This window comes from Nomascus leucogenys, chromosome 5, assembly GCF_006542625.1.
Source record: "Nomascus leucogenys isolate Asia chromosome 5, Asia_NLE_v1, whole genome shotgun sequence".
Classification (NCBI taxonomy): Eukaryota; Metazoa; Chordata; class Mammalia; order Primates; family Hylobatidae; genus Nomascus; species Nomascus leucogenys.
In genome coordinates, this window is record NC_044385.1 from 24,704,117 (window position 1) to 24,848,295 (window position 144,179).

The following is a 144,179-nucleotide window of genomic DNA, read 5'->3' on the forward strand; positions in this document are numbered from 1 at the left end:
GGCGGGTGCCTGTAGTCCCAGCTACTCAGAGAGGCTGAGGCAGGAGAATGGCGTGAACCCGGGAGGCGGAGCTTGCAGTGAGCCGAGATTGCACCACTGCACTCCAGCCTGGGCGACAGAGCGAGACTCTGTCTCAAAAAAAAAAAAAAAAAAAAAAAAAAAATTTGTGAGATGCCACTAAAATCCTGCTTAGAGGTAAAGTTATTGCCCTAATTTGCCTCTATTAGAAAAACCAGAAAGGTCTCAAATTAATATCCTCAGCTTCTACCTTAAAAAACTAGAAAAGGAAAAGAAAATTAAAACCCTAGTGAGCAGGAGAAAGGAAATAATAAAGATAAGATTTTTAAAAACCAAGAAAATGAAAAACAAAAAGAAAATAGAGAAAATCAATGAAACTAAAAGTTCATTCTTCAAGAATATCAATAAAATTCATAAACTTCTAGTCAGACTGATCCGGGGGTTAAAAAGAGAGAAGATACTAAATACCAATATTAGAAATGAGAGAGAGGACATCACTACAAATTCTAGACATTAGAAGAAGAAATAAGTTAGACAACTTAGATAAAATATTTAGCCTCTGAAAGACACAGACTACCAAAGTTCATTCAGTTAAAAACAAGGTAACCTGAAAAGCCCTATATTTATTATAGAAATTAATTGGTGGCTAGAAAAAACAACCTTCCAGGCAAGGCACAGTGGCTCACGCCTGTAATCACAGCACTTTGGGAGGCTGAGGTGGGTGGATCACCCAAGGTCAAGAGTTGGAGACCAGCCTGGCCAACATGGTGAAACCCCGTCTCTACTAAAAATACAAAAATTAGCCAGGCGTGGTGGCACACACCTGTAGTCCCAGCTACTTGGGAGGCTGAGGCAGGAGAATAGCTTGAACCCAGGAGACAGAGGTTGCAGTGAGCCGAGACTGCACCACACCACTGCACTCCAGACTGGGTGACAGAGCAAGACTCCATCTAAAAAAAAAAACAAAAAAAAAAAAAAAAAAAGAAGAAAAAGAAAAAGAAAAAACAACCTTCCAACAAAGAAAACTCCAGATCCAGATAAATTCAATGGTGATTTCTATTACACATTTAAGGCAGAAATAATACCAACTGTATACAAACTCTTTCAAAAAATTCAAGAGAATGAAATATGTCCATATTAATTCTATAACACCAGTACTATTCTGATATCCAAACCGGAAAACCTTATAATAATGACATTATAAAAGACTTCATGAACACAGATGCAGTAATCCTTAACAAAATTTTAGCAAGTTGAACCTATCAGTATATAATGATGGTAATGCATCACCACCAAGCAGATTTTATCACAGCAATGCAAGGTTGTTTTACTATTCAAAAGCCAATCGATGCAATTTATCATATTAATAGATTAAACAATAAAATGTATATGATCATCCCAGTAGATGCCACAAAACATTTGACAAATTCCCTTCCTTCCTTCCTTCTTTTTTTTTTTTTTTTTAGACCAAGTATTCATGCTTGTTGCCCAGGCTGGAGTGCAATAGTGCGATCTTGGCTGACTGCAACCTCTGCCTCCTAGCTTCAAGCAGTTCTCCTGCCTCGGCCTCCTGAGTAGCAGGGATCACAGGCATGTGCCACTATGCCCAGCTAAATTTTGTATTTTTAGTAGAGATGGGGTTTCACTGTGTTGGCCAGGCTGGTCTCGAACTCCTGACCTCAGGTGATCTGCCTGCCTCATCTCCCAAAGTGCTGGGATTACAGGTGAGAGCCATGGCGCCCGGCCCCCACATTTATTCCTAATAAAAACTTGGCTAGGCGCGGTGGCTCATACTTATAATCCCAGCACTTTGGGAGGCTGAGGCAGGTGGATCGCTTGAGGCCAGGAGTTCGAGACCACCCTGGCCAACATGGCGAAACCCCATCTCTACTAAAATAATAAAAATTAGCCAAGCGTGGTGGAGCATGCCTGTAGTCCCAGCTGCTTGTAAGGCTGAGGCACGAGAATTACTTGAACCTGGGAGGCAGAGGTTGCAGTTAGCTGTGATCATGTCACTGCACTCCAGCCTGGGCCACAGAACAAAACTCTGTCTCAAAACAAAAACAAAAACAAAAAACTCCCAGCACACTGAGAATAGACGAAACTTCCCCAAATTAATAAAGAGCTTTTACAAAAAATCTACTGCTAGCGTCAGTCATGTTGGTGATTGACAGAAAACTTTCCCTCAAAGAAGGAAAAAGTCACAGAGGTCTGCTTTTACCACCTCTATTTAACAATGTAATAGAGGTTCTAGCCCATGAAATAAGGCAAGAAAAACATAAAATGCCTACAAATCGGAAAGAAAGAAGTAAAATTTGCAGACAAAACGATTGGCACTATAGAATATCCTAAAGAATCTAAAAGCCACTAAATTAAAAAGTAAGTTTAGTGAAGTTGCAGAATAAAAGATCAATATGCAAAAATTAATTGTGTTATTACACACTCACAATAAACAATTATGACTTGAAATTAAAAGAGTAATGCTATTTGTAACAGCATCAAAAAATGAAATACTTTGGAATAAATCTGACAACAGATGTGAAAAAACTGAGCACTGAAGAATACAAATCATTGCTGATAAAAAGCAAGGAATAATTAAATGGAAAGCTATGCTATCTTCACAGATTGGAAGACTTAAATGTGTAATGATGTCCATTTTCCCCTAATTACTTGATGGATTTAATACAAGCCCAATCAAAATTCAGCAGGCTTCTTTGTAGAAATTGACAAGCTAATTTTAAGATTTACATGGAAATCATATAATAAGGACAGAGAATAGCCAAAATATCTTTGAAAAGAACAACAAAGTTGGAGGAGTTACATTGCCTTTACCAAGATTTATTATTAAGTTATATTAATTACAACAATGTGGTATTGTTGTAAACACAGACATACAGGTCAATGGAACAGAATTGAGGGTCTAAAAATTGACCCACACATATATAGACAACTGATTTTCCACAAACATGGCAAGAGAATTCAACTGAAGAAAGGTAATCTTTATAATAAATGGTGTTGAAACAATTGCATAGCCATAACTAAAAAATAAATAAATAACTTCAATCCTTGCCACATACGATATAAAAAATTAACTCAAAATAGATCATAGACCTAAATGTCAGAACTAAAGGTATAAAACTTCTAGAATAAAACACAGGCAAAGGTTTTAAAATACACACAAAAAAGCACAATCTCTAGAAGAAGTAAATTAATCTATTGGGCTTAATAAAACTAAACACTTTTGGCTGGGCGTAGTGGCTCACACCTGTAATCTCACTCTTTGGGAGGCCAAGATAGGAGGATTGCTTGAGCCCAGGAGTTTGAGATCAGTCCTGGCAACACAGAGAGACCCCACCCCCCAGCTCTTCCCCCCAAATTTAAAAAGTCAGCTGGGCATGGTGGCAAATACCTGTGCTCCCAGCTACTCAGGAGACTGAGGTAGGAGGATCACTGGGGCCTTGGGAGGTTGAGGCTGCAGTGAGCCATGGTTGTGCCACTGCACTCCAGCCTGGGCAACAGGAGACCCTGTCTGAAACAACAACAAAAAACTTTTGCTGTCTCTACATTCACTGTTATGAAAATGGAAAGGTAAGCCATAGACTAGGAGAAAGTATTTGCAAAACATCTACTCAAAAAAAGAATTTTATTTAGAGCATATAAATAATTCTTACAACTTATCAATAAGAAAACACTCCAGGCAGGGCGCGGTGGCTCACGCCTGTAATCCCAGCGCTTTGGGAGGCTGACGCGCGTGGATCACGAGGTCAGGAGATCGAGACCATCCTGGCTAACACGGTGAAACCCCGTCTCTACTAAAAAATACAAAAAATTAGCCCCGCGTGGTAGCAGGTGCCTGTAGTCCCAGCTACTCGGGAGGCTGAGGCAGGAGAATGGAATGGCATGAACCCGGGACGCGGAGCTTGCAGTGAGCCGAGATCATGCCAGTGCACCCCAGCCTGGGCGACAGAGCGAGACTCCGTCTCAAAGAAACGAAAAAAAAAGAAAAGAAAACAGCCTAATTGGGGAAAATAGGCAAAAGATCTGAACAGACATTTCGCCAAAGTAGACACACATATGGCAAATACATACATGAAAAGATACTCAACATCATTAGCCATTAGTGAAATGCAAATCAAAGCCATAATATTATTATTACACATCCGCTAGAAGGGCTAAAATTGGAAAGGCTGATCATAACAAAGATTGACAAGTATAAGGGCAATTGATATAACATTGCTAGCTAGAATTTAAATGGTACAGTCAGTTTGGCATTTTCTTTAAAAGTGAAACCACATCTATCATATGAACCCAGTCTTTCCACCCCTGGGTATTTATTCCAGAGAAATAAAAGTATTTGTCCACACTAAGACTTGTACACACAAATGTTCATAGTAGCTCCATTTGTAATAGTTAAGAACCCCAGATGCCCATCATCAAGTAAATCATAAATTTTAGAACACTACTGGGCAATAATAAGGAACGATCAATACCAGCAACAGGGAGGTTGAGTGAAATAAACCAGACAAAAACAATACATACTACATAATTCCATTTATGTAAAATACTAGAAAATTCAAACTAATTTATAACGACAGAACACAGATCAGCTGCTGCTTGGTGAAGGGGCAAGGAGGCAAGATAAGGAAGAGATGGACGCAAAGAAATTTGGGTGTCCTTCCCCTCTTGATCATGGTGATGGCTTCAGGTGTATATGCATGTGTCAAAACTCATAAAACTGTACAATTTAAATACTTAAATATCCTTAATACTGAAGTAGACTTGTCAAAAAAACTTATGTAGAGAAAATTTGTAAGTTAGACAGAAAGAGATAAAATTCAACTATCCTTAAAGGTAACTTAAGAGTTACAAACCAAGTAAATCCTGGTAAAGGTCTTAGTAAAAATAAAAACACTATGATTGGTCACAATACAGTGAGTCAGAAAAATGATAACAAACATACATTTCTTTATTCTATCAGGTCAGCCTGCAAAATCTCGTTTCCTGCTGGGCGTCATGAAGTCTCTTTCGTTTCTTCCCTCTTCTGCGAGTTCTCGCTTTTTGTGTGTGTTTGGCCAGTGTCTAGAAGATGGGTACGCCTTTATGCCTGTGCCCAAGGAGCCCTAAATTTGGCTCCATCCCCAAGGGTGGAGGATGACTCTGAATCCTCATCCATATTCTTCAGAGTGGGAACTCCTAAAAGATAAACAAGCCTCTCTTGCTAATACCAGTTACTTCTCTCAGTAAGAATAAGGGGGTGGGGCATCAGAGAACCCTGTCCTGCCACACAATAAATGCTCAGATGTGTTTTACTACAAATTCTAAGCACTAACAAGTTAAAAGAAGGAGGAAAGTAAGTGATGGTGGTGGAATCTGAACTGAGCTTTAGTGAATACATAGAATTTAGATTCTAAACAGAGAGGATAGGGCAAATGAAGAAAACAAGATAGGAAAAGACACATCGGTAGCAGAAAGCAATTTGTTTAAAGGACGGTACGGAGACCTAAGCTTCCTAGAGTGAAAGAGTTCTATTAGAAAAGTGGCAGACAAGCTGGGTGTGGTGGCTAACGCCTGTAATCCCAACACTTTGGGAGGCCAAGGCGGGTGGATCACCTGAGATCAGGATTTCGAGACCAGCCTGACCAACATGGTGAAACCCAGTCTCCACCAAAAATACAAAAAATTAGCCCAGGTGGCGGCTGAGGCAGGAGAATCACTTGAACCTAGGAGACAGAGGTTACAGTGAGCCGAGATTATGCCACTATATTCCAGCCTGGGTGACACAGTGAGGCTCCATCTCAAAAAAAAAAAAAAAAAAGAAAAAAGAAAAAAGCAAAGTGGAGACAAGTTTGGGTGGCTAGGATGGGTCAGATTATTGAGAGCTCTTGAAAATCAAGCATGAGGATTTAGATTTAATAGAATAAAATACAGAAAGCTATCAGATTTTAAGTAAAGGGAGCATATAACTACAGGGGAATTTATGCAAGTATCTTGTTCTGAAAGCCAGTAAGAACAGAAGTTTGTGTTGGGTATGGTTAATAGGGAAAAATCCCTCCTAACAACTAAAAAGTCATATCAAAGGGTATGATCTATTGGGAATGAGTCATCTATAATATACAGTCTATCAGCATGTACTATTTGTCTAGTCATGGCAAATATTATTCCAATTTCTATTGTACAAAGAAAGAAACTCAAACATCTCAAATTGCTACTAATATACAGACATATATGCAAGTTCCTGTTTCCGGTTCCACCTAATTTACCTTGGCACCATTTCCACAGAAGTCAAATATTTGGTGCTTTGAAACAAATGTAGAACAGATTCCAGGGTGTGGCCTGTACAACTCAATTTTCGCAGTTTGGCTTTTCCGTGTAATTTTCAGATATAAATTACTTCCCTACCAGGGCAACAGTGGAGGCAGGGAATAGAGTCAAAAGCATTGGCTAGGAATCAGAAGTCTAATTGTGTGACTATAGGCAAGCCATTAGCTTTTCTGAGTCTCAGATCTCTCTTCTAGAAAATTGGGGCTAAAGTCAAAATCTTATAGTGTTTCTTTGAGAAGGCAATCAGATACTATATAAAAAGATTGTCCACTTATGTTATATAAATAATTAAATAACAAAATTGCAAGCTGCTACAGTCAAGAGATGTTTGATGATGCAAGAAGAATTGTTTGATGGCAAACCACTTCTACACAAAGGAGACATTTTTAGATAGTACCTTCACTGGAAACTGTTTTCTTCTTACTAAAAGTCAGCAAGACTGGAACAGCCTCCCAAGCTGTGGTTGGAAGATTGAAAGCGCCTTCTAGAGGAGACACTGAGAACTGGGAAGGAGAAAATAGATTTCTAAGAATATCATACAATCACAGCTGATTTGTTATAGATCATACATTGAGACAAACCTCCTGAATCTTCAGCGTTTTAATTGATACATGTAGTATAAAATTAGAAACAGGAACATAAGTACCATTATGAAAACTATACTCAAGTGTGGATACTGATCAACTGACACAGAAAAAATAAGAGTACTCTGTAATTGATACGGAAGTTCACTGCTATCTAAATCCATGCGGAATGTGAAATGGTGTGGAATACGTAAGAGGATCAGTGAATGACATCCAACCAGAATGATTAAATACAGCATCTAAACATGACCTGCTTTCGCTTATTTCTTACTGATTCCCTAGAACAATGCTGTCCAATAGAAATGTGTTAGCTACATATGCAATTTGAATTTTCTAGAAGTCACATTTAAAAAAGTAAAACAAAATAGGTGATCTTAATTTTAATAATATGTTCTATTTAACCAAATCTATGCAAATTATCATTTCAACTCATTATCAATATAAAAATTATGAGATATTTTACAGTCTTTATTTCACATGGAGTCTTTGAAATCTGAAGTGTATTTTACATTTACTGCACATTTCAATGCAGACTAGGAACATTTAAAGACAGCCACAGCTCTAGAAAGTAGGGATTGGAAATTAACAGCAGATTCACACTATATATTTGTACATTATTTTCTATACACTATTTTTAAAGAAAAGCAAAGCTTCAATTTGCATTTAGTATTTAAACTATTTCTGGCCAAGCTCTCTTGAAACTTCTGCAGAAGAGAGAAAGAATAATGATGGCTATCTGAAAAACCTTAGTTTTTTGTTTGCAATCAGAGTTTGAGATATTTTTTGGGACATCTGCGAATTTTATCATCACTTCAGATGAATGTGAAGTCTTCAATTAAAAAGTATAAGCTAGAAGCCATCATTAAGCTCCTATACGAGTCATGCTTTTATCACTTCTCATAATTCTCTTGAATACATTTACTATTCATGACACACAAAATAATTAAACATTGCATTTAAATGGATAAGAAAATAATGTGACTTCAGGAAAGCCCTTATCCCTTTAGACAGAACTGTAGGAAAACACAGTTGCAGTTAGGTAAAGGACCAGAGCATGTTATTTGTGCAAATGTGTAACATCCATGCCCTGGTCATGAACTTTTCGTAGCATCCCTAGTCATGCTAGCAAAATAAAAATTGCTCCCATGCATTTCCAAACCCCTCTTGGTGGGAATGATACCACCCTCACAGTATGAGATGCACTGCTTGAGACTTTTGTTAAAATTTGATCAGTTAACAAAGCACCTGTGGTGGTAAATATTCCGTTTTCTGTAGTTTCTCTTACCAGCAAAAAGGAAAAGATTATAACATCAAAGTAAAAACAAAAACAATAAAACCCAAAGAAACTCAAAAGTCTTTCTAGATTCAAGTGACTTTGCTTCACATTTCTTTTTCATTTAAAGCTAACATCACCTTAAAGGATGTCTCACACTTCTGAATTTATATTTCCTGACCTCCAAAAGGGATCCTATCTATTATTAAAAAGTCAAAAAATAACAGATGCTGGTGAGGTCGCAGAGAAAAGGGAATACTTATACAATGGTAGGGTGGATAAGAAAATGGAGTACTATGGAAGACCATGGAATACTATGCAGCCATAAGAAAGAATGAGATCATGTTCTTTGCAGCAACATGGATACAGCTGGAGGCCATTACCCTAAGCGTTAGTAACTAATGCAGAACCAGAAAACCAATTACCATATGTTCTTACTCATAAATGGCAGCTAAACATTGAGTACACATGGACACAAATAAAGAACACCAGGGGCTACTTGAGGGTGGAGGGTGGAAGTAGAAGGAGGATTGAAAAATTACATGTCAGGTACTATGCTTATTTATTAGTTGGGTGTTGAAATAATCGGTGCACCAAACCCCCGGGACACACAATTTACCTATATAACAAACCTGCGCATGTACCCACTGAAACGAAAATAAAAGTTAAAAAAAGAACACAAAAGGGGTCTTATATTGTTCTACTTCCATATTCACACATTATTCCCTCTTCTGCACTATCTTACCTCGAATTTACATCTTAATGAGTTCTATTGTTTGTGTGTGTGTGTGCATTAATAGTTGAACCATGGATACAATTTGACCTATTTGGAATGGATGTGAAGGACTTTTTCTTTATTTGAATTAAAGCACATGTTTCTCAATTAGGACCTAGGGAATATAGGTTGAGATGTAGTACATAGTCGTTAGAATGACAATTGAAATTGAAATTAAATAAGTATGTATCAGTTCATGATGGTTGATCTCATTTACCCCATTATAATCAGTGCCCTTCACTACAGAACAGCAAACTCACTCCTAGCATTGACGTCTACTAACTGTATGTTAGAGATTGCAGAAGAAGCAATGTAGAGTTAATGACTATCATAATGACTGAGATGCATGATGACATCAGTAATTTTTTTAGTAGATCTCTTTTTGGACACAAAAATCACCACCAATATGACTATGTATCTTTAAAATTATATTTATGTATATATACATACACATATTTAGGTATATAGCACAACCAAACCTCTATTGTGAGCATAAACATTTATAGATACTCCAGAGCAATGGTTAGCAAACTATGGCCCACGAGCTAAATCCAGCCTCACATCTGTTTTTGTAAATAAAGTTTCAACAGAACACAGACATGCTCATTCATTTACATATTGTCTGTGGCTATTTTAATGCTATATAACAGCAGAGTGGTTACAACAAAGACTGTATGACATGTAAATCTAAAATATTTACTCTCTGTCTCTACAGAAAATGTTTGCTGACTCCTGATATAGATTGTAAATGAAATGTCAGCAGAATACATGTGCATTTTTTCTTTTTTTATTGCTAGAATGGGTTGTATGAAATGGGATCAAGGAGGTGCTAACTGTTGGGACCAATGTCTCCTCCATACAGAGCTAGAAATCTTGGCATGGTGTCATGTCAAAGGTGAAAAACAACGAATGAAGTTCATTTTGTTGAGGTTTAAGAAATGTCTTTGAAGTTCATTTTGTTGAGGTTTAAGAAATGTCTTTTCTAGGACATTTTGAGGTGTATCTAATCTTTGGGTTGTAGAAAATGACAACAGTTTTCAAAATAGTTGGAAAGAATGTTTTAATCTGTTATGTTCACTAGTATTTTATAATAATTTCAGAACTATCATCTAATATATTAAAGTATCATAAAAAACTGTATATTGAATTGCAGTAAAAAGTTTTGAGTCCATCTATTAATGTTTATTTTTCTAGTTATTGTGGATTTCATGCTCATAAAACTATTGGTAAAACATATGATCATTTAAGTCATATTGCCTCACAAATTTTGGCCATCTTATTTTTCATAGACCCATGCTGGGTTTACTCCTTCTGCTGATTTTGGTTTCCATGGATATTAAAAGAGACGCTACAAAGTTTCTCTATAATTTGCCCTGTTTAATGAGTGTCTCCATCATGAATGATGGAAAAGTGTATAAGGACATTAGTACGTTCACTTTGAACCATGACTGAGTTACCTGGTACTGGACTTGCCTTCCTGTCACAAAAGAGTAAGAAACTAGAAAAACTACTTAAAGCAACTGTTTTCAGGCATTGATAAACAGGCAGCACATGACTGATCCATGAGAGCAAAACACACAGGTGAACTCCATAATCAGGAAGGAGAAACTTAAGTAAAGTGGTGGCCTTGCTGAGTTGAGGAGGAAATTACCAGAGTTCAAGGTTGTTGGAATGGCTGAAATTTTGTAGGCTAGAATATCTGAGCTCTGTGTGTGTGTGTGTGTGTGTGTGTGTATGTGTGTGTGTGCGTGTGTGTGTGTCTGTGTGTGTGTGAGAGAGAGAGAGACCGAGAGACAGAGAGAGAGGAGAGCGAAAGAGACAGAGGAGAAAGCGTGGTGGGGGGGGGAAGCGAGAGAGAGATAGAGAGAGAGAGAGAGAAGGGGGTAATACTAATACTAAAAGCCTGTATGGAAATTCGCTGAGGATACAGATTGCCAAGCAAGACCTTGCAAGACTTAGCAGAGCTTGCCTGCTATAGGGGGAAGGCTGAAGAGTGATACTAAAGGTCATGCAGTGCTGGAAGACATTAGATTTCCAGCCCAGCAGTGCAGCAACTTCCCTAGTACCTTGAGCACTTAATTGAGAATCCAGAACCAAGTCTTAGGAGAAAGAATCACACAAAAGAGTAAGGAGAATATGCTAGGACTAAATTTAAAACCAAGTAAGACTCATACTGAAAATGAATAATACCAAATTTGACATGACCCAAAGAATCCACCACTAATTAAGCTGCATGCCACACAAAACATAGTATCGTTTAAACAAGCCAACATAATCCAGATTCCCTATAATTGTCACCTACAAATGTCCAGCATACAATTAAATTTTATCAGATATCCAGAGACAGATGTGAATCATAAGAGAAAAGGCAGTCTATTAAAAAAAATGTCTGTGAGATGATCCAGATGTTGGGATTAGCAGAAAAGAAATTTAACCTAGCTTTTATAAATACTTTCAAGGACTTAAAGGAATAGAGTCATAATAAATAGGGGATATCAGCATATAAATGAAAAGCTTTTTTTAAAAAAGACGTATTTTAAGAACTAAGAAGTATAGAATTTGAATTTAAAAATTCACAATATGGGCTTATCAGTAGATTGGACACTGTAAAAACAACAAAAAGTTAACTCGATGATATAAAAGTATTCAGTCTAAAGCTCAGGAAAAAAAAAGTATCGAGTCTTGGTACATATCAATATGCAGTGGTCTTACATACATATAACTGGAGTCCCAGAAGGGGAGCAGAAGCATAATTGCACAGAAAAAAAATATTTAAGACAATAATGGCTGAAAATATCCCAAATTATCATAAAAGAAATGGACAAATCTAGGAAACTCAGTGAATACCAAATAGGCTAATTACAGAGAAAAATCACACCTAGGCACGTTATGGTCAAACTGCAAATAACCAAGTATTGGGAAAGAAAAGTTTTGCAGGCAGTCCAAGAAACATAATACATTACACATGGACAAAAATAAAGTGATAGCTGACCTCTCATCAAAAACAAGAAGTTAAAATCATCAGAGGGCTTAAAGTGCTGATGGACAAAAACTGCCAATCCAGAATCCTATATCTAAAAAAAAGTCCTTCAAAACTGAAGGCCGAATAGACATTTTCAGATAAATAAAAACAAAAAATTCTACACCAATAGACCTCCACTGTAAGCAATGCTAAAAAAATTCTTCAGGATGAAAGACAATGACATACCAGATGGAAACTGAAATCTGTAATGTTTTAGTTATTCTTTTGATGTAATATATTTAGTAATTTAAAATAATAATCATTTATTATTTCTTCCTATTCTATAGCTTTGCTTACCTGGATGATTCTCCTGCTCTGGATGTTATTGGCTGGGGTCACTCAGGTGGCTGCATTCACCTGGATGCTTAGCCAGCGCTGGAACTTCCAAAATAGCTTCATTCACATGTCTAGTAGTTCAGCTGTGTGGCTGAAATGGTTGGGATGGTTGGCTGAAATGTTTTTCATTCTTTAGTAATCTACCCTAAACTTATTTATTTGTTGGCCAGATTTCTAGAGGATAAAAGTAAAGTTGTATGGCTTCTTAGGGGCTAGGCCTAGAATTGGTATGACATTATTTTCACCATGTTTTGTTCATCAAAGTTAAAAGACCAGCTCAGATTCAAGGGGTGGGAACACAGACTTTATTTCTTATTTCTTTCTTTCTTTTTTTTTTTTTTTTTTGAGACAGAGTCTTGCTCTGTCACCCAGGCTGGAGTGCAATGGCGCGATCTCAGCTCACTGCAACCTCCGCTTCTCAAGTTCAATTGATTCTCCTGCCTCAGCCTCCTGAGTAGCTGGGATTGCAGGTATGTGCTACCACACCCAGCTAAATTTTTTTTTATTTTTAGTAGAGACAGGGTTTCACCATGTTGTCCAGGCTGGTCTTGAACTCCTGACCTTGTGATCCACCCACCTTGACCTCCCAAAGTGCTGGGATTACAGACGTAAGCCACCATGCCCGGCCGATTCTATTTCTTAAAGGGAGAAGCAACATGCACATACAAGAATCTGAATACTTTTTGACAGCCATTTTTAAAGATAATTCACCACAAACAGGAAGGAATGAAAAGAATTGGAAATAGCAAAATGTAGGTAAATACATAAAAGGTAATATATATTTTTCTTCTCTTAATTTCTTTGAAATACGTATGACTAAGGCAAAAATAACAACGTGCATAGATGTGATATATGTGACAACAAAGCACAAAGGACTTGGGGAGGTGGTAAGTAGAACTTTACTATTGCAAGCCTCTTTTATTTTACATGAAGTATCATAATTTTAACTCTAAGGCTGTGATAAGAATGTATATCATAATTCTCACAAACACTGTAAAGCAATAATGCAGAAAGATACAGTTAAAGCCAACAGAGGAATTAAGACGAAATACAAAAATATTAATTAACCCAAAAGAAAGCAGGAAGTGAAGAACAAAGGAACACAAAACTAAATGGGACAAATCGAAAACAAATAGCAAAATGATAGACTTAAACTCAACTATCTGTTGTCTATAAGAGAAGCACATTAAATTAAAAAACACAAGTTAAAAGTAAAAAGATGGATAAAGATATACCAGCAAACAGTAAGCTAGGAAGGCTACAGTGGCTATACTAATATTGGATGAATTAGACTTCAAGATAAGGAGTATTATCAGTGATAAAGACATTTCATAATGATAAAATGGTGAATTCATCAGGAAGACACAAGAACCATAAATGTTTATATGCCCAATAACAGAGCTTCAAAAATGCAAAAGAAAAGCTGAGAAAACTGAAGAAAGTGGCAAATTCACAGCCATAGTTTAAGTTTTACACTCTAATCTCAATAATTAATAGTAACACTACACACAAAACAATCAATACAATATAGAAGATCTGAAGAAAACTATTAACCACCTTAATCACGTTGACATTGATGAACACAATGCTCAATAACTACAGAATACAATTCTTATCTAGTGCTCACAGAACATTAACCAAGATAGGCCGGGCGTGGTGGCTCACGCCTGTAATCCCAGCACTTTGGGAGGCCAAGGCGGGCGGATCACGAGGTCAGGAGATCGAGACCATCCTGGTTAACACGGAGAAACCCCATCTCTACTAAAAATACAAAAAATTAGCCAGGCGTGGTGGTGGGCGCCTGTAGTCTCAGCTACTGGGGAGGCTGAGGCAGGAGAATGGCGTGAACCCAGGAGGTGGAGCTTGCAGTGAGCCGAGATTGCACCACTGCACTCCAGCCTGGGTGACAGAGCGAGACTCTGTCTCAGAAAAAAAAAAAAAAAAAAAAAAAAAAAGAACATTAACCAAGATAGACTATATTCTGGGCACAGTAAGTCTCAAAAAAACTTTAAAGTATCAAAATTTCAGAGTTTGTTTTCTAACCATGGCAGAAATAAACTGGTAATTTCCAACAAGACTAGTCATAAAAAAGAAGATGCAAATGATCAATGTTTGTGTTTCATTTATCTATTCCTATGTAAGAAATCACTGCAAACTTCAGTGGCTTAAAATAACAACCATTTTATTGCTCACAATTTTGTGAGTTGGGAATTTGTGTAGGACTCACTGAGAACAGCTCACGTCTGCTCCATGTGTTGTCAACTGGTCTCACTCACGTAGTTGCATTCAGCAAGTGCCTGATTTAGGATACACAGTCTGAGATGAATTTCTTCACATGTCCGAAACCAAGATGCTGACTGTTGGTTCCATGTGGCCTCTCTTTCCATGTGGTCTTTCATACTCCAAGGGCTCTTTCTTCATGTGGCCACTGTCTCCAGCAGGATAGGCTGGTCTTCTTTTTGTAGCTGCTCAGAGTACTGAAACATGAAAAGAAAAAAAAGAAAAAGGAAGAGAAAGCTGTGTCTTTGAGGATACAGTCCCTGGGGTGGAATTCTAGCCCATTTATTTTGGTTTTCTCTATATTATTATCTGAGATGTTTTTGTTTTTATGCTTTCATGCCACATTCCTTTTTTATTTTCGTTAGCTGTGATATAGGATAGTCTATTTATGATGAGGTCTCTTCAACTGTTTGGCTGTGTGAAGTTTAATCTTTAATAGATTGCACAGGAAGCGTTCATGGAAATAATATTCCTTAAATGACAGTTTGCAACTTTAAAAACAACATAATTCATCACCATATTAAGTTGCTCTTTAGCACAAAGCAATTGTAAGAACATCTTTTTCTTAGGACATGTTTTCTTACACATTGAAATGTAGAAAAGTCCTTTGCATACTTTATGTTTTCATATTTGTCATGCCTTTTTTTTGAGACATGGTCTTGCTATGTTGCCCAGGATGGAATCGAACTTTTGAACTTTTGAGCTCAGCGATCTTCCTGCCTCAGCCTCTGGAGTAGCTGGGACTACAGGTGCCTGCCATGGCAACCTTCCCTCCTTCCTTCTTGTTTATGCTATTGGATGTTATCTAGTTGACTTTTTTTTTATCTCTTCTCTCCAACACATTTTCTGTCAGAATTGCAGCATGGGAAAGAAAAAGTGTAGGTAGGGCACATTAAGTTATTCCCATTGTTTCCTACTGCTCCTTAGAGGTGTTTGAGAATCAAGGAAAATCAGAAAGCTCTTCCTCATTTTCGGGAGAACATAAACTTTTAGCCATGTAAAATCATTTCTGGGCTGGTTTTGGTGAATTTACACCTCAAGCCAATGGGAGAAAAGTAGCCAGACTAAGCCTCCAGACAAGAAGGTAATGATTATGTATGTTATTTTGTGTGTGCTCTCCTGGACTACGCATAATTTATGTTAGCCCTGCCTGTAGAGTTAGAGCACAAGCTTGAGTGAGGACTCAAGAACTAATGACAAGAGAGAGCAGCAGAAAGAACTTTTCTTGCAAGTCCTTAACTACTGCATATTGTTTATGAAGACAACATAGAATCAACTATTTGTAGCATTTTAAGGAATCCCTGTACAAATTTTTTTTTTTGACAGGGTCTCATTCTGTCGCCCAGGCTGGAGTGCAGTAGCGTGATCACAGCTCACTGCAGCCTCTACCTCCCTGGGCTCAGGTGATCCTCCCACCTCATCCTTCCGAGTAGCTGGGACTAGAGGCATGCATCATCAACCCAGCTTATTTTTTTATTTTATTTTTTTGTAGGGACGGGGTTTCATCATGTTGACTAGGCTGGTTTCGAACCCCTGAGCTCAAACTTTCCGCCTGCCTCGGCCTCCCAAAGTGCTGGGATTACAGGCATGAGCCACCGTGCCCGGCCTCAAACTCTTTTACTAGACCCTTTAATTTCCTCTCCGATACTCTGATTCTACTCAAATTGTTCACCTTCACAGAGGAAACTCAGTGATTCCTGGGGGAGCCTATGCTATATTTGTGCATCCTCATTTGTGGACAAAATTCTTTCTTGCTGTGACTTGAAAGCAGCCTCCCTTTACCTTTCACTTATTAGTCCTAGTTCTGTGCTGCTAAGAAAAAGGGTCTGATCCTTCTTTCACGGATCAGCCCTCCAAATACTGGAGAAGCACACTGCGTTTCCACGGGCCTGCAGTCCTTTTCCGGGGTCATCTTCCCTAGAACCCCTCAACTGTCTCTCATTTCACACGGTGTAACCATCTTACCTTTGACCCGTATTTCATTTGTTTGTCTCAATGTCCCTCATGAAAGTTGACCCAGACAGGTCCGCAGAACAACTTTTGCTGAGAAGGCAAAAGAAATTCTCGCCCAATTGTGGAGAAGGCAGTCGAACCAATTAAACCTAAAGCTAAAACCGTAATAGAAAAGAACTTTCAAGCTCGCGATGAAAAGGCTATGCATGAATTTATCTCGTCACAGCCACTAGCCACGCCTCCACTCGTGCAATGCGCCTGCGGGCCGAGCAGAAACCAACGGCCCATCGTAGATAATTTCTCGGGTAAAGTGACATTCTACGCTTTTGAATGCTCCCTTCGCTCAGCCGCCAACCCCTCGCCCCAATTTCCATTTTAAATGAAAGTCTCCCACTTTCTAGCTGAGACAGACAAAAATAAAAGTCGGGCAAAACCAATCGGAGAGAGGCAGTTTATTATCACTTCCTGGGTCACTTCCAGAAGTCACTTCCGGGGTCGAGGCGAGGCCAACAATACGCCTGCTGCCGCAGGAGGAGTTACGAGCTGGGCCGCGCGCTGCCTGAATGCCTAAACCAGGTTTTGCGCCTGCTCATATAAAGCTCTCCTAACGCGTCTTCCGGTGGGAATTTCTTCACTGGTCCGGAGTCGGAGACTGAGTTTAGCTTTACTGAGGAGCTCTAAATTTAGGCGGGTAAGTGCCGCAGATATCGCCCGTGGTTCCTGCGTTTAAATGGAACGGGAAGGGGTGTGTCAGGATTCATCCATGTTCTCCTGATATTTCCTCCTAATACCTGAAACCCTTGGGGTCTGAAAACGAGAGAAGGGGATAGAGAAGCTTTGGTTGCCGTGGCAACTGCGGGTCACCAATTTGGGTTTTTGAGGATTTGGGAAGGGAGGATTTGTGTAACTACTCCTGAAAATACATGATGGGTCGGATTCAAATTCAGTTGTTACTTATAATTCATACTCCTAGCCACATAATTTGATTTTAGAAGGTTTACTCTGGGTGTAATGCAGAGAGGCAAAATCTGAGCCAGGGTAATTATTTAGAAAGCTAACGCAGTAATCTAGGCACTGTTTGAAGGGGTCTTGAACTAGGGTAGTGCTGTAGGATTGAAGAGGGGAAATAGGGGAAATTTGGGAGGTAGTATCAGGGGCGCTAATACTCGATTTCATATGGGGAATGAGGAAGGAGCCCTGAGCATCTTTAGGAGTAAGTCCAAACTCAGCTTGGCTTATGATGATTTTTCTAGGTTCGTTTCTAATCTTCCGCACCCCTCCTCCACACACACCCCGAATTCTAGTCACGCCAAGTAGTTTGGTGTTCTATTTCCTAAAATATCGTCCTCACCTTTTTTTGTGATGTTAGGCAGGTTCCATCATTTCACTAAGCCCCTCAGTTTTTTCAACCTTAACATGGAAGAAAGTAATAGTACCCACCTCAGGATTGCTGTGGGGATTAAATTAGATAATTTATATTTCTGGTGCATAGTAAGGGCCTAATAAATATTAGCTGCTACTACTATTCTTACTGTACTTCTCATATTGTTTTGTTATTATACGTTTTGCTGTTTCTTCGTCTAGACTTGAGATTTTTTAAATTAGCGGGGCAGTATCTTATTTTTCTTTACGTGGACTTGAAACATCAGTGGTTCGGTCTTTAATGGATCATTCATTTTGGCTATTGCTGACATAGTTGAATTCATTTTTTACTTTGAAAGCTGACAGGTATAATGCATTTTGCTGATCAGATTATATTTATTAATAGAAAGATAGCTGTTTTTCTGTACAACTCAGAAGACTGTGGATTAAGATGTACAGAAAGTAACTGATATCTCAGCTTGTAATAGGTATGAGTGATTTCAGTGAAGAATTAAAAGGGCCTGTGACAGATGATGAAGAAGTGGAAACATCTGTGCTCAGTGGCGCAGGAATGCATTTTCCTTGGCTTCAAACATACATAGAAACTGTGGGTAAGTAAAATAATAACATTGAGCCATTGTAACTTTAAGGAGGTGGTAAGATTCAATATGGATACAAAATGAATAACCAGGCTGGTTTAATTTTCAAGAGGAATATGTGGAGTGTTTTTTGGCTATAAGCCAAAACAATTTTTTCTTTTAGAATTCTTTGCCCTTGGATTAATAATAGATAGTCTGTATTATGCTAGATACACATTTTTTCCAGTAATACTTACTGAGCACTTTTATCTCTGGCATTGATTAAATATTGGGGAGTCATAGATGAAGATATGGTCTCTGCCATTGAGGAAAACATGCCTGGGAAGTGTTCAAGAAGTTGCTGTTGAATTGCATTGAAATTATTTCGAATAGAATTGATCATGTAATCGTTTTTTTTTTTTTTTTTTTTTTTTGAGACAGAGTCTTGCTCTGTTGCCCACGCTGGAGTGCAGTGGCTGGATCTTGGCTCACTGCAACCTCTGCCTCCCGGGTTCAAGTGATTCTACTCAGCCTCCCAAGTAGCTGAGATTACAAGTACCAGCCACCATGCCTGGCTAGTTTTTGTATTTTTAGTAGAGACAGGGTTTCGCCATGTTGGGTAGGCTGTTCTTGAACTCTTGACCTCAAGTGACCTGCTCGCCTCAGCCTCCCAAAGTGGTGGGATTACAGGTATGAGCCACTGCACCTGGCCTAGATAAAAGAGCATTTTCCCCCATTTTTGTCTAACGTAAATGCAAGCATGTTTTTCTATGGGATAAAATTTCCCCCATTTTTATCTAATATAAATGCAAGTAGTGTTTTTCTATGGGATAAATTCCCTATAAGAATATATTTAATATAAGTATAAATAAAAGAAGCTATTATCTGTATGCTGGCATATTGAGTGGTATAGTCCTGGGATACATTTGAACCATCATTTTACTTACTGCCCTTAAATATGTATTTTTTTGCCCAGCCATTTCTCCCCTTGACAGAGATTCCTTGGCTCCCAAAATTTCACTCCCATTTTTTTCTTTTGATCTAAGTATCATCTCATTTAATGATCTCAGTAAATTCTCAATAAATTTTTGTGCTAGGCAGTTTAGGTAGGAGGAAACTGAATCTCAAAGACATTAAACTCTTAAGTGGTGGTATCTGGAGTCAAATCCAGGTTTGTCTGATCTCAAAGCTTACGCTTTTAACCACGGAGATATATTTTTTAAAATGAGACAGTATGTGTAAAGTACCTAGCATAGTATCTCATGCATAGTGAGTGTTGAAAAATAATAGTGCCTTTCCTCTCCTCATTTTATTTTTGCTAGATTAATGCACATGGCTTAAGGCAGATTTGAATGAATGATACTTCAGAGGTAGTGCTACTGCATCCCTGGTAGGGAACTAGTAATTTAAATTTCCTATAGTTAAGTCATACTTGGGTATGTTATAGAAAGTCTGAGTCAGTCTGCAAGCAGATAGGTTTAAGACCAAAGACCAAAATTTACATGCTTAGAAATATTTTATATGTCGTGGATAGCCTGTTAAACCCAAAATACTTTTGGTCTGCAATGAGAAAATACTTGCAAGTAATATTGACATTGTGCTGGTAATTAACCGTAATAGGAAAACAAAATTGCCTAGTAATTACTGTATTTATTTTTTATGCTGGTAGATATCTTTTGGCATTTTGAAGGGCATGCCCAGAAACCCCCATAGAATAAAAACTTTGAAGACGGGCCCAGTCTGGATTGAAGCTGTATCATGAGTACCTGCAATAGTGCTTGGCACACAGTGGTGCCCAAAAAATATTTGTTGACAGATTGATAAGTTTCCAGATTCTTTGAGTAGCATATTAGAAGTTAGGTTGATGACACTAGTTCTTTATTGTACATCTCTATTCCATGTAAAAATGTGTTTTCCTTGACAGTTTTTTTTTTTCTTAAAGTCATCAGGATCAAGTAAGACTATCTTTTGCTCATTAAAGAATGAAATGAGAGGAGAACTTTTCCTGAGGTAACTAGGCTAGGTTGGAAGACAAAAGTATTTTCCAAGCATTTAGGTATAGTTATCTAAAGTCGATTTATAATCTCAGTTGTGAAAGCTTGAGCGATAGAAGGGAGCTTAGCCTGAGAACAGTTCTTTCCTTTAGGTAAATAAAGGATGTTTTAAGGACGAGGTGTTTTGTCAGTTTCCTAGGCTAGCTGGCTGGTATTGCCACTGATGCTGAGCAGCTTTGGTGTAGATCTTATAAAATGCAGCTTCTGATTCAGAGAGCTGGGCATAGTACTCTGTAGTTGTAATGAGATTCCAGGTGATACTTCTGCTGCATGCCAGGACCACATTGAGTAGCAAGGGCAGGTCCCCAGGTGATTTGTATGTACATTCAAAAGTCGGAGAACACTAGTCTAGCACAGTAGTCTTCAAACTTTTCACTTTTGTATCCCCTACTTTTTTCTGAAAAATTGAGTACTACCTTGCACAGTTTTAAGGAATCATCTCAAAAAATTTTATTGTATGTTTAATATTTGCAAGAGATATAATTTCTAGCACATTTGTATTTTTAAATGAATATATATTACTTTATATGTGATGGAGTCCAAATAGCATAGGAATGGCATAGGGTTTTAATACCTTGCATTATCCATTTAAACAAAATTATGAAAAAGCTTTTAATAGATGGAAATTTTATGTTCCTTTTTGTTGTACTTCTTGCAATAAAAGTACCTATCAACATTTATACTTTTTGTGTTTATATCCTATAAGTTGTAAGAATTAAAACTTTTTCTAGGTTGAGACATTGCTATCATTAATAGTTGTACACAGCTGATCAATGTAACATATGTATTAAAAGTGTTGTTGGCCAGGTGTGGTGGCTCATGCTCATAATCCCAGCACTTTGGGAGGCCAAAAGGAAGGATCACTTGAACCCAGGAGGTCAAGGCTACGGTGAGCTATGATTGTGGTAGTGCGGTCCAGCCTGGGTGACAGAGCAAGACTCTCTGTCTCTTTTTTTTTTTTTTTAAATAAAGTTATCTAAAACTTTTCCCCAATTTTTTATGTATTTGTGGGTGACTTTTATGTATTTCTAGAATGAGAAAAGATTTAGCATTGATTCTGCTATTTTTTTTAATTGACATAAATTCTGAGAAACCTTAGTCACATAAGTAAGTGGATGGCAGTGAATGGAGTTTAATTATAGCCATGTATCAGGTCCTTGAATTTTTTCTAAATTATTGATGAAAAATTGCATAATGATTTATTGTAAAAAATTATGTTGTTCTGCAGTTTTGATAAGCAAAGAATTGGGAATCGCCTAACTTGCAAAAGGACATGTTAGAGTTATTTACTTTTTCAACACCTGTGTTTTCACCTTCAGATAATATGTAATGATTTTGATTGTGAAGCTTTGACTATGTAGGCACAGCTGTCTAGGAGATTAACTTGTGGAAAGAGTATGTAAGGAAATCAAATATCTGCAAGTTAATTGTTTTAAAAGTATCTTTGTAAAGTACCTGTTGGTCTTTGTGTACTTACTGGGGTACAATTACCCAGCTGGACTAGAGGGGTCTCGTAGTTATGTGGGAAGATAAGAAGATGTAGCAATGTAACTAGTCATGCATATAATAGCACTGTATCTAAGCCCAAATATTAACATTGGGATTGCCAGTACTTTAGAGATATAAATGCTAATTTTTGCAGCTGTTTTACTCTCATTTGTATATAATGTCATTGAGTTACTAGGACTTTGGTCCTTAAAAAATAAAAGCCCACTTGGAGTTTGCAGAACATGGGTAGGTAATAAAGACCATGTTTGCCTAGAATGACCCTGGCATTTTACCCATTCTTAATACCTGGGACTGTGCTTTTGGGGGTCTGTTTGAGAGATTCTCCCCAAATTATTTAGTACAAGGATGAAAGGATGATTGAATCAGATTTAAAGGATCTGGTGACTCTAGTCGCCCCAAAACATCAAATTAGATATGTTTTTATCTGCTAAAAATAATTAATATAATGTAGAAGCATTTGTTTCAAGCGAAGCCGGCTTTGATACTGGGAATGGGCTGGGTCAAGTAATGCATACTGTTTACTTGTTAAAACTTCTTATCAGAAGTAAGTTTTTTGAATCGTTGAACTGGAGCCACTGTGGATAAAAACTCTCTTCTTTTTCATTTTTATAGCCATAGGAGGGAAAAGGAAGAAGGATTTTGCTCAGACAACAAGTGCTTGTTTAAGTTTTATCCAAGAAGCTCTGCTGAAGCACCAATGGCAGCAAGCTGCAGAATACATGTACAGTTATTTTCAGACCTTGGAAGATTCGAATAGCTACAAAAGGCAGGCTGCACCTGAGGTAAATAAAGTTTGAGTTTGCTGGAAGAAATGATAGATTCCCAGGAGTTTATGCCTCCAGCTTCACCTATAGTAGCTTTTACAGAATCTCAGTGATTTTGCTAAAAGCTACTAAAACTACTTTTGAGTGGAGAGTTTGTATTGGGACCTTTTTTGCACACTTCTTTTTACCTCTTATTTTAAAGGAGACAAATATTCATTCCAATAATTCTTCCTTTCCCCCCCTTTGTGGATGTTTCCCATCATCATGTAAAAATTTTGTTATTTCATCTTTTTTTGTTGTTGTTGTTTTTTTGAGATGGAGTCTTGCTCTGTCGCCAGGCTGGAGTGAAGTAGTGCAATCTCAGCTCACTGCAATCTCCACCTCCTGGGTTCAAGTGATTCCCCTGCCTCAGCCTCCCGAGTAGCTGGGACTACAGGCGTGCACCACCACACCTGGCTAATTTTTTGTATTTTAGTGGAGACAGGGTTTCACTGTGTTGGCCAGGACGGTCTCAATCTCTTGACCTCGTGATCCGCCTGCCTCGGCCTCCCAAAGTGCTGGGATTACAGGTATGAGCCACCACGTCCAGCCTATTCTATCTTAAAATCATCTCTTGACCCAAACTTCCCCCATAGACTATGCTTCGTTGTTTTACCCTCTTTCAGCAAAACTTCTTGAAAGTGTTGTTCTCTTTTTCCAACTAGAGTGATCTTTTTTTTTTAGTTTTATCAAGACGTTGTTAATACACCGTCATCCACTGAAATTGTACAATTCAGTGTATTTTCATACATTTACAGAGTTGTGCAACCAACCATTACCACACTCTAAATTTAGAACCTTTTTTTCTCCCATGAAACCAAAACCCTGTACCCACTTGCAGTCTTTCCCCATTCCTCCTCACAGCTGCCAGACACTGGCAGCCACTAATCTATTACTTTCTTTTTCTTTTTTTGTTTTCTTTTGAAACAGAGTCTTGCTCTGTCGCCCAGGCTGGAGTGCAGTGGCATGATCTCTGCTCACTGCAACCTCCAGCTGCTGTGTTCAAGTGATTCTTGTACCTCAGCCTCTTGGGTGGCTGGGATTACAGGCATGCACCACCACACCTAGCTAGTTTTTTGTATTTTTAGTGAAGACAGGGTTTCACTCTGTTGGCCAGGCAGGTCTTGAACTCCTGGCCTTAAGTGATCTGTCCACCTCGGCCTCCCCAAAGTGCTGGTATTGCAAGCATGAGCCACTATGCCCAGCCTAATCTATTGTCTATTCTGGACATTTCATATAAGTGGTTTTGTACAATATGTGGCCTTTTGTAAATGGTTTCTTTCACTTGGCATAATGTTTTCATGGTTTATCCATGTTGTAGCATGTTGTAGCAAAGTAACTTCATTACTTTTATTGCCAAATAATCTGTCATATGGAAATACCATGTTTTATTTGTCCATTTATCAGTTGTTAGACACTTAGGTTGTTTTTGCTTTTTGGTTATTGGAAATAATGCTTCTGCGAACATTTGTGTACAGGTTTTTGTGTGGACGTTTGTTTTAATTTCTCGTGGGTCTACACCTGGGAGTGGAATTGCTGGTCATATGGTAACACTATGTTTAGCCTCTTGAGGAACTGCCAGACTGTTTTCCAAAGTGGCCATACCATTTATATTCTCACCAGCAATATCTGAGGCTTCTAATTTCTCCAATCCTTGCCAATATTTTGTTATTGTCCTGTCTTACTGATCATAGTCATCCTTGTGGTTGTGAAGTGACATCATCCTGGTTATGATTTGCATTTCTCTAATGACTAATGATTCAGAGTGAGCTTTTTAAAACATATCAGATCATGTCACTCCTCTGCTGAAAACACTGTAATAGCTTTCCATTTCATTCAGTAAAATCCAAAGTCATAATTGCCTATCAATTCCTGTGTGATGTGCTCACTCCCTTTCCTTGTTTGACCTCTCTGACTTCATCTCCTGAAACAGGTGGAGCATTCCCAATTCAAAAATGTGAAAACCAGAATGCTTCAAAGCTTTTTGAGTACTGACATGAGATAGTGACACCTTTGCTTTCTGATGGTTCAGTGTATACAAATTTTGTTTCATGCACAAAATTTTAAGAATATTGTATAAAATTACCTTCAGGCTGTGTGTATGGGTGTATATGAAACATAAGTGAATTTCATGTTTAGCCTTTGGTCCTATCCCCATTCTCATTATGTATACACAAATATTTAAAAAGCTGAAAAAATTTCAAGTCTGAAACATTTCTGGTCCCAACGATTTCAGATAAGGGATACTCAACCTGTATTCTCCTGCTTGTTTTTTTCTTTTCCATCCTCACTGGTCTCCTTATTCTTACTTGAATGGGCCAGGCATATTCCTGACTGATTGCCTTTGCTTTACCCAGTTCTTGGAAAGCTCTTTCTTCGGCTATCACTATAGCTACCCTCCTTCAAGGCCCCTTTTCAATGAGGCCTACTTTGACTATTTAAAATTGCAATTGCCTTACTCCAACTGCAACCTGCACTTTCTGAATGGCACTCCTGATCTCCTTATCCTGCTCCATTCTTTTCCCCTAACACTTGACAATTTAATTATATTTCTTGGTTATTGTTTGTCTCTCTACATAGAATGTAAATTTCACAGGGCAAGGTTAAAACAGTGCCTGGCATATACTGCTAAATTTCTTCAGTAAAAGACAGTTTACCCATAAATAACTTGACATGAGTGTCTCATAGGTTTTACTAACACAGTCACCATTGCATCAATTAGTTATCTTCTAGAGCAAAAAAAAAAAAAGCTGAAAAAAAGTTTAACCATTCATTGAAAATTTAATTTATGGACTTAAGTTACATACACCTGTAAAACATTGGACACGTTACAGCCTCTTGTTGTCCAGATTTTGTTTTGTAAAATGAAGGAATTGGATCAGTGGTTTTTGAGCACTTCTTTGGCTCTATTTGTATCACCTAGGGCTTTCATTCAAAGTATAAATTCGTTTAGTCCACCCCTGTCCTATTGAGTCAGAGTATCTTTTTTTTTTTTTTTTTTTTTGAGATGGAGTCTCACTCACTCTGTCACCCAGGCTGGAGTGCAGTGGCACGATCTCGGCTCACTGCAAGCTCCGCCTCCTGCCACGACGCCCGGCTAATTTTTTGTATTTTTAGTAGAGACAGGGTTTCACCGTGTTAGCCAGGATGGTCCCGATCTCCTGACCTCGTGATCCACCCGCCTCGGCCTCCCAAAATCCTGGGATTACAGGCGTAAGCCACCGCGCCCAGCCCAGAATATCTATTTTTAACAGGTGTCCCATGTAATTATTGTGTACACTGGTAGTGAAAATAGCTATAATAATCTCGAAGTTTTCTTTTTTTTTTTTCCTGCTTTTTTTTCCCCCCTGCATTTACCCATCCCTGGTGGTAGGTGATCCAAGACTCAGGTTTTCTTTAAGTTCCCAAATACTACAGTGTGATATTCTACAAATGAAATCTTGATATCTCTGAGTTGGGAAGATGAGGATCTTTATACCGAATGATAATATGTGTATCATATATAACTATAGCAGTGATAGTATGTGTATCCACATATAACCAATATGTATGTTCATAGAAATAATTGATTCACAGTTCAGTTTAATTTACTTTGAAGTTGGTATTATTGATGTACTTTAAATTGAGGTTAGCAAAATAGAGATTTGCTCTTGTGAAAAAAGAGCTCCAAGTTCTGCCCCCAAAGTTTTGGTGATTGGAGGATAAAATTTTTTTTATTAAGATTTGTCCATAGCTAATGAAAATTCTTAAATTGGCATTCTAAATATAGAATAAATGTAGTTAATAGTTGTAGAATTTGATGGGCTCTCAGGAAATATGTAGTTGGTTGCCCTCATTTTGCAGATGATGAAGATGAGGCTGAGACCAATGAAGAAGCCAATATTATTAGAACCCAAATTTTCTGACTTTAATATTCTTCCTTCTATGCCAATTAAACATTTTATATTAAATATGTATCTTCACTGCCTACTTTCTTTAAACTACTAAGTTAATAATGATGCTATTATACTATCTGATATTTTAATAGAAATTCGAAAGGTTAAAACTTTTATCACATAAGGAAGTGGTATTAATTTTACATGGCAAAGTAGAGTAAAATGTTGATGGTAGTGGTCTCTAGGAAAAGGAATCACAGGTTATTAATGTTGTAGTCAGGAAAACAGTATCTTAGACAGAAATTGGTTAAGGCAAAAATTTTACATTTTGGCAGTAATTTCTGCTTTGACAGATTATTTGGAAGCTCGGAAGTGAAATTCTATTTTATCATCCCAAAAGCAACATGGAGACTTTCAATACTTTTGCTGACCGGATGAAAAATATTGGCGTCATGAATTATTTGAAGGTGAGAATATGGGCTTTGTGAATTTACACTTACAGTATTCTTTTTTTTTTAATTGCTTGTGTCAGTGATAAGGTAGTTAACCTAAAAAATGTGGGACGAGGATAAGACATCTGGATAAATAAGAGAAACTGAAAGAAAAGAGCGTTATGAGACCCATTTACTTCTTGATTTTCAGGCACCTCCTGTGTTCTCTGACTAAAAATTCCTTTTCTTTGTATATTTCTTCTGGCTGCCAAAACCAGTTATTCAGAGATTGCAGTGGTATGATGATGGGCCAAATTCTAAAATGTTTGCTGAAGTTACTTGAGCTTAGAGTTGGTGTTTAGAAAAAGGAAAGAGCTAAACAAGTTGGGAATTTAAATACGTGAAAATATTTTAATACTCCTAATGTTTAGGTGGAATCTTCACCTCCAAGTTCATATATTCTTTTGTAAAAGTCTTATCCAAAAAGATTGAGACATTTTCAAAATATTGTATCTCCCTCTCCATGTTTTTGTCTCAAAGAGCACTTTTTCAATACAGGTTTGCAAATGCTTTCCTTTAAAAAAATGTTTTGAGTGTCTACTTATGTGCCAGATGCTCTTATGATTTTGTTCTCTGGTAGACCAGGTATACTGTGAGTGGAAATTAAATGGAGGCAGTTTACGGTTCTACTTAAGAAAAAGCTTTCTAACTAAACAATTGGAAATGGGAATGGCCTACCCTGATGTGTGCTCTGCGTCTCTTTTTTCAGGTGCAAACTGGATAGCCATTTGATTGGGGAGGGAGTGTGAAGTTTAAACTGTTGGTTAGATCCCTTTTGGCTCATAGAATCTACTCAGTTGAAGTAAAGAAACTGAAAGGGAACCTCATTTCTCAATAAGAGTCTGAGAGTGATAATTAGGATAGATAATAAAACTTTTTTTGTTGTTAATAATTTTAAAAACACTTATTGCCACTTACCAGGCAATGTGCTGGACGTGGTTCTTATAGTAGAGGAAGATCATGTAAATGGAATGAAGTGTTATGGGTACCACAGTAGAAATGTAACATATAGTGAGAAGATAAAGGAGAAAATGGCCAGTTCTCTGGAATTAGAGAGGGTTAGGATTTAATGGGTAGGGGAATCAGGAAAAGAATGAAAGTGATACTTGAGATAAGTTTGCAAAAGCAATTGGCTGTTCACCAGGCAGATTGGGGAAAGGGCAGCCCTGCATGGCAGGGGTTATAAAGAGTTTAAAAGCCCTACATCTAATAGTTTAGTTACTCTAAAAATCACTTGGGTAGAAGTCGGGGGAAGTAGGCTGGGCCCTGTGTGCCATACCCAAGGAACTTGGATTTTGATTCTGTAGTCAGTGGGAGCCATTGAAGGAGTTTATGCAAATGACTAACAAGATGAGATTTCTTTGGTAGCCACTTGAAAGGTGGATTGTAGGGAGGCAGGAATGGAGAGGCCAGTTGACAAATTATTGCAGTACTTCGGCTCTACCCATATGATTAATTGTAGTTCTCATTATTCTTCTCTTTAATATCTTCCCTTCTTGTAATACTCATTCTTTGTATAATTTTTCTTCCTGCTTCTCCTGTATCAGGGATACACTTTCGTTTCCATCTGAACTGAAGCCATTCTTCAACATCCCTTATTAAGATATTTTCTCTAAGCTTATATAACATGTATAAAATAGTAATGTTTGTTGAATGTCTGCTGTGAGCCAAACTATTAGGTGATTTGCAAGTATTATCTCATTTAATCTTGAAAACACCCTTCTGAAGGAGCAGTAATGTTCCGTAAAACAAATGAGACTCGCAAAGGGTGAATAATTTACCCAGGTTTATTTAGTTTTTAAGTGATGTACAAACCAAGACACTCCATCTTCAAATCCTCTTTTTTCTCTGCTATATCACACTGTCTTTTGTTTGTAAGTTTACATAATTTAGCTCATATTTACGTAGTGTTGTTTCCTATGTCTTACTTCTTTGCCAGATTGTACCCAACATCAAAATTTTCAATGTCAAGTTATTTGTATCCTACTAAGGTCTTAGCCAAGCATGTATTATATATTTAACTGAGCTTTTTGACTAATGGTTATCTAATGGCTTAAATGGCGGTGTGCCCTTATTATTTTTGCAGATCTCCTTACAACATGCATTATACCTTCTGCATCATGGAATGCTTGAAGATGCTAAGAGAAATCTGAGTGAGGCAGAGACATGGAGACACGGTGAAAATACGTCTTCCCGGGAAATATTAATCAACCTTATTCAGGCCTATAAAGGGCTTTTACAGTATTATACCTGGTCTAAAAAGAAGATGGAATTGTCAAAGCTTGGTGAGTGGATACAGGTAAACTTTTTCTTGTGATGAGACTGAGGGGCAGAGGGATCTTAAGGAGTAATCTAGTATTTTCCCTATTGACTTCATCCAGATATTACGGAGAACAGACTTTTTATGGATTTAAAATTCTTGATCCTTTATAATATTTCTGATATATATAAAGCTTCAGTCATAAATTAGACGGTTCATAATTAAGTTCATGATCATTTTAGGTTCATTGCTCTTTTGAATGTGATTTAGTCAAGGATAAACACAGCCAGACATTAGAGCAGTGAAGACAGGTTTGATTCAGTAACTACTGACGGAGGAAGAGCTAAGCTCCATCCCAATTTCTATGGAGGTGACTTGGGGTTGTAAAGGGTGGGGGTGGGGAGCTTAAAAAGCAGAAGGCAGAACCACCAGTAAATTCTTCTGGAGTTTTCCCAGGCAAACATTTCAAGAGGGGCTGGGGTCATCCTGGGGATGTGGCCTTGAGCTGTTAGAAACTATGTTAGTGTCTGTTCAAGTATTTATTGGCCAAGTTTGAGGCCTAGTCCGAAAGAGAGCTCAGAGGAGCCTGGCTGGAGTTTGGTCAAGAAGAAAGTCTTTGCCAATTTCTAAGAAAGGCTACAGATTTTCTTCAGCAGTCATTATTACATATAATAAACATTTCTTCCTGTGTGCCTAGAATGGAATTTAATTTACTTTGTAATGTTATTTCTCAGAATAATATGTTTAAGGAATAGGTCAAGATGGTCATTTCGTTTTTGTATAAAGGTTATAATGGACAATTTTCTTGACTTATTGACTATACCAGAAGTTGACCATTCAGTTCTCAAACTGATTCCCCTTCTCTTAACCTTCAATGGTGTTATCATCTTCATTTATGCCCAGATTTGCATTCATTGGAGCTGTATGATTCTTTGCAATTTGCTTGCCTTGTATGTTTCTCCATAGAGAAGCAGTGAAGACAGGTTTGATTCAGTAACTACTGACAGGAGGAAGAGCTAAGCTCCATTCCAATTTCTATGGAGGTGACTTGGGGTTGTAAAGGGTGGGGGTTTCCATAGAGAAACATACATGTTTTCATTCTCCTCCATATCTTAGTCCTAGTATTTATCACTTCTTGTGTGGTAAGCAGTATTTCCTTATTATCCTTATGTGATAAGTGGTATTTCCTTGGTCTCTGGCCATGTAGTTTCACTAATTTCGATTCCCTTCCCTCTTCTTTCAAGATACTCTGAAGTGCTGTCTTCATCACAATAATCTTGTGAGGTCTTTGTAGAGTCTCCTCATCTAGAATGCTCTCTACTCTTCAAGACTCATTGGATCACTGTCCCAACCCCTCATTCTTACACCTTAAACTTAATATAAGCTGCATGTTCAGCCTGAATCATTTGGCTATTCATCTCTTGCTTTCTAATTGTGCTAAGTTTTTTCATGTGTATTTTATTAGTCCAGATGTCTTCCCATTTAAACTAATCAATCTTTGATGTAATATTCCTCTATTTCTTTTGTTAGTCTTGTCATATTTTCTGGTGTAATATTTCTTTTTCAAAAAAGCTTACTCATTGATTAGGTTAGTTTTAAAGTCAGTATTTACTTTTCTTCTTACACAGGGTTAGGTAAAACTCAAGCAAATATCTGATGATTAAAGCCGTTGGAACATCGCATTTGTAATGTTACTCTTGTGGATAGATGATTCAGTACCTTTCCATAGCTGACAGTTCTGTAGCAACAATAGATGATGATGGGATAATATGTAGAGCGCTTAGATGATCATTCACCTCAAATGTCTATTTAACGAGAAAAAAAGTTAGGACTAGTTCTTTATAACCAAACTCATAGACACTTACCATGTGAACTTGTACTTGGAGTCAGCTTGGGACTTTCTTGCTGCTATGTATGGCTCTGTCTTGGTTGAGATTGATGCACTTGGTGACTAGGAACCTCCTTCTATAATAAATTCAAACCCAATTTATACTCAGAGATCTGCCGCTTTCTCTTTGAGACAGAGTCTTGCTGTCTCAGGCTGGAGTCTCTTGCTGTCAGGCTGGAGTGCAGTGGTGTGATCATGGCTCATTGCAGCCTCGACCTCCTGGGCTCAAGTGATCCTCCCACCTCAGCCTCCCAAGGACCTGGGACTACAGGTGTGCACCATCAAACCTGACTAATTTTTTTTTGTGAAGTTGGGGTCTTACTGTGTTGCTCAGGCTGGTCTTGAACCCCTGGGCTTAAGCAATCCTCCTGCCTCGGCCTTCCAAACTGCTGGGATTACAGGTGTGAACCACCATGCCCAGCCCTTTTTTTAAAAAAATTGTTTTCCATATCATGTCTTATCTACTTTCCTATCACCTCATTTCTAAGTTCATATTGATATGTATTTAACTGATCCACTGGGAAAAAGATAACCAGTGCCTCTGTTTGGTTTGCAGTATCTTGTGCTTCTAATAGCTATTTTTGAAAGACTTGAGTAACTTTCCTTGTAAACCTTTAAGATTGAGAAATAGATACAGAAAAAGCATATAAAACAAATGTGAGATATAATGAATAAATTTAGAATGAATATTCACATAACCATCACCCAGATTAAGGAACACAAAATACTGTCACCCTAACCTAAAAGTTCTCCCTATGTGCCTTCCTGACCGCATTTCCTCCCATTCTCTCTCAAGAAAATCCCTGTCCTGACTTATGGTAATCACTCGCTTGTTTTTCTTTATACTCTTTCCACTCATGTATACATTTGTAAACAATGTGATTTAGTTTTGCCTATATCTGAATGCTATATTTGGAGTCATACTGTATATATTCTTTTAGGCTTTGCATATTTTGTTCAAAATCAGTTTTAAGATAATACATGTTATTGGATGTAGCTCTAATTTGTTCATTTTTTACGGTTATAAAATATTTTATTTTATGATAGTCACACTATTCCTTCTATTACTGATGGCCATTTAGGTTACTATTTTGGGCTATTATAAATAATTCTGCTTTGAAATTAACGCCTATTAATTTCTGTATACTGGTGCACGTAAGTATGCATTTCTAGGAGTAGAATTGTCATAGAATATGTTTTGTGCATCTTTAACTTTGGTACATAATATACTAAACTCTTTCCAAAGAGGTTACCAATTTGTACTTTACTGACAGTCTGATTAGAGTTTTCTTTTGTTTGTATTCTCCTCAACATTTGTTATTGTCAGAGTTTTCCTATCAGCCAATTTGTTGGGTATAGTGATCTCTCATGGTTTTTTTCTTTATAGCTTTTTTGAGAATTAAGATATAATTCACATACCATACAAATTCACCCATTAAAATATACAACTCAGTGGTTTTTAGTATATTCATCGAGTTGTAACCATCACTACAATTTTAGAATATTTTCATGACCTTAAAAAGAAACCCTGTACTCTCCATTTCTCCCCATCCCTCCAGTCCTAGGCAACCACTAATCTGCTTTCTGCCTCTAGAGATTTGCCTGTTCTGGACATTTCATACAAATGGAATCATACAGTATGTGGTCTTCTTTTACTTAGCATAATTTTTTTTTCCCTAACAGAAAATTTTGACAAAGAAAGCATAATGTTTTTAATGTTATAGCATGTAATGGCACTTCATTTCTATTATTGAATAGAATTCCATTGTTTGTATATACCACATCTTAGGTATTCATTCATCAATTGATGGACAGTTAGATTGTTTCTACTTTTGACTATTTTGAATAACATTGCTGTGAACATTTATGTACAGGTTTTTGTATGGACATGTGTTTTTATTTCTCTTGGGTATACACCTAAGAGGGAAATTGCTGGGTCATATAACTCTAAGTTTATCCTTTTTAAGAACCACTGGACGGTTTTCCAAAGCAACTGCACTATTTTACATCCCCAGTAGCATTGTATGAGGGTACAAATTTCTCCACATCCTCACCAACACTTGTCATTATCTGTCTTTTCTATTATAGTCATCCTGGTGGGTGTGAAATGGCATCTTGTAGTTTTGATTTGCATTTTCCTGGGGGTTAATGATGTTGAGCATCTTTTCATGTGCTTATGGGCCATTCATATATCATTTTTGGAGAAGTTTTCACTCAGATCTTTTGCTCATATTTTAATTACCTGCTTTTAGATTATTGAGTTGTTGTAAGAGTACTTTAGTTGTTCTAGACAGAATTCTCTTATCAGATATATCAGATTCATGACTTGGAAGTATTTTCACCTTTTCTATGTGTTTTCACTATCTTTTTATTTTATTTTACTATTATTATTTTTTGAGACGGAGTCTCTGTCACCGAGGCTGGAGTGCAGTGGCGCAATCTCAGCTCACTGCAACCTCTGGCTTCCAGGTTCAAGTGATTAAGAAGCTATTGCCTACTGCAAGGTCACAAAGATTTTCACTTCTTCTGAGAGTTTTAAAGTTTTAGCTCTTACATTTTGGCCTTTGAGTTAATTTTTATGAAGTAGGTAGGGGCCCAACTTCATTATTTTGTATGTGGATATCCAGTTGTTGTAGCATTTATTGAAAAGTCTATTATTTTCCCACTGAATTGTCTTGGCACCCTTATTGAAAATTAGTTAGCAGCCGGGAGCAGTGGCCACGCCTGTAATCCTTGCACTTTGGGAGGCCAAGACAGGTAGGTCGCATGTGCCCTCAGGAGTTCGAAACCAGCCTGGGCAACATGGTGAAACTGCATCTCTACAAAAAATACAAAAATTAGCTGAGTGTGGTGGCATGTGCCTGTATTCCTGGCTACTTGGATGGCTGAGGTGAGAGGTTCACTTGAGCCCAGGAGGTAGAGTGAGGCTGCAGTGAGCTGAAATCATGCCAGTGCAGTCCAGCCTGAGAGACAGAGTAAGGCCCTGTCTTACACACACACAAAAGAAAGTTAGTTACCTATAAATGTAGAGGTTTATTTCTGGACTCTAAATCTTCCATTGATCTACATATGTCTCTCTGCCCATATCACACAGTCTTGATTACTACAGCTTTGTAGTAGTTTTTTTTTTTTTTTGCGCCTGAGTCTTGCTGTGTCGCCCATGCTGGAGTACAGTGGCAGGATCTCAGCTCACTGCAATCTGTGTCTTCCAGGTTCAAGCAATTCTTGTGCCTTAGCCTCCTGAGTAGCTGGGACTACAGGCATGCATCACCATGCCCAGCTAATTTTTTTGTACTTTTAGTAGAGACGGGGTTTCACTTTGTTGGTCAGGCTGGTCTCGAACTCCTGACCTCAGGTGATCCACCCACATCGGCCTCCCAAAGTGCTGGGATTATAGGCGTGAGCCACCATGCCTGGCTGTAGTCATAGAGTACATTATCCAACTTTGTCCTTTTTAAAGATTCTTTGTTCTTCTTTGGTCCCTTACATTTTCATATGAATTATAGAATCAGCCTGTCAACTTATGCAAAAAGGCCAAGTTTTTGATAGGAATTACATGTATCTGTAGATCAATTTGACAATAGTAAGTCTTTCAACTGAACACAGAGTGTCTTTTCATTCATTTAGGTCTTTAAAAATTTTTTTTCAACAGTATCACTTTTCAGAGTAAAATTTTGCATCTCTTTTGTAAAATTTATACCCATTTTGTTACTTTTGATGCTTTTACAAGTGGCATTGTTTTCCTAATTTTATCTTCTGATTGTTCATTGCAAGTGTATGGACATACAGTTGATTATTATGTATTGATCTTGTACTCTGCAACCTTTGTGAACTCATTTATTAGTTCAGTAAATTTTTAGTGGGTTCTTAGGATTTTTCTGTGTACAAGACCATGTCATCTACAAATAGAGATAGTTTTACTTCTTCCTTTCCAATCTTGGATATCTTTTTGTTATGTTCTTGCTTAATTGTCCTGACTGGAACCACCAATATAATGAACAAAAGTAGTGAGAAAAGACATTTTTGTCTTATTCCTGATTTTAGGGGGAAAGCATTCAGTCTTTTATCATTCAGTTCAATGTTAGCTATGAGTTTTTCATAGATGCCCTTTATCAGATTGAGGAAGTTCCTTCTATTCCTACATTGTTGAGTCTTTTTATCATGAAGGGTTATTGTGTTTTTTCAGATGCTTTTTCTGTATCTATTGTGTTGATCATGCGGTTTTGGTCCTGTATTCTTTTGATTTGGTTTAGATCAATAGATCTCTATTTTATTATTTGCATTAATTGATTTTCAGATGTTAAGCCAACCTTGCATTCCTAGTATAGATCCCACTTGGACATGATGTATAATGCTTTTTATATGTTGCTGGACTCAGTTTGCTAGTATTTTTGTTAAAGATTTTTGTAGCTATATTCATAAGAGATACTGATCTGTAGTTTTATTGTGTTGTCTTTGGTTTTGGTATCATGGTAATACTGGCTTAGAATAAGTTAGAAAGTATTCTTTTCTGTCCTTTTTTGAGAGAATTTGTGAAGAATTAGTATTTTCCTTTAAATATTTGTTGGAATTTACCATTGTAGCTATCAGGAACTGAGTTTTTCTTGCGGATAGTTTTTTAAATTACTAATTTAACAGAAGTCCTCAATGTTTAATGAATGTTAAAAGATATTTTATCTTTGGGCAGATAAGGATGATTATGCTTACAATGCAGTAGCCCAGGATGTGTTCAACCACAGCTGGAAGACATCTGCAAATATTTCTGCATTGATTAAAATTCCTGGAGTTTGGGACCCTTTTGTGAAGAGTTATGTAGAAGTAAGTAGAATTTTCATAAAATTATTGGTTTTATTTTGTCAAAAGCCTATACAAAGACTGCATGCCTAATCTTTATTGATCAGAAAGAAAGTAATGGAAAAAATTATTTAAAAGAAAACAAAAATATGATGTCTCTTTTTTGGTCTGAATTTGTTTATTTTCACCACTGTATAACCTGTCATGGCCAAGTATCTATAAAGTAAATAGCAGTGTAGTTGTAAATGTTAATTCGATCTTATTCTTGTTGAGCTTAAAAGAAATGCAGTAAGATACCTTATGATTTGGTGGGATATAGAAGGAAAGAGGACAAAAATCTGAAAAAGTGGGTCATAATGTATGAGATGAAGAATGATGGCTTTTTAGAAGTTCGTAAGAATGTCCTGTCATCCCAGAGTCATTGTAAAAGGACTGAGGGCCTTGGTGCTGGGCATTAGGAATAAATCTTCAAAATAATTTGCTTTGTGAAAGTTAATGAGTGGCAAGTTGATAATTGTGTTGTCAGAAGATAATCTCCAAAATCATAACCTGGAAATTCCTGTCTAAGGATGGGAACAGAATGAAAGGAATTACAATTCTCATGCACTCCTTTTGTGGCTGCAGCGATGTAAGGCACTGAGGTTAGTTGCATCACATTTTCAAGCATTAGTGTTTCCTGCTTTGAGAACTCTTATTTTTTATAGGAAGAGAATTTATGTTGAGGTTGCTGCATTTTTTATTAGTAGTAACAAAATACAGGGAAAAAATGGGAACCCTGTCAGTTTTGTGATTTTTAAAAAATACCCATCAGTAAACTTATGCTGTGTATTATCTTTTGTATAGCTGTCTTATAGAATTCAGCTAAGATATTATGATTTATTTTATATAGATGCTGGAATTCTATGGGGATCGAGATGGAGCCCAAGAGGTACTCACCAATTATGCATATGATGAAAAGTTTCCATCAAATCCAAATGCCCATATCTACTTATACAACTTTCTAAAGAGACAGAAGGCACCAAGATCAAAATTGATAAGTGTGCTTAAGGTATAGAATTTTTATCTCAATGTTTGACCAGGGTTGGGAATCTACATTAAAACAATCTTAGGCCATTGCTTTCTAACTTTTATAGCATCCACATAAAATTACAATAATGTACAGTGCACTGAGATAAACAGAGAAAGTTGGCTCCAGCTGCCATCTGCATGTATGTATCATCCACACTATCCCCCACTGCCCAGGTGACACTGAGGAGAGAGGATCAGAAGTCTTGTGCAACCCTGGTTGGAATACTCTGCACTGATATTTTTTGAAAATCAACTTTATTGAAATTTAATTTTCAGAGAGTAAACACACTTATTTTAAGTATATGCTTGGATGCATTACATTCATGAACCACCATGGTAATCATGATATAGAACATTTCTGTTGCCCCCGGAATGCCTTTCATTTCCCTTTGCAGCCAGTCTGTCCCCACACCCATGGCCCCAGACAATCACTGATCTGCTTATTGTCACTATAGATTAATTTTTATCTCTTCTAGAATTTCATATAAATGGACTCTTATGTAGTCATTTTCATCTGGCTTCTCTTGCTCAGCATAACATATTTGAGATTCATCCATGTTATTATGAATATTAGTGTATATTAGTAATTTGTTCCTTATTACTGCTGAATAGTATTTCATTTTTATACGTTCACTTCTTGATGGAAATTTGGGTAATTTTTACTTTTTGGCTATTGTGAATGATGCTGCTGAGAACATTCATGTATGAGATTGTGTATACACATATATTTTCATGTTTCTTGGGTAGCTACCAGAGAGAAGAGTTGCTGCCTAAGAGTAGTAAGGAAAGTGTATGCTTAACTTCCTAAGAAACTGCCCACCTGTTTTTTGAAGTGACTGTACCATTGACATTCACACAGCAATATGAAAATTCAGTTTCTCCACATCTGTGCCAGCACTTGGTATTGGAGGCCTTTTGAATAATAGCCTCTTGTGGGTGTATATAGTGGTGTCCCATGTGGCATTAAATTGTATTTCCCTAATGACTAATGATATTGAGCATCTTTTAATATGTCTATTGGCCATCCCTGTATCTTCTTTTGTCATGTGTCCAACTACTTAGTCTATTTTTGGGGGGATCAATTGTCTTCTTAGTGATTTGGAAATTTTTATATAATCTGGATGTAAGTCCTTTGTGAAGAATATTAATTATGAATATTTTCTCTCTGACTGTGCTTGCCTTTTGGTTTCCTTAATAGTATCTTTCAAAGAGTAGAAACTTATAATTTTGATGTTCAGTTTGTACATTTTTTTTTCTTTTATGGTTAGTGCTTTTTGTCTAAGAAATCTTTGCCTATCTCAAGATAATGAAGAGTCTCTTTTTTTTCCTTTTCTTCTGGATGTGTTATATAGTTTAATGTTTAGGTCATGGTAGATTTTTAGCTATTTTTTTGTGGGTGGTGTGTGGCAAAGGTCAAGGTTCGTTTTTTCCCATATGGTTGTTCCAGCATTATATTGAAGACTCTCCTTTCTCCATTTAGTACATTTGGAACTTTGTTGAAAACCAGTAGGCTGTATATGAAGTCTGTTGTGTTCTAGTGATGTATATGTCCACATCGATATATGAAAATTCAGTTTCTCCACATCCTTGCCAATACTTGGTATTGTAGGTCTTTTAAATTTGAGTTATTGCCATTCTAATGGGTGTGTAGTAGTATCTCATGTGGCCTTAATATGATTACTGTAGCTTTGTAGCAAGTCTTGGAATCATATCATGAAAGTCACACAAATTTGTTCTTTTTCGAAATTGCTTTTGGCTTTTCTAGGTTCTTTAACTTTCCATGTATATTGTATAATCAACTTACCTGTTGCTACAAAAAGGTCTTGCTGAGATTTTGAATCTATAGATCAGTTTGAGAGAATTGACATCTCAACAGTATTGAGGTTTCCAAAGTGTAAACATGGCATGTCTCTCCATTTATTCAGGTTTTTAATTTCTCTCTGAACTGTTTCGTAGTTTTTAGTGTATGTATTTTGTTAAATTTGTCCCTAAGTGTTTCATGGGGTTGTTGTATATAATATTGCTTAACATTTTAAATTGTGGGAAAATATATACAAAAATAAATGTTACCATTTTGATCATTTTTAAAGCACATAATTTAGTCGCTATAAGTACATTCATTCACAGTTTTGTGCAACCACCATCACTATTTCCAGAATGTTTTCATTATCCGAAGTAGAAACTATTCATTAAACAATAACTCTTCATTGCCCGCGCCTCCCAGCCCCTGAAAACGTCTATGCTAATTTCCATCTTTGTGAATTTGATTATTCTAGGTACCTCATATAAGTGGAATCATATAACATTTGTCCTTTTGTGTCTTGCTAATTTCACTTAGCATAATGTTTTCAAGGTTCATCCGTGTTGTAGCATATATCAGAATGGCCATTTTTATTTAAGGCTGAATAATCCATTTTATGTACCTACAACATTTTGCTTATCCATTTTTTGGTAGACATTTGGGTTGTATTTGTTGTTTGGCTATTATAAGTAATGCTGCTCTAAAGATTAGTGTACAGGTATTTGTTGGAGTTGCTGCTTTCACTTCTTTTGGGTGTATACTTAGGAGTGAAATTGCTGGATTATATGGTAATTCTTTTAACTTTTTGAGGAATTGTCAAACTGTTTTCTACAGCAGCTACACTATTTTACATTCCCACCAACAATTCCACATCCTGGCTAACAGTTTCTATTCTCCATCCCCTTTTTTGATCATTGATATCCTAGTTCAGGGATCCCCAACCCCTGGGTCATGGACCGGTATCTGTTTGTGGCCTGTTAGGAACTAGGCCACACAGCAGAAGGTGAGCGTCAGGCAAGTGAGCATTACTTGAGGTCTGCCTCCTGTCAGGTCAGCGGTGGCATTAGATTCTCATAGGAGCCCGGACCGTATTGTGAACTGCACATGCGAGGGATCTAAGTTGTGTGCTCCTTATGAGAATTTAATGCCTAATGATCTGTAACTGTCTCCCATCACCCCCAGATGGGATCATCCAGTTGCAGGAAAACAAGGGCTCCCACTGATTCTACATTATGGTGAGTTGTGTAATTATTTCCTTATATATTATAATGTAATAATATAAAGTGCACAATAAATGTAAAGTGCATAAATAATGCAATCCCGAAACCATCGTCGACCCTCACCCTGGTTCGTGGAAAAATTGTCTTCCACGAAACCAGTACCTAGTGCCAAAAAGGTTGGGGACCGCTATCCTAGTGGGTGTGAAGTGGTATCTGTGTCTCATTGTGGTTTTGGTTTGCATTTCCCTAATGTCTAGTGATGTGTATCTTTTCATGTGCTTATTGGCCATTTGTTTATCATCTTTGGCAGATGTCTGTTCAAGTCCTCTGCCCTTTTATGAATTGGGTTGTTTGGTTTTTGTTGTTAAATTATAGGAATTCTTTGTATATTTTGTGTTCAGTTTTTAATCATGGCATTTTAGAGGTGAAAGACAAAGGTCCTTTCAACCTAAAGAAATGACAGAGAAAAGTTCTTATCTCTGTTTTCTTTTAAAAGGCCGATTATCTTTATACTTTCGTGATCAAAATTGGCATTATCAAACCTTCAGATGTGGAAACTACATTTTATAAATTTTTCAACAGGCTTTATTTTACTAAACAATCCTTTGCTGCTGCTGTTTGAAACAGGGTCTCACTCTGTTGCCCAAGCTGGAGTGCAGTGGCATGATCACATGAGGCTCACTGTAGCCTCCACCTCCCCGGCTCAGGTGATCCTGCCACCTCAGCCTCCCGAGTAGCTGGGACTACAGGCACATGCCACCATGCCTGGCTAATTTTTTGTATTTTTGGAGAGACGAGGTTTTGCTATGTTGCCCAGGCTGGACTAAACAATACCTTTAAAGTTCCTATTTTTATTTTACTCTCTTAAGATAGCTTTTGGCTCATTTATATTACAAAATATTAAGGATTGTGTTTAAAACAAAAGCGAGACTATGCTTTCATTCAGGTTATCAGTCACTAATGGTGTTTTTGAAAAGATTTTTTTAAATGCTACAGAAAATAACTGTTGAATACTTATATTTATATTCAAGACAAGATGGATTTAGAGAAATTCTGTTTTTCCTTTTGAAAAATACGGTATTTGGAATTAAGATCTCAATACATGGGTTTAATAGCAGATTGAACATAGCAAAAGAGAGGATTAATGAACTGCATAGAAAATATCAGGCTAAACGATGGAGAACAAAAAGGATGAAAGGTACAGAAACGAGCATACAAGTGAATTGGTGAAAAGATCTGACATACTTGTCAATTGGAGTCCTAGGTGGAGGACCTCTGAATAGAACAGAGCAAAAGCAAGCAGACTAATTTTTTAAAAACCCTAACATTTGAAGGGCTCATGACTAAGAATTTTTCAAAATGAATGGAGAATTTCTAGTGTTCTGGTGATGTGCTATTATTTGATCTGGGTGCTGGTTACCTGAGTGTTTAACTTTGTGAAAACTGACTGGTGTCATGATTTGTATACACTTCTACTACATGTTATATTTTAATAAAAAAATCTAAGTGAATTGAGCCATATACGGAATTCTATAAAATCATGAGACAAATGTGACTTTCATAGGAACTGAATTTCAATAATATTCTCTGATATTGATGTATTGATCTTGATTGATCTTTTTAAAAATGATTAAATTAACAAAATTTACTTTTAATTTTGTTGGAAATTATTTCAATGTAAGGTCAAACTACTTTAGTAAGCAGAATGAATTCATTTCTAGTATTAAATGTATTAAAATGAAAAATACAGCTTTGCTTTAAATTCCATTTTTTGAATATTCATAAAAATAGTCCTTCCTATTTTTTAAAAGAAAAATCTAATTTTTTCATTGTGTGAAAGGTTGTTAAAATATTTACTCATATAACCTTAGTAAACTGTTCCTGAGCACCATCTGTGAAATTAACTCCCAGCCTTTCTAGCTTTTTTGCTTTATATAAATATTCTGTGATCTCTTCTGTTTAGTAAATAAGTATATTTTCTGTGTGATAATTGATTTTTTCCTTTTTTTCTTCAGTCCTGGCTTCTGAAAGAAATTGTTTTAAGTTGTTGAGCGTGGTAAACAGTATAGATGTATATAAGGAGCAAATAAAAAGTCCCTGCCTATTTCCCTCGCTTCTCCTGACTATTTTGTTATCAGGGACTTTTTTTTTTTTTAAAGCTTTACAGAGAATGCTTTTGTATACTTAGATTGAAACTAGATAAAAAGCCAGGGTATTTTAAAAATACTTAATAAATTTACAGAGAGCATATTAGGAAGAACTTTATTTTGAAAGTAAGCTGAAATTTGAGAAATGCTTTTACAAGTATGTAAAAATTACTAGACTGTTCTTTCTTTCAGATTTTGTATCAGATTGTACCATCTCATAAATTGATGTTGGAATTCCATACATTACTGAGAAAATCAGGTAATAAATAAATTTTGTTTTATACCTTGTGTAGACAAGCTATAGACTAGGGACTAGCAAACTATGGCCCATAGGCTAAATCCACCCCTTTCCTGATTTTATAAATCAAGTTCTGTTGGAGTCCATCTGCTTATGTATTGTCTGTGGCTGCATTTGCACTATAGTGACAGAGCTGTGTAGTTGTGACAGAGACTGTATGCCTTGCAAAGCTTAAAATATTTACTATCTGGGCCTTTATAGAAAAAGTTTGCCTACTCCTGTTATACAATGTGAAGGCAGTAGCTTGCAAAAGAGAAATGGCTCGATTTTATATAATTCACGCCATTTTAATCCCTGCTAGATTTCAGCACACCGTAGAAAAGAGCATACTCCTTCATAGAAGGAAATCAGCTGGCTAAGCCCAAACTGGTCCTAGGACTGCCTAGGTTCCTCTCTGAATATGAAAGAACATGTATAAAATGCCCAAACAGGGCAGGTACTTTAAATAATGTTCTCAGTAGAGGAGTGTAACCCATATTGAGATCAAATTCACCACCATTACCTCATTAGCAGGGATTTTTATTGAGTTTTTCAGATTCATTGCAGGAGTAAGAGCATAATGAATTTTTAAAAACTGTTAACCAGAAGGCTTATGATTCAGTATTTTATCAACAACATATATGTAAAGTATATATACAGTTGATAAAATGTATACATGTATATTTTAGCTTTGTACACTTTAATACCTTATGTAAACTTGAACTGTTAAAACCATTGCAGAAAAAGAAGAACACCGTAAACTGGGGTTGGAGGTATTATTTGGAGTCTTAGATTTTGCTGGATGCACTAAGAATATAACTGCTTGGAAATACTTGGCAAAATATCTGAAAAATACCTTAATGGGGTAAGAAACATACAGTATTTATTACTAGGTCATCATAAGTAATATTTCCCAATATTTTAGCTAATATCTATCAATTTTAAAAGATCTTTGCTTATGTTTTGTAATTTCTTGAACTGTGTCTTCAGCTGTTTTCTGAGTACATTTTCTTCTGAAGCAAAGAAATAGAGTCATAAGGAGAACATACAAAAATTCTATCAATTTTTTTATGCCATCAAAATAAATCCTGTACTTAGCACTACTGTTTGCTAAGGAATACATATGTGTTTTCCATTTGGAAATAAAAATTAGCAGGGATCACTCTTTGCTAAAGACTGTGATTTGTGCGTCATTAACTTGTAAGATCACATGGGAAGTAGCTTTCCTCCTACCTGTGTTTGATCATTTTCAGTGAGTATTTTTAGGACCTCACAAGATCATCATACACTATTCATTCAACAAATACTCATTAAATCCATTTTGACCTGGGTATCTAAAAGTGTACCTCTGATCATAATATTGTTAGTGTCACATTTTGAGTAAAAGAAAATGAATTTCCTGTTATTTTCACTTAGTGTGGGAGAAGTAGGGATATTACAAAATTGTTTCATATATTTATTATATCCAATTTAGTTGTTAGGCAATTCAGTGTCAGTTGGAACTTGTTTCAGGCTTCAGATCTGACTTGTCCTGATGGGACAGTGCTGTTTATAAAATGGTTTTGGTGTCATATGTTGACACACTCACTGTAAACCATTTTCTAAATCTGAAGCCCTGAATAAACTCCTACTAGATCATAAGGTCCTTGAAAGCAAAGAGGTTCATTTTTTCAAACCTCTATTTGTTCTACCATAGGGGGCACATGGCTGCCAATAAGTATTTGCTCAATTAAATTAAAGAGATCTAATGTGCAACACAGACTATAGTTAATATTGTATTGCATATCGGAAATTTACTACGAGTAGAGTTCAGGTGCTCCCACCACACAAAAAAGTTAACTATATGTATATAAAACATGTTGTATACCTTAAATATATAAATGAAAAAATTATTCACAGACACACAGAATTGCCTCTTAACAGTTTAACATATGTCTTAATGTATTTGTATAATAATGGTATCTTAATTTGGATAGTAATTCATGGCAGCATATAATTTTAAGTAAGGTTTTACTTAAGTAATAGTAATAATATTTATTGAACATTTACTATGTACCTGACACTATGCAAAGAGCTTTATATGAGACCTGCTGTACCCTACTACTGTAATAGTTCATTCTTAATAACATTCCTATGAGATCAGGACCACTAATGTCCTCAAGGGCACTGAAGCTCAGAGAGGTTCAACAGCTTGCCCAGGATCACATACATAGTAAATGGGAGAGCTGATATTTGAATCCAGGATTCTGGCTTCGAGTCTGTTCTGTAACCACTGTGCTAAACTGTCTGTTTAATGAAATGGAAAATGGGATATGGAGATAGAAGAGAACAAAAAAGGATTTGCTTTCCTGCTGTTGCCAATCATGTGTTGTGCCTTGGCTATATTCAGAATTTAGCTCGGAAACATCTTCCTTGTCATCTTTCCATAGACTCTAATTAAGTCTAAATTCTGATAATATAGATTTGTTTCCATCATTGATCCTCTCTTTTGACATTTTTCTTTTCCAGAAACCACCTTGTGTGGGTTCAAGAAGAGTGGAACTCCAGGAAAAACTGGTGGCCAAGCTTTCATTTCAGCTACTTTTGGGCAAAAAGTGATTGGAAGGAAGATACAGCTTTGGCCTGTGAGAAAGCTTTAGTGGCTGGTTTACTGTTAGGAAAAGGTACATGTTTTTGTTTTCATTTTATCTAGACACAGCTTTTGGCTGATTTTGAAATTACGAAGTATGGCCTTCATTTAGAGCTTACCTAACATGGTACCTAAAAATATTAGGTGCTTAAGACATAACTGCTCAATGGAAGAGTGAATCCTAGTTGGGACCATGTGCTTAGATTAGAAGCAGTGATTTCATATTGATTGTGAATGGTTTTCATCTCCTGACTTGAGTGTTGTTAGGGAGCATTAAGATACATGATACGGACTTTTCACAATAATTGACCATTTGGCCTTGTTTTATAGAAAGTTTACTGAGATTTTCAAGTGTCAAAATATTCTTTATTGACCTCACTGTTCTTTAATAGCTTCATATTATACTAATATTTACTTATCTGTTTCTGTAAGCATGAAACATTTCTTCCACTTAAAGAATACCTCCTACTAGCATATGAAAAAAATTCTCTTCAAAGAAAAGGGATATTGATTTTTTCTTCAAAGAAAAGAAATATTTTGGGTGGTAAAATTCTTACCTGCTTTCTACCACTGAAATTATTAAAAGGTGGCCAGTGCCGAAATGAAACTACCACAGAGTATGTCCAGAAATGAAGAAAATAAATCTTACAGTGACCACTAGTAAGCAGTCCATTGCTAGGGAGCTTAAGGTGTCCCGAAGAGATTCTCCAATTCACTTTTGAATATGGTTTCTATTATTTTAGAATTAGTAGTCTCAGTGAATGTAATACAATGTTGATTAAGAAGAAAATAAAAATTAATACACTGATGACAAGGAACAGAAAGGTGATTTGGATTGTCATTTTTCTACTACTTTATGAGTAGAGAGGCATCTGGCACAATTATCAAGAGGTCTCTTTGAGCAGAGTAGGAAGATCTGGGTTAATTTTCCAATTCACTTACTTGCTGTGTAACTTAGGTCAAGCAATTAACTTGTAGGAGCCTTTTCTGTGAAGTGGGCATGCATTGTAACACCCATCTTATTGTCGTAAGTATCATGTGAACATCGCAGCAGAGTGCTTCGTCATTTCTAAAGTGCTCTACAAATATCAGGCATCAGTTACTCCCGCAAGAGCCACATCTCCTCTCAGGCTGTTAGTGTGGGGTTGAGTCAGTCTATTCATTAGTTAAGCTGGGTTTTCTTCTTGCTCTGTTTACCAACCTTACTTTATAGGATTCCAATTCTGGGTGTGGTCTGCCTTTGCTTTGTGCTTAGAGTGGGGTATGGTGGCTCTCTTTCTTTCCATGCCCCACTAAAAGCAAGCCAGGCCCATTTCTCCTTGGAGGGGCCTTTCCTTGTTGGGACTGAAGCTAATTGGTTGCCCTGTGACTTCAGCTCTCATGGACTTGAGAGTTAGTTTATTAAGCTTTTTCTCTACGTTAGGGTGGGAACGAAGTTCTTTCCAGCTTTCTATATAGGTACAGGCAAAAATCTGTGTGCAAAGTATTTTGTTTTTTACTAAGGTAGTGTGATATGTTTAGAAACACAAATTATTTTAGTAACACTACAGACACCACTGCTTCCCAGCTAGTAAAACACTACTAGCTGGGTGCGGTGGCCATGCAGTGTGCCTGTAATCCTAGCTACTTGGGAGGCTGAGGTGGGAGGATTGCTTGAGCCCAGGAGTTTGAGACCAATTTGTGTCCCATAGTGAGACCCCATCTCAGGAAAAACAACAAAACAAAAATGTTAGCAATTCTGGCATACTAGTTTCAGGAATAATAAAAATGGCTACTATAGGTACAGTATATGTCCTTGCATTTTCTCAGAGAAGATGGATGCATACAAGCTGAAACTGTAATGAAATTAATTTTTCATATGTGATTTATGGTCTTATTCATTTACCAACTCTAAAAAACCTCAATATCCAGTTTACGTTTTTCTTACAGAAGTATGATTCACTTGTCTGAAATATTTGACAGATGCTTGACAGTCCTTTGTGTTGTAAGACTATGAACAGCAGGTGGAACTTCTAATGAGCATGAGGCACATCTGTGAGAGCTTCATGGTCTCTACCTTGCTTCTTGCTGCATGGCTAGAATGAATAGATAGTGTTTGACCGTTTCTAACCTATGATTTGTTTATTCTAATCCTTCACACCAAGATTTTCTACAGAGAACTTTCTTACTGTTATGAATGTGACTTTGGCTGATTTACAAGGTAACATTGAGAAGGAAGCTATATGAATGCACTTTTGGAGAAGGATCATTTAATATGTGACTGTATATAATATGCCTGCCACCATCACTAGGGTGTAGGAGGAAGGGTAGAAAACAAGCTAAACTCTATGCTTTAATTATGGTGGATTAGAAACATCTTTGTATATAGGAATAAATATATTTCATTGGGCACAGCTGAGAATATACTGATGCCATATTGGTAATACAAATAAATTTTGTATATAGGAAGAAATGTATTTCACTGGGCACAGCTGAGAATATGCTTAGGACATATTGATAATACAAATAAATCTATTTTCATAATCATTAGTGTGCTAAACTTAAAGCAGAATTTTAAAATGTAGAAATATACTTGAAAAATATGATGAGTATTAAAACTTTTTATTTTGCTTTACTTTTTAGGTTGTAAATATTTCCGGTATATTTTAAAGCAAGATCACCAAATCTTAGGGAAGAAAATTAAGCGGATGAAGAGATCTGTGAAAAAATACAGTATTGTAAATCCAAGACTTTGATACTGAATTTTAGTTATTTCACAGTACTAGCTACACAGTAAGTAGCTTGGTAGATAGTTATTGAATGTATTTATGTAGTGTATTAAGAAGCTTATATTACTACAAAAAACTTGTTTTTATATGTTTTTATATTTTTGTATTATTTATAGCTAGAGAAACAGTATTACTGCCTTTGCTCTTTGTAACTATGTCTGTTTTCTTTTTTGTAATGTTAAATGTTACATTTGTTAAGGAATAATTCTTCAAATGACAGACTAATTAGGGAATATAGCTCTACAGCAGTTATTGTTTGCAAATACTTTGCCTCTGGCTATTGTGTAATAAACTGTAACTTGTGCTGTGAAATGAATTTATATTCTCCTTTTATATTCTAATTAATCCATTTTAGGTATACCACCATGAAGAAATATTTTGGTGATGAGTTCTGTTGAGGAATTTTGAAAAGAGAAGGATTTAGAAAAAGACTTTCTTGGCCGGGCGCGGTGGCTCACGCCTCTAATCCCAGCACTTTGGGAGGCCGAGGTGGGTGGATCATGAGGTCAGGAGTTCGAGACCAGCCTGGCCAACACAGTGAAACCCTGTCTCTACTAAAAATACAAAAATTAGCTGGGCGCGTTGGTGGGCATTTGTAATCCCAGCTACTCGGGAGGCTGAGGCAGGAGAATCGCTTGAACCCGGGAGGCAGAGGTTGCAGTGAGCCGAGATCATGCCACTGCACTCCTGCCTGGGCGACAGAACTAGGCTCTGTCAAAATAAAAAAAAAAAAGTCTCTCTTTCAGTATAAAGACATGACAGTTTGGGACAAAATAACCTCCTCCTAGAGAGAGACCTTTGACTCTAGAGGACTAATTTGGGTCATAGCAGTAGAGTGGGCTGGCTGTTTTCAGCTAGCACTGGCCTAACTTTAAAGGGCTCGGCTTTTTTGGTGCCTCGCACAGCAGTCTAAGATCACGAGGTCAAGAGATTGAGACCATCCTGGCCAACGTGGTGAAACCCTTTCTCTACTAAAAATACCAAAAAAAAATTAGCCGGGCTTAGTGGTGCACGCTTATAGTCCTAGCTACTCGGGAGGCTGAGGCAGGAGAATCACTTGAACCTGGGAAGCAGAGTCTGCAGTGAGCTGAGATCGTGTCACTACACTCCAGCCTGGTGACAGAGCGAGACTCTTGTCTCGGAGAAAAAGAACTCACTCGTCCCCTCTCCTTTTTCTCTTGGAAACTAGGATGCGGCGGTATTTAGCTGGACAGTGGAGGAAACTCACCAGTGGAATAGTGTCCCTGAGTCACACAGTTAACCCACAGGGAAAACCTGGCCGGAAGCCAACAGCAACTTTCCTGGAATATGAGCTGAGCTTTATAATATGTTGAGAAAATTGGTAGACTAAGTGCTTCTTCAGAAATGTCTTGGCTTTTACATTTACTGCTGGGATAACTAGTAATTGAGTTCCATGAAGACTCACTAACTTCAGAGCAAGTCTAATATTTAGATGGCGAGACACACATTTCCCTTTGGCTTGTATTCCTACTAATTCTAAACCATCTGCAAGAAGATTAGGGGGAAATTGTGCTTTGCCAATAGTTTATATTTCAATATTACTTAGTAGGAAAGGTCTGTCATTAAAGAAGTACTTAGAAATAAGTACGTGTAAAAATGAGTAGGCATTCCACAGAGCCAAAATAAACCAAGTTAAAGCTTCCACATAAATAGGGATAGCTTTACTGCTGGGAGTCCATGATTCGGTTGTGTAGGAGTTCTGTATAAGACCAATACTCTAGCAATGAAATTCGCAGATGATGTGGAAAAAATCTGAAAGCATAGGCCAAGATCTACTTCCTGAAACTTTTAGTCAGAAGCTGTAAAATAGGATTATGATTTCTCCTGATCTCAGAAGATGGAGATGAGAATAAAAGAAATGAGTAGATATGATTCTTGGTTTCCATACAAAGCTGTCTCAACATTTTTACATCAAATGTTCTTATCTAATTGTTCAGTAAGAGTAGTGCAAGTCACTGGTGAAACTTGTCCACTGATGTTTAAGCTGCTTCCATGAATAACAGTAATAGCTAAAATTGGGCTTTACCTTTCATTGTAAAACCACCACAGTCCTATGAAGTCCTATTTTACCAATAAAGAAAATGAAGTCATTGGAGATGAAGTAACTTGCCAAGGTCACAGCTCATAGGTATTGGCACCAGGATCCTAACCAATCAATGTGGTTCCAAAGATCACACTCTCACGTAGTATCTGTGTGGCCTCCCAATGCAGTCAGTGTTGACTACATGCAGAGTGCTGAGCCAGGTGGTGGAGTGAGACAAAGCAGCAAAGGTAAGAACCCAGGTCTGCTCATTTCTGCCTGCCAGCATCATTTCACAAAGCCCCTGACCCTGTGACGACATGCAACTCTCTGGAAAGATGCCTTGAAGACAAAACAGCATAGAGCACAGGGTACCCCCATATCTCTTGCCTGAGTCACTACATTCCTTAAATTACCCCAGTCCTTGCCTTTTCCTACACTTGAGATGTCTGATGGGATTAGTGATTATGCTTCTGTAATCCATAACCAGATGTACTCTTACACCTAAACCTTGATGAGATTCTGCTTGAATGTAACTTTTCAGCAAGTGTGATATGATTTTGCACTGTACTGAACCCTACCCACCTACATATAAGCAGTGAGCTGAAATACTGTGCTGGAACAGTCTGACAGGACTGCTTGCTTATATGGTTACTACTTACAACCATTCGTCACGACTACTTTAAGACACTTTAGCAATAACTAAAAATAATTTAAAGTCTTGTTTTCTCCTTAAAACCTCTGAATGTATATATTTAGGATGTACAACCTGATGTTTTGTTATACATTCTGAAATAATCACTATAATCAAGCTAATTAATATCTTCATTACCTCTACATAATTACCATTATGTATGTATTGTGTATGTATGTGTGATGAGAAGATTTAAGATCTTTCTTAACAAATTACAAGTATGTAATACAGTACTGAACTGTCATCACCATGCTGGACATTGGATCTTCAGAAATCGTTCATCTTGTATCACTGAAACTTTGTACCATTTGACCAGTATCACTCCATTTCCCCCTTCCCTCAGCCCGTGGCAACCATCTTACCCTCTGCTTCTATGAATTGGACTCAGATTTCACATAGAAGTGAGATGTTCATGCAGTATTTCTCTTTCTGTGTCTTGCCTATTTTAATTTTACTCAGCAGAATGTCCTCCATGTTCTGAATAGCAGGATGTCTTCCTTTTATAAGGCTGAGCAGTATTTAGTTGTAATTTTATAAACCCTATCTTTATTCATCTATCAAAGGACATTGAGTAATGCTGCAATGAACATAGGAGTGCAGATATCTCTTTGCAATCTTGATTTCAATTCTTTTGGGTATATACCCAGATATGTCTATTTTCAATTTTTTGGGAGGACCTCCATATTTTCCATAATTTACATCCCCAACAGCAGTATACAAGCACTTCCTCTTCTCTTCATCCTCCCTAGCACTTATCTTTGACCTTTGATACTATTCATTCTACCACATGTGAGGCTATATCTCCTGGTTTGATTAGCATTTCCGTTGTGACTGGAGATGTTGAGCACTTATTCATATACCTGTTAGCAATTTGAATTTCTTTTGAGAAGTGTCTATGTAGGTCCTTTGCCCATTTTTAAAATTGAATTATATTTTTGTTACTGAGTTGTATGAGTTCTTTCTATATTTTGGATTATTAGCCCCTAGCTGATTAATTATATGGAATGTGAATTACATCTCTGTAAAGCCGTCAACACCCCGTTCCCTTCCCACCTCCCCTCATAAAAAGAAATAAAAGAATGTTCTATGGAGTCAGAAAGGTCTGGGTTCAAATTCCAGCATGGCTGAAGCCCCCCACCTAGCCTGGGCCTCACTTTTATTCTGTAAAATGGAATGGTCTGGAAAGGTTGATATAAAGTGCTGAGCGTGGGTCCTGGTAAATGTTTTTTCTCAATAAATAGAAACATTGTTTTATGTTAACATTTTTGAAAAAGGAAAAGCAACAAAAATTAAGAGAAAAACAGATAGGTGTGCCCTTTTGGACCCAGTTATTTACCTATATTTACAGCCCAAGGGCTTTTTCTGCTGGATTGAATTAGAATCTTTGTATTTTAAATATTCCAAAAGGAAACAAGCAAGACCCTTGATGGATGATCTACAAATAATATGACTAACATCTGAATAAGTCAATCCAAGATTCATGCTTCTAAACCAATCTGCCACCAAGTAAGAGTCGACTCAGTCCCACAAAAAATACGGAGCCGACTTCTATGTTGTTTTCATAGTTATGAAGGTAGCCTTTAGCTCAGTGAGTAGAGGCAGCTCTTTGTTTCTGCCCGTCAGTCCCATAGTGATACCACTGCCAGTTGTTTAATTACAACTCCCCTCATGCCTATACCAAGAACTCCCAGATAATCTTATCAATGGAACTGAATGTTCAGTCAATACACTCTTCAGTAGGCTGCATCCGACACACATTTTTCCAAATGAAGAACAAATAAAAGTGATAACTGTACTTTCATTCTTTTTGGGTACATCATGATGGAATGAAAAAGATCTGGGCTGTAACTCACAGCACCTGAATTGTATTGCCATCTCTATTCATCTAAAGTGGGGCCCTAAAATATTTCACTGAACCCCTCTTGGTCTTCATTCATTCATATGCTCACTGGTAATAAATCTACCTTGCTGACTTAATTGTCTTGAGAGAATTGAATATCAAATGAAATTCAGTGTGAGAAAATACTTTGTAAACTGTAATGCTTTGTACAAGTGAGTTGTTATACTTTCTCTAATCTCAGGTACCACCTGTTCAGCTTTAGACTGTGAGAGAGGGAGTCTGAAGGCAGATAGTTACATCAGTAAACTATATGAGAAGCTACTGAGCTAGAACATTTCTTTTTATACTTTTTCTGTTATGTTCCATGACCTGATTTAGTATAAACGCCTGACTCTCAACATCACTTTTTAAAAGGCACTTGCACTGGGCGTGGTGGCTCATGCCTGTAATCCCAGCACTTTGGGAGGCTGAGGCGGGTGGATCACTTGAGCCCAGGAGTTCAAGACCAGCCTGGGCAACATGGGGAAACCACCGTCTCTACAAAAAAAAAAAAAAAAAAAGAAAAGTAAAAAGTAACTGAGCGTGGTGGCACACACCTGCAGTTCCAGCTACTGGCACTCCAGGCTGGGAGACACTGAGACCCTCTCTTGTGAGGGGTAGGGGGAGTTAAAGGGCACATGCTATATGAAACTGTGTGCGTGTGTGAATGTGTGTGTTACTGCTATGGGCTGAATTGTGTCCCCTAAAAAAGAATGGTTGAAGTCCTATCCCCCAGTACCTCAGAATGTGACCTTATTTGGAGATAGTTTTTACAGAGACAATCATGTTAAAATGAAGTCATTATGGTGGGCACTAATCCAGTATGACTGGTGTCCTGATAAAAGGGGAAATTTGGACATAAACGCACACAGGGAGAAGGAGCACCATGTGAACATGAAGACAGAACTCGGGGTCATGCATCCACAATCCGGGAATGCAAGATTGCTGGCAGACCCCACGAAGCTAGGGATCAGGCATGGAGCAGTGTCCCTTGCGGCCTTCAGAAGGCACCAACCCTGCCAACATCTTAATCTCAGACTTTTGGGCTCCTCAGCTGTAAGACAGTAAATTTCTGTTGTTTAAGCCACCAAGTTTGTGGCTGTGTTAAGAGCAGCCCTAGCTAATTTTTTAAAGGATTATGTTTGCTTCAAAAGTGGAAACTGAAGTGATTTCAGATACTCTGTCTGGTCCTAGCTTATAGTTTCAGAGTTATTTTATAAGCTCACCTGATGTTCAGTGAAAATGTGTTTTCTGTTCTTTTCCATCCATAACTTATCTAAAAGCTCCAGTCAACTTTCATTATGATATTCTTAATCCCCTGCAGCTGAATGTCATCTCTCCATCCCTGGGATCCCTAATGGCAGTTTGTTCCTCCCTTACTGTTACCTTAATCTTATATCTGCCTGTATTATTTGGATACTTTAATCCTTTTTTCTCAGAACATAAACTCCTTGAAAAAGTTTGTTTTATATGTCAGTTTTCTGTTAAACATTTCTCTTCCAGCATAATACTTCACACAAAATAGTATGTATTTACTGAATTGACACCAAGACATCTTTTGTAAAATTATTGCATGATTATTATATAATTACATATATATGTGTGTGTGTATATATATGTGTATATATATACACATATATATATATGTACATATATGTGTATATATATATACTGAGTCTCACTCTGGCACCTGGGCTGGAGTGCAATGGTGCAATCTCTGCTCACTGCAACCTCCGCCTCCTGGGTTCAAGCGATTCTCCTGCCTAAGCCTCCTGAGTGGCTGAGATTACAGGTGCATGCCACCACGCCCAGCTAATTTTTGTATTTTTTTTAGTAGGGATGGGGTTTCACCATGTTGGTCAGGCTGGTCTCCAACTCCTGACCTTGTGATCTGCCTACCTCGGCCTCCCAAAGTGCTGGGATTACAGGCGTGAGCCACCATGCCTGGCCATAATCACATATATGATTATATCTAAAATGTAGTATTATCTGAAATGTTACATATTTTAATAATCAGAAACTCATGCTGTCACTCTCTGATCAGATTCTGCCCACCCATCTTTCCCTGCTAATCTTGCAGTGACTCTGCTCAAAACAATAAGATCTCCATATGTTTCATGACAAAGGGAAAATGGAGACATAAATGTCATGAGAAGATCAGAAAATACTCTCAGGTCCTACATGAATGAGATAATGCACTTATTCTTACATATCCCAGGGTTTGATGGTTCTGAGAAGGCAATGGGGGTGAATTCACTGGCTGAAATTAGTCCATGTTACTCCTCCTGCTTAAGGCTTCCAGAAGCATGACATTCTGTGACATTTGAGCAAATAACCCAGAAGAAATAGCACAGTCAACAGTGAATCATGGATGACATTTATTTTATTTTAATTTTTATTTATTTTGAGACAGGGTCTCACTCTGTCACCCAGGCTGAAGTGCAGTGGTGCAATCATGTCTCATTGCAGCCTTGAACTTCTGGGCTCAAGCAATCCTCCTACCTCAGCCTCCTGAGTAGCTGAGACCACAGCCATGCACCATCACATCTGGCTAATTTTTTATTTTTATTTTTTTTTGTAGAGACAGAGTCTCACTATGTTGCCCAGGCTGGTTTCAAACTTCTGGGCTCAAGCCATCCACCCACCTCAGCTTCCCAAAGTGTTGGGATTGTAGGTGTAATCCATGTTTTAAAAAGCACCACTCAACTAGGTATACTTTTTTTTTTTAGACAGAGTCCCACTCTGTCACTCAGGCTGGAGTGCAGTGGTGTGATCTTGGCTCACTGCAGCCTCCTCCTCCCGAGTTCAAGTGATTCTCCTGCCTCGGCCTCCTGAGTAGCTGGGATTACAGGTGTGTGCCACCACATCCAGCTAATTTTTTTGTATTTTTAGTAGAGACAGGGTTTTGCTACATTGGCCAGGCTAGTCTCAAACTCCTGGCCTCAAGTGATCCACCTGCCTCGGCCTCCCAAAGTGTTGGGATTACAGGCATGAGCCACCGCACCCGGCCAACTATGTGTAATACTGAACAGTACAAATAGGAAAGCAGGACTATGCTGATGATCATTCTGACTACTCCCTCCTATCTGTCTGTCTGTCTGTCTGTCTGTCTATCTATCTATCCATCTATCTGCCTACCTACCTATCTACAGCATCTTCCTGTGTCACCCAGGCTGGAGTGCAGTGGTGTGATCACAGCTCACCACAGCCTCGAACTCCTGTGCTCAAGCAATTCTCCCACCTTAGCCTCCCAAGTAACTAGGACTAAAGATACATGCCACCACACCCACCTAATGTAAAAAATTTTTATAGCAACAGGGTTTCACTATGTTGCCCAGTCTGGTCTCAAACTTTTGGGCTCAAATGATCCTCCTGCCTTGGCATCCCAAAGTCCTGGGATTATAGGCATTAACCACACCTGGCCAATTTTTTTGTATTTGAAATGCTATTTGGGGCTTTCATAATCCAGAACATTGTGAGTATAGACTTGGCTAGACTGAGGTTCACTGTCCCTTCTTGATGATACCCTGGCAAATACTGTTTCTGGCGATGAGTTGGGCAGCCAGGTAGGGCGCCCTCTGTAGCAGCACATCTGGAACAAGAAGAAACTTGGACTTCATCTGCATTTCAAATGGAAGCTTTTGCCAGTAAGGAAATTCAAGGTGGACCAGAACCATGGAAAATGCTGAAAGGAGAGTTAGCTCAAGTGCCAAATGTCCCCATTGACCTATGCCTTGGCTCATGCCTGTTTGGGTTTGGGGCTGTGCGAGTTTGGGACTCATGTTCTGCATTTATTCATTCAAGAAATATTTATCAAAGCCTGTTATGTGCAAGGGATGTGAACAAAGGAAAACATATTTTTATTTTATTTTATATTTATTTTATTATTATTACTTTTTGAGATGGAGTTACACTCTTGTTGCCCAGGCTGGAGTGCAATGGCGTGGTCTCGGCTCACTGCAACCTCTGCCTTCTGGGTTCAAGCGATTCTCCTGCCTCAGCCTCCCAAGTAGCTGGGATTACAGGTGCCCGCCACCACGCCCAGCTAATTTTTTTTTTTTTTTTTTGAGACAGAGTCTTGCTCTGTCGCCCAGGCTGGAGTGCAGTGGCATGATATCGGCTCACCGCAACCTTCTCCTGCTGGGTTCAAGCAATTATCCTGCCTCAGCCTCCTGAGTAGCTGGGACTACAGGCATGCGCCACCATGACCGGCTGATGTTTTGTATTTTTAGTAGAAACAGGGTTTTACCATGCTGGCCAGGCTGGTCTTGAACTCCTGACCTTGTGATCCACCCGCCTTGGCCTCCCAAAGTGCAGGGATTACAGGTGTGAGCTACCGCACCTGGCAGCTAATTCTTGTATTTTTAGGAAAGAAGGAATTTCACCATGTTGGCCAGGCTTGTCTTGAACTCCGGACCTCAGGTGATTCACCCACCTCGGCCTCCCAAAGTGCTGGGATTTCAGGCGTGAGCCACTATGCCCGGCCACAAAACACATTTTTAAAATACTAATGTGGGAACATATACTAAGTGAAGAGGAGTGTCCCTACAGCAGATATAGATTTGGCAAAGGAAGGCACCCAGTTGTCCTGTGCTTCCTGAGGAAATTGTCCCAAACAGTCCTTGTTGACTCCTTGTTTTCCCTGGACCACCCTCCCTCTTCTATGGTCTGAATGTGTCCCTCCCTACCTCAGATTCATATATTGGAATGTAATCGCCAATGTGATAGTATTAAGAAGTGGACCCTTTGGTAGGTGATTAGGTCATGAGGGCAGAGGCCTCATGGATAGGATTCAGGTCTTCATAAAAGGCCTTGAAGGAGTGGATCTGAACCATTCTGTCCCACTGTGGGAGCAACAAGTCACCATCAATAAGGAACAGGGCCCTCATCGGACACTGAACCTGTTGGTATCTTTTATTTTTTTATTTTTAGAGATGGTCTTGCTCTGTTGCCCAGGCTGGAGTGCAGTGGCGTGATCATAGCTGACTGCAGCCTCAAACTCCTGGGCTCAAGAAATCCTCCTGACTCAGCTTCCCAAGTAGCTGGAACTACAGGTGTGCACCACCATGCCTGGTTAATTTTCTTTTTATATTTGTAGAGATGGGGTCTCACAATGTTGCCCAGTCCGGTCTCAACCTCCTGGGCTCAAGTAATCCTCCTGCCTCAGGCTCCCAAAGTGCTGGGATTACAGGCATGAACCACCATGCCCAGCCCCTACTGCCATCTTGATCTTGGACTTCCCAGCCTCCAGAACTGTGACCAATACATTTCTATTACTTATAAATTACAGTCTGTGTGTTTTGTTACAGTAGCATGGACTAAGATTCCCCTTCTTTTCCTTCACTGTGTCCTCCTTCCTCTCCTTGGTCCTTACTGTGGATGCAAGATTCATGAAATGCCCTCTCTTCCTACCCTTCTGAATATACACCTTGCCAGATCCCCGGAGCTATACAGCACACCCTGCCTGCTGCCATGGGCCCTCCATATCCCCCACCTCCTTGGGGCCCTTCAGCATTGTAGGAATGCTTGAAGCTTTCCTTCTACAGAGTGTGAAGTCTGGGATGATGTAATGTATGGTGTTCTCATGGTGACTCTGGGCCACTCAGCCTGTGAAGAAACAGTAAAAAAGTGTGAATTTCTGGGCGTCCCCACAGACAGCAGGAATTCTTTGCAGTTTTAAGGAATCGAGCACCTCTGCCATTGACACCATTGCACTTTTGGCTAAGCAAAGGTGTGCCCCCATAACACTAGCAGCACTAGAGTGGGGCTTCATGTTTAGATGGGTTGGGGGAGTGGGGAAGGGACACCTCCCACTGCTTTCAAAGGGAGCCCACAGAAGGGACACTGCTCAGAAACCACCTCGGCAGGGAGAGGCGGGGAAGAGGAGGAAGGAGGAGAAAACGGGGTGGAGTGGGGGGAGGAAGAGAGGGAGGACCTTGGGCAGAGCAGGGAAGCCAACCTGAGCAAACACAGCAGCCAGAGTGTTCCCAAGGCCAAAATGCTGAGAACGTCCACTCCTAATCTGTGTGGTGGTCTGCATTGCCGGGCCCCCTGGCTCTCTTCTGGCATTCTCTGCCTCTGCCTCATATTCTTGTTGGGCCAGGTGGACTTGCTGCAGGGACACCCCCAGTGCCTGGATTACGGGCCCCCTTTCCAGCCCCTTCTGCACCTTGAGTTTTGCTCTGACTATGAGTCCTTTGGCTGCTGTGACCAGCACAAGGACCGCCGCATCGCTGCCCGGTACTGGGACATCATGGAATATTTTGATCTGAAGAGACATGAGCTGTGTGGAGATTACATTAAAGACATCCTTTGCCAGGTAGTGAAAAGTGCCTTCCAGCCCCAGGGGTTCGGGTGCTGGGCTGCATGGTGTGGGTCCTGAGCAGAGGGTGCTTTGGGAGCCCAGCCCTTTAGAAGTTCGTGTGCCGGGTGCCTCATCTTGGAACTGCCAGCTTTGGACACGCACACTAACACGAGTGTGTGCTGAATTTGGTCTCCATGTGTTCCCCAAAGCTCTCCCTGTGGGATTCTGCTGGCCCTGATTCTTCTCCAGGCTCCAGGCTCCAGGAGAATGAGAGGGACACTCTTCCTGGACCTCTCAGAGCAGCCATTATTTGCCACACTCCCTTGGCGGTGCATGGCAAATAATTATTTGCATCCTCTGCGGTGCTCAGAGAGCTAGGCACTTATACTCGTGGAATTTACTGAGTGCGTTAAGGGAGGGAGTGGTGGCATCTGCTGGGGTCCAGTCCTTTCTCATCTGGGTGATTTTTGCCAGGCAATCTCTGGCCTCACCATGGCGGCGGCAGGGGTTGGGGACTGTCTCCAGAGTTTTGTCTGCCCAACCCTCCAGAGCTGGAAGAGAGAGATGCAAGCTGCTGAGTAGCAGTGACTCACAGAGTTTCTGCTTCTCCTGGTTGCCCAACAGCCAAAATCCACATTCCTGGGAGGCATCATTTTGGTTGAGCTCAGCCTGAAAACAAGATGGGTGTAGGCTGCACACACAGACTTTGTAGGAAGAGGGTGTTTGGGGGCTAATGGGGAGAGGTCAGCATTGGAAAGCTGATAAAAGAGGTTGCCTAGGGAGGACCCCTCTAATGATGTTGGGGAGGAAAGGCAGGAAGTCCAGGCAGCCTTTTGAACTGAGACCCCCTGGGCTTGTCAGCACAATGACTTGGCTATCCACAGGCATCTCTTCATGACTCCTGGTGCCACTGTTCCTGAACTTGCAGACCACTGTAACTCCCACATAGGGTGTGGAGTGGTTAACCGAGCTTCCCAGAGTCCAGGAGAGAATTACAGCTGAGCCTGGCCCAGAAAGTCAGCCACCTGGGTGGCACTGCCTGGGGCTGTACTCTTGGACACCACTCCTCAGTTGTTTCCTGGAGAATTAACTCTAGGATACCCATTAGGGTAGAAGCTGAGCTTTTACAAGCAGCACTGAGAATGTTTATTTCTGAGATCTCCCCCGGTAAAAATTTATACCTCTGACCCTTCCCTCTTGCATGAGGTTTCAGAAAGTCAAAGTCAGCAGCTCTGTTGTTTTAGGGATTTGAGGAATAAGAACAATTTGGGCCAAACAGTCCTACACGTTTTTATTTGTTCACATTTATAAGGTCCTCTTTCTTCCCCAACATATGTAGTGTGTACCCAGCAATGATTCTGCAGGCAGTTGTTATGATCCTCATTTTACTGATGAGGGCTCAAGAGTTTAGATGACTTACCCAAGGTAAAACAATCCTGGGGCACAAAGCTGGATGCTCAGGCTCCAAGTTTTGTGCCTTTCGATCACATCGTGCTAAAGTATAGTAACAGCAGTACTGGCTTGTTTACTTAACGGTTTTCTGAGCTCCCCAAACTATATGCTCCATTGGAAGAGAGACTTCGTGTATTTCGCTCACTGCTGCATCCCAATCAATGTAGAGAACAGTGCCTGGCACGTAAGAGAGACTCAACAGGAGAGTCACATAAGACTATTTTTTTTTTTTTTTGAGACAGAGTCTTACTCTGTCACCCAGGATGGAGTGCAGTGGCACGGTATTGGCTGACTACAACCTCTGCCTCCTGGGTTCAAGTGATTCTCCTGCCTCAGCCTCCTGAGTACCTGGGACTACAGGCGCATGACACCATGCCTGGGTTTTTTTTTTTTTTTTTTTTTTTTGTATTTTTAGTAGTGACAGGGTTTCACCATGTTGGCCAGGCTAGTCTTGAACTCCTGACCTCAGATGATCTGCCCCCCTCATCCTCTCAAAGTACTGGGATTACAGGCGTGAGCTACTGCGCCTGGCTAGAGACTTTATGGGCTTTGATTTTCTTCCCTTTAAAATAGGGAAGTATCTGTTTAGTTACTGAGCTAATTGAGTAGAAGCAAATTTGCAAACTCTAAATGGCTGCATGAGAGTGTGCCATAGTGATGGTTCTCTTTCCACAGCCCCCTTCTATTCTCAAGTATTGGATCCTTAATTCAGCCTCCCCTCTCCCTTTTTCCCAGTCTCCGAGAGTGGACAGAATGAGCAAGGGGACACTTAAGAGTGGGTCATGTTTCTTCTTGATAGCTGCTGTGATAACTGTCTTAAAAGGAAACAGACACCCCGAGGGGAGCCTGTGAATCTCTGAGCTCCTTCTTCCCCTCTGCCCGATGACCAAAAGCTAACTCTGCAATGTACAATCAGAGGAAATAAGAGAAAACAGGGAACTCACATATACATGAAAAATGCTGCTGGTCCTTTTGCGAAGCGATGGCAGCACAGAGGTGAATGAGATGGTTCTGCGCAGGCTCGCTGGCTCAGGAGAGTCCTTAGTGATCAGAAGGGGGCTTCTGGGCCAATGGGTGAACTTTGCTCTGATGCACGGCTCCAAATGACACCCTTTGAATTGGACTTTCTTACCTTCCTAATCTCAGTTGCCTCTGTCTTTCATCACTACTGGGAGTCGCTCGTCTGCTCACAATATTCTATTTTCCTCCTAAAAAATGTTATAGTCCAGGGAGGTCCAGGTAGCAGATACTCCTTTGAGCAAATAGTCCTCATATGTTTGTGTAAGGAGCAGGCATATTGCCCTATAGCCACAATTCAAATGTGTATAGGTTCCAGCATGGTACTTTGCATATATTAAACACTGAAATTTTTAAAATAAATAATTGAAGAAATTGCTAGACACCTAATCTCTGAGAGTGATACATCCAATGTCAATTCTGATAATTTTATTTTTCAATGTAAAATATTCCAAAAATATGGAAAAGCACAGAAAAATTAAATAATTAGCACTGTATCTCCAACAACCAGATTTGAACAAATGTAAAATTTTTGCCAAATTGTTTCAGACTTGTATAAAGAAATAAAATCTTGGTAGATATAGCATCCATAAGAAAATGAGGCTGGGCCAACATGGTGGCTCATGCCTATAATCCCAGCACTTTGGGAGATCAAAGAGGCAGGAGAATCACTTAAGCCTAGGAGTTTGGAATCAGCCTGGGCAACATGATGAGGCCGTTTCTATGAAAAATAAAATAAAATGAAAATTAAAAATAAAAAGAAAGAGATCTAGAAATTTAGTAATATCTTTTTGAAAAAACATTCATGCATCATTTAATTTAAATGTCAAAAACTAAGCTGAAGTGTTAGAGATAGTATAGTGAATATGAGAGATTTTCCCTGCTTTCTGACTTCCAGGAGCATTAACTGGGTAGAAAATCACAGAGAAGAGTTTTAGCAGCAGTTGGTAACAAAAACTCCAAAATCCTGATTTTTTTCTGCCTAGCACCATTTTTTTCTTCCTGCTTGCTCAAAACTTGAGACAAGTGCCAGTGTGGCAGGTCTGATGCTGAGCTGAGCTCCGCGTTCTTTTTTAGGAGTGCTCGCCCTACGCAGCCCACCTCTACGACGCCGAAAACACCCAGACGCCTCTCCGGAATCTCCCGGGCCTCTGCTCTGATTACTGCTCTGCCTTCCATTCTAACTGTCACTCCGCCATTTCCCTGCTGACCAATGACCGCGCCCTCCAGGAGTCTCGTGGAAGGGACGGTGCCCGCTTCTGCCACCTCCTGGACCTTCCTGACAAGGACTATTGCTTCCCTAATGTCCTGAGGAACGACTATCTCAACCGCCACCTGGGCATGGTGGCCCAAGATCCTCAGGGCTGCCTGCAGCTCTGCCTGAGCGAGGTGGCCAACGGGCTGAGGAACCCTGTCTCCATGGTCCATGCTGGGGACGGCACCCATCGCTTCTTCGTTGCCGAACAGGTGGGAGTGGTGTGGGTCTATCTCCCTGATGGGAGTCGCCTAGAGCAACCCTTCCTGGACCTCAAGAACATCGTGTTGACCACCCCATGGATCGGGGATGAGAGAGGCTTCTTGGGGTTGGCTTTTCACCCCAAATTCAGCCACAATCGCAAGTTCTATATTTATTATTCGTGCCTGGACAAGAAGAAGGTGGAAAAGATCCGGATTAGTGAGATGAAGGTTTCTCGGGCTGATCCTAACAAAGCTGACCTGAAATCAGAGAGGTGAGAGGTACTCATGAGAGCCTGCAGCTGTACTGTGTTCCGAAATAATGCCAACCAGGTCCGTGAGATAATAGAGGGGAACTTCACTGGTTTTAGAGCACTATTCGAACTGTTGAGAAAGGAGTCACTGTGGATTGAGGACGGCCCAAGTTAGACTCTTGAGTTAAGGCTGTTTAATGGGATGTAGCCATCACCTTACAGTTACCCTAAATAAAAGACATACTTTCCTGTCTTTACAAAGGGTAAGGACCAGCAGCCATAGGGGTCTGAGAAAGGATTATAGATAATATCAACATATGAAACATAATAGTAGCCTCTCATTATTATGTGCCATTAGATCCCAGGCCCTTTACTTTGAATGTGGGATTTCTCATTCTCACTGGAAGCCGTGGCACAAGGCCATCAAGCTATGGATGCATGGCCAGGTGAAGACTCAGTTTTAACTGACTCCAAGCTCATGCTCTTTCCACCCTACCACTCTGCCTTTTTTTTTTCCTTCTTCTCCTTTCTCTCTTGCCTCTTTTCCCATGGTAGACAGGTTGGAGGATTGCAAAGAGCATAAAGAACTGATAGATTAACCCCTCTTAAGTTACTCGAAAGAAGGGATGGAGCATTCTGGTAGGGCCGAGAGTAAGGGCAAGCCCTAGAAAAGGATGGTTGTTACCCTGGCTGGGTCCACAGCTCGTCAAATCATGGTAGGAAAGAAAAATGAGGCTGGGCATGGTGGCTCATGCCTGTAATCCCAACACTTTGGGAAGCTGAGGCAGGCAGATCACTTGAGGTCAGGAGTTCAAGACCAGCCTGGCCAACATGGAAAAACCCTGTCTCTACCAAAAATTAGCCAGGCACGGTGGCACATGTCTGTAGTCCCAGCTACTCAGGAAGCCGAGGCAGGAGAATCGCATGAACCTGGGAGGCAGAGGTTGCTGTGAGCCAGGATCACGCCACTGCCTGCCAACCTGGGTGACAGAGCAAGACTCCATCTCAAAAAAAAAAATAAAATAAATAAAATAAATAAATAAATAAAAGCCAGGTGTGGTGGTAATCCCAGCTGCTTGGGAGGCTCTCAGCCGAGGCAGGAGAATTACTTGAACCTGGAGGTGGAGGTTGCAGTGAGATGAGATTGAGATTGCACCACTGCGCTCCAGCTTGGATGCAGAGTGAGACTCTGTCTAAAAAAAAAGAAAAAGAAAAATGAGCCATGAAAGAGTTATACCAGGAAACAAGGGGCATCTCAGAGCCCCAGAGCTACCTGCTTTGTGATCCTTAAAAACTCAGAAGCAGGTCTTGGCTGGCTTGGCAAATCTCGGTGGCCTGGACCAATCATTTCTGGGTATCTCAAGAGGATGCAGCTTCAGCTTGTGTCAAATCCTAATGTGTGGTTTCTTTTTTCTCTTCCAGGGTCATCTTGGAGATCGAAGAACCAGCCTCAAACCATAATGGCGGACAACTTCTTTTTGGCCTGGATGGCTATATGTACATATTCACTGGGGACGGGGGACAGGCTGGAGATCCCTTTGGCCTGTTTGGAAATGCTCAGAACAAGTAAGCTGGATGGAGGCTGGGCCCCTGTCCCTTCAGAGTGAGCCCCTGGTATGGTGTTTTTGCAGGGATGGCATCAAACTCAAATCACATACTGCAAGATGTAGTCCACTCCACTGAGGCAATGGGAGGAACGTTTGGTTTTCTGTTCCATAAATTTCAGACATAGTATATTTTGGTAGTTAATATCATTGATGCCCAATATAACTGTCAGAGTGTTATGTAAAGGAGAATTCAGGATTTTAAATATATATATATATTAGCAGGTCATTATTCACCACACTAATCATCTAATTCAATTCAACTCAATAATATTATTGAACACCATGTTTCAGGTGCTGTGCTAGGCCCTGGAGACACATGAGAAGTTAACTACTGAGAGCCAATGTGTATTGGGTGCTTGCAGCTTGTCAGGCACTGGTCTAAGTACTTTACATTTGAGAAGGTAATTTTAGCAACCTTCAAGGACAAGAATTGATATCTAATATCTATTTTGTTAATTGATATATCACCAGTGCTTAGGACAGTACCTGGCACAAGGGAGCCTTTCCATAATTACACACAGAATGAATGAATCCTATGAAGTATACATATAATATCCATTTTACAGCCAAGAAAATGGAGGCACAGAGGTCGTACAATGAGTAAGTGGAAAAAACAGAATCCCAACCCACACAATACGGTGCCAGAGCCCAGTGATGCTGTGTTGCCTAGATAAAGGTCATGTGGTCCTTCTGCCCTTTGCACCCAGTAAGCGCTTGGCTTCTATTATTCCTAGTAATAAAAATATTGAGGTTAATAATAATACAAAGCTAACATTTGTCAAATACCTACTGTAATTCAAGAATCGCATTAAACGCTATATACACAGTAACTCATTTAACCCTTACCTCACAACCACACCGCAAGGTAAATAATATTTATCTTGCTATATATTTTAAATAGAGATGGGGCCTCACTGTATTGCCTAGGCTGTTCTTGAACTCATGGCCTCAAGCTATCTGCCCACCTCAGCCTCCCAAAATGTGGGATTATAGGCATGAGCACTGCACCTGGCCAATATATTAAAAATAATAGCAGCCTCTGATCATCATGTGTCCATTAGATCCCAGACCCTTTACTTGAGTGTGAAATTTCTTATCCTCATAGGAAGCAGTGGTACAAGGCCATCAGTTACTCTCCTCTGACTTTCAAATGAGGAAAGTCAGCCCCAGAGACAACAGTCATTGGCAGAGCCTCTCAAAAGCTTCTATTCTGTTCTTTTAACTGACCACGTTGTTAAATAAAGAATAAACAATATAACTAGCTTCTTTAAAAACTTTGTCATATTAGACCAAATCAGAGAGAAGCTGTGCTCATCATTAAAATAAGAATTGAAGCTGCAACTTGCTCAGGGTCACATGGGCCAAGATCACATCAAACTTTTGCCTCGTAGTTCTCTTCGAGCCAAACATGGGGCAGTCTTAAATATCTTGTATAGATTTAAAAGAAAATCTTCAAGCTCATTCTTGCTGGTACAAAAAAAGAAGGAAAATAAGAAGTCAAATCTTCCCATGTGATCCTTAGCAGTCTCTTGGCATCAACTATGAGTTGGCCCTTCTGGGTGATCTCTTCCAGTCCTGTGGCTTTCCTTGCTTACTTGATTCTGTTTCTTGGCCTTCTTTCTTTCAGAAGTTCCCTGTTGGGAAAAGTTTTAAGGATCGATGTGAACAGGGCAGGCTCAGATGGCAAGCGGTACCGAGTCCCCTCGGACAATCCATTTGTTTCTGAGCCACGGGCCCACCCCGCCATCTATGCCTATGGGATCAGGAACATGTGGCGTTGTGCTGTGGACCGAGGGGACCCCGTCACGCGCCAGGGCCGAGGCCGGATATTCTGTGGGGACGTGGGCCAGAACAGGTTTGAAGAGATTGACCTCATTGTGAAAGGTGGAAACTATGGCTGGAGAGCAAAGGAAGGGTTTGCATGTTATGACAAAAAACTTTGTCACAATGCCTCTTTGGGTAAGTAAGAAGCTCTCTGGGTGATTTCTTTGATGAGTTAAGTGGGTTGGAGGTGGAGGTGGGGAATAAAACCTGAATGTCCTGCCCTGCAGGTCATTTAAATCACGCCTTGTTTGTGTCCTGTGGTGTAGTGCTTCTCCAAGCGGTCCTCCAGCCACTCACTGGCACCAGAGACATCCTGGCAGTGGCTATTTTTAAAAAGTGAATTCCTAGACTGCCCCAGACCTAATGAATTTGAATTTTGGGTGGATTGGAGGCATGAGATTGACCCATGACACTCACTCTCCTTCCTGTCTCCTGGACAGATGATGTTCTGCCAATCTATGCTTATGGCCATGCAGTGGGGAAGTCAGTCACTGGAGGTTATGTCTATCGTGGTTGTGAATCCCCAAATCTCAATGGCCTGTATATCTTTGGAGACTTCATGAGTGGGTAAGGAAGGACTGATGTCCCTTCTCCCTCTTTTTATTTTAACGTTTTTACTGAGGTGTAACTTACATATGGTGAAATATAATCATGTAAGAGCACAGGTTGTATGATGTTTTACAAATGTACGCACTCATATTACCACCGACCATATCAAGAGGCAGAACACTTTCATCACCCTAGAAGGCTCCTTCTTGTCTATTACCTCTCTCTCTCTCTCTCTCTCTCGTACCAGGGGCTCACTATAAAGGGACAGGGGCCCAGCTTCCATCCAGCTTACTTGTTCTGAGCATTTCCAAACATGCCAAAGGGATCAGATCTCCAGCCTGTCTCCCGTCCCCAGTGAATATGTACATATAGCCATCCAGGCCAAAAAGAAGTTGACACATACACACACACACACACACACACACACACACACACCCCAGCCAGAGATAAGCACTCCCACCACAGCTTAGTTTTGCTTCTGGAACTTCATGTATAAATGGAATAATTACAGTATGTACTCTTCTTTTTGTGCTTGGCTTCTTTAATTCGGTAATGTCTGTGGGATTCATCAATGTTGTTCCATGTATCAGTAATTTGTCTTTTTTATTGCTTTGTTAAATTCAATTGTATGAATACACCACAATTTATTCATCTATTCTCTGTGTTGCTGATGGGCATTTTGGCTATTCCCAGTTATGAAATATTATGAATAACATGGCTACTGTATTTTATAGTTTTCAGTGTAGAGATCTTGCATATTTACCTATCTCTTAGTGTTTGATGTTATAGTAAATGTTATTTTGTTAAATTCCAGTTTCTGATTGTTAATTGTTAGTATATAGATTTTTTTTATATTGAGCTTATATCTGGCAACCTTGCTGAACTCTTTGTTCATTCTGATTGCTTTTTTGTAGATTCTACTGGATTTTCTATGTGGAAGGTAATTTTATTAGAAGGTCTGTGAATACAGACACTTTTTACTTTCTTTCTTTTTTTTTTTTTTTTTTTTGAGACGGAGTCTCGCTCTGTCGTCCAGGCTGGAACGCAGTGGTGTGATCTCGGCTCACTGCAAGCTCTGCCTCCCGGGTTCACACCATTCTCCTGCCTCAGCCTCCCAAGTAGCTGGGACTACAGGCGCCTGCCACCATGCCGGCTAATTTTTTGTATTTACTTTCTTTTTTTTTTTGAATTGGAAGCCTGCTCTTATTTTTTAACTGGATTTTTGCTCTACCTTAATCACAGCACAGTGTTGAGTAGAAATAGGGGAAAGCATTCATTTTCACCATCATATTAGTGGATGTTACTGTGTGACATCACACCAGTATGATGACAGCTGTAGGTGATTTCTACACACCCTTTATCAGGCTGGGTACATTTTCTTTTATTTCTAGTCCTTTGAAAATTTGTATTAGATATAGATGTTGGGTTTTGTCAAATGCTTCTTTTCATCTTTTGATGAATCATGCGGGCTTTTAAAATTTTTAGTTTCTTAATATGGTGAACTTCATTGATTGATTTAAAAATTGCTAGAGCAGTCTTGCATTCTGAGGAAAATACCACTTGGTCATAATGCATTATCTTATTTATTTATTTATTTTTTGAAACAAGGTTTTGCTCTGTTATGCAGGCTGGACTGCAGTGGCACGATCATAGCTCAGTACAGCCTCGAACTCCTGGGCTCAAGTGATCCACCTACCTCAGCCTCCCAAGTAGCTTGTGGCACCCAGCTAATTAAAAAAAACTTTTTTTTTTGTAGAGATGGAGTCTTACTATGTTGCCTAGGCTGGTCTTGAACTCCTGGCTTCAAGCTATTCTCCCACCTTGGCCTCCCAAACTGCTAGGATTACAGGCATGACTCACTGCCCCAGCCCCATCCATTTTATATATAGATGGATTTGATTTGCTGACATGTTGTTTGAAATTTTAAAATCTACTTGCATGAAGGAATAGTGAACTATAGTTTTTCTTTCTTGTAATATATTTGTCAGACTTTGGAATCAGGGTAAACAGGCTTTATAGAATAAGTACTCCTGTTCAATTATCTGGAAGAGTTTGTGTAAAATAGGTATTATTTTTCCTTACGTGTTCTTCCTTCCAAGAAAAACCATCTGGGCCTGAAGTTTTCTATGTGAAAAGACTTTTAATTACAAATTTAATTTCTTTATTAGATTTAATTATTCAGCTTATCTATTTCTTTCTGAGTGAGCTTTGGTAGTCTGTACCTTTCAAGGAATTTTTCCAGTTTGTCTATGTTGTCAAATGTTTGGCATTCAGTTGTTCATAATATTCCTTTATTATTCTTTTAATATCTATAGAAACTATGGTGATGTCACCTGTCTTATTCTAGATACAGTTGGTAGTTGTGTCTTCTCTTTTTTTTTAATCAGTCTGGTTAGAGGTTTAGCCATTTTATTGATCTTCTGTAAGAACCAGCTTTTGTGTTCATTGATTTTTTTCCTGTTATTTTTATGTTTTTTTCTATTTCATTGATTTCTTCTCTTTTTTCTTCCTTCTGCTTGATTTGGGTTTAATTTTCTCTTCTATTTCCAGTTTCTCAAGATGGAAGCTGAGATTATTGATCTGAGACCTTTCATCTTTTCTAATATATGTGTTTAGTGCTATAAATATCCCCCCAAGTACTACTTTAGCAGTATCCTGTAAATGTTGATATATTGTGTTTTCATTGTTATTCAGTTAAAAATATTTTCTAATTTACCTTTTGATTTCTTTGTCCCATGAGTTATTTCAAAGTGTGCTATTTAGTTTTCAATTACCTGAAGATTTTCCAGAGGTCTTTCTGCTATTGATTTCTATTTTAGATTTACTGTGGTCCCAGAACATGTTGTATATGACTTGGGGGACTATCTTGGATTTTCTGGGTGGGTCCTAAATGAAATCACAAATGTGTTTAGAAGAGGAAGGTAGCGGGAAATTTGAAGATGGGAGAGATAGAAGGTGATGAGACAATGAAGGCAGAGGGAGAAAAGGTGACGTGATGTGGGGCCATGAGTCAAGGCATAGGGACGGCCTTCAGAAGCTGGAAAGAGTGAGGAAACCGATTCTCCTCCAGAGCGTCTGGAGGGAGCACAGTCCTGCCAACACCTTGATCTTGGCTTAGTGAAGACCATTTCAGAGTTTTGGCATCCAAAACTATAAAAGAATAAGTGTATGTTGTTTTAAGCCACAAAGTTGTGGTAATTTGTAGTTGAGGTGATTTGTTACAGTGGCAATAAGAATGTTATCGTTCCTAATGCTCTCAGTTCCTTTGGGTAGATGCATGTTTCTATCTGATATCATTTTTCTTCTGTCTGAAGAATTTCCTTTAACATTTCTTGTCAATGGGGTCTATAGTGATGAGTTGTTTTCACTTTTGGAGTCTTTATTTTACCTTCATTTTTGAAAGATATTTTCACTGGGTATAGAAGTCTATGTTAACATGTTTTTTTCTTTGATTCTTCAGAGGCTGCCCCACTATTTTCTGGCTTGCACCATTCCAATGAGAAATATGCTGCCAGACTTCTGTTTGTTCCTTCATATGTAATATATCATTTTTTTTCCTATGGCTGCTTTTTAAGATTTTATCATTAGTTTTGTGCAATTTCATTAAAATATGCCTTAGTTTGGTTTTCTTCATATTTCTTGTGCTTAGAGTTTGTTGCAGTTATTGGATCTGTGAATTTATAGCTTTCAAGAAATATGGAATATTTTGGCCATTATATCTTCAAATATGTTTTCTTCTGTCCCCACTCCTTCTCTCCTTTTATTCAGAAGCTCTAATTACATGTATATTGGGCTGCTTAAAGTTGTTCCATAGTTCGTTGATGATCTATTTATGTTAAAAAATGTTCTCTGTGTTTTATTTTGGGTAGTTCCATTGCTATGTTTTTAGATCATGAATTGTTTCTTTTGTAATGTCTAGCCAGCCATTCATCCCATTGAGTGTGTGTGTGTGTGTGTGTGTAATCTCAATGTATTTTTCACCTCTAGAAACTTGATTTGGGTCTGTTCTGTATCTCTCATATCTCTCTATAATTTTTTTTTATTTTTTATTTTTTTAGAGACAGAGTCTTGCTCTGTCACCCAGGCTGGAGTGCAGTGGTGTGATCTCGGCTCACCACAAGCTCCGCCTCCCGGGTTCACGCCCTTCTCCTGCCTCAGCCTCCTGAGTAGCTGGGACTACAGGCGTCCGCCACCACGCCCAGCTAATTTTTGTATTTTTAGTAGAGACGGGGTTTAGAATCATTGTTTAAATGTTCTTGTCTGCTAATTTTAACATCTTCATCAGTTCTGTGCCACTTTCGATGGACAGATTTTACTCTTTATTATGGGTTGTATTCTCCTCCTTCTTTGCTTGCCTTGTAATTTTTGATTGGATGCCAGAAATATTAATTTAACTTAGTAGGTGCTGGATATTTTTGTATTCCTATAAATGATTTTGATTTTGCTTGGAGACATAAGTTACTTGGAAGTAGTATGATTCTTTCAGGTCTTCCTATTAATATTTGCTAAACAGAACCAAGGTAGTGTTTTTTCTAGTGCTTTCTATTCCTCGCTACTGAATTCTACCTATACCCCGTGATACTTATGCTATTCCTGATCTCAAGTAAATGCCAAGTACTTTTTCTTCTAATTCTTTCCTTTGTTTTGAAATATTTTCTCCCATGTATCTGCTGTTGAGTATACTGATGATTACTTCAGGGGAACCTTTTGCAGCTCTCTGGCATTCATTCTCTGTGCAATTCTCTTCTCTCCAGTATCTGTCCTGCAATCTCTTACTGCATTGGTCTTCCTGGACTCTCAGCAATGTCTTTTCAGCTCAAGGAGCCTGCTGGGCTTTGCCTGTATTTTCCCTCCCTGTGCCGGAAACTCTCAAGGTAGTATGCTGGAACAATCATAGGGTTCGCCTTGTTTGTTTTGTCTCTCAGAGAACACACTCCTCCATTGCCTGATCTTCAGTATCTTTCAAGCCATTATTATTCTGTCTTGTGCAGGTTTTGGAATGTTTAAGATGGGAAAGTAAATCTGGTCCCTGTTAGAAAAGATGGTCTATTTTCATGCTGCAATTCTTAGTTACAGAGATGGGGTAAAGTTACTAATTGGTCAGGTCCTTTGTCATCACTTACTAGATCTTTGGGATTCCATTGTTCTTCATGTTTTTCTCCCTACAACCTCCACTCACCACCCTGCCCCCATACACACATCATTTGGTTAATATGCAGTGATTCTTTTTTCTTTTCTTTTCTTTTTTTCTTTTTTTTTGAGACAGAGTCTCACTCTGTCACCCAGGCTGGAGTGCAGTGGTGCAATCTCGGCTCACCGCAACGTCTGCCTCCTAGGTTTAAGCAATTCTCATGCCTCAGCCTCCCAAGCAGCTGGGACTACAGGCACACACCACCACGCCCAGCTAATTTTTGTATTTTCAGTAGAGACGGGGTTTTGCCATGTTGGTCAGGCTGGTCTCGAACTCCTGGCCTCAGGTGATCCACCCGCCTCAGCCTCCCAAAGTGTTGGGATCACAGGCATAAGCCACTGCACCCAGTCACAGGCAGTGATTCTTAATTGAGGTATACTTATCAAAATCCCCTGGGTCTGGGATCTCTGTTTCCATAAAACTTTCCAGGTGATTCTGATGAGCACCCAGGGTCTAACCAACTTCCTTTCCCTTTTCTTCTAAAAACCTGCTTTTAGTTCAGATAGATGATAGAGGGATAGGAAGCATCTTTCTGCTACTATATAAACATACAGCAATAATAATAAGTTAGTAGTTTTTTTTAACCCTTACTCTGTGCTACACACATTGGTGAGACCTTTATGTATATTATTTTGTTTAACCTTCAAAATTCTCACCTATGGTAAAATATGTTATCACTCCCCATTTTATGGATGAGGAATCTGAAGCTTAGAGATATTGGGCAACTACCCAAAGGTCACACAACTAATGAAAATAAGATCAGCCTTTTGTAGTGGTGCAGCCTACACAGCGCATCAAACATTTTTTTTTTTTTTTTTTTTTTTTGAGACAAAGTCTCGCTCTGTCACCCAGGCTGGAGTGTGCAGTGGCATGATCTTGGCTCACTGCAACCTCCATGTCCTGGGTTCAAGCATTTCTTGTGCCTCAGCCTCCCGAGTAACCGGGACTATAGGCATGCACCACCCTGCCTGGCTAATTTTTGTATTTTTAGTAGAGATGGGGGTTTCACCATGTTGGCCAGGCTGGTCGTGAACTCCTGACCTCAAGTGATCTGCCTGCCTTGGCCTCCAAAGTGCTGGGATTACAGGTGTGAACCACTGGGCCTGGTCCAAACTCCTTTTATAATAGAACATGAACTTCCACATCTAGGGCAAGAGGGTGATTGAAATATCTCTGAAGAAGCTTTTTGGTTGCTTGGAGGCAGGCTAGTTATTGATCTCTTAATGGAGGACTCAGTCCTAGTACTCAGGGATCCCTGATTCTAGGAGAAAAACTATTCTACAGAGTGGATATATGGATTCCTAAAACATAAGGTTTTATTTTTCATCTAGTCGACTTATGGCTTTGCAGGAAGATAGAAAAACCAAGAAATGGAAGAAGCAGGATCTTTGCCTGGGCAGCACCACGTTCTGTGCCTTCCCGGGGCTGATCAGCAGCCATAGCAAGTTCATCATCTCTTTTGCTGAAGATGAAGCAGGTAACAAATGTACAGAGTTGTCTGATGTCTGCTTACTGGAACTCGATAATCACAGGCTTCAACTGAACATTTGTTTTAAATAGAATTATCGCTTCTACTATGATCACTATCATTTAGTCATCTTTTATAATGTACTGGATACTATTCTAAGCACTTCACATTTTTCACCTTGTTTTGTAATCATAACACCCCCATGATATAATTATTTTTTATTTTTTTTGAGACAGAGTCTTGCTCTGTCACCCAGGATGGAGAGCAGTGGCGCCATCTCAGCTTACTGCAACCTCCACTTCCAGAGTCCAAGCAATTCTCCTGCCTCAGCCTCCCAAGTAGCTGGGACTACAGGCGCCCACCACCATGCCCAGCTAATGTTTGTATTTTTAGTAGAGATGGGGTTTTGCCATGTTGGCCAGGCTGGTCTCAAATTTCTGACCTCAGGTGATCTGCCCGCCTCAGTCTCCCAAAGTGCTGAGATTACAGGTGTGTGCCACTGCGCCCGGACCCATGATGTAATTATAATGCTCATTTCACCAATGAAGAAACAGACTGAATATGCCAACCTACTCCTTCCTGATTGAACCACACAACTCACTGTGAGGGGAAGATCTATTCTGAACCACAGTTTTAGAAATGTGGAAAGGGCTAACAGTGGGCCAGACTAAATGGGCAGTGGGTGTTTATGCTGCCGGTGCTGTCTGGGAAAGGGACCTCTGGTGATCATCTCACTGGTTGGGCCAGGTTCTTTCCTGACCTTGCCAAGAGTTTGTGAGAAAAGGAGGATTTTATTTATTTATTTATTTAGAAATCTGATTAAAAGGTAGACATCTAGGTAGGAGGTTGCTCAATAGACAGACTAGGCATGTGTTAAGGGCATCAGTGAAGCATGATGTGCACGTGTACACATGAGAGAGAGAGACACAGAGAGACTCAGCTCTAATACATTTCCAAACATTTTGTCATCAGAAAACCGATTTTTAACTTCAGCTTTACATAAGTTATGTTTCACTCTGAAAGATAAAGTTTTCAAATTTTAATTTTTTTTATGTGAGGACAGTGAACTTTTCAGTATTTGGCACGAGATATCATCATGTTTCGAGGCAGAGATAATAAGGTGATCCCTCAAGGTCCCTTCCACATCAAGATTCTCTATAGGTGGAAAAAAATAATAATTAAACAACAGAAAACCAAACAAATCAAAAACACAAAAAAAGAAAAAATTTAAAAAAAAGATTCTCTGTAGGTATAAACCAGAGTCTCAATGGATTCTGAAGTATTTGGTTTCTTTCCCCTCTGGGCCATGAGGTGGCTGCCTTGGGACCTTCACTTGAGTAGGATATAAAGAGACCCAGTCAGCTCCCGGACCCTTTCCTCTCAGCTAGCTGATGAACAGATAGTTTGAGATGAATGTTTTATAAGAGCAGAGGAAACTTCAAGAATTTTGGAAACTTCGAATATTTTACCAGGAAAAAGTCTGTGTGAGTTCTAAACTGGAAGTCCAAACATATGAAAAAGGAGAGAAACCACAGGCTGGCAGGATGATGGCCAGTGGAAAGTGAGTGACGTGAAAACTACAGGCGGTGGTGGAGTCTCTCCTCTGCTGGACACCCCCGTGTCTGGCACCACCCCAGAAACTGGAACCCCAGAAGCAGACCTGCCCAGGGATCCTGGGCTGCCATCTTCTGTGGCTTGTTCCTCTTCAGGAGGCCACAGAGACCCTGGCTTTGGTGGCTTGGTTTGTTGTGCTTGTAGACTTCTCACAGTAGGAAACAGACAGTATAAAAAACAAACAAACAAACAACAAACAGTCATGGTACATCTGGTAAACAAAACACAGTCCTTGGCTGAATTTTATGGGGTACACTTGCCAAAGTGTTCCCAAGCCTTTGCCCAAGGGCGGCCCTGAGGCTAATGAGGCTGTTCCTGAGGCAAATTATTTTTTTTCCAGAGTTGCCTGCTCTTGTGTTTTTGCATAAACTGATTCATGTTTTCTGCTCTTGCCATATTCTTTTCCTCTGAGAGGCGTTTTTAGATCTGAGCCTTATTTCATTATTTTATTATCAGTCCACTGGCTTTAGGTAAGTCACTTTTTACTTGGAACTTGAGCTCTGCCTCACCTATGGCTACAGTTCTCATCCTGGGTCCTGAGAGTTGATAGCTGGTATGAATTGCTGCTGAGCGAATGGCTGGTGTGGAGCTGCCCATTGCTGAGGTTTAATTGATGGGATTTCTGAAAGTTAGTCACTGAAGGGCATTCCGAAGAGGGCTGGTCAAATGAATTCTGTTTGCAGTAAATTTGTATAGCATGCATTTTTGTTTTACATGGCATATTATAGTTTTTTTGTTTTTCTCCCCTAAGACGTACATTAAAAATATCAGTTGGATGCTACAGATGAAATTCACTTCTAGCATTGTTTTCTCCTAAAAATACAATGGGAAGTCTATGGAATGTGGAAGACATGTAATTTACACAAACTGCAGTCCTGTATAGGCACGGTTTTCAATTTTCTTTTTAGACTGGGAAGGCCTTTGCATGGTTTCAAGGGGCCCCTGCCTGTGTACACGTGGACCTTTTGTGGACACAACATTTATCTGATGGTAGAATCACTCTGGATGGTGCCTGGGGTTCCCATTCAGACAAAGCAAACTGACTGTAAAGGATGGTGTGTCCTAGTTCATCAGATCTCTTACATGGGGAAGATTATAAATCTAGTTTGTCAGTACACAAATCATAGTTTGTTAGGCAGCTGCTACCCTGTGTAGGGGCTACACAAAGACCATGAGGCTCACACTTAGCAGAAGACAAACGCTGGTCTCTGTTCTCCACAAAAAGCGATTGTTTAGAGCTGTTGTGTGGTGGCTTACGCCTGTAATCCTACTGCTTTGGGAGGCTGAGCTGGGAGGATTGCTCGAGTGCAGGAGTTTGAGACCAACCTGAGCAACATAGGGAGACCCCGTCTCTACAAAAAGTTTAAAAAGTGATCCTGATGTGGTGGCATGCACTGTAGTCCCAGCTACTCAAAAGACTGAGGTGGAAGGTTTGCTTGAGCCCAGGAGGTTGAGGCTACAGTGAGCTGTGATTGTGCAGCTACACTCCAGTCAGCAACAGAGCAAGACCTTGTCTACAAAAACAAAAAACAAAAAACAACAACAACAACAAAAATTAGTTGTTTAAATAATTCAGAGCTGTATAAAGCTTTAGGTTTTTCAGAATTGCAACTTAATAGACATTTTCTTTCATAAAATTGAGAAAGAGTTGTGTAAGGCACATAACAGCAAGTGAATTTAATTCAGTGTAATTGCACAAACATTGGGTCAGAGAGATGAGAAAGTGATAATAACTACGATTATCAAACACGTTCTCTTTTTTTTGAGACAGTCTCGCTCTGTTGCCTACTGCACTGGGAGTGTAGTGATGTGGTCTTGGCTCACTGCAACCTCTGCCTCCCAGATTCAAGTGATTCTCATGTCTCAGCCTCCTGCATAGCTGGGATTACAGGCGTGTGCCACCACGCCTGGACAATTTTTGTATTTTTAGTAAAGAGGGGGTTTTGCCATGTTGGCCAGGCTTGTCTAGAACTCCTGACCTCAGGTGACCCACCTGCCTCAGCCTCCCAAAGTGCTGGGATTACAGGCATGAGCTACCGTGCCCGGCTTGGTTATCTAACACTTTCTAATTGAATACCCACAATCACTTGAGGCACTGTGATCCCCATTTTACAAATGAATAAATATCTCGAGGGCTATGCAGGTGAAGAGGTCTCCCAAGATAGCATGGAGAGGAACTGGTGTTATCAGAAATTAAACCAGACTTCTGGGACTCTCCACTGGGGCTCATGACCCCATAGCATAATGTCCCTCACAAATAACTAGAAAGCAAGGTGGAATGAGGTAGTTACTGTGACAAAAGAACATTTCCCAGAGTTCCAACTGGGAGAAATGGGAAGGAGCGGGGGGCTCTTTCTAGGAGTGTATTAGTCCGTTTTCACACTGCTGATAAAGACAAACCTGAGACTGGATAATTTATAAAGAAAAAGAGGCTTTGTGGACTCACAGTTCCACATGGCTGGGAAGGCTTCATAATCATGGTGGAAGGTGAAAGGCACATCTTACCTGGTGGCAGACAAAAGAGAAAATGAGAGCCAAGAGAAAGGGATTTCCTCTTATAAAACTATATAAAACCATCAGAGCTCATGAGACTTATTCACTACCAGAACAGTATGGGGGAAGCTGCCCCCGTGATTCAGTTATCTCCCATTGGGTCACTCCCACAACACATGGGAATTACGGGAGCTACAATTCAAGATGAGATTTGGGTGGGGACACAGCCAGACCATATCTGAGAGATACAGGAGAGAGTGGGTAGAGGTGATTTTTGTGGGGCATGGAAAAGACCGAGAGGAGAGGTGGAAAGTGGGAGGGTCACCAGGAAATAAGGAACTCAAGGACAGATTGAAAGAGGAAAATGGGAGTGAGGCTGAAGGGAAACAAAAGGACTAAAAAAGGGGCAAAATAAAGCGATTGACAGATGGTCCTCAGCCTGCAGACTGTATATATCCAAGTGTTCACAGAGGAAAGAGGTGGGGAAGGAAATGGAGATTCACTGAGGTGAAGTTTCTGAGAGCAAGGAGGTGATAAGGGAGAAACCTGTTTGGTTTGATAAACAAACATACATGTGAAATTACCTCTGCTAGGCCATACACTGAGCTAGTCTTTGGGGGGTTCAAAGATGGACTTTCTCCTCAAGGAGCTCACAGCCCAGCAAAGCTGATGCCAGTTAGGTTTCTGGGATTCCGTTCTTGGGGCTCACTGCATTTTAGGGCCATAACCTCTTTTTGACCATTTTCTGTGCATCCAACTCTGTGTTTCAGCCCTGCCTGATGTCCCATTATAGCCTGTCTATTTTTGTCGCCTTAGGGGAGCTGTATTTCCTGGCGACCTCTTACCCAAGTGCCTATGCACCACATGGATCTATTTACAAGTTTGTTGACCCCTCAAGGTGAGATTTGATGTCATTTTCTTCTCAGATGCATTTTTCTCATTTCTTATCTTGATGGCAGGCCATAAAAACAGTCCTCATTGTCCCGAAGCAAACTCAGGTTCTAGATGAAAAGCAGTTTGGACAAATAATGGCATAGGACAATGCGTCTATAGCAATTATGAAATACTTGGGAAATGGTCTCTTTGCAGTTGGACATGAAGACCTTGAGGCTTTCTAGTGTTAGTCTAGGTCTGTGGCTTTCTTTTTTTTTTTTTTTTTTTTTTTTGAGATGGAGTTTCACTCTTGTTGCCCAGGCTGGACTGCAATGGTGCCATCTTGGCTCACCACAACCTCCGCCTCCCAGGTTCAAGCGATATTCCTGCCTCAGCCTCCCCAGTAGCTGAGATTACAGACATGCACCACCATAGCTAGCTAATTTTGTATTTTTAGTAGAGATGGGGTTTCTCCATGTTGGTTAGGCTGGTCTTGAACTCCCAACCTCAGGTGATTCACCTGCCTCGGTCTCCCAAAGTGCTGGGATTACAGGCGTAAGCCACCATGCATGGCCTTTTTTTAAAAAAATATGTTTCTGGAAGTGTCTGTCTGAGGTCATCTAACAACAGTGTACACCTCGGAGCACCTGAGTAAGTACTGCTCCCCTGTCCCCTGAGCTTGGTGCAGATCTCCAGGTCTTTGGCAAATACGTTTAACTGGCAGGTTCCTCAGTAGCTTCACCTTTTCTGGAGTTTAGTGTTTATTCACTTGCTGGGCTCTATGCTGTTTCCTTCTGCTTCTTTGCCTATCTCTCTCAGAGGCCGACCAACCTCCACCAGCACAGGCAAAAGCCACAATACAACTTCCCGCTTGAGAGGTTGTTGGGTCTGGGTCGGGTTATCTGCCCTGGAGAGGGTGATGCAGTGTATCCATCCTGAGGAGTCTGCGCAGTACACTAGATTTTTTATTTTTATTTTTTATAGACACAGTCTCGCTCTGTTTCCCAGGCTGGACTGCAGTGACACGATCTCGGCTCACTGCAACCTTTGCCTCCTGGGTTCAAGCTATTCATGTGCCTCAGCCTCCCAAGTCGCTGGGATTACAGGCATGCACCACCACACCCAGCTAATTTTTGTATTTTCAGTAGAGACGGGGTTTTGCCATGTTGCCCAGGCTAGTCTCAAACTCCTGGGCTCAAACGATCCACCTGCCTCGACCTCCCAAAGTGCTGGGATTACAGGTGTGTGGCACCACACACCCTGCCCCAGTGCTCTAGATTTATCTAAAAATTCTTGCCAAAGCAAGAAAATCTCCCCCTGAATTAGCTTACAGATAGACCTGCAGAAGAAAATTTTCCCCTGAGGCTTATGTTACCCATATCTGGTTGGCATTCAGTAGACATGAGGCAAATAGGTCCAGCCACTGGTTAGGGCTGGGGGGCCAGCTCTAGTTCAGCTTGTATTTGGCCACAGGGCTCTCAGTTTGTGTGTTCTCGGAAGTTCCTGGAAGAGGCTCCGTCCCTGAGGCTGTGCCCGGGGTGATGTGTGGATGGTGGAGCGTGGATAGCCAAGGGGTGAATTTAATGCTGGGCTGTTTCCACTGCTGGGTCTGCTTCTGTGCACTTCTCCTGGCCTTAGGGGATGGAGCAGACTCAGGGTCTTTAAAGTGCTTCTGATGGTTGACGATGCCTTGTTGGGGAGTTCTCTTTCCATTAACAGCCTTCCTATGTGAATCCATTTTTCTTTCCTTTGGCAGTTTTCTGATTTAGTTGGCAGGTAATTTAACTCCCCACTTTCACAAGAGCAGCTGTGAGAAGCCACACAGAAAGTGCCCATAAAGCGTTTTCACACTGAAGACATCCTTACTCATTCATCTTTTTTTTAAGTTGACATTTATGGAGTTATTCCTATGTGCCAGGCACTGTGCTAAGTGCCATGCGTATGGGCTCTCATTTAATGCTGACAGAATTCCAACCAGGCAGGTTAACATCCTCACTCTATGGATAAAGAAACTGAAGGCTAGGTAAGTTAAATTACTTGCCCCAGGTACAGCTACTAAGAGGAGCCTGGAATAGGAACTCAGTTCTCTTTGTGGAGAGGTCATTTCAGCACTACTCCCTCCATTCAGTTATAACTATATCGAATCATATAGACTTTTTAAAGTTTCTATAGGTGGACCAGATTCTGCTCTGATTACTTATTCAGCTTGTCTTTGCACGAAATGCACCAATCCCAGCATTTTGAGGGCACCTGATTAATTTATGTATCCTTTTCTCCCTCCCATTTTTTCCTCCTACCCTTCCTTTAGGGGCAGCTAAATACGGTGGTTGAGAACATGGACTTGAGCCTGGGCTTGGAATCTTGGCTTTGCCACTGACTAACTCTGTGGCCTTGGGCCTGTTTCTTAGCCTGCGTGAGCCTCAGTTTCCCCTCTGTAAAATGAGTATAATCATAGTACTTACTTCACAGGGTTGTTAGGAAGACTCAATGAGTTAATATTTGCAAAGTATTTAGAATGGTGCCTAAGCACTACATAAGTGTTTATTAAATAAATACAATTACCTTTTTTTTTCCCCCACCTGGACTTGGGAGGATGGCAGTGAGAGACAGAGTTGGAGCAAGGCCAGAGGCAGAGAAGGCAATGGGGATGGGCTGGGAAGTTCCAGCTCTGCTCTCTACAGTGGAACTACTGTCTGTCCTCAAAGTCCCTTTTATTTCAGAAGATGCTCCCGGGACAAGCAGTTTAAGAATGTGTTAAGAATGTGTCTCTAGGCAGAGAAGCTGGCATTGCCTAAGGGCTGTGCCTTGAGTTCTTGAAGACATTTTCTTTAAAGGGAGTCACCAGCACCACCATCAGAAGCAGCAGCAGAATCATCCTCATCATCCTTCTCATCATCCTCATCTGTGAGCTCTTGTTATGTGCTGGGCACTGTTCCAAACAAGATGGGTAGTATTAGTTTTTGCATTTTATAGATGTGGAGACTGAGACTTAGCAAGGTTTTTTTGCCCCTGGTTACCAGGATGTGAACCCGTTTTGACTGCCACAATGCCCATACTCCTAACTCCCTCTCTGCACTGTCTCTCAAGGGCCTGAGGTGCCCTGTTCTGTCTGTGCCCTTTTACCTCTCCTTCTGAGCTCATAGCATATTTCCTATTAAATCTACCCCATTCCCATGGGTAAGTAAAGGCTGACCCCAATTCTTGCAAATATACGCCCTCTGGTGACCTTGATTTTCTGGTTGCATCTTCAGGGTCTTGCATCCTCACGCTTTCTGTTTGTGTTTTTAGGCGAGCACCCCCAGGCAAGTGCAAATACAAGCCAGTGCCGGTGAGAACCAAGAGTAAGCGGATCCCGTTCAGACCACTCACCAGTGAGTCCATCTTTGAGTCTTAGGCTCAGGCCTTGGTGTGGAGGCTAAGGCAGTGCCCTCGGCAAGCAGGCTATAATTCCCACGGTGGAGTCTTAGTTACCCCCTGAGGGAAACTAAGTCTATACCTCTCCTCTGCATAACAGAGGAGTTACGAGTGTGAGGATACCCATTTCTACTGTGACTGGTTTCCTCTAGTTATTCATTCATTCATTCATTCATTCGTTGATTCATTCATTTAATCTTTCATGTATTCATTCATTTGGCATCATTCATTTCATGCTTACTTTGTGGCAGGAACTATGCTAATCCTTAGGGATACAGCAATGAACACTTAAAGCCTATGATGTGTAGGAATTCAGAATTAAATAGGAGTGGGGATGGGAAGTGCAGGCAAATAAAGAAATAAATGTAGCACTAATGTTCTGGTATAGAAGGATGTTCAGGGCACTGAGAGGGCCCCTAGAATGAGGAATGTTTCCTTGGGGCAGGGTGGGGAGTGAGGAAAGACTTACAGAGGAAGGATACTATCTTAAGGAAACTGTTACAGAACCATGTATCGCTGGAGTGACCCTTCTAAAAAAGTCATATATTTAGACGAAGGCCAGTTAGGGAATTAAAAAGTATTAATAAAAAGAATTTATATTAAAGAACTCTAATGCAGTTATAGGTTTCTCTTATAGCTACTTTCTGGGACTTATATTTTTCACTAAATAAATACTGATTTCTCAGAGACAGTCTTGGACTTGCTAAAGGAGCAATCAGAGAAAGCTGCTAGAAAATCTTCCAGTGCAACCTTAGCTTCTGGCCCAGCCAAGGGTTTGTCTGAGAAAGGCTCCTCCAAGAAGCTGGCTTCTCCTACAAGCAGCAAGAATACATTGCAAGGGCCTGGTACAAAGAAGAAAGCCAGAGTGGGGCCCCAAATCCCCCAGGGCAAGAGGACGAAGAGCCTGAAAAGCCACAGTGGCAGGATGAGGCCACCAGCAGAGCAGAGGCGAGCTGGCAGAAGTCTCCCTTGACCTATTGGTCAAGGTGGCCGACAGGGTGATGTGAGAGAGGAGAGCCACCTCATCAGATGAAAGTCACTGCTGAATAAAGACCTTAGAAGTCTGGAAAGCCAGGGTAGAGGTGGGGCAGGGCAGTTTTCCTCTCCCTGGGAAATCTTGCTATCTACTGAATAAATAAATGCACCTTCTCTGTATGCTGTGCTTCTGTAGGAGACCATATCCCAGATTGCTGGTGCACCTGGGTTATGGTGAGCACTAGTCCATGACCCTGCTTGGAACACACTGGATGTCTCTGTTCTGTCTTGTAAATGCCTACAACCTGAGGTAATAAATCAACATTTGCTCAAACTGACACATGTCCTTTGATATCCTGGATGTTTGTTTGACATTAGGAAATCTAGCATGCTGTACAGCTCTTGCATAAGAACCATACTTCACCTTCCTGCCACACCCCAGGTCTAAGAAGAAGCCTGTGACAAGCTTACAAGGAAAGACCCTTTAAATGTGGTATTTCCTTTCCCCAGCCCAAAGCTCATGAAGTGAACAAGAGCAGGTTCAGTTCTGTACCTCCAGCACTTACTATTGTAATTGCCTGACAGGTTCTTCCTGTGTAGTGCACAGACAAAACCAATTCACTGAGACCACAGTATTGCAGTAGAGAAAGAGTTTAATTAACACAGAGCCTGCCAAGTAGAAGGATTGGAGTTATTACTCAAATCAGTCTCACAGAGAACTCAGAGGCTGGAGTTTTTATGGATAGTTTGGTGGGGGAGGGGCTGGGGAATGTGAACTGCTGATTGGTTGAGGATGAAATCATAGGGGTGTGAGGAACAGTCCTTGTGCACTGAGTCTGCCTCTGGATTGGGGCCACAGGACCTGTTGAGTGATGAATCACAAATCTGGATAGGGTTAGTTGGTTTCCAGAATACAACCATCTGAAAAACATCTCAAAAGACCAATCTTAGGTGCTACAATAGTGATGTTATCTATAGGAGCAATTGGAGAAGTCATAAATCTTGTGAACTCTGACCACATGACTCCTGAGCAGTAAGGGATTATAGAAACTGTGCTTACATTTTAGCAGAATTCAGGCCCTTCCCATTATCTAGTGGCCTTTCGTCAGTTTTACAAAGGCAGCTTCAGTGCCTGAGCAAGGAGGGAGTTTGTTTTAGGAAGGGACTATTATAATTCTTGCTTCAAAGTTAAACCATAAACTAAATTTCTCCCATGGTTAGCTTGGCCTCGGTCAGGAATGAGTGAGGACAGCTAGCCCGTGAGGCTAGAGGCAAGAGGGAGTCAGCCACGCCAGGCTTCTCTCACTGTTATAATCTTTGCAAAGGAAGTTTCACTATTTGGCCTTATTGTGCACATAGCATAATAAACTTAACTACATTTTATTTGAATACCTACTATGTGCCAAGCTTATACCTTATCTTGAAACCTCAAAGCTCTGCTCTTCTCTATTGCCACATAACCTCCATTGAAGATGAGAAAAGTGAAGCTTTGTGAGGTTAAGTGACTGGATCACAGTGGTGTGAGGGAACAGGGAACAGTTCAGCTGGACTAGAACCAATTCCCTCTTGCAATCTGCTGTGCACCTGCCTTCATGGAGGCCCTCAATGAAGGATTGTGACTTTTGAACTATGTATTTGAGGAATGAAGAACTAAGGGAGGAAATGGTCCCATTTTCATCAAGTTCTTCATATTATGCAAAACATCCAAAAGGGTGTAGACAATTTGGTTTAAAGGGAACAAAAGCGTAAAATACCAGGGTTGTTAATTTTTAAGGTCATATGATCACTGTTTTAGACATAATTGGGCATACTCTGGATAGATTTTTTTTTAAAGACTTTCATAGAAGCAGGTTCCATCTTTTTACTTTAGGTAACCTTACCTAACAGGAATCCATCAAACCTCTGATTCTTTTTCTCTTGTTCTGTCTTTATGGAAGATGCTAAACACCAGTCATCATGTTCTGCAGATCATTTTTTTGATCATCTTTAAGTCTTCCTCCTTCGCCTGATTTTCATAGTTTTATTTTTCCTTGCCTACTTTTGTAGTGCTTATGAATACTCTCTAGAATCGAAATGAGCTTCAGAGTCTAACCAACTTGATATTTCACACTTTTAGCTTCTTCTCCGATGAAGACAGTAACTTAAACGTGGAGGGGATTAACCCAGGTCACTTTGTTGAAAGAGCTGAAAACCCCAGGCCAGGTCGAGGAGATTGGATCTAACTTCTGGACTAAATGTTTGAGCCACTCTGCTTTCTTTGCTCATATGGTCTTTCTTCAAATACATGTGGCAAAAATACAGTCTGGACTGGAAGTGTTTGAGCTGGGGGGAAAGTGCTCCAAATTCATGTATCAACTTAAAGGACCACACACACCAAATTCAAGGCATTTGAAACACTGGTTTTGCATTGGAGGGTAGCACGTGGGTCTAGAATGGGAAACTGAATGGGACCTCTCAAATGTTGGAAAGGTAGGGGAGAGGCAGAGTGTTTTTCTCTAGCAAATGGCTTTATTTTCTGGAAGGATGCCTGGTGATGCCGGTGAGTCTTCCTGAAAGGGTCTAGGACTGTTAGAAAACAATCTCTAGGACACAGAAAAGCCAAAATATATTCCTCTTCCTTACAGCCTAAGGTGTTGAAGAGTTCGGAAAGTTGAAAAATACACACATGCAGGTACTTGCTCTTTCTAGAGATCAGCTGGTGTCAGGGGAAGGGAGAGGAATGATGACGACTGGCAATGACTGGAGGGAGATGGGATTAGAGCGCTTCAAAAACTTCTCTTTCTTACTACTTTGTTACCTGATGACCAAGTAACTCAGAGTGAGTAGTCCTGGTACTAAGGTATTCAAGGGTCCCAAATGGCTTTGCCAAAAGGCATTCAGTGTGTTAGTCAAGGGCTAATACTTTTGCGATAATATGGGTATTTTTCTTGCATCAGTGGGTCCTATGTCCTCAAGGCACTGTGAACACTTCACCTCCACAGCATTGCTAGCAGTAGATATCCTGACCACAGAGGGCCAAAATAATTAATAAAATATGAGGGTGTTGAGTGTATTTCCCTAGATCTAAGATATTGCAAGCCAAAACAGAAAGTCTTACAGTTACATCACTCCCGAAAGCGAACTCAGTTTAAGAAACACATTCCCTGTAGTGGTTCACACCTGTAATCTCTGCATTTTAGGAGGCCGTGGCGGGTGGATCATTTGAAGCCAGGCGTTCGAGACCAGCCTGGCCAACATGGAAAAATCTTGTCTACTAAAAATGCAAAAAATTAGCTGGGCGTGGTGGTGGGCACCTGTAATCCCAGCTAATTGGGAGGCTGAGGCAAGAGAATTGCTTGAACCTGGGAGGTGGAGGTTGCAGTGAGCTGAAATCACGCCACTGCACTCAACTCTGGGCGACAGAGGGAGACTCCCTTTCAAAAAAAAAACAACAACAACAAAGAAAAAGAAAAAAAAAGGAAATACATTCCCTTGCTTTGTAGAGCTTGTTGGGGAGACATTTAATTTCATCTCAACGAAGGCTGTGCTTACTGCTTGTCAGGCACAGTACTGACTCCGGGGAGACCCAGAGATGAAAGAGACTTTCTCTGGCTATTACAGTTTACTTAGTGGGAGCCAGATTAAGAATTAACTTAAACGCAAGGTCAGAGGACTCTGGGTCCCTAACCTGCACCATCTAACAGAAAGATAAATGAGAGCTGCAGACGGGAGCCACAAATGTAACCTAAAATTTTCCAGTAGACACATTAAAAAAATTGATACAGTTAATTGTAATTATACAATTATTTTTATAATTATTTTAATTATACTACATTTTATATAATCCAATATATCCAAAATATTATTTCAACATGGAATCAATTCAAAAATTACTAGTGAGATGGCTTACATCCTGTTTCAGTTCCAAGTCTTTTAAATCGCATGTGTATTTTACTCTTTGAGGACATCGCCATTTGGACTAGCCACATTTCAAGCACCCAGCGGCCACACGCGGCTTGTGGCGTCCTTACACACAGACGTTTATCAAGCTCTGGCCCTCAGATCCGGGAAAAGAAATCCTGGGTTGGAAAAATTCATGTGTTCAGAAAAAAGGATCTTGGCACTTTCCTCTGGTGACTCTGTAGTCACGCGGCATTGAGGAATTCAGGGAAAAGACGGAGAGTCGGAAAGGCTGCAAACACTGGTTTCCCAAGCAACCCGGGACTATTTTTGGGAGTAGCCTCGGAAGGGGCAGGACCTTGGAGCCAGGCCGGGCTGTGGGGCCTGGGCTGCCACGTGTCAGCCACAGAAACGGCTAGCGTTCGGGCCACGCTGGCCACGCTCTCGGCCCCGGCAGGGCGTGGAGAAGCGCAGCCGCCGGCCTCCGGGCAGGCGATGGGGAGCGGTGCCACAGCGCCGCCCGCCGGCCACGCGCCGTAACTGCAGGCGCAGCGCCGCCTCGGCCCGTAGCCAGCAGCCGAGTTGACGGCTAAGGCCGCCGCCTCCACCTGGTTTTAATTGAGGGGATGGTGCCTGTGTGCAGGGCTTTGAATACAAGCCCATGGAGCCTCCATTTCCGGTACTCTGGCCTGCAGGTCCAGGTAATACTGGGGCTGCCGGGCCGGTTTCCCCCTCCTCCTGCCCTTGCCTGCTTCTTGTTGGAGGACTAGGATTTTCTCTTCTGGGTCACTTCTAAAGCAAGTTAAGGATGGTCATTATTTGCATTTCAGAACGAATGTTTAACTCTGCTAGGAGTAACATTTTCGGAAATCACGTTTGCTATTTGACTCTATTCTGTATTTAAATGCTATGGATTAAAATAAAAGTGAGTCAACAGGAGGCCCATCGAGGATCGAACTCACGACCCCTATCTTACACGTCCAGTGCTCTAACCACTGAGCTATGGGGCCCACGTGAAACTTTGCCTGCAGGAATTTACAGATCTTACCAACAACACTGGTTTATCTGGCGGTTCGTGAGAATTCGACCCCATGTATGTATTATCAATGATAGTTATGAAGGCTATGAAATACCAAAGAAAAATGCTTACAACATGATGATAAGTGGAAAACACTGAAGCCTCAAATCATATGTTTGTGATTACAATACACTAAATCATACCTAACTTATGCTTACAGACAAGGGCTGGGAGGGAATGTGCAAAAATGAAATGGTGTTCTGGGCATATTTTCAGTGGTATGTTTACTCTCAGTAAATCTTTCAATCTTGCTTCCTCGATAAATTGTATCAAGTTTGGTACTTTCAGGGAAGTGGGAAGTTATGGGGGTGTCTTTGTTCTCATAAACTAAGTTACCGATTTTGGATGAATTACTTGCTTCAACACATATTTACTGAGTACTCAAATAACGCTAGATGAGGCAGAGTGAACAAGCAAAGCTCTGCCTCTGCTTTGTTCTTTCTTTTCTTTTCTTTCTTTCTTTCTTTCTTTCTTTCTTTCTTTCTCTTTTTTTTCTTTCTTTCTTTCTCTTTTTTTTATACAGAGTCTCGCACTGTTGCCTGGGCTGGTGTGCAATGGTGTGATCTCGGCTCACTGTAACCTTTGCCTCCCGGGTTCAAGCCATTCTCCTGCCTCAGCCTTCCAAGTAGCTGGGACTACAGGTGTGCGCCACCACGCCCAGCTAATTGTTGTGGTTTTAGTAGAGATGGGGTTTCACCATGTTGGCTAGGATGGTCTTGATCTCTTGACCTCGTGATCCGCCCACCTTGGCCTCCCAAAGTGCTGGGATTACAGGCGTGAGCCACTGCACCCGGGACCTGCTCTTTTTTTTTAATGGTCGGGATCACTATGCTTCATTTCCTTTTGGTTAATGAACCATTTACTGAAGGAATGAAGTCATGGCCACAACATGATCCGTTAGTGCATGAAAGAGAGAATGAAGATCATGCTCACCAAGTGGGCTGCAGGCATCTCTCCCTCATCTCCAAGTGTCTGCTTACATCTACTCTCTCAATGAGAGCTGTCCTGATCCCCTGTTTACAGCTGCACTATCCTCCTTATTCTGCTCTTTTTACTCCATACTACTTAACCTTCTTTTGCAGTAGATAATGTACTTATTGTTTTTTTATTCTTCATCTGTCTCTCCCTGATAGAATATCAGCTCTTTGAGGGCCGGGGGCTTTGATCTGTTTTATTCACTGTTGTCTTCTCAACACCAGAATACTGTCTGGCTCATAGTAGATGCTCAACAAATGTTGAAATGAATGACATCTCTGATGATGTTCATTTAGTAAATTAAGAGAAAAGAGAAATCAGCAAAGTGCTTTGGGAGCTGTCTTCTCATTATTTTGCCTTATATTCACTTGTGCTGCCTCTCCGTCTACAGTGGAATTTTGCATCACCCTTCGATTCTGCAGCTTATCTGGTTTTCTCCTTCTCCTGCTTTCGCGGCCCATTGCTCTGAGATTTACTGCCTAATGCATGGCTCTTGTCCCTCCTCGGCTCCGGGAACCTTCAATGCCTTCTCACTGTACTCTGGGTAAAGGTCAAATTCCTCAGTAATTTCATCTTTCATATACAGACTTTCCCTCCCTCTCAAGTTACCTACAGGTACCTTCATCTCTCATCGCACATGGTTCCTTCCACCTGAAACATATAAGCCTGATTTTAATGTCTTATGTTGTCTTGGCAAGAGCCTTAGAGAGCTGGCTTATTTTCCATCTCAGAGGTGATTTTGAGGAGTGTATTAGTTTGCTAGGGCTGCTATAACAAAATACCTCACACTAGGTGACTTAAACAACAGAACTGTATTATCTTCTAGCTCTGGAGGCTAGAAGTATGAAATCAAGGTGTTGATAGGATTGGTTCCTTCTGAGGGCAGTGAAGGAAGTATCTCCTTGGCTGGTAGATGGCCATTTTCTCCTTGTGTCTCCTCACATCATCTTCCCTCTATGTATAGCTCTGTATCCAAATTTCTCCTTTTTATAAGGACACCAGTCATATTGGGTTAGGGCCCACCCTACTGACCTCACTTTAACTTGATTACCTATGAAGAGACTCTTTCCAAATAAGGTCACATTCTTAGGGACTGGGTGTTAGGACTTCAACAAATGAATTTTGAATTTCCCTTCTTCCATTCCCTTGACCTGGCACAGCACCACCCCCAACCGCTCCTCCCAGTACTGATGCACATGATCTCCCAGCAGCAGGAGGTAGCATGTGATAGACAAATGGAACCTCTCCTCTTTTCAATTCCAATTTCTGTACTGTAAGAAAAAGGACACAAAGTTAAATGGTAAGATGAAATAAAGATAAAGAAAGTAGACATCCTATAAAGACTGTAAAATGAAGGTGATAATTTTGGCCTGTCTGTTTCAGAGCATTTTGAGGGATTCAACACAATAGTGAACTTGAAAGTGCTAGGAAACTGTGAAATGCCAGAAACGAACATAGAAGGGAATGTTCTTCAAAGGTTGAGCATTTACTTCTGGTCTATGGTCGACCCTGAGCAGAAAACCACATGGAGAGATTCCAGCTTCTGGCACTGCCAGGAGGGAAGGCATCCCATGGTCCAGTTTTGTGGGGAGGGAAAGGAGATGAAAACTAGTAAGTCCCAGCCACATCCCTCAGCTGTTTTCTGTGTTAAAGGGACTTATTTTTGCCTTAAGAAGATAGTTTCTTTGCTTTCTCACCTCCTTCACCCTCATTCTCTCCTTTGTCCCCTGCCTACACCCTCTCCCCTTCCCTATTGAATCCCCGGTATCCCTGAGGTGGTGGGAAACAGGAGACAGCCCAGGACAGCTCTCCCACCCACTTGGTGTAGGGGCTATCTGGCTCTCCTCTGAATCATTGTCCCACATGCATCCTCTCCTCCTGGGAGCAGACCTTCTACTGTCCTGTCCAAAGTCAGACTCAAGGTCAGCGGGTATGAGGACGTAAGGGCCAGAAGGAAACTTTGAGCTTATCTAGTGCCAGAAAAAAGCTGCGACTTCATGAGAAGAAGTTCATCATGAACTTCATCATGCGTGAAATGATGTGCTGAGAACATTTCTAATCTTTTATACTAGCTATTTTGAAATATACAATACATTATTGATAATTATAGTCACCCTACTGTGCCCTCGAACACTAGAACTTATTCCTTCTATCTAACTGTGTGTTTGTACCCATTGACCAACTGTATTAGTCTGTTCTCATGCTGCTATAAAGAATTGCCTGAGACTGGGTAATTTACAAAGGGAAGAGGTTTAATTGACTCTCTGTTCCAAAGGGTTAGGGAGGCCTCAGGAATTTACAATCATGGCAGAAGGGGAAGCAAACAAGCAAACACGTCCTTCTTCACATGGCAACAGGAAGGAGGAGTACTGAGCAAAAAGGAGGAAAAGCCCCTTATAAAACTATTGGATCCCATGAGAACTCACTCACTATCACGAGAATAGCATGAGGGTAACCATCTCCATGATTCAATGACCTCCCATGAGGTCCCTCCCCCAACACATGGGGATTATAATTTGGATTACAACTCAAAATGAGATTTGGGTGGGGACACAGAACCAGAGTATATCACCAGCCTCTCTTCAGCCCCCCTTCCCAGCCTCTGAAAATTACCTAACTTTTGAAGTTCCTGTTCACCTGGGAAGTGGAGCTAGGAGGTGGACACACTTTCAGGGTGTAATGTGCTGCTGGGTGCAAAGAGGTCAGTACAGGTCCGGCCTCACCTCCCTTCAGGGACTGCCCATCTGGACCTGTGCGGCCAGGTTCACTTTCCTGCCTGCCCTTCGATTATGGTAGAGGAGGTTTATCTGTCCCCAGTGACAGCCCTCTTTTTTTTTTTTTTTTTTTTATGAGACAGAGTCTTGCTCTTGTTGCCCAGGCTTGAGTGCAGTGGCACAATCTCAGCTCGCTGCAACCTCTGCCTCCCGGGTTCAAGCAATTCTCCTGCCTAAGCCTCCTGAGTAGCTGGGATTACAGCTGCCACCATGTCCGGCTAATTTTTGTACTTTTAGTAAAGATGAGGTTTTGCCATGTTGGCCAGGCTGGCCTCAAACTTTTGACTTCAGGTGATCTGCTCGCCTAGGCCTCCCAAAGTGCTGGGATTACAGGCATGAGCCGCCAAGCCTGGCCCAGTCCTCTCTTCCCTCTAAGGACCCCTGCAGAACCCACTATGCCCTTTATCCCTGGGACACTCAACCTCTCATGCTCAACTGGATCCTTCCCGTCTGCTTCTGTGTCTCTCGTGGAAAATAAAATAAAAACCGCCCCTCAACTCCAGTGAGTTGTTCACACACATTCACTCTGACCCTTACCTTTCACACATTCCACTTGCCCCATATGTCTTCTGGCCCTACAGCTCCACCAAAATGACCCTCATTGGCACTAGGTAAGCTCTATGTGGGTGAAGCCTTGGTGTGTTGGCAGCACGTGGTGCCGATGACTGCTTTTCCTCCTAAAACTCTCTCTTCCACTGCCTTCCTGACCCATACATACCCCAAGGGCCTTCCCACCTCCCAGGAACCTACTTCTCAGCTTTGCAGACTCACCTTCCATGAGAGCAGAGGGTGAGCACACAAGGCCCTGGGGGCCAGCCTGCTTGTGTCTCAGTTCTGGCTTTGCTCCGCCAGTTTGGGGATTAAGTGGTCAGCCAATCCAGATGTGGCCTCTGCTCTTGCCAAGCATACAGAGTAGTAGGAAAACAGACATTATTCAGATAATGGGTGGACTGTGGGGACCAGTGCTAAGGAAGAGGAATAGGCAGTACAGTCAACACAGATTCCTCATTTATAAAATGGGAATGATGATGATAATAACTATAATACCATCTCATGTGGGGACTTGTGAAGAATAAATGAAATGAAGCATGTAAACACTTTATGCAGAGCCTGGCATCTGGAAAGTGGTAAGTGATATAAATTACTTTTATTGTTAGTTGTATCTTAGAGTGCTGCATGAAACTCTGCTGTTGTAGAAATAGGGGTGACAGGAGGCATAGAAAAGGGTGAAGAACATGGGGCTCATAAGGCCAAAGCTTCTCTCAGGTACCTGCTGAGTGAGACATTATCACTCTTCTTTGGGCGCTGAAATAGAAGCCAGTGAGTCATGTTCAGAAAGGGGAGATTCTCTCACCTCCGGAAAAACCACAGATTAGAATTAACCTTATTAAAGTCAGACAGGGCAAGCATTCAATTCAACGAGGCTAAGGAGAAGATAGTCTTTCAGTAGACACAGCTGTCTTCTGTCATGTTCCCTGCTCCTTGCAGCTTCTGGTAGAAGTTTCCAACCTACATGTACCACAGGAGAGGGGGATGGGGTTTCAATACTTCTTGGTGGTAGAATGAGATGCTGGGAATGGTCAGTTCAGGGACGGCAGGACAGTTGAGAGTTCCAGGAAATTAATCAAGGCTTTTGGGACAGCCTTATGAGACAGAGAAACTAGCCACCCCCCAGAATGGATCCCAGTAAGGGAGAAAAGAATGGCTTCTGATCCTGGGAGAGTTGGGACCTAAGTTAGAAAAACAGAACTGAAGGGTCTTACTATTCATCAGCCTCATGGGTATCCATTCTGGCTGTCCTGTTAGAGTCACCTGCGGGTTTTAAAAATATCATTGCCTGGGACCCAGAGATTCTAGTTTAAATGATTTGGGGTTGGGCTTAAGCATTCCATTTGAAAACTATCAGGCTGTTCTCACATTGCTATAAAACAACACCTGAGACTAGTTTATCTATAAAGAAAAGAGGTTTTGTTGGCTCACAGATCTGCAGGCTGTACAGGAAACACAATGCTGGCATCTGATTAGCTTCTGGGGAGGCCTCAGGAAATTTACAATTATGGTGGAAGGCAAAGTGGGTGAAGGTATGTTTTACATGGCAGAAGCAGGAGCAACAGAGAAAGGGGTGGTGCTACACACTTTTAAACAACCAGATCTCATGAGATCTCACTCACTGTCTTGAGGACAGCACCAAGGGGGAAATCTGACCCCATGATCCAATCACCTCCCACCAGGCCCCACCTCCAACATTGGGGATTACAATTCAACATGAGATTTGGGTGGGGACACAGATCTAAACCATATAATTCCACCCCTGGCACTCCCCCCAATCTTATTTCCTTCTCACATTTCAAAATACAATCATGCCTCCCCAACAGTCCCCCAAAGTCTTAACTCATTCTAATATTAACTCAGAATTCCAAAGTTCAAAGTCTTATCTGAGACAAGGCAAGTTCCTTCCACCTATGAGCCTAAAAAATAAAAAAGAATTATTTACTTCTAAGGTACAATGAGGATACCAGCATTGGGTAAACATTCTCATTTCAAAAGGGATAAATCTGCCAAAAGAAAGGAACTACAGGCCCCATGCAAGTCCAAAACCCAGCAGGGAAGTCATTAAATCTTAAAGCTCCAAAATAATCTCTTTTGACTCCATGTCTCACATGCAGGTCACACTGGTGTGAGGAGTGCTCTCCCTAGGCCTTGGGCAGCTCTGCCCCTGTGACTTTGCAGGGTTCAGCCCCCATGGTTGCTGTCACAGGCTGGCATTGACTGTGGCCTTTCCAGGCACATGGTGCAAGCTGTTGGTGGCTCTAACATTCTGGGTTCTGGAGGATGGAGGCTCTCTTTGTGCAGCTCCACTAAGCAGTGCCCCAGTGGGGACTCTTTATGGAGGCTCCAACTCAACATTTCTCCTTCATACTGCCCTGGTAGAGGTTCTCCATGAGGCTTCTGCCCCTGCAGCAGGCTTCTGTCTGGACATCCAGGCTTTTCTATATATCCTCTGAAATCTAGGTGGAGGCACCCAAGCCTCAATCCTTGCACTCTGTGCACCTGCAGGCTTAATATCACATGGAAATTGCCAAGGCTTATGACTTGCATCCTCTGAAGCAGTGGCCTGAGCTATACCCCTTTGAGCCATGGCTGAAGTTGGAGTGGGTGGGATGTGGAGAGCAGTGTCCTGAGGCTGCATAGGGCAGCAGAGTCACCGGGCCTAGCCTACAAAAACATTCTTTCCTCCGAGGTCCCTGAGCCTATGATGGGAGGGGCTGCTGCAAAGGTCTCTAAAATGCCTTTGAGGCCTTTTCTCCATCATCTTGGCTATTAGCACTTGGATCCTTTATATTTATGCAAATTTCTGCAGCCTGCTTAAATTCCTCCCCGGAAAATGGGCTTCTCTTTTCTGCCACACAGCCAAATTGCAAATTTTCCAAACTTTTATGCTCTGTTTCCCATTTAAATATCGGTTCCAACTTCAGGTCATTTCTTTGCTCACACATATGAGCATAGGCTGTTAGAAGCAGCCAGGTCACATCTTGAACACTTTACTGCTTAGAAATTTCTTCTGCCAGATATCCTAAATTACCACTCTCAAGTTCAAAGTCCCACAGATCTCTAGAGCAGGGGCATAATGCAGCTAAGCTGTTTGATAAGGCATAGCAAAGATTACCTTTACTCATTCCCAATAAGTTCCTCATTTCCATCTGAGACATTTTCAGGCTGGGCTTCACTGTTCACATCACTGACAGCATTTTAATCACAACCATTAAACAACTCTCTAGGATGTTCCAAACCTTCCCTCAACTTCCTGTCTTCTAGCCCTCCACATTCTTCCAACCTCTGCCCATTTCCCAGTTTCAAAGTTGCTTTCACATTTTTGGGTATTTTTATAGCAATATCCTACTCCTGGTACCAATATTCTGTATTAGGCTATTCTCATATTGCCACAAACAAACACCCAAGATTGGGTAATTTATAAAGAAAAGAGGTTTAATTGACTCATGGTTCCACAGACTGTACAGGAAGCACAACGCTGGCATCTGCTTGGCTTCTGGGAAGACCTCAGGAAACTTACAATTATGGCAGAAGGCAAAGGGGGAGCAGATACATTTTCATGGTAGGAGCAGGAGTAAAAGAGAAAGAGAAGGTAGGTGCCACATACTTTTAAACAACCAGATCTCATAAGAACTCAGTATCTTGAGGACAGTACCAAGGGGGAAATCTTCCCCCATGATCCAATCACCTCACACCAGGCCCCACCTCCAACATCGGGGATTACATGAGATTTGGGTGGGGACACAGATCCAAACCATGTCAAAAAGCTACCCAAGTGATTTTAATGTGCAGCCAGAGTTGAGTACCATTGCTCTGACAAAATTTTTTATCTTATATATGAACAAGAAGAGACTTCAAGAGCTTAAGTGACTGACCCCAAATAAAGGTCATACAGTCAATTACTGGCCAAGACTCTGGCCTGCTCCATTCCCCTACTGGAAAACCTCCGCAGCAGTCACACTTTGGGTCAATTTCTTATAGAGGATAGCTACAGTCTTTATGTCTTTAAATCTAAATCTAGATATACTATTTGAACAGCACTAGCATACTCTGGCAGAACTTTTGAGAATGAGGATTGTTCCAGAACTATCTGTGCTATATGACCTCAGGATCTGGAGGTGGTGACAGGCTCAGATTTTAGAGTCAGGAAAGTCTGGTTTCAAATGGTAGTTCAGCCACTGACAGCTCTGCACCCTTGGCCAAGTTACTTGGCATCTCTGAACTTCAGTTTCTTTGTAATGTGAATGCTCTGTCAACACAGACTGGTTTCTTGGTTGTGAAGACTAAATAAGATAAGGCCATAAAAGTGTCAGCACATAATTAGTGCCTTTTAGGAAGCCAGTGACTTATCCATTAGCTGGTGGTGCAATTTTACCTTTTAAATGATAGCAGTACTAGTAATTATTACTGTTGTTCTTCTTATATTCCATGTATTCGCCTTCCAGATAGGTGGTTCTTAAGCAGAGGTGATTTTGTACCCCCAGGAAACATTTGGCAATGTCTATAGGTATTTTGATTGTTATAATAGGGGTGGAGGTTTGGGGACAGTGGTGGGGTGCCAGTGACACCAGTGGGTAGAGGCCAAGGATACTACTAAATGCTCATAATGCACAGGCAGCCTCCCAACAACAAAGACCTATCTGACCCGATGGTGCGAAGGTCAAGAGACTCTGCTGTAGATAGCTGTAAGGAATTGGGAGCTAGAGGGCCCAGAGCCACTGGGTGGTGACAGGATGATAATTCTCAATTTTTGCTGTTGTGTGGCAAGGGGGCAATGTGTTTAGGGGGTTGCAAACAGCCCCATCTCTACTCTCAATCACCACAGAGGAAGGACTTTCCAACTCTTTACATATGAGTTGCTGTGGTAACCTGTAAGTAATAACCCTGGGGTTTATACTCCTTAGAGGTGCTGTGAGGATAATCTTGCACCTAAAGTTTAGAAACACTGGTATGAAAGGCTAAAAAAGACAAGACGATTGCATCAGATCCCACAGGAGGGCTGTCTTTCTCCATGCTTGTGTTTTGGGCTCCTGGGGGTTGCATCAGCCTCCTCACTCATGAGCTCATCATTTATAAATGACAGCCGCCAAAGTCGGGAAGTATGAAACAGTTGCCAAATGGAGAACTTTTTCAGCTTTCTTGCTGGAGCCCTGTGTCTTAACTTATTTATATTAAAAAATAAAAGGAGCACAATTCTGCTAGGCAAGCTCTGCTATGTGAGAAGGAAAGAATGCATGTAGAACTTCTCGTTGAGAGCACAAAACATTTTCGTGTCTGTCGAGATCACCATGGTTGTTGAACGTGGCCGCTGTTGAGCAAGTGGTCAGTAGGTGGCGCTACGTCATCGCCGAGAGGACGCTCCTGTCGTAGACCTGAGTTACTGTCAGTCTCGGAGCGCGCACATCCCAGAGTGAAAAATATAGTAACAGGAAAGATTTAGTTCTTAAAATAAGTCAGCAGCTCAGCGAAGCAAATACTACCTCGGCAGGTACATTTTCTTTCTTGAACTGATGGAAAAGGGCATTTACTGCCTACAGGCTTCTGGCTACAGAAATCAAACAATCAAAATATTCAATTAAATGAAACCAGCAGCAGGCCTGGCCCCAGAAGAGAATGAGAACCAGCTGGGCTCAGCCCTGTGTCTGGGATCCGGTACCGATGTTCCTCTGTACTGACACGTCCAGAGCCAAAGTCGAGTCACGAGTCACCCAGGCACGGTTTTCTCTGTCCAGTGAAGGCTTTGGGTGCTGAGATGTGCAGTTGTAACGTGTAGCGTGGAGACCATTTTAGTGATCCAGCTGGCTCTTCTTAAATTATGGGAGACCTGGCCGTACATGTAGGGGAGGATGCCACCTTTCCCACCTATGTCAGAAGGTAGGAGAGTGGAGATCCCTTGAGGCGCTGGAACAGGAGTGTTGTAATGCTGAAGGGGGGCAGTCAGGCTCACCAGTCCCTTTGGTGGAGTCTCTGCCTCAATTGTAAGGGGATTTGGAATCACTGGATCAGATGCAAGTTCACAGTCATGTTGCCACTTTTTTCCACAATCTATAGCCCCCACTGTGAAAGCTCCAGTGGGTCATACTTTAGAAAGGGGAGGGAGGTAAAGAGTGGGTGGGGGGCTTTGAATCCAATAGTCCTGTACCCCAGCTCTGCCACCAGTGAGCTCTGTGACCTTGCAAATGCCATTTTGCTTAAGCTTCAAAGCTCTCCTCTGTAAAATATGCATAGAATGGGCAGGAGGGCTGCCAATGAGCTGCCTGAAATGAGTTCACATCTCTTGGAAGCAGAGAAAGCTTACAAATAAAGTGGCCAGACAGCCACACGTGATCTTAGAAGAACTGTTGAACCCAGAGAGAGGCCTCGAAAATGGAGATGGGCAAATGCCATTCCCACCATGCGAATCCCTTTCTCATTTTTGCTTGTGGCTGCCCAGACTTGGTCCCTGCCCACGCTTAATAAATTTTTACAATTTATTCTCCTGCCCTTCAGCTTGACTTGTAATAATGTAATGATGGCTATCAGGGTTGGAACAGCAAGCACAATACCAGCACTTTAGGAAGATTAGTTTCCTCTATTTAATGCTCATAACTACCTGCAAGGTAAGTATTATCACACTGGGTACAGATGAGGAAATGAAGGCAAATCTCTGTGCAAAGTCCTGGGTGGGTGGGCTGGAGAGTCGGGAGCCTGACTTGGGTTTATCTGAGAAAACAGTCGGGCAGGAAACTCAACTGCTCCACATGAGATGCAGAAGTTCCGCCATTTTTTTCTCAGATTATAAAGTGTCAGAGGCTGCTCTGGAAAAAAAAGGTGCAATGAATTCTTGTTCAATCATTAATGGTGCTTCGAAGGACACACAGGCCCATGCACACATCCTTCTATGTAGGTACAGAGCATTATTTTTATCCTGTTACTAATTACGTTTATCATGTTATTCATAGCATGGACTCAACCGGGTGTCCCACAGAGTGACTCTTCTAATGATCGGTTAGGAAATTTGCCAACAAGTAAGAGGGAGGCGAGCTTGCTTTCTGGTCTGGGCCTGAGTGACCCCCATCTTCCTCCATTTGGTTGAGAACAGGCTAGAGGTCAGACCTCAGCCACTGGGATACTGAACCAGGGCATTCTGGACCAGCGCCTCTTTAGGGTTGAACACTCACCTTCCTGCAGTACAAAGCAGTGGGCAGTCTCTAGTGCCCTTCTGAGGTCAGGCTGTTGGGGTGGAAATGGTTCTTGAAATGCATCTGATTTCCAGCTTGTTAGCATCTCATTGTCTCCCTTAGAGTTTCAGTCTCCCTTAGTGTCCTCATACCTTGTCAAAACAGATGCTTCCTGGAACAGGATCTCTGAGCTGTGGAATGGAAAGTACCTTTGTCATCTTTGCCTGTCTCCTAACAGGTTTGTCCCTTGTCATTCTATGTCAGTTTCAGGGAGGGTGGCAGGAGAAGGGAATTTGTTGAGGGCCCACTGTGCTTCAGGTACGTATTAGATGCCTTATATACATTATCTCACTTAATAGTCAAAACCACCCTGTCAGGTAGCTGTAATTAACTCTGACTTAGAGATGTTTTCAAGGAAGACCTTGTTTCTAACCATGCAACTTGCAAATGTTGCACTTGGGGTTTAAAGCTCAGATCTGAGCTCTTCCTGGTACATCTTACTCTTGAAATGTGTGCCTTAACACATTTATTTCACCATCTTTTTTGCAAAAAGGACTGTGCTAGGCAACCTAGAGTGAGGCATGGTTCTTGCCCTTAGGGAACTCCAGTACCGTTGTGGGAGGAAGGTTCACACAGACGAAAGTTAATGAATAATGTGAAGAAATGTCACACATGTCCAGTGAGAAGAGATGATGTGTGCTACAGGACTTCAGCTGAGGAAGGGATGCCTGTGTGGTCAGAGGAGGCTCATGGAAAAGGTAGGACATGAATTTGTTTTTGAAACATGAATAAGATTTGGGTGGGGGCAGAGATGGGACACATTACACTTGCAGCGAACCCACCTGGTGTGTTCTGAGAATAGAGCAGCTTCATGATGGGAATAGGGGTGGAAGAGCAATCCATTTGGGGTGGGACCCTAAATGCCAGGTTCTGAAATTTGGACTTGGTCCTGAAGGCAATGGGGGAACTACCAGCATTTTCTGAATGGGGTGGGGAGTAGGTAATGACTTGAGAAAAGTAGAACTTTTAGAAATACTAATGAGGAAACAAATGGTAGAAAGGATTGTGAAAAGAGAGACTAGGGAGGACGGAAAAAGGGAGAAGACTTAGGAAGCTGATCATTTGCCCATCATGTAAGTGCCAAGTAATATGCTAAGAAACTTTGTGTCACCTATAATTTCTTATCCTCAGCCAGTCCCTTTGCAACATCTATTATTATCCCTGGTTCATAAGATGTTCATGTGTCACTACCATCCAACAAACCTGTTTTCTCTTCTTCCTGGGAATACAGCTAGACCAAATATTCCAGGCTCTTTAGGTGTGGCCATGGGTATCCCTTCCAGGCCTGGCTTACACAATCTCCCTGGGCAATCTCTCCTTCTCTTCCCCTGTCTGCTGGATGTTGATGAGCAAGGTGACCATTGTGGCTAGCTACTGGGGGCTTGTCTTTGCCCTGCTTCATCCTCTGGGACCCCAGGCCCTTGCCTTAGCAGGGAAGGGACAGGAGGCAGCAGAGACCAGTGTCCGGACATCAGTGATTGTAGCTTCAAGGGGAGCATTGGAGTCTCTCACGGGCTGATCCGTGGACTGCGTATGCCACCTTATCTGTACTCAGGGTATTTGGAGAGGGGAATTATGGAAAGAGACTGGTCATCTTGCTCCTCTGGGCAGGTAGGGGCTCAGTGTGGTTATGGTTTGAAAATTAAAACAAACATGTTTTATCTTTTTTTTTTTTTGGGATGAAGTCTTGCTCTGTCACCCTGACTAGAGCACAGTGGCACGATCTCAGCTCACTGCCTCCCAGGTTCAAGTGATTCTCCAAGATGTGATAATTTAGTTACCAAATGACGGCAGTGAGAATGAAAATCAAGGGACAAAAGATGATCAATACTATGGGGTGAATAAATTACTACATTTGGTGATTGATTCAAGATTTAAGATGTCACAAGTATAGCTTAGAGATAAGTGATTGGGGATCTAAGGGAGGAGTTCAAGAAAACTCTCTGCTTGTCCCAAGCCAAACTCCCTATGTGTGCTATGGTTCCTAAACCTTCCCTCCAATCAAGTGTTTCCTTCTACAATTACTTCTTTTTCCCTGACATCTTCACATTTTCCTTCTCCCCTGGCTCATACTCATCAGCATATAAATATGCTGGAATCTCCTAACATAAAACGCCTCATGTTAGACTTAGTTTTAACTCCTGCTCCATTTCTCTGCTCCTGTTTCTCTTAAAGCTCCTGGGAAGAGCTGTGTGCTCTTGCTGTCTCTGCTTCGTCCCTCACTTCCCATTCTCTCACGGGTTCCCCCCCATGCACCACTGAAACTACCCTTGTCTCCTCTCTTTCAAGCTCCAGGTTGCCAAAGCCAATGGCCGATGCTCAGTCTTCACCCTACTGGGGCCCTGGGCTCGGCTGACTCTTCTTGGGATGTTTCTTTGCTTTGCTTCTGGGAAAGTGCACTATTGATTTTCTTCTAACTTTCAGGCAGCAGCAGCTGCTTCTGTCTCCAGGCTGCCTTTTTGTTTTTTTCTATTTTTTGTTTGTTTGTTTTTGAGATGGTGTCTCACTCTGTTGCCCAGGCTGGAGTGCAATGGCATGATCTCGGCTCACTGCAACCTCCGCCTCCGGGTTCAAGTGATTCTCCTGTCTCAGCTTCCCAAGTAGCTGGGATTACAGGTGTGTGCCACTACTCCTGGCTAATTTTTGTATTTTTAGTAGAGACAGGGTTTCACCATGTTGGCCAGGCTGGTCTCGAACTCCTGACCTCAGGTGATCCACTTCCCTCAGCCTCCCAAAGTGTTGAGATTACAGGTGTGAGCCACCACCCCCGGCCCAGGCTGCCTTTTCATTCTCCTCCAAATCTCCAAACGTCGATATACTCCGGGACAGGTCCTCTGCTTCTTTTCTTTCTCCAGGTTCCCTTACTGAATGAGCTCATCTTGACCCAGAGTGTTCAATATCTGTGTGAAACACTATAAACTCCTAAAATGGTAAGAAAAAGAAAAGAAAATGGAGGCCTCTCTGCCATGATCTCCTAAGCCTGTTGTATTTTTGTTCATAGCACTCATCACCATCTGATGTACTATTTTATGTTTATTTTTTGGCTTACTGTGTGAGTTCCCCCATCCATGAGGACAGCGGCCCTGTCCTGCTCAATGCTGCAGCCCCTGCCCCTGGGCAATGCCCATACAGGGTGGGCACTCAGTCTGTTCTTGTGGGATATGTGACAGAACAGAGCCTGGCTCCTGATGAGGAATGTGAGTCAAGGGAGAAGCTGGTTTGGGAAACTGGGGACTGATCCTGTGTTGGGCCTGCTGAGCTGCAGGCCACCTAAGTGGAGGAGTTCCACACACCGCTGACATTCCAGGCTGCAGCCTGGGGGAGGCCTGAGTTGGAGATGTGTGTCCTCGTCAAGGTGCTGCTGGGCTGGGCGTGGTGGCTCACGCCTATAATCCCAGCACTTTGGGAGGCCAAGGTGGGTGGATCACTTGAGGTCAGGAGTTGGAGACCAGCCTGGCCAACATGGTGAAACCCCATCTCTACTGAAAATATAAAAATTACCTGGGTGTGGTGGCATGTGCCTGTAATCCCAGCTACTTGGGAGGCTGAGGCAGGAGAATCGCTTGAACCTGGGAGGCGGAAGTTTCAGTGAGCTGAGATTGTGCCACTGCACTCCAGCCTGGGCTACAGAGCGAGGCTCCATCTCAAAAAAAAAAAAAAAACCAAAAATAATAAATAAATAAATAAAAAGTTGCTGCTGAAGCCAAAGGGTGGGTGAGCCCCTAGGACCCAGGGGATCAGCAGCTGGGGCCTGAAGTTGGGGAAATAAGGTGCAGGTTGGGGCTGAGGAACAATGGGAGCACGGAGATGTTATCTTGTCTGGGAAAGAAGGCAAGAGGTTCAAAACAGATGGGCTGGCTAGCAGTTTGAAACACTGTAGAAAATCAAATAAAATGCGCTGAATTTGGTAATTAGGTCATTGGAGAATGCAGCTGAGTGGAGCAGAACTGATGATATTTCAGGAGCTTCAAATATTGGAGTATTGCAGGCTATTGTGACAGGGGTTTGATAAGGGAAGGAAAGCAAGGTATAGGATGGCAGTTTAAGGGGGCAGCAGTGTGTGCGATAGGAAAGGTGTTTTGTCCGTTAATGTTGGGGAGGCCTGGGTATATGTGACACAGATGAGCAAAACCAACAAGTTCATATAACAGATTATTTACATCAACAAATAATATTTATGCACCAGCCTAAAGAAATCAACAAATTTATATACCACAGCATTAAAACAATGTTCTGCTGGGTGCAGTGGGTCACACCTGTAATTGCAATCCTTTGGGAGGAGAGGAAGGAATATCACTTGAGCTCAGGAGTTTGAGACCAGCTTGGGCAACACAGTGAGACCCCCATCTTTACAAAAAATAAAATAAAATAAAAATGTTAGCTGGGCATGTTGGCACACGCCTGTGGTCCCAGCTACTCAGGAGGCTGAGACAGGAGGATCTCTTGAGCACAGGAAGGCTGCAGTGAACCATGATCATGCCACTGCACTCCAGCCTGGGTGAAAAAGCAAGATGCTGTCTCAACAAAACAAAACAAAACAACCAAAATGCCCCCCCAAAACAGTGTTCTGCAACTAACAGATTAGCTCTATGATTGATCATAATCTAAGTTCTTAACAAATTGATGATATTTATGAATCTTAGCCACACCCAACAGCTGAATTTTCTCCTAGAGTTGTTAGGAGCTCAGGGGTGAAACTGTTTCAGATTACAACTTCATTACCAATTTGACCCAAAAGACTCTTTTCTGAGAGAGGGGGTCCACCCAGCAGGAATTTTCTCACTTGATTGAGAGTAAGGTGTGAAGGCCAAACACTCTCACTTAGAGATAAATTGATCAGTGAAATCGATGTGTGGGTTTTGATTCATTCATACCAGGGCTTACTCATTAAGCCAATATGTGCCTCATCTATATGCCATACTCTTTGCAAGACATTGTGGATGATCCAAAGAGGAATTAAAAATGGTGATCTCTGTCCACAGGAAGACATGAAAATGCCTAACATTTTTGTAAGCGCTTTGCTTTGCAAATCCTTTCTCACGTGTGATCTGAGAGATGAGTTTTATTATTATCTTAGCTTTTGTCTGGGCACAGCAGCTTATGCCTGTAATCCCATTGTTTTGGGAGGCTGAGGCAGGAGGATTGCTTGAGCCCAGGAGTTCGAAGCTGCAGTGAGCCATGATCGCACCACTGTACTCCAGCCTGGGCAACAGAGCAAGATCCTGCCTGTCTTTCCAAAAAATCAAGAAAAACCTAAACCAAAAATTACCTTAGCTGTTATAGTTGAGGTGAAGTAAAGTGCTCAAGTTTGTCCAGGGGTAGAGATTGGCCTAGTAGGTGGAGGAGGGGAAAAGGCTGGAGGGAAGGAAGCAAGATTGGGGAAGTCAGAACCAGGGGAGGGTAACCTGAGCCCAGGAAAGGGGGCCTTTGGAAGGGAGAGTGGTTGGTTTTCTCAGATGTGGTGGAAGGAAAAAGGATGGGGGTAAAGTGGAGGAAATGGGGACATTCATTCTGTGGCCCCCAAATCATGGTGAAATGTGAGATGAGATGGTAGGCTTTATGAGAGAGTGAGAGTTTTAGGGAGGGCAAGACAGATTTGACCCCAGCACTGTGGGCAGTGGGAAGGCCTCAGCAGAACCACAGGGATTCTGGTGGCAGTTAGGTGCTTGGATTCACTGGAAGCTCGGTGACCCTGGAGCAGGGATGGGGGAGCAGCATTCAGGACTGCAAATGGGCACTGGGTTCTTCCCTTTTTCTTGATTATTAGATCCTATGGTGAAGACATTGAGTTTTCTCATTTAAAAAAATTATGTGTTGGTTTGTGCAGTGCATAAACTAAGTACAAAATAATTTTTGTAGGGGGTTCAATTTATGGTCTACTAGCTACCTTTTAAAAACAGGCTCTGGTGATGAGAAGCCCAGAGAGCTGCTTTTTCCTGCTTTTCATCCCAAGTTTTCCTTTATTCATTCCACACTATTTAATGACTTCGCACTCAGTGCGAGAGATGATGCTGTGGGAAACGTAAAAATGAATCAGACACTGGTTCTATCCTCAGGAAGCTTTAAGCTATGATTTGAACTTAAAAGGATTAAGTGCTAAAAGAGAGGAAAACATGAAGTGAAGAGGAGGGGATGGTCACGTCCACGGGGGATAACTGGAAAAGCTTCATGGAGAGGTGGGCCTTGAAAGAGTTTGGGTTTGGCCCTGCAGAGGAAAGTGTGCTCTAGCTGCACTCAGTAGGTGTTTATTGAATGAATGAATAAAAGCTGAATGTGATGTCACCTAGTAAGGTGATCAGAAAGGAGGACCAAGTCCAGATAAAGATAACAACAAACTTGTAACACATATCATGCCCCAGACACTGTTCAAACACACTTTTATATATTGTTAGCTTGATCCTCATGACAGCCCTATGACACAGGGGCCATGATTTCCAAGTTTATGGATGAGGAGACTGGCCCAGAGAGGATAAGTAACTTGCCCAAACATTCACAGTTTGTGAGTGGTGAGCAGAGCTTCGACTCTTGGCCACGTTACTGGAAGACTGATGTCAAGAAGTAAGCATCCTTCTTGTACTTTTGTCTGCTATCATCAGCCTGATCCACAGACCTGAATGCACAAGCCCTTACCTCCACTTTGATCTCATTATTGTATGCATCCTCTCTCTGGTTAATGCCTCCCACGCCTATGCTCACTCTCTTTCCAAGGCTGGAGATGGCATTGGGAGGCTGCAGGTGGTGCCAGGGACCTCAAGGGCAGAATCCCAGGGGAGCACAGGCTATTTCTGGGCAGCTCACTGCAGACTCAGGCAGTGAGTGGTAATTACAAATAACTGCAGCAACGGGTCTTAGTTTAACCTTGTTCATTTCCAGAGTTCCGCGTTTTTGATTTCGTAGACTTTGCAACATGGTATTAATGCCAAAATAATTTGGATAAATATAAGCCCCGCAAACTCCTTGGCCTATGGTCAAGTTTTTCCTTTTCTGTGGCTAGTTTTTTATATGCACTGATGAATAGGCCAATCTGTGTGCTGGTATTAATAAGATTCACCACAGCGATGAAAATGCTTCGTCATGCCTCTGCAGGTCAGAACTTGGGAATGGGGTGCTGAATCGACAGGAACAACACTGACGTGTGTCAAAGGACTTGTGTCTGGAAAAGGAAAGGGAACCTAAGAGGGTCCCATGTATTTGGTGTATATTATAACAGCTTATGCTGAACCTATGTCAAGGCACAAGGACCTTCTGACATCTAAGACCTGGTAACATCACTCTGTTTGGCTTTATGATTGGGCTTTAACAGTGACCACCAACATGAGGATCCACCATATGCCAGGAACAGGGCATAATATTGGAGAGCTACCAATGCCTGAGGCTTGGACCCTGCCTTGGGGGAACCTAGCTTCGCAGAAAATATAGATACATAAATGCATGACTCATGCTGCCATGTGCATGGACTGTCCCAGAGGTGGGTATAGGGTGCTCAGGAACACAGATGAGGGGGCATGAGGAAGGAGGGAGGGCTGAGATGGCTACAGAGAGGAGCTGACCATTGAAGTATGGTGATATGGTTTGGATATTTGTCCCCTCCAAATCTCATGTTGAAATGTGATCTCCAGTGTGTTGGAGATGGGGCATAGTGGGAGGTGTTGGGTCACAGAGGTGGCTCTCTCATGAATGGCTTAGTGCCGTCTCCATGGTGATAAGTGAGGTTTTGCTCTATTGGTTCATGCAAGAGCTGTTTGTTAAAAGGAGGCTGGCACCTCCTCCTCTCTGTTTTATTCTATCTCTTGCCTTGTGACACACCTGCTTCCCCTTCACCTTGTGCCATGACTGTAAGCATCCTGAGGCCCTCACCAGAAGCAGTTGTTGGCATTGTGCCTCTTGTACTGTCTGCAGAAACATGGTCCAAATAAACATCTTTTCTTTATAAATTGCTCAGCCTCAAATATTCCTTTGCAATGCAAAATGGACTAACACAGATGGGTAAATGTGATTGATCGTGTGTTAGTGGATTTACTATTTGGTTTGAAGGGTCTGCTTGGGATAGTATGATGTTCTACATGAAGTGATTGGGTGAAAGAGAGATACTCATACACAGATTTATCACAATTTTTGTAGTCTGAATGCCACAGTTTCCTCATGACTCTTGCCACTCTCCCTCACCCCAACCTCCAAGGACCAAGAGTCAAGGGATCCTAGTGGTTTGATTCCCACTTCTGTGGTGCAGAGGGCTGGACTCAGGCATGAGTGACCCAAGGAAGGCGGGGCCCTTGTCTCCAGAGTCTTGCCTAGAGCTTGGTTTCTACCTCCCTGTAATGGCTATGAGGAAGTTGGTGAGGGAGTCCACTAGAGAGTACCTAGCTACCTCCATCCTGGTCTCTCAACTCTAGTAGGATTGGCACTGCTCTAGGCTCTGGGATATTACTAAGAGTAGAGGAATGCAGCTGGAGAGAGCTGGGAAGGGGAAACAAAGATGTGCAGAGGGAGATTTTGATGCCGAGCCTTGGTAACATTAACCCTTATTTTCAAAGCTCCTTTTTTCCCCACTCATCCACCTCTCCAGGTCGACACATGTGTGGTGTGCATCTGACTTAGTAGCAGGATTAAGTGTGCTCCTGGATTCAGGTCACAGAGGTGAAGGTGAGCCATCTGACATTCTCATCTGCATGAAGGGATAAACTGTGCTTGAATCTAGTCCACAAACGAAAGTGTAAAGCTATTAGGCAGGACTCTAGGCAGGACTTTATTGGACAAAAGTGTCTATGGTGGCACTTCATACCTGATAGATGGTTTTGGAAAGACTGAGTGTGCATATTAATTCTCTTCCTCTACAAAATGAAGCCTACTTGCCAGCAGTATTGGCTTGTTTCACAACAGGCCAGGATCCACACTGATGAACAGAAGTGATGATCATAGAATTCAATTTTGGGCTAAACTACATGCTTGGGGAGGCTGCACCCTCCTCTGATGGTAGTTTGCTGTCTGGCTTAACTGCTCTGGGCTCTGGTCCTTTGTTCCTTTCTTTGCCAATTGGTGATGGAAATCTGTAGCCTGCTTTTTTTTTTTTTTAACAAGGGCGTGCAAAGTTGATAAGATGGCTGAAAATTTCTCTGCAGCTACAAATTGGCCCAGGAATCTCTGTTTGGTGTAAATTCATATGTGGAGCATAAAATCAGACAGAAACCTAAAAAGTGCTTGGCCACTTACCCCTCTACTTTTATTTTTGGCTTCAATGCCTTCCAGAGAAGCAAGTGCTGAGGAATATCGGCAGGGATATGAGTGGCAAAGGCTCAGGCAATGTGTAGTGCTTGAGGGTCCACGTCTAGGAAAATGCAAGGGTTGGGATAAATTGTCCTTTTATAGAGTAGTTTTGGGGAAGAAAATTGATTTTGGATTCTCTTTTTTTGGTGATGGTTTTCCTAAAGGGAAATAATGGCCAATTACAGACTCCAGAAGAAGAGATCATTTGAGTAGCTGTGGCATCTAATTGCTATTTTCTCTTTATTTTAAAGCGTCATTTTCTAAATGGCAAACAACAGAACATTACTCCTGAGTGATGTTCCATGATAAGAATTTTGCGGTCATGGTGGCCTGGGAAGCCTGGAAAGTGTGGTACGTCTTAGAGATTTACAGCTCACGTTAGCAGATTAAAGACTCTGAGAAGTCCTGCAGAGAAGAAATGGGTTTACATTTGTTTAACCAAGTACTTCTCAAATTTGTTTGACTATGAAATTCTTTTAATGCATGTTACACCTACACTTTAGAACCTGAGTTAAAGTGAAGGGGAGTAGCATTGACTGAGCTTCTTCCATTTCAGGAACTCTGCCAGATGCTTCATAGACATTATCTTCTTTCTTATATTAGCTTTCTGAGCTATGTATTTTCATTCCCGTTTTAAATAAAGAGATCGAGGTTTAGCAAGGTCATGGAGCTTGTTCAAGGTTACCCAGCTAGCAAGTGGTGGAGCTGAGATTTGAACCTTTGTAAAGGTGTGACTTCAAATCATATTCCCTTTTCACCATGCCACCCTTCATAATGCCTCTCCCATTTTTAACCAAGGAGGCAGGAAGAGGTGGGTGGGAAACACTAAGGGACTTAATTTGAGGGCCAGTCAGGTGCAAATTTGATACATTTTTTTCTTCTCTGTGGATGCAGTCAAGATCATCCAGCTTGGAGGAATCTCTCTCTGCCAAGAGACATGCTTGAAAGGTAGCCAGGCCCCTTAAATTCGAGAATGATTGTGATGAAGAGCCAGCTGTCCTTGGGCCTGGAGCACGGTGATGTTTAGATGGAATAACAGAGGCCCATGGCTTTTATTATGATCCTTCCACTTTGAGTAATTCTTTCATCAAGTTGTCCCCATTCTCATCTGTTGAAGCTCTGGTGGGTTATGAAATGCATCCCACAGAAGACCCTGAATAGTTAAAGCAACCCTGAGCCAAAACAGCAAAGCTGGAGGCATCACACTACCCATATGAAAGAAGAGTTTTTCACAGAAACCAGCAGGATAAAAATGTCTGATGAAGCATCTGATGTCCTGTGGCTGCCCCTGGTTTGTGGTCACCCACCCTCAGGCACCCCACATGACAGCTGCCTCTGCCTAAGAGCCCTCAGGGGTTGGTGGCTGGTCTAGGGCTCATGGAGCTGGCTACAGGGCTGGGGTCCTCAGGCTTGTGGCCTGAGAGATGAGGACACCACCGCTCACAAGAAGTCAGGATCAGAGGCCCTGCTATAGTGCAGGGAGCTCTCCATCCTTCTGACTCTGTCCCAGCCTGCTGTTGACCTTCCCGGTGTTGTGAAGGGACTTTGCCATCAAACCTGGCTTCACCTCACAGTTTAAAAAGTTTACTTCATGTGGCCTGCCATAGAAGCCTATCTTAAATGAGAGGTTTCACAGAGAACAGTCAGGGGGTGATAAGCATCCTTCGTGGCTTCCCTCTGTGCTCTGAAAAGGAGGGTGGGACCACACACCTCTGGCTGAATGATGCTGGTCTTGGGAGAGATTTGAAGAATTCAGTAGCAAGACCGTGGCCTGGGTCAATGCACGCAATTCACCTAGGATGCTTGTTGTGCTGGCTGGGACTCAGAAACCAATAAAATAAAGATGGACAAAATAAAATCCTCCTGTTCTCAAGGAGATTAGCCTTCTGGGAGGACACATGTGAGCATGTAATTGCCAAACAGTGTAGCAAATGCTTTATGAGAGGGACTTTCAAAGTGGGGAGGCAGAGGGTGGTCAGTGAGACCAGAGAGTGAGGGTCTGAGAAGGTGTCACAGCTGAACTTGGAAGTGGGAACTTCTTGTTGGACAAAAGGGCAGGGAGGGAGAGAAGGGCATTCCAGGCAGAGGTAATGGTGTGTGCAAAAGCAATTATGAGATTTCCATGGCTAGTGAGAATTGGAGAATGTAAAACACTAGCTACTGGATGCACGCTGGCAGTGGAGACTGGAAAGGAGAAAGGAAGACCACAGGCCATGGATCCAAGGGGTACGGGAGAGTATCTCAGCACATCCAAATACCTTTACTATAGTAGATGTCACCCGGAGTCACTCTACAGAGAACCAGGTTATCTTCGGGAGAGTATCCTGGGCTAGGTTTTGTGCATAGGGTAGGAGATTGAAAATTTCATCCTCAGTTTCTTTTCCTGGAATGACAGCTGGGAGGGGTTGATGGGGTCTCTGCTCAGCCTTTCATAAAGCCAGGCACTGGCACATACAGCTGAACATTAACTTGACTGCTCACCATCCCAACCAGGCAGCTTGGATGGGGTGGCAGGGTCTTTACTTCTTCCTGAACCTTTGGGGAACACAAGTGAGCCCTTTTCTCAGCTGCGGATGAGTGGCCTTCCTGCTGGGTCTGAATACCAGCTCTATCCCAGCTTCAGGTTGCAGACTGAGGTGGAGAATGTCCCCATTGTGTGCGGGAAAGGAATTCTGTGGAGCTGTCAGGGCCTGAATATATACAGCGACCCACACTGCAATATGTTGAGTTGCTATCAAAAAGAAAACAAGGGAGATCTCCAGGTCTGCCAAGATGTCACACCTCATAGATTTAAAGCTGGACAAAGTGACTTGCTGACCTCCATACTACTCACTGGGGGCACATCCGTCTTCCCCTTATATAATCCTCCAGTCTCTCATTGACATTCCAGCTGGGTGAAGCTTTGCCGATAAATACTGGGCCTAAGCCTGTGGGTCACATGAGAAGCTCTGTCTGCCGTACGAGGCCTCTGCATCTCCGGAGAAGAATGCTTGAGAATTCTGTTTGCTTTTTTCTATTTGTCTTAATCACTCGCAGTGATTTTCATCGGGGTTTCTGTGGAATAAGAACAGTAGAAAAATGTTATAGAAGAGAACCAGGGGATGGTGATGACAAATAAGAGCTCTGCGGCTTAATGGATTCCTCCTTGTGCTTTGAATAGAGGACATTCGTCAAGTCCTCCGAGAAGGGAGGGACTTTTGAACCAGTTGGGGTGAGGAGGTGTTTCCGATGGGTGGAACTGGGGGCTGAGATAGATTGAGAATGACTAGGTGAGTAGAGAAAATGAGCATATGGGCCTGTGAGTAAAGGGTGGGAGAGAGAGGAAAGGTCCTGGGTACAACAAGGCCGTGCAGAAAGGAGGCTGGAAAAGGGGGAAATATACGTTACAGGTGAAGTCCAGGCTCTTCATCTCACCCCAGGTGCTTCTGGAGAGCAGGTGTAGGGAAGGAGGTATGTTTTCCTTTAGGGCTCCTTTTCAAAGCCTCTAGAAGAAGTCAGGCTATGGTGTAGGAGGATGGCCATGAACGTTTAGAAAGATCTGCCTGGCGGCTTGTCCCAAATCAGCAGTGTTCTATGAACGAAGCTTTCCTTTTTTTCCTCCTTCCCTCTCCCTCCTCTTCCACTCTGCCCCCACTCTTTCTGGCACTCCTGCATAACTCCAGGTTTGAGAGAAAAATCTGCACTTGTTCCCACCCCTAAGCATGAGGTTTCATTACTTCAAAGCTGAGCTTCTGATGTGAGCAACTTAAGATTTCTGGTGATGGGCTGGTGAGTGCGTACTTCTCCGCTCTGGGTAGGAGAGGTGGTGAGAATGGATTAGGAGCTCTCTTTTCTGTCCTGTCTCATCCAAGCTGTCAATATCTAGTTATGAAGGGCTGGGGGAGTCCAGGAGCTGCAGAGCAGCCACAGCCATTGTTGGAAGGGAGTGGTGTGAATGTCATCGACTGTTGGGAGAGAGGGCAGGTGTGTCACATGCAACATTGAGTCAGGCTTTCGTCCCATTCCCTGTGAGGTGGGTGAGAAATTGTGATGTGAAAGTAGAATCCCGGGTTACTCAAGGCTCTGGGTTGTCTGTAATCTGTCCTTGCTTGGGATCATCATGGCAGTGGCCACCTGGCTGTCTGAAAGGCAGGCAGGGGCCCAGGTGCCTCCAGCAACTTGCTTCCGATTATGGTTTGGCCAAGGAAAGCTGTTCTGCAGCCCCTGACTAGAATAATTCACTGCTCTCTCTGCATGATTAAATCAAGAGCCCAGGTTGCTTATCCAAAGGGGTGATTGATCACCCAAATTCTCCACTTCCTTTCACCTTCTGCTTTTTCAAACACACACTCAGATTAACAAACTTGGAAAACCAACAAAAGACAAAAAAGGAGACAGCCTGGATGCAAATCATACGCACTCACAATAAAAATGGTTTTCTTCCACAGGACCCCTCTGTATTGACTGACAATGCCCCTCCACCCCCACCCTCTTTCCACATTAAGGTAATTATGTTGAAAGCTGGAATTTTCACTGTGGGAAGCTGGAGTCCCACTTTTGAGATGGTTTTGTGAGAAGGTTGGGAAAAGGTGATCTGGCCTAGGCTAGGCGAATATTAACTTGGGGGCAGCAGAGACAGAACTGGTTCCTTTGCTTCCCACTGGGAATGGGGGGATGAGGGAGGGGAGGAAAACACAGTTAACAACTAAGTGTGTGGCTGGAGAGAGGAGAGGCTGCAGTCCCTCAGCTCAAAATGAGGCCCTTGGGCAAATGGGCGTCCCTGCCCTTGAACTTGGCCTTTCCATTCCATTCATTTCTACCATTCTGCCCTTTAAAAGTGCAATTGATAATTGGGATGTTCTAAATTTTTTAGTGCTGGGCAAGTCCTGGTGGCCTTGTCCTTGTTACAGCTTTGGATGCAGGAATACAGGATTTATGCAAGGGAGCTATATTATTTAACGTAACAACTGAAAAGTATTTCAGAAACATTTTATATTAATAGTAAATCCCTTAAATATATCTTAGCTCCCTGAAAACTCCTATGTTAGAGTCATAAAACTTCTAGGAATCACATATATCCATCCATCCTTAAGCAGTCTGTTAAAATGGTTTTGATGCATGCAAATCCATCTCCCCTGTGCCATGGTATTGTTGGGGCAGGAGGAACTAACGTTTGTTTATTTCTACCATGGCTGGGTGCTTTGTATCTTCATATTTCTTATCTTACTTAGTCTGCCCAATCTGTGCCCTACTCCCATGCAGGTCGGTTTTATCCATACTGTGCAGGTGAGGAAAATGAGGCTCAGCATGTGGGCAACCTGTCCAGTTTAATCAGGGTTAAGGGACAGGAGTTAAGAAGGTTCAGTGCTGGGGTCTGAGCCCAGACCAGCCTTACTTGGAAGGTTTTGTTCTTTCCACCACCCCGTGCCATCTTCCTATGGCTTTGGTTCTTGTTTTAAAGGTCACAAACACAAAACATTCCATCTTTTCAGGTCAGGTGTGCCAGAGTTCCAGGCTTGGCATTGGACTCTTGGCCTCTGTGGATGCCTTCGAGGTGAGGCTGTGATTTGGGTATATGCCCCCCTGCCGCTCACAGCTGCGGGCTAAGTTGGGTTGAGAGGGCAGGTGGCACAGAAGGTGGATAATTGATTTTTTCATGAATATTCATTTGAGGTTACTTCTCCATCTGCTCTCTTGCAATTTCAAAATGGCCGATGAGTACTGAACATGAGCAAGCTTGTCCCTCTCCTTCTAGGTCACTCCTTGACCACTGGAGGATCAGGGCTGAGCATGAACAGAGAGGGCTGGGCCGATGGTCTGGGCTTAGGGCTTTTCCAGATTGCATATTTTTAATTGTATTGAGCTCTTTGGAACCATGTGATGAATTGATTCCTAGGTGGCCATCTGCACAGAAATGCAGGGCTGCTTGCAGAAGGACTGGGAGGCAGTGATGCCCGAGTTTTGCAGCTGAGCCATTGGGCAGCTCTCAGAAGGGAAGGGCTCATAGGGTCACTGATAATAGTCTATGATGGAGAGAAAGAACCATAAAGTGCAGAGGGCTCATTAGTTTTGATGGATCTGGCTCAAATAATATAACATTTTAGTCCCTTGTGTAAAATCCAGGCTAAGAACCAAATAGAAATGTCTTATTGGACCCATCGTCGTTGCCTCTTGAGGGAGGGAAAATCTGGTGACCCTTTCACTATGGTTCAGGGGTTCAAAAGTGAATAAGTTTATGTTAAACTCATGTCTGTGCCATAGAAAAGGCTGTGTATCTGGTATTTATCAACAATAGCTGAATATTGTATGATTCTCCTATCTATAAAATCTGACAGTTATGTGTGTATATATATATCTATCTACTATATATATATCTCTATCTACTATATATATATCTACTATATATATCTCTACTATATAGATATCTAATATATATATATATATTAGATATCTATATAGTAGAGATAGGCTCTTGCTGTGTTTTCAAGGCTTGTCTTGAACTCCTGGGCTCAAACGATCCTCCCACCTTGGCCTCCCAATGTGCTGAGATTATGGGCATGAGCCACTGTGCCCAGCAGAAATGTGATAATTGCTATTCCTAATAATGACTCCTCAAGACAGAAATGTCTTAAATGGGCCTCTGTATCATCACAGATAGACAAATTATGTTCATTAAAGTTTTAATGTAAAACGCATTTCATATGGTACCAATTCTTTGAACATTGTTACTCTTTGTGTTGTATATTTAGGAATACTCTAAATGTTGAGATAATTAGTACAATTTTGGCCACAATGAATAATATATAGCTTATTTTATGTATTCTTTCAAAATTAATTCATTTGTTATTTATAGTTAACTCATTCTTTCTTTACACAGTGCCTGGCATATAGTATACAATCAATAACATTTAGATTTTATTATTATTATTATTATTTTTTGTTTTGTGATGGAGTCTCACTCACTCTGTTGCCCAGGCTTGAGTGCAGTGGCAGGATCTTGGCTCACTGCAACCTCTGCCTCTCGGGCTCAAGTGATTCTCTTGCCTCAGCCTCCCGAGTAGCTGGAATTACAGACATGAGCCACCACACCGGGCTGATTTTTTGTATTTTTAGTAGAGATGGGGTTTCACCATGTTGGCCAGGCTGGTCTCGAACTCCTGACCTCAGGTGATCCACCTGCTTCAGCCTCCCGAAGTGCTGGGATTACAGGTGTGAGCCACCAGTCCCGGCCTAGATTTTATTATTTTAACAAGAGCATGAATTAAGCAAGAGTCCCGGCACTATGACAGGTGCAGGAGTGCTGAGTAGGACTCAGCTAGTGCTAGGGTAGAACTTAGGTCTAGTGTGAGCGACAGGCAAGAAAACTATGCAATGAATGCCTCAGTAGAGGCCACAGAGGAGGAGCACCTTTCCTGGACTTGAGGGGCTCAGGGAGTCTGAAGGATAAGTAGGTATCATCCAGGCAAATGGGAGGGGTGGCTGAGGGAGTGTCATCTGCCTGAAGGTGAGATAGTGAGTATTATATTCCTAAAGGGTGGTGGCTCCCCTGGAAAGAGACCACTGACCTCTGTTTCTAAATGACCCTGTTATAGCCCGAGCCTTTCCTTTAGAGGATCTCTGTCTACCCCAATGGTTTTCAACTGGGGAGATTTTGCTGCTTTTTCCCCCTTTTCCATCCTTTCCCTCTGGAGAAATTGGGCAATATCTGGAGACATTTTTGGTTGTTGCTAGTGGAGGGGTTGGGGGGCTCTTGGAATCTAGTGGGTATTGGTCAGGGCTGCTGCTAAACCTAACAGTGCACAGGACAGCCGCACACCCCCCAGCTGGACTACAAGGAATTACTCAGTCCAAAATGTCAATAGTATTGCTGCTAAGAAACTCTGGTGTGCACTCAATCTCTACACTAATTTTGGCCTGCACATCCTTTGATGAGGGAGCACTCTTAGTAGGAAGTAACAGGTGCACCCCCTGGGCTGGATGGTGGGTGGATCAAGAGCCTTTTCTCAGGTCCATCTGCTGGGTGTTGAAGAAGGGATTTTCTCCCCTCAGTTCACGTTCCTCTTGCTGCTAATACAGAGCAGTTGGTTGACAATTAAAATGGATCGAGGCTGGGTGGGGTGGCTCACACCTGTAATCCCAGCACTTTCGGAGGCTGAGGCGGGAGGATCACTTGAGGCCAGGAGTGTGAAATCAGCTTGGGCAACATGAGGAGACCTTGGTTTTACTAAAAAAAAAAAAAAGGAAAGAAAAAAGAAAAAAATTAGCCATGTGCAGTGGTGCACAGCTGTAGTCCCAGCTACTTGGGAGGCTGAGGTGGGAGGATCACTTGAGCCTGGGAGTTAGAGGCGTCAGTGAGCCATGATTGTACCACTGCACTCCAGCCTGGGCAACCAAGTGATACCGTGTTTCAAAAAAACAAAACAAAACAAAATAAAATAAAATAAAATAAAATAAAAATAAACTGGATCAAGATAGAAGCTGCTGCCTTCCAACGGCATTTTAGCCAATAATCAGCCTGAAGAGTTTGTGTATAATGGAGATAATAATATCATATAGGGTGATTGCACAAAGTAAAGGACATAACATATGTGAGGTATTTAGAATGGGACCTCCGTAAGTGCTGCTGGTTTTTGTTGTCTTTACTTAGAGTGATGGCTTCTTCAATGTGTCAATTTGGCTAGGCTACAGTTCTCATTTATTCAATCAAATGGTAATCTAGGTCTTGCTCTGAAGCTATTTTGCAGATGTAACTAGTGCTCTTAACCAGGTGATTTTAAGTAGGGGAGATTACTCAGGATAACCTGGGTGGGCCTGATTAAATTGCGTGGAAGGTCTTAAAAACAGGGCTGAGTCTTCCCCAGGTAAAAGAAGGAATTCTGCTTATGGAGGACAACTTTGGCCTGTGCACATGACCTTGGCCTGAGATCTTCCTTTCTGACTACCTGCCCTAGGAATATCAGACTTGCTTAGCCAGCCTCCACAACTATGTAAGCAATTTCTTGTAATAAATCTCCTAATATATGTATCTCCTACTGGTTCTGCTTCTCTAGTTGAATCTTGACTGAGACAATTAGAATTCATAGTATTTTATGTCTTCTTGGTAGGAGGTATTTCAAGGTCCTTGAAACATGTTTAAAAACAGTTTCTGCTCAAACCTCTGTTCCCTCCCACTTCGAGGAAACAGATGATTCTCACAGGACCCTCAGACTAAAATGCAATCTCTTTTAGTCAGTCTTTCAGTATTTGAGGCCCAGAAGGTAGACTGCATGTGGAACTGGTCTGGCTGGTTAAGTGGACAGGACCCCATACCCTCTGTAAACTCCCATCTAAAAATATGTTTCAGGGACAACTTACTTATGTTGGATATATGGTTCTGCTTTCTAATGAGGATGGATCCCAAGTTGAAGCATTTACTGTATTTATAGGGCTGGGTGATGAGGGGGCAGATACAAGTTAGAGTGAATCTTTTCTAACACATACAGGTGAAGAGAAGCAGAGGAAAGCCTGGGGAGAAGGAGCCCATGGGGGAGAAGGGGGTGGCTGTACAAGGAGAATTTCATGGGAAAGAATAGAAAAGTATGCAAGGGATTTTAAAGAAAGTTTTGCTATGGTATGAGAATGTAAACCTTCTTTCCCATCTTCCTATATAATCTTCACTGAAGTATTTTTTATTAGTAAATTGTGAAGTTTGATCAATTTCTGGGTGTATTAAAGTGTAGAGCCCCGCTGCAAGGTGAGTGTATGGTATGATAGAGGCTTCCTATGGGACCCAGTCACCTATGGCCTAGAAAGCTATTGAGGATGCACATTACATAGTTTTGGTACATCAGTTAAAAATGCTTATTTATGATAAAGTAGCTCATTCATGGATTCCTCATATATTTATTGCACTGTCCTTGGCTCTGCTAGTTACTGGGTATGTGTCTGAGAATAAAACTGCCATAAGAGTTATGGTTTGGCTTGAGAAACAGGATACAGATAAATAACAGACAATTATAATATAATGTGGTGTGATGAAAAGGCAAGTTAGAGGAAACTATGGGGGCCATGAGAGCATACAACCTGGACCTGAAGGGTCATGGAGATTTCTGGATAAACTGACACTTTATTTTGAACCAGATGATGGATATAAGGTAAGAGGTTAATGAATTAGAGACATGTGGTTAATGCCCTTAGTCTAGCAAGCAATTTATTGAATGGATGCTATGTTCCTAGGGGCTTGTTTTCACTCTTTTATTTAGATATTACTCTTGTTGGAAGTTTCATATGGACCTTGTACCTTGACATGAAATTGGGGCTTTATGTGAGGCTAAGGCCTTTAATGTCATTTCTAGTGGAAAAATCATTCACTGTGAAGACCTTTGCTATGCACCCCCCAACGCTCCAATTAATATGTTGATTCCTGACCCCCAAGGTAATGTTAGGAGGTGGAACCTTTGGGAGGTGATTATGTCATGAGGGCAAAGCCCTCATGAATAGGATTAGTGCTCTTATAAAAGAGTCCTGAGGGAGCTGGTTTGCCTCTACCACCATCTGAGGACACAGCAAGAACACAGGTATTTGAACCAGGAAGCAGGAGGCCCTCTGTAGACACCACATTTGCTAGCACCTTGATCTTGGACTTCCCAGCCCCTAAAGCTGTGAGAAATAAATTTCTGTTGTTTATAAGCCACCTAATTTATGCTCTTTTTAAATGGCCACCCACATGGACTAAGACAAAGTCCCAAGTAGAAACAGTAAGAGAAATCTAGCTTTCTAGCCATTCTGTACATACAGGTTAAGGGTGGTACATTATAAATTACAAAAATTATGGAGGACTTGAATGGCACCAGCATTGACCTGATGTCAAACCAAACAATAACAGAATTTAGAGGCAACCCTTAAAGCCTGAGAGACATTTTAAGAACAAATACAAGGAAAGCCTTCACAGAGTTTATTTTTTGGAACTTTTATTCTCTAAAATGTATCACACACCGAAATTATAGAAAAGTTCAAGACCTTGGACAAATAAATGTCTGATGGATTCATAATAGGCTATTAAGGAAATCTAGGGCTATTTAGAATAAATCACATTATTATTAAGTTTTGACATCATGGAAGGTTTAAAATGCCTCAATGAAACTATCAGAGGGAGACACTGGCAGAGATGGATTAGGAGACCTAAAATTACAATGCCCTTTCCCTTAGATCCCTTAGAGGATATCCTAGATGATATGTGTTTTTGTTTGTACAAACACTCTCTTGAACTCTTCTTTTTTCCTTCCTGAAGAAAGGCATATAGCAGCAGAGAGTTGTGACTAACTGCACACAGCAAACAGCAGGTTTGTTACTTGTCTCACTGCCCATTTCTCCTGCCATATTTACCCATACATTCTCTGTCTTTTTTTCTTTGCTTCTTTTTTTTAGACCTTGATTCCATACAACTACCTTAAAAACATCATCAGTGCCTGCTGGTTTATTCCTTTCAGAGCTCTGAACTCGAATCTTGAGTTCATCATCGTGGGAGTTTCTTTCACATATGTTAGAATGGGAGTCAGCCAGTGAAACAATAGCTCATCATTTGATATGGCCTTTAGATGAATCTATCTGTCCATGGAAGTCTTGTATGTTGATTGTGTCAGGACATGGACCACAATTCTCCAGGAAAAAACTATGGAAAAGGGCTCTGGCTGAGTGGGGAAATGGCTGTGTTATGTCGTCTTGTTTTTTGGGGAACTGCTTTCCTAACCTACAGGGACTAGAGAACCAGTTATTTAGCCAACTCTTCTTTCCAGTTAGTTTCCCTGACTCATCTAGGTGATCACTGGTGTGTTTTAAGGTATATTCTGGTCAAAAGTTTCAAGATTGTTGGCACAATTTTTTATGTCCCCTTGTCCTTTGCAAATATTATGTCATAATTTGGTGAATTGCCGGAACAGGCAGCAGAATTATCAGGGAGTGGTGGTGAAGGTGATCTTGAGGCTCTCCCCTGAGACCTTCTTGAACTCTTTTCTCCCACCTGCTCCTGGCTGCTCTCTGCCTTAGGTGGGTTTGGCCTAGCATCTTCATCTGCCTTCAGGAGAATTGCATCAAAACCCTACTGTCTACTACCCATCCCTCGGAGTAGTCTGTAGCCTTGGTCTGCCTTATTACTTCTGTCCTGTTATTAATGGGCTCTTTAAATTCTGGTGCTTTTATTTAAAATGGAGAGAAGAACTTGAGTAAGGAAGGCATGCAGGTGAGACACCAGACAAGGTGAAGTAGGAGTCTTCAGATGGGGCAGGGTGGGAAGTGATTTCTAATTCCTTAATATTTGATTCTAAGATTCAAATGACAACTTATTATTTTTCTACATAACTTCTAAATTTGTTGTCATTATGTGTGTTGAGTAAAAGATAAAATGTCCTTAATTTCCCTTCTTCCTGAAAGCTTGTGCTTACCTGACTGTTACAGCAACTGAATCTCTCTTCTTAAACAAATTTTAGAAACTTTTGGCAACTTATTCAGTAGGTTAAAGGAAAATTACAGTCTTTTTTTTTTTTTTTTTTTTTTGAGACAAAGTCTTGCTCTGTTGCCCAGGCTGGAGTGCAGTGGCCCGATCTCAGCTCACTGCAAGCTCCACCTCCCGGGTTCATGCCATTCTCCTGCCTCAGCCTCCCCAGTAGGTGGGACTACAGGCACCTGCCACCATGACCAGTTAATTTTTTTTTTGTATTTTTAGTAGAGACGGGGTTTCACCTTGTTAGCCAGGATGGTCTCGATCTCCTGACCTCATGATCTGCCCGCCTTGGCCTCCCAAAGTGCTGGGATTACAGACATGAGCTACCGCACCCGGCTACAATCTTGTTTTTTGAGACAGGGTCTCACTCTTTTACCCAGGCTGGAGTGTGGTGATGTGATCACAGATCACTGCAGCCTTGACCTCCTGGGCTCAGGCAAGCCTGTCACCTCAGTCTGCAGAGTAGCTGGTCCCACAGGTGCATGCCATTATGCCCTACTAATTTTTAAAAATTATTTTTAGATATGGGGTCTTGCTATGTTGCCCAGGCTGGTCTTGAACTCCTGGACTCAGATTATCCTCTTATCTCAGCCTCCCAGACTGCTGACATTACAGGCAAGAGCGACTGTGCCCAGCTGAAAATTACAAAACTAATACAGGCCATTGTAATATGTGAAACAATACAAGGATATATATTTTAAAAAGCTGGTAATATTCTATCTAGTACCCAGTCCCCTCAAATCCTATTGTCATGAATAACCAGTGTTAAAGCCTGATGTGTATATACTTCACCATCCTTCTTCATGCTCATATAGGCCCATACAAGCATACATGACATTCATGCCTAGGTTTCCCCCTCAAACATGAGCTCTTAACTGTATAATATCCTCCACCTTCCATTTTTCCCCCTAAAAATATACCATGGGCATCCCTCTCCCTCCGGATGAGTAGATGTCTCTAACCCTGTTGTGTCCAATGCAGTAGCCACTAGCAGCAGATGGCTACTGAGCATTGAAATGTAGCCAATCCTGATTTCTAGGTTTAGTGTGAAAATAAAAAAGAATGTACAATAGCTCATTTATAATTTTTATGTTGATTATAGGTTGAAAGAATATTTTGAATATATTGAATTAAATGCAATATTATTGTTCAACTAGATTTTACGTATTTCCTTTTATTTATTTATTTATTTATTTATTTATTTATTTATTTGAGACGGAGTCTTGCTCTGTCACCCAGGCTGGAGTGCAGTGGCGCAATCTTGGCTCACTGCAAGCTCCGCCTCCTGGGTTCACGCCATTCTCCTGCCTCAACCTCTCCGAGTAGCTGGGACTACAGGCGCCCGCCACCACGCCCAGCTAATTTTTTTGTATTTTTAGTAGAGACGGGGTTTCACTGTGGTCTCGATCTCCTGACCTCGTGATCTGCCTGCCTCGGCCTCCCAAAGTGCTGGGATTACAAGCGTGAGCCACCGCGCCCAGCCTATTTCCTTTTATTTTTAAAACATGTGGCTACTAGAAGATTTAAAGTTACTTGCATCATGTTTGTGTTGGACAACACTGCTCTAACCCGTTCTTTATAATGGTGTATTATATTCCTCATAACTTCTTGTAAACATTAGTAAATTGGTGAAGTATTTCTATAGCAAAAGTATTTTCTTTGAAACTCTTTCCATGGAGAATTCTTAATCTGAGTATCATGGTCTAGAAGAATGGCAATTTGTTTTTGAAGACCACACCAAAGCTGTCATAGCTAATGCAAAAGACACATTCCTAATGGCATTTTTTTTTTTAAGCCAGGTCTTGCTCTGTTGCCCAGGATGGAGTGCAGTGGTGATCTTGGCTCACTGTAACCTCTGTGATATGGTTTGGCTCTGTGTCCCCATTCAAATCTCACCGTGAATTGTAGTCTCCATAATCCCCGTGTGTCAAGGGTGGGACCAGGTGGAGGTAATTGAATCATGGGGGTGGTTTCCCCCAAGCTATTCTCGTGATAATGAGTGACTCTCATGAAATCTGATGGTTTTATGAGTCTGGCATTTCCGCTGCTTCACTCACTTTGTCCTGCCGCCCTGTGAAGAAGGTGCCTGCTTCTCCTTTGCCTTCTGCCATGACGGTTAAGTTTCCTGAGGCCTTCCCAGCAATGTGGAACTGTGAGTCAATTAAGTCTGTTTCCTTTATACATTACCCAGTTTTGGGTATGTCTTTATTAGCAGCACAAGAATGGACTAATTCACTCTACCTTCCTGGTTCAAAGACTCTCATGCCTCAGCCTCCCAACTAGCTGGGATTACAGGTGCACGCCACCATGCCCAGCTAATTTTTGTGTATTTTGTAGAGATGGAGTCTTGCCATGTTGCCCAGTCTGGTCTTGAACTCCAGAGCTCAAGTGATATCTTATACCATATATGATAGCGTATATGGTATTTGGTTTTCCATTCCTGAGTTACTTAGAATAATGGCCTCCAGCTCCCTCCAAGTTGCTGCAAAAGACATTGTTTTGTTCTCTTTTATGATTGAGTAGTGTTCCATGGTATATATATACACCACATTTTCTTTATTCACTCATTGGTTAATGGGCACTTAGGTTGATTTCCTATATTTGCAATTGTGAATTGTGCTGTGATAAACATATGCATGTAGGTGTCTTTTTGATATAATGACTTCCTTTCCTTTGGGTAGATACCCAGTAGTGGGATTGCTGGATCGGATGGTAGATCTACTTTTAGTTGTTTAAGGAATCTCTATACTGTTTACCATAGAGGATGTACTAATTCACATTCCCACCAGCAGTGTATAAGTTTTCCCTTTTCACCATATCTATGCCAACATCTATTGTATTTTGACTTTTAAAAATGGCCATTCTGGCTGGGGTAAGGTGCTATCTCATTGTGGTTGTAATTTACATTTCCCTGATGATTCGTGATGTTGAGCATTTTTTTCGTGTTTATTGGCCATTTGTATATCTCCTTTTGTGAAATGTCTATTCATGTCATTTGTCCATTTTTTTTTGGATGGGATTATTTGTGTTTTCTTGCTGATTTGTTTGAGTTCCTTGTAGATTATAGATATTCGTCCTTTGTCGGATGCATAGCCTGCAAATATTTTCTCCCATTCTGTGGGTTGTCCACTTACTCTGATTGTTTCTTTTGCTGTGCAGGAGCTTTTTTTAGTTTAATTGGGTCCCATTTATTTATTTTTGTTTCATTTGCTTTTAGGGCCTTAGTCATAAATTCTTTGCCTAGACCAATGTCCAGAAGAATTTTTCTTAAGTTTTCTTCTAGAAATTTTTACTGTTTCAGGTCTTAGATTTAAGACTTTGATCCATCTTGAGGTGATTTTTTTTAATATGGTAGAGATAGAGATCCAGTTTTATTCTTCTACATGTGGCTATCCAGTTTCCCCAGCACCATTAATTGAATAGGGTATCGTTTCCCCAATTGATGTTTTTGTATGATTTGTTGAAGATCAGTTGGTTGTAATTATTTAGCTTTATTTCTGCATTCTCTATTCTGCTCCATTGGTCTATGTATCTAATTTCATACCAACACCATGCTGTTTATATATAACCTTGTAGTATAATTTAAAATCAGATAATATGATGCCTCCAGATTTGTTCTTTTTTGCTTACTATTGTTTTAGCTATTTGAGCTCCTTTTTGGTTCCATATGAATTTTAGGATTGTTTTTTCTAATTATGAGACAAATGATGTTGGTATTTTGATAGAAATTGCATTGAATTTGTGGATTGCTTTGGGCAGTATGGTCATTTTCACAATGTTGATTCTTTCAGTCCATGAGCATGGGATGTATTTCCATTCATTTGGGTCATCTATGATTTCCAGAATTTGGCTGTGAATCCATCTGGTTCTGGGTTTTTTTTGTTGTTGTTGGCAAGTTTTTAAATTACTGATTCATTCTCACTACTTGTTATTGGTCTGTTCAATATTTCTGTTTCTTCATGATTCAAGCTAAGAGGGTTGTGTGTTTCAGGAATTTATTCATTTCCTCTAGATTTTCTTTTCTTTTCTTCTTTTCTTTTTTAGTTTTTTAGACAGAGTCTTGCTCTGTCACCCAGGCTGGAGTGCAGTGGCACGATCTTGGCTCATTGCAACCTCCACCTCCTTAGTTTGAGTGATTCTCATGCCTCAGCCTCCTGAGTAGCTGGGATTACAGGCGTGTGCCACTATGCCCAGCTGATTTTTTTGTATTTTTAGTAGAGATGGGGTTTCATTATGTTGGCCAGGCTGGCTTTTAACTCCTGGCCTCACTGACATGCCTGTCTCAGCCTCCCAAATTGATGGGATTACAGATGTGAGCCACTGTGCCTGGCCTCCTCTAGATTTTCTAGTTTGTGGGCATGGAGATCTTCATAATAATCTTGAATAATCTTTTGTATTTCTGTGGTGTTGGTTGTAATGTCTCTATTTTCATTTCTAATTGAACTTATTTAAATTTTGTCTCCTCTTGTTTCGTTTAGCTAATGGTCTATCAATTTTGTTTATCTTTTCAAAAAACCAACTTTTTGTTTCATTGATCTTTTGTTTTGTTTGTTTGAGATGGAGTCTGGCTCTGTTGCCCAGGCTGAAGTGCAGTCACATAATCTTGGCTCACTGCAATCTCTGCCTTCTGGGTTCAAGCAATTCTCCTGCTTCAGCTTCCTAAGTAGCTGGGATTACAGGCATGAGCCACCATGGCTGGCTAATTTTTGTCTTTTCAGTAGAGATGAGGTTTCACCATGTTGGCCAGGCTGGTCTTGAACTCCTGGCCTCAGGTGATCCACCTACCTTGGCCTCCCAAAGTGATGGGATTACAGGCATGAGCCACTCCACCCAGGCTGTTTTTGTTTTTGTTTTTCTGTTTGTTTTGCTTTCGATCTCACTTAGTTCTGCTCTGATCCTTGTTATTTCTTTTCTTCTGCTAGTTTTGGGTTTGATTTTTTCTTATTTCTCTAGTTCCTTGAGGTATGACATTAGGTTGTCAATTTGTGATCTTCCAGACTTTTTGATGTAGGCAGTTCCTTTCCTCTTAGTATGCTTTTGCTGTATCAGAGAGGTTGTGACAACTTGTGTCACTATTGTCATTCATTTCAAAAAACTTATACATTTCTGTCTGGATTTCATGGTTGACCCAAAAATCATTCAGGAGCAGATTGTTTAATTTCTATATATTTGTATAGTTTTGGGGTTCCTTTAGGAGTTAATTTCTGATTTTTATTCCACTGTGGTCTGAGAAGATACTAGATATGAGTTCTGTTTTTAAAATTTATTGAGACCTGTTTTGTGGCCTATCATATGGTCTATTTTAGAGTGTTCCATGAGCTGATAAGAAGAATGTATATTCTGCAGTTCTTGGGTAGAATGTTCTGTAAATATCTGTTAGGTCCATTTGTTCTAAGTGCAGTTTAAGTCCAGTGTTTTTTTGTTGACTTTGTGCCTCAATGATCAGTCTGGTGTTGTCATTGGATCACTAGACTCAATGATCAGTCTAGTTTTGAAATCCCCCACTATTATTGTGTTGCTTTCGCTTTTCTTAAGTCTAGTAGTAATTGTTTTATGAATCTGGGAGCTCCAGAGTTAGGTGCATATGTATTTAGGATTGTAATATTTTCTTGTTGCATTGATCCATTGATTCTCTTGTTATATAATGACCTGCCTTGACTTTTTTTTTTAACTGTTGTTGATTTAAAGTCTGTTTTATCTAAGAATAGCCACTCCTGCTTGCTTTTGATTTTTATTTGCATGGAATATCTTTTTCCACTCCTTTACCTTGAGTCTATAAGAATCCTCACATGTTAGGTGAGTCTCTTGAAGACAGCAGATATTTGGTTTTTGACTTTTAAAAATCTATTCTGCTTAGTTCTATCTTTTAAGTGGAGCATTTAGGCCATTTACATCCAATGTTAATATTGAGATGTGAGGTGCTGTTCCAGTCATCATGTTGTTACCTAGTTACTTTTTTCCTTCATTGTGTTATTATTTTCTAGGCTCTGTGAGTTTTATGCCTTCAAGAGGTTTTATTGTGGCACACATCAATCTTTTGTTTTAAGATTTATAACCCATTTTTAGCATTTCTTGTAGGGCTGGTCTGATAGTGACAAATTCCCTCAGCATTTGCTCATCTGAAAAAGACTTTATTTCTCCTTCATTTATGAAACTTAGTTTTGCTGAATAGGAAATTCTGGGCTGACAGTTATTCTGTTTCAGGAGGCTAAAGATAGGACCCAGATCACTTGTGACTTGTAAGGTTTATGCCGAGTAAATCATACTTTAGAATCAGAGGACCTGGGCTGAAGTTTGGCCTCAGCCATTTAAAAGCTGAGAGATCTTGGGTAAGTAATTTAATCTTTCTGGACCTTGAATTTCTCATTTAGTGAAATGAGATAAAATGACTTCCCATATAACACTCTTTTCTTCCATGCCATTATGCCTCTTAAAGTTGATGGGAGAAACTGATGATTTGAAATGAATCAACTAAGACAATAAATTATTTTAGTTTCTGTTATTAAAAGTGCAGTCAATTTTAATAAAATATGCATGGTAATGTCATAAATATACGTATCATTTTATTTCAACTGAATTGTATTGTGTTCCTAGTTCCTCTATTTTGGGGTCATGGATACAACCGACTCAGCCTTGCTCATTGTTGTATAATTAGTAGTGGAGATAGGTCTAGGTTCTTAGTCTTGTCTTTAATTTTGTTTCCTGTTCTTTACAATACACCATCACACTGTTTTCCAATATCTTCAAGCCTTCTTTATGCATTTTAGTGACTAAATCCTTCCAAGAAGGAAAACTGTTTTAAAGTTGAAAATCTGGGGAATATAAATCTTGTACATAAAGTTTGGCTATAACATAGGGAAATATTTATAAGGAGAAAATTTACCCTAATGACTATTACAGAATGTCTCACATCCATTAGTAGCAGTCTTCTTTGGGGATTCTGGCTGCCCTGTGCAGGGGTCCTCACTTTTAGGCTCCAGTGTCTCTCTGTGATGCTGTAGGCAAGAAGAGAAGGAGGGTTGCTTCATAGTCAACAGAGAGCATCAGCTTAGTGACTCCTGAATTGGCTTTGGCTGACTGTCCAGGGTTAATGACCTTGTTTCTTAGGGAGAAAGAAAAAGTAGAGGGAGGTACATCAGAGATTCTTGTTGGGCCAATAAATGCGTATGTGTGTGCGTGTGTGTGTGTATGTGTCCCTCACTAGAAATGCTCAGGTTACTTTTGGCTACCAGCAAAGGCCACACTACTCTAAAAGAGTATATATCCCAGATGGTTATATCCCAGAGGCTGTCAAGTCCTCCAAGAAGAAATTGAGCTATCAGAACTCTGATAGTCCTGTGGCTGACTGCACTTTCCCAGAGTTTCACATTATTCATTTCCAGAAAGTAATTTTAGTTGATTGCCTTGTGGTCTTTTTGAATGAGGCATTTTAAGAAATAGGAGAAAATTGAAAGGATTGGCTCACCATCAAAATATATCCCTTCTGAATGCTCCTAAGGGCAGTGCAACTGCCAATTTGGGATGGAAACATGTTGGAATTTCTCTCTGGAGGTTTTTAATGCAAGGCTAGACAACTGTCTTTCTTGGTCCATTTAGTTGGATGCCTGCCTGGGACAGGAGTATCAGATGACCTTGCAGTCCCTTCCAGTACTGACTTTTTGTGATTAGGTGGTAGATCCATGAGGCTATATTAGTTAGGCTGAGGATTTTACCTGTCCTGCCTGTCTGCTTTAATATTGGGCCCCATGTCTCTTAATTTTGTCCCTCTAAGAAAATCTAAAATTATTTGAGGTCTGGGATGCCACCTTGTGCTTCTTTCATCTTCTCCATAGAGTAGACATAGGGTGGAGAAAACTTTTGGAGCAGGCTTCTAGAGGAGATGGTGTCCAGGGAGATGGGAGGAAGGTCCCAGGTGGAAGGTTGACTATTACTGGGGAGAAAGATACTAGATTTTCTGAGTTTGGAGGGAAGGAATCAAAACTGCTGTGGCTGTATATTATGGACTGAATGTATGTGTCCCGCACCACCCACCAAATTCATATGTTGAAGCCCTAACCCCTAGTGCGGTTGTATTTGGAGTAAGGAAGTAATTAAAGCTAACTTAGGTCATAAAGGTAGGGCTCTTATCTGATAGGATTAATGTCCTATTTATAAGAAGTGACACCAAAGCATTGCACTCTCTCTGTGTGCACATGCGTTGAGGAAAGGCCATGCGAGGGCATAGTGAGAAGGTGGTTATCTGAAAGCCAAAAAGCAAACCCTTATCAGGAGTTCAACCATGCTAGAACCTTGATCTTGAACTTTCCAACCTCCAGAACTATGAGAAAACAATTCTGTTGTTTAAGCCACACAGTCTGTGGTATTTTGTTATGGTAGCTTGAGCAGACTAATACTCTGTATATATAAGTTAATAGATAGGCAAGAGAAGGTGAGGGAGAGCACATTTTATAATAGCAGTTTTGTTGATAAAGCATGAGGCAAGATCATCTATGGAAAGAGAGGAATCTAAGGGCTGAGTAGGAAATAGATGGTAAACATTTGGAATAATTTTTGTGGGGAATAGAAGAGGGTGTTGACCAACGAAAAATCAAAGACTTGTTGGTTAATGCCAGAGGCTCAGATGAACTTGGAATCCGTGAATATGCAGTGGAGCCAATCCTGTGAACTACTGGGTCTTTCTCAGCAGTGTATCCGGTAGACATAGGGATAGGAACTGGAGCATTGATTCAGGATTGGGATTTTCCTGAGGAATATGGTAGAAAAATAGGGACCCAAGGTAATCAAAGTTAGAAGACAGAGAAGAGTTCAAACAATCCATCCAAAGATGTAGCATTGGCAGGAAAGAAAAAGTGCTGCTGGTTGGGAAAAAAAAAAAGAAACAAAGAAATTGGAGGAGTCAAGGAACGAGAATACCCTGTGAGGCCAGGAAGCAAGTATAGTAGGAATAAGGAAATGAATGAACTCAGAAGACTGGAAAATATGACCAAGAAGTAGAATATCAGGGTTCAGGATTGTTGGGTGATGACAAAACCCAGCCAGAGTGTGGCCATGAGGAGGGATGGTCCAAATGCAGTACAGCAGCACTTCCAACCTTTTTGGCACCAGGGACTGGTTTCATGGAAGACAATTTTTCCATGGACTCGGGTTGGGGATGGTTTCAGGGTGATTCAAGCACGTTACATTTACTGTGCACTTTACTTCTATTATTATTATACTGTAATATATAATGAAGTAATTATACAACTCACCATAATGTAGAATTGGTGGGAGCCCTGCGTTTGTTTTCCTGAAACTAGACGGTCCCATCTGGGGGTGATGGGAGACAGTGATAGATCACCAGGCATTAGATTCTCATAAGGAGCATGCAACCTAGATCACTCAAATGCACAGTTCACAATAAGGTTTGTTTGCATTCCTATGAGAATCCAACGCTGCCACTGATCTGACAGCAGACAGAGCTCAGGTGGTAACGTGAGTGATGGTGAGTGGCTGTAAACAAAGATGAAGCTTTGCTTGCTCACGCCTGCTGCTTACCTCCTGCTGCGTGGCCCAGTTCCTAACAGGCCATGGATGGATACCAGTTCATGGCCTGGGGATTGAGGACCCCTGCAGTAGAGTAACTGTGAATAGTTAGGAAGACTTGTGGATTTCAAGAACTAATTGTTGGAAGGGTCATCACATGAGTGATTTATCTTCATGGACATGCTTATCAGCTAGGATTTGGTTAGGAGTAAGAGTGGAAAGAACGGTGAGGGAGGTCTCAAAGAACTATGACGTGGGGAGCACACAGTGCTTTGAGGGTCCATAAGTGGACCTCCTAACCCAGATTTGGGAGTTAGGTCAGACTTCTGGGGGAACTGATAGCTAACATGAACCCCCAAAGATGAATGAGGTTAGCCAGGGAAGGGAGAGGCAGAGCAGGGAAGAGAGTGATGAGAGAGGAGGATTATTCCACATAGAAGGAAGTAGAATGTTCAATAGATGAATCTTTTATAAAGTGCCTACGTTCATAAAATAAAAGCTAATCTGGAGATATGGAACCTATTATTAAATAAAATAGTCTATTGCTTAGTAATCCTCTTCACTTACAGTCGCTCCTATGATGTTATTTTTAATTTTTAAAACTTAAAAAATTAATGCAGGCTTTTGGGGACTGCACTCCACATCCTTACATTCACAACAGATTATGAAACCATTTGGTGTATGGAAGGAGAGGAAATGTTCCCCACGACCTGTCTTCCTCACACACTGCATGACTTAGCCCTTTCTCTCCAGATTCATTTTCAATTATAGAACAAGTGCACTTTTATTCTACATGGCTGAGTTGCAAAAGACAAGACATGGCCTGGTAAAGCAGAGGAGAACAAACAGTGAAAGATGAATAATATACCCAAGAGCATTTTGACTTGTGCCTTGATGAGATATAAATGGTGGGAGGGAAGACATTCTCAGTATTCATATTTGATAATTTTTTGAAAGTATTCATATTTGCATGTGCAAATAGTCACATGCTAAATGCGAATTAAGAAAAGAGAGGAGCACTCACAGAAGAGAGCCAAAATGTCTGCAAAGAAAAGTAAAGTCAAAAGAAGCCAACTCTATTTCAACTAAGTATCCCGGGTCATAAATTATTTCCAAGGAGATTTTTCTAACTGACACATTAGACTTGGAACCTATGCACCTTTTCCCACCTTGTTCTCACTGTGAAAAAGGGCTGGAGGTGGTGCAGTGTGAAGAGTTCAGGCTTTGAATCAAGATGGAATTGAGCTTACATTCTGACTCTGTCATGCTGTTGGTAAGCAGTGCGGCCTTGAGCATGTGTTCAAACTTCTCTGAGCCTCCATTTCAGCATCAGTAGAAGAAAAAGCAAAAACTTAAGTTAAAAGGGGGATGTGAAGATTGGAAATTATGTATGTAAAGTACTAAGAACAATATCTGATATAGAGGAGGCATCCAATAAACAGCAGCAATTAGCTACTACTGGTACTACTACTAGCACTCTCTTCAATAAATGAATCTGCACAATAGAGGCAGTGCCTGCAGGGGATGTTTAATATGTGTATGCTGCACTCTTAATAAATTCTTGCCTTAAAACAATTCAAAATGCAAATAGTACCTCTGCAGTGCTGTGCACAGAGCCAGACTTCCTCTAGGGTTATGTCTAAAAGACATCTTTTGGTGAACTTATGTATATGTGTGTGTTTGTGTGGGGGGGGATCTTGGGGAGACAGGAAGGTGGTTGAGAGGCTGGGAGTGGCTTCCTTCCTCTAAGAACACACTTTAGAAGTCTAGCACTGCAGGACTTCTCTCAAACTGACTTAGAGAAATAATCCAACCCTAGTAGCATTGCACAAATGCCACTGGGATCCATTTTTCAGAGGGAAGATAGTGGCTCTCTTGGCGGTATCCCTAGCTCTTACTTTGAAGAAGGGCTTGGAGAAGAAGGCATCAGAGTGGTTGGCATAAGGGCTGTGATCTGCTGGAAGGGAGATTAAGTGCCAGGCTTTCTTGTAAGAGCCCCTGTGTTACAAGTTGTGGGGGGGGCTTTACTGTTCACCTTCCTAGTTTAAGCAATGGCACATGTCCAGCTGTACTGCCTGTGGTATGGCTTTCACTTCTAATTGTGTACCTGTCCTGAATAGATGCAAAGGAGCTTCCATCTTCTTGCTTGATAAACAAATTAAGTGATGTTTAGACTTGACTTGTTTGCATAGACTCTAGTGCATACATTTTTAAGTGTATAATTCCTGTTCTGATGCCCCTGGAAATAAGAAAAGCAAATTTGCTGTATTAGAAAAGCTTCAAGGAAAGGTGTCACTAGGATAATATAGCAGGGATCAAGGCACAGTGGAGGAGATAAGGTAAATATTGCCTTGGTGATTTTGGAACTGGGAAGCACAATCACTGGAAGGACAGGCTTTCTTTTTTTTTTTTTTCTCTTCAGTAAACACAGTTCAATTTCTAGGAAAATCCCTGAGAAAGCTGTGAGCACATCTTCGTTGGACTTCCTGAGGATAGAACTTCATCTGCTTGGCATAAAAGAAGGAAGCCTACCTATGGGCAGGGAGATTGATTAAGTAACTGCTAGTCTCACGCTGTACCCAACTGAGTCCATATTAAAGAGTAAAGTGGCACATTTTAAACAAAGTATTTAAAAATATTTAGATGAGCAGATTTCTGGAGCCATACAACTAGCAAAGTATTTATATTGTCCTAATCCACTTAAGTAAACCTGGCTCATATTGGCAAATGCATACTATTAATTGACAAGATGCTACCACAGGTATAGACACTGGAAGATTTATCCTGGTTGAGTAACATCCTTTTTTGGCCTGAAACCTTTATTCCATTGCTGGCTGAAGGCTCAGGACTGACAACCTGGTTTGACATCCATTTCTAGCTTGATCTTGGCACCACCCCCGCTTCACCCAAAAAAGACATGAAATATGAATCTCCTTGCTGACTTCACCACCGTCACTTTCTCCCGTCCTCCATAGCCCCATCCTGGGCCCCAAGGAACTGAATAATGGGACCACCTGGCATCTTGTCCCATATAACTCTACTCTGTTAGAGGAGACAGAGTTGCGTAAACCTCTTCGAGCTAATATCTCTGTTAAGGGAAGAACAATTAGAAAATTTATAATGCCTATTACTGTTTTCTAAAACAAGGGTATTCATCTTCTTTACAGATTTCAGAAAATAAAATTATACTTCTAATTCTGCCAGTTACATTTAAATTTGCAAGATATTTGCGTATCAATGCAGGGAATTGAGTTCAGCAAGCCTACTTTCAAAGCTAACAGTTCTAATGATAAGTCCTTTTAATTCAAAATTTAGCTGAACTTCACTAGTTGATCACAGACATAATCCTTTAGCAAACAGAACATTGCATCTAACTTCTTTTTGCCTCTTGACTATGCCTTGAAGAAGTGAGAGATTCTGAGGTCCAGTCTCTTCCCATCGTGAGAGTTGACTGTGGGCATCTACTGCAATCTCATTTATAGAAAAGAAATTCCTGGGAGAGGTAAATTTGTTCCACAAAGTTCTAATCATAATTATTCTGCTCACTAAAAATGAATATGGTAATGAGAACTGTGCCAGGTCTGTGAAGGACGTCATCCATCAATCAATCCATCATCATTATTATCATCATCATGTCATTGAAACCACTTTGTCTCATCTCAAAGTTCACAAAACAGTATTTCATGAGTGATCTTGTTTGATTCTTCTGACAATCTCAGAGGTAGACAGGTTAGGCATCATTTATCCTCATTTTGCAGATAAATAAACTGTGGCCCAAAGAGGTAGAGACTTGCTTGAGTTCTCACAGCTAGAAAGTGTCATGGCTTTCAAAGAAACAAGCTCTTTGAAATCTCAGTCTATCCTTTCACTGTGGTGCCATTCTGCATTGGAAATGTGTATTGTAACAACGCAAGGGTCCTGCCAGGTGCTTTGTAGGGCTGATAAATCATCCTACAAAATGCCTTAGAACCCATCAACATTATTATCTCTTCACTTGTTGATCACAGTCTTTGGATGGGGAATCTAGCCTATTAACACTGAGCATCCCTCAGTTGTGTCCCGCATTACAGTAAGAGGGGTTCATTGTTCTGATGTGAAGCCTGCTGCTTTGGGGTATGGTCCCTGACAAGCCACTAGCTACCCAAGCCAGGAAAGGCAAGAAAACAGGACCATTATTTACTATGAATATTTATTATGGCTCTATATTCCATGAACTTTGTGTGTGCAGCTAATAATTATAGAATGAAAACAGCATTTTCAGGGAAATTAAGCCACTATGGGTGAAAGAGAAAATGGATTTACAAATAACAGTTACATGATAATAATGATGACGATACATATTGCTACATCTTTCACTCCAGACCAAAGATGATAGAACATGGCATAATATTGCTTGCTGATGCCCACACCACCTTAAAAACAATGATGTAAATGGCTGGAAAGAGCCCTGGGTTGGCAGTCAGCAGTATTCTGGTTCTCCTTGCCAAGTGTCTTCACCTATAACTATCTTTATCTATCCTTTGCACATTTCTCTACTTCACCTTGCTTTCCCCACCTGTAAAATTAGGATAATTTTGCCTAGACTCCATCCTCTATAACAGGATGGATGAACCATATTGCAGATGTGAAGCACTTGAAGGAACTATTGGATAGACAAGATGACAACAAACATCTCTGGCTGCTTGAGCATGTGAGAGGGAATATTTGGGAGATATCATTAGTTGATATTTCATAATATTTTATGAAATATTTTCAAATGGATTCTTCCTTTGTGTGTCCCAAACTATTATATGTGCCTGCCTTTTACACATCAGGAAATGGATGCTCTTGCTCAGGTCCTATAACTGGTAAAATGCAGAGTTGCATACAGCTTCTGACTCTGGAACACTTACCCTTATCCCTGCATGATGCTCCTCCTCTTATGTAAGGCCCAGGCTAAGTCTTGGACTTTATCCCAATTTAAGTATTCTGTGTTTCGGCCAACTGCGTGGGTGTTTCATTTCTGTGTTCTCTGCTTCACTACAGTATGGGAAAGTTTATCTTTCACTTTTTTTTTTGGGCGGGAGGAACAGCTCCCCAATTGGAGTCTGAGCCCCTGCACTGAGCAGTAGCACAAGACTCAAGAAGCTTCTCACATAGCGTCATTATCAATGCCAGAGCACAGTCTTTAATGCTATCTCATGACCAATATCATAAAGGTAACTGCGATTCTACCATGCCTTAGGTGAGAGATGAGTAAACAGAGTGTTGGTTCATGGCACCCAAACCTTTGGGTTTACCCTTATCTTTCATTGTAATATTGTTTTATTAAGAATAAAACTGGAAACAATCTACATGTCCATCAAGAGGGATGGGTTAATATCTCATAGGATTGTTGAAGGGCTTGAAGATTAAATACATATAAGGTCTTAGAATAATGCCTAGCACATGTTAAATGCTCAATCCATGTTAGTTATTATTTTTAGAGTTATGAATAAAGAAGAATGACTATATTTGAGCTCTGCCAGAACCACATGCCTATACACAGAATAAACTTAGGGCTTTATTTCCAGGTCTGCCTTCACTTGAGCCTAAAGTGATAGGTGATGACAGGACTCAGGCTCAATGATTCTGCCTGTCTCTTTCCCCTTCATGACTACAGATGGCGACCACTTTGTCTTTTAGTAAGGTAGAAGATGTTGTGAAGGTCAGGTAAATGGCATTTCCAAACTGTTTATTTCAGATTGAGGACAAACTAAGTATGACATAATACAAAATGTATCTGGCCTTGTCTCTTGTCCCTAGTTCTTGGCATAGAGATTCAGGTACCTTCAGAATTTCCTGAGTGATAAGCATATCCTTTCTGTGCTAGATAACTTCAAGGTGGAGACTAGTCACCAGAAAGACCCAGCATGTGGTTAGGGGGTTGGAGCTTTGGAACAGCTTGACTCTGAGGAAGAGAAGGGGCTGAAGATTGAGTTCAATCATGTGGCCAATGATTTAGTCAATCATACCTTTGTAATCAAACCCCAGTGAAAACTATGGACACTAATGCTGTGAAGCTTCCTGGTTGATGAATGCATTGATGGGCGAAGGGTGATGTGCTCTGATTCCACAGGAAGAGGACATGGAATTCCTGCACTCTTCCCCAGAACCTACCCTATCTGAATCCTTTGTAATAAAACTGTAATGATAAGCATAGCACTTTCCTGAGTTCTGTGAGTCATTCTAGCAAATGATCAAATGTGAAAAGATCACGGGAAGCCTTGAATTTGTGGCCAGCTCATCAGAAGTGTGGGTGGCCTGGGGATTCCCAGAATTTGTGGCTGCCGTACGAATTAAGGGCAATCTTGTGGAGGACTGAGGCTTTATACCTGTGGAGTCTGATGCTAACTCTGAGTGATTAGTCTCAGAATTGAATTATATTGTAGTATACCCAGTTAGGGTGGAAAGAGAGTACACAGTCATTAGCAAAATCTCACACTCTCTCTTCCATCATCTGAAGAGCCTCATTTCACTACCATTGTTATCTAGGACAGAGTAACCCAAACCAGAGGCTGGAAATATCTGGCTGTTACCATGCACCCTATTCCCCTCACTTGTTCTCATCCTATGCCCTTTGATGCTTGTGAAAAGTTATGAGCAAAAATGATGGCAAAACCACTTAAATGCCATTGTTTTTTCATTTGTACTCAGGAATTCTGCTCATGCATCAAATGCAGTCTTTCTTGGTGTACAAATTGTGGTAATTGGTTTTCCTCATTTTCTTTCTTCCCACTGACTTTCCTCGACTAGGGACCACCAAGGACACATCCTTTCTGAATAACAATTTCACTTCCAAGACCGCCCAATCTGTCAGACTTGGAGCTCACACAAAAGTTTAAATGCAACTCATTAATTTTAAGACACTTAACTCTTCCTCACTGCTTAGATTTTTAAGGAATGCAAATTGCACTTTATTTCAAAGCTGGAAAAAGCAACCAAAAAAGTGCCAAGAATGATCTTGACTGGTTTTAAGTAATTGTTAAAGGAAGACATATAAGCATTCTGACCACGGATTAAACAGCACCCTGGGGGAATCAGAGATCTTGCTCTGTGTCCTGATGCAGAAGTTTTCTTTTCTTCTTTCAACTTGATTATCCATCTGCAAACCAGGCACCATTTCCCATTACCAGCAGCATATTCCAGCATTTCCTCCTGTCAAATTAAATTGGTGTGGATTTAGGAAATGCAGACCCATTCCAATAACAAGCATAACAAGACAATGTAAGAAATATAAATATGTTAGCAAATATATCTAATGCGCAAGCACCTCAAGGCCAGATAGGTACAGGCTTTCAGAATATGCATGGATTCCAATTATATTGGTCTGTATGACTCTCCTCAGGAAATGAGATAGAGACAATGGCAAACCAAAATTATGAAGACCACACAGAATTTGAACATCTTATAGGTGAAAAGATCTTCTTACCCATGAATCCTGTTTATAACCCTATTACCTCCAATAAACAGTCATCCAGCTTCTGCTAGAATAGTCAAAATATAGCCAAGGGTATCATGGGCTTCTGGAGTGGCCCATTCTTAGCTAGATAGACAGCTTTAATAGTTACATGGGCTATTGTCCATTAGTTGTCCTATTGCTCTGTTCACAATCCTTCCTGCAGAGGTACATGCAACACTTTGGAAGCCTTCCCTATTTTTATCCCATTTGGGATCCTGACCTGGCCATTACTCATTTTGTCATGGCCTAAGCCTCTGGCTGTATCCTCTGCTGAGGATGGGCCACAAGCAGGGATTTGGTGGTGAAGGGATGGGAAGGAGGTTACACAGAGAGGGTAAACACATTTAGGGAATCACTACTTATGCTAAGGCAATGGTGCTTACAAGAATCCTTGGGTAAGGATTCCCAATGTTACAGCCACAATGCATTGAAATCAGAAAATACTACAATTCATTTTTATAGCTTTTAGGGAACTTTTTAATTCTTACCACACGTATGTTCCTGCATTTTTAACAGGAGGTAGTGTAATTACTGAATGGCCGTTCATTACAGAGGACATCAATAACGCATTGGATTTTGCAATATTTTCCCTAGTGCTATCATTGTAGTGATAGATTGTAAGTCTAAGCAGATTCAGTAATGCTACTGTGATTTATGAGAACTTAATGTGTTTAGAAGGGCCTGAAAGTAAACTCTTCACACAGGGGTGAGAGAAGGAGGTTGTCATGATGGTGGCAAGGGGGTGGTAACTCTGCTATTCTATTAAGACTTTAGAAATATAGACTGTACCCATGGATCCTTAATTAGCCATCTGCTTTCTCTGCCTTTTTGCATCTCTAAAGAACTGTTGCAAGTATTTGTATTTCTATTTGTAATGAGGTAGGATGGAATGAAAAGCTGGTTTGTGCTGATGTTTATGGGAAAAGTAGAAATTGGAGTAGAGTTTTGGTGCTAATATATTTCAGGGGACCAATGGGCCAAATATATTTTGATCATTTGAATGACTGTTTTTACTTATTGACTTGAATCTAATGAGACAGACTCAATGGCATTTAATTAAAGCATTTATGGAGTGTCTACTGTGCATAAAGCGCATGGCAGTTGGTGTGGGTGAACCCATCAGAATAGCTTTAACACAGAGCAGTATAAATAAGTAACATCCATAAGAGGAGTTAAAAGTTTGACCCCTACCATTTGGGGTCAAAGGAAGAAGAGATCATATTTATCTAGTGTTTCAGCTGGATTCTCATGAGAAAAGAGCCTGAGGCAGAATTCTGTATGCTAATAGTTTACTGGGGATGCAACATCAAGGAAGCAACAGTGAGGCAAAAAAAAAGTGAGGCAGGAAGGGAGAGAAAATGCAAGGCAGTGCATCATCAAGCTGATTACAGCTTCCTACAAATCCAGATGGTTGCTCAGTCACATGGGCCATCTCCAGAGAGAATGCATGGGACAGTTATCTCTCTGTCATAGACAAGGAAGAGGGAGCAATTTGTTTACTGGCTTTTGCCTCTCTCCCATCTCTCATTAGTCTGAGTCTGCTTCATGAACACTGACTTCTTCACAGTTTTGGGTTGTGTTACTCAGCCCTCTAGGAGGTTTCTGGGGAGGCCAGAGCCTCAATAGGTCCAGTCAGTCCAGTGCACAGGGATGGTCAGTTGGTTTCTGTTGGTGCTTCTTGGTTTGTGGTGGCAGCAGTGGTGGCTTGTGATTTATGATTATTAAAACAACATGAGCTGCCAGTAAGGTCATTCTGGCCTGGGAGTAAGGCGGGTGTGTAAGGCTGGGAGTGAGGAGATAGGACTGAGAGAATCCAGGGTGCTCCGTATCTATACAGTTAGGATTAGGAAAAGTTTTAGAGAGAAGATAACTTACAAGATGGCACTTAAAATGACAGGTAAGATTTTGATAGGCAGAGATAGAGAGGATGTTGGTACTTATATTTGAATCAAGCAAAGGCATGTTTTGGTTGAGGGCACACTGAGCAGTCAGTCCACTTCGCTTCAACTGTAAGATACGTTTAGAGGAGAATGGAAGAGAATATTGGAAATGTAGACAGGTTTGAGCAGGAAAGGCCTTGATAGCAAGTATATCAGTCAGTTATTGCTGCATAAGAAACACAAAATCTTAAATCTTAATGGCATATAACAATAGGCCCACATTTCTTGCATATCTGCCGGTCAGTTGAAGTGGTTCTCCTTCAGGCTGCAGGTCTGTGGGTTGGCTGGGCAGCTCAGCTCTATACACATTCATTCCGGGGTCCAGGCTGAAGGGGCAGGAGGTCTCTGGGGGAAGCTCTTCTCATGGCAATGGCAGAAACTCAAGAGGGTTTGTCCAACCACATAAGCACACTTAAAACTGCTACTTGTGTTATGTTTAGCATTGTCCTGAGAAAGTCACATGGCTAAGGCTAAAGTTGGTGGAGTCATGAATATATCCTGTCCTATGAGATCATGGCAAGGATTCTTTACTTTCCTTTAGGGAAGTAAAGAATTGTGACCCGTAATTCAATATAGTAGAGTCAGGATGAGACACTTATAGACTCAAGGACAAGAACAATATTTCATTCATTATGTTTGTTCTTCTAGTCTCAAGCACAGTGCCTAAAACATAGTAGGTGCTCAATGTTTGCTTAACACATGAATGAATTAGTACAAACCACCCTGCATTCAGCACTGTGGTAAGCATTGTAAATGGAGTTTGTGGACTCCCTCTTTGAGAATTTTCTCCAGATTAGGCTTTAAGATATATAAAACTCATATTCAACTAGATTAAAACACTTATTCCAAGATAATTTTTCCAGAACTTTGCTTTTCTGTGTCCTTTTCTTACTCAAGAAACAATTATATCTTTTTAGTGGCCTTGTCAAAGATTAGTTGACCATATATGCTTGAGTTCATTCTGGGATTTGCATTCTGTTCCATTGGTTTGTGTGTGTGTTTTTATGCCCAGTACCATACTGTTTTTATTACTATTGTTTATGATTAATTTGAAATCAGGAAGTGGGATGCCTCCAACTTTGTTTTTCTTTCCCAAGATTGTTTTGCCTACTCAGGGTCTTTTGTGGTTCCATACACATTAAAGAATTTTTTTCCATATATATATGATGGAATATTATTCAACCTTAAATAAGAAGAAAATTCTGCCATTTTTGGCAACCTAGATGCACAAGAGGACATTATGCTAAGTGAAATGAACCAGACATAGAAAGAAAAATACCGTATGTTCTATTTATATGTGGAATCTAAAAAGAAAAAAGTCAAATAGACAGAAACAGAGAAGTAGAAAGGTGGTTACCAGGGGTTGGGGAAGGAGAAAATAGTGTGACATAGGTTGAAGGGTACAAAGATACAGTTATATCAGATGAATAAGTCTAGAGATCAAATGTACAGCACGAGAACTATAGTTAATAATATTGTAACATATACTGGAAATTTGCTAACAGTGTAGATTTTAGGTTCTCTTACTACACACACACATGAAAGGTAACTAGGTGAGATTATGGATATGCTAATTTACTTGACTTTAGTAATCACTTCGCTACGTATATGTATATCAAAACATTATGTTGTACACCTTAAATATATGTAATAAGAAACAAGATATAACCTCTTTTCCATTACCTTGTCAAGCTCCACATTTCTCTGCCTGACTTTCCTTAATCTGACTTTATTTTCCAATGCTCCTGACACAAACTGTCCTTACCAGTCACACCCTGTCTTTGCTGTTCCATTCCCTTCCTCTCCCTCCCTGCCCTTGATCCCTATTATGGTGTCTTTTTCCTCAGTGCCTCTGCCCAGAGGGCTGACTTTGTGAGGGATGCCTTTTTATCTCTCAGGTCCATCCATATACTGTTTACCCTTCTGGTTTGGCTAAATATCTTCTTTCCCCCATAAAACCTTCTGTGACTGGAACATCTTAACTCTATTGCTCAATAATTGTCTCTTGTGGGTTAATCCCATTTTCCCAATCAGTTTGTGAATGGTTTCGAGGCAGGGCCCAAATCTTTTGCTGCTTTGGGTCTCTCTCATAGTGTCCAGCATGGTGCTTGATGCACAGTAGTTAAATAATAAATAAGTATTGAAGGACTGATCCTATATGCACCATGTCCATGTCTGATAAACTTGGCTATTGACCATCTTGTGTGCATTAGAAATAGACCCTTGGCAGCAAGAGAGCCTTCTACCTATATGTGACATCCACCCAGTTGACCTGAGATAGTCCCTGCATCAGTAATTGGCAACTTCTTTTTTTTTTTTTTTTTTTGAGATAGAGTCTCGCTCTGTCACCATGCTGGAGTTCAGTGGCTCGATCTCGGCTCACTGCAACCTCTGCCTCCTGGGTTCAAGCGATCCTCCTGCATCAGCCTCCGGAGTAGCTGGGACTGCAGGCGGGCACCGCCACCACACCTGGCTAATTTTTGTATTTTTAGTAGAGACGGGGTTTCACCATGTTGCCCAGGATGGTCTCGAACTCTTGATCTCATGGTCTGCCCGCCTCGGCCTGCCAAAGTGCTGGGATTACAGGTGTAAGCCACCGCACCTGGCCAATTGGCAATTTTTGGTGGGTGATCAGTCCATCTCTTCATAATGTATTATTTAGAAGCCCCATGATTTAGTGGCTTTAAGAAAAGAGGCTGAAAAACCACCATGGCTTGTGTATACCTATGTAACAAACCTGCACGTTCTGCACATGTAACCCAGAACTTAAAGTATAATAAAAAAAAGAGAGAGAAAAGAAAAGAGGCTGAAAAAGCAGGGCAAGGACTTGGCACCCCCTGCAAGTGAACCTGTGGGAGCATGCCTGCCCCCTTTGCTGGGGCTAAGAGGATGTAGGAGATTGTGTCATCCAAGCCCTGAGAAGAATGCCCATTCTCCTTTGGGCTAGGTGTTTCTGCTTGTTCATTATGCAAAGGAAGTACGAAAATAATAGGTTGGTTTTTATTTCTCCCTCTGAAACCATGAAAACAGTGAACATATAGTTCCATCTCTGCCTGGGATAGAAAGGAGACATTGACATTGTCCTTTTTTTTTGAGAGATATGGTCTTGCTATGTTGCCCAAGCTGGTCTTGAAATCCTGGCTTCAAGTGATCCTCCAGCATTGGCCTCACAAAATGTTGGGATTACAGGCATGAGCAACCATGTCTGGCCCTGATATTGTCCTTTGTGGTGAGGAAGACTCAATGTTTCTTCTACCACCTCCTAAGCTCTACTGATTCAGGGGCTGTCTGAGTGAAGCTGTGATTTCAAAGGACCGTTATGCTGCTTAGAAGTCTGAATAAAAGCATTAACTCTGCTTCCTCTCTGTTTTATATGCTATTTACAACAACCAGTAGTTTTGTTGTTCTGGAGGATAGCTATTCAAAATTGTGAATACTCTAACTGTATCCTTTGTATACGTCTTTTGCAGTCTTTGCTTTTTTTTTTCTTTCTTTATGGCTTTCTAGTGCCTTGTTTTTTACAGCACCTGTTGCTGCAGGATGTTTTCCCCAACAGCTGTGCAGGACTGCACTACAATGTCCATTTGGAATGGGCAGGGTTGTATGTTTCCAACTTTTCTTATTTTTCTTCTTCCCAACTTCAAAACTTATCTAACTTGTGCTTCATTCTCTCAGGGCCTGCTCTCTGCTAAGGCTGATCCAATGGGTGTCATTCATTGTTTTAAATGGCTTCATGATACGCTTCTTAAACAGATCTTCCTGGTGGAATACAAGAAAATGCTCTAAGTTATAAGATAATCCTGATGTGTCTTTTTCCAGCATCAATTTTATTCAGTGGCAAGTAATTT

The 144,179-nt window shown here is 41.0% G+C and overlaps 2 protein-coding genes and 1 long non-coding RNA gene across 8 annotated transcripts; 2 read left to right on the forward strand and 1 right to left on the reverse strand.

Annotated features, from left to right (window-relative positions):
• Nucleotides 1-14,494: 14,494 nt before the first annotated feature.
• On the reverse strand, nt 14,495-17,022 carry LOC105739714. The gene is made up of 2 exons (XR_001115659.2): nt 16,575-17,022; nt 14,495-14,806 (listed from the first exon to the last, which is right to left on the reverse strand). It is a non-coding gene; the product is annotated as an uncharacterized LOC105739714 (long non-coding RNA).
• Nucleotides 16,995-48,802, forward strand: TAF1A (TATA-box binding protein associated factor, RNA polymerase I subunit A). Of its 6 annotated transcripts, XM_003265069.2 has the most exons (12): nt 16,995-17,253; nt 18,413-18,535; nt 22,678-22,847; nt 27,097-27,210; nt 29,321-29,519; nt 36,070-36,200; nt 37,066-37,224; nt 42,605-42,671; nt 43,431-43,554; nt 45,198-45,352; nt 47,941-48,090; nt 48,442-48,802. In XM_003265069.2, exons 2-11 carry the CDS (start codon nt 18,415-18,417, stop codon nt 48,051-48,053), a joined length of 1,353 nt encoding a protein of 450 aa, XP_003265117.1. In that variant the 5' UTR covers nt 16,995-17,253; nt 18,413-18,414; the 3' UTR covers nt 48,054-48,090; nt 48,442-48,802. The 6 variants fall into 6 exon arrangements, with proteins under 6 accessions (XP_003265117.1, XP_003265116.1, XP_030668697.1 ...); XM_003265068.2 differs by lacking the exon at nt 48,442-48,802 and having other exon boundaries at nt 47,941-48,402; XM_030812837.1 differs by lacking the exon at nt 48,442-48,802 and having other exon boundaries at nt 37,066-37,104; nt 47,941-48,402.
• Nucleotides 48,803-58,644: 9,842 nt separating this feature from the next.
• Nucleotides 58,645-83,527, forward strand: HHIPL2 (HHIP like 2). Its single transcript, XM_003265071.4, has 9 exons — nt 58,645-59,019; nt 62,551-63,203; nt 64,605-64,748; nt 66,417-66,748; nt 67,054-67,180; nt 73,685-73,830; nt 78,745-78,826; nt 82,090-82,172; nt 82,902-83,527. Exons 1-9 carry the CDS (start codon nt 58,699-58,701, stop codon nt 83,186-83,188), a joined length of 2,175 nt encoding a protein of 724 aa, XP_003265119.2. The 5' UTR covers nt 58,645-58,698; the 3' UTR covers nt 83,189-83,527.
• Nucleotides 83,528-144,179: the final 60,652 nt, after the last annotated feature.

Bases quoted from the DNA above. Each gene is read 5' to 3' on its own strand.
- TAF1A (XM_003265069.2), top strand. From the start codon at position 18,415: ATGAGTGATTTCAGTGAAGAATTAAAAGGGCCTGTGACAGATGATGAA. The intron at 36,201-37,065 runs GTAAGTAGAATT...TATTTTATATAG, and splicing joins TTGTGAAGAGTTATGTAGAA to ATGCTGGAATTCTATGGGGA. The intron at 45,353-47,940 runs GTACATGTTTTT...TTTACTTTTTAG, and splicing joins TGGTTTACTGTTAGGAAAAG to GTTGTAAATATTTCCGGTAT.
- HHIPL2 (XM_003265071.4), top strand. From the start codon at position 58,699: ATGCTGAGAACGTCCACTCCTAATCTGTGTGGTGGTCTGCATTGCCGG. The intron at 63,204-64,604 runs GTGAGAGGTACT...TTTCTCTTCCAG, and splicing joins GCTGACCTGAAATCAGAGAG to GGTCATCTTGGAGATCGAAG. The intron at 64,749-66,416 runs GTAAGCTGGATG...TCTTTCTTTCAG, and splicing joins TTTGGAAATGCTCAGAACAA to AAGTTCCCTGTTGGGAAAAG.